Genomic DNA, 144,179 nt, shown 5'->3' with positions numbered 1-144,179 from the left:
TTAGTGGCCCGACGACACACAGAGCATGGCAGAGGAGCCCCTTCCCACCGCAAGACGCCCCCGCCGCCGCCGCGTAATCTAAATTTGCCATGAAAAACGTTCGGATTGCCATGCTTAAAATCCGAACGTTTATCATTTCCGTTTATTTTAGATCGATCGTCGTCTGAATGTAAAGTCGGAGTCAGACTGAATGAAATCTATGGTTTGATTGATTGAATGTTCTGCTAGAGCCGTATCAAATTAAATATAAAACGTCATCAAGCCACGTGTATTCCTTCTCATCCAACGACCTAGACTGCTTCAATGTCGAGTGCTCAACACATTTAGCGTGAAGTTAATTTCATGCCAAAAATAGTGCTAATCACATAATAGCATGCAAATAATATCCTACTTAATATCCGCATGCACTTAATATACTTCCAAATTAACGTGCATTGCACGTACACATTGACTAGTACTACTAGTCTGTGAAACTGGTGTCGTAACTTGTGAACGCGTCTAGATATGGTCAATGGCAACATCGCCCGCGAGTTCTTCATGTTTGCCCATGCGTCTAAACGCAGAAGGGGAGGAGGAGAGAGAGAGCACACATGGAACCCACCAGTAAGTGAAGGCGAATACTACGTGCTATCGAGCCGGTCCCACTAATATACTAAAAATAATATTACACATTATCCATTAAATGGGCTATGGTAATATAAAAACATTATATGAACAAAGGGGGGTACAACAAACATTGTTGTTCTACGTATGTTGCCTATTAACGTGTGGCTTGAAGGCCCTGGTCGCATGTTCGATCCTCGTCCTTTATTTTTAATTTAGTATATGGGTCCTAATTTGTTTCATGATAGGTGGGCCCCTCGGTGTGTAGTTTGTGGCACTTTAATTTGTGGGTCGAAATTTGTTCCATTCCAAGTGGACTATCGTGTGTAGTTTTGTAGCTTATATGTAATAATCAGAGTTTTTTACAACAATACCATGGTGCGACGTTGAAGGCGAGAAAGGATGTAACATCCCAAATTTTAAATTTGGAATGTTATACCTAGGTCATTCATGCATATCATATTTTATTGCATTCATTTCGAGATCCTCGAAATTCCAAGCAACTCAAGGACCCACGGAGAGAGTTGGGGATTTCATCGTTTTCATATTTGAATTTTTCTCAAATATCGAAACAAGGATCATTTGGTTTTAATTATTTTTCTCTCCGAAAATATTTCATATTAAAATATATGAGAGGAGATAATATGACTTCTCCAAAATAAATGAAATATTAGAGGAAAATATTAAAATCGAATAAATAATTTTATTTGAATTTTATTGCAATTTTATTTGAATTAGAAAAATATGCATATTTCTAGAATCGCATTTTAGGTCAAGAAAATGTTCATCATGTTCTAAATATTTTATTTAGACGATGAAAATTTGTTTTGGCATTTTTAGTTTTTTTATTTTATTTATTAGGATTTTTCTGGCGAATCTGTTTTTTTAAGAGTTCGCGGCCGAACTGGGCCGGCCCAGCCGCCGCACCGCCTCGCCCCGACCGAGTCCGACCGGCGCACGTCGCCGTCACCCCTGTGAGTCCGAGGAGGACTCCTGCTCCTCGACCCCTTCCCAAAGCCGCCGAACCCCTCCCCCCTCCTATTTAATCCCGCCGCCGCCGCCCCTCCTCACCTCGTCCAGCTCCACCACCGCACCCCGCCGCCGAGCTCCGCCGCCCGCGCTGCCTCGCCGCTGTCCGCGCTGCGCCGCCGCCCGCCGCCCCGCCGCTCGCCCGGGCCGCTCGCCGCCGCGCCGCGCGCCGGAGCCGCCGCCGCCGCCGTTCGCCAGATCTGAGCCGCCGTTTTTTGGTTTAGGGAATAAAAACCGATCGTTTTTCAGAAACCCTAGATGCGTTTTTTTATTTTATTGGTTCGGTTTTTCTCGGTTTAGTTATTTAGCGGACGTTCGTCCGTTCGTTCGCTTTAACGAACGCTTTTCGCCGTTTAGGTTCTGACGGCGAACGTTCATTCGTTAGTCTTTTCTTTTTATTTTATTTTCACCCAGGGACCTATTCGCGATTTCTTTTATCGCAGATTAGCCCCTGATTTTCAAATGCCCGCCGTTTCTAAACTGTTTGTCCAAATCCAGTGAACCAACGCCAAAATCTTCATCTCGAAACCCTCTTTCTGTTTATCAACTTGAACATGGTTTTGACAATTTAAAATTTGGTTTCAAGAAGATTTGTTTTCAAAGTTCTTTTGACCGTAGTTTCAGTTCCGTAGCTCCGATTTGGTTGATTCTTTTTGCAGATCGAATCTCTTCATTTGACTTTTCAGATTTGATCTTCTTATTTGAGTTTTACCCTTGCATCTATGCTTGAGTGCTTATGTATGCTATTGTTTGTTTGCGATAGAATTCCCGGAGAGCGAAGCGTGGTACTACAAGTCACTAGGTTTTGCGGATCGTCAGCAAGGCAAGTAACACATTGATCATACTCTTTTCATACCCAGTTTTTATGCATTAGTTTCAATCCTCAAGCACTGCATGATTAGGATGTGATTAACATGTGGGTATTGGGAAGTAGTTGATGAGGTAGAACCTATTGCCCTTTTTATTATCAAACCCTTGGGAGTTACTTCTATGTTATGCTTATATTGCTATGCTATGCTCGTAGACATGGTTTGGGTGAGTGAATCCATGACAGATGTGAGATTGTTAATTAATGGTTAACTTAAGGTGGCTACTTTAATACACATATGGGTGGATTGTTGGTTTTGGGCACCTGGAGAATCCAGTGTTGTCCTAGGATATCCCGGAGTACCCGTGCGATCATCCTATGGTCCGCCACCCAGGCTCAAAGGGATCATAGGATTATTCATGCTAGAAACTTCCGTGTGCAGCCACAAGCTATTATGGGCTCTAGCATAGTTGAGTATGTTGCATGACCTCTTCCAGTGGTAGGCTAGCAAATGTAGGGGATGTAGGTTGGTACTGTCTACCCAGGGTTACAGTTAATACTTCTGAAAGACTGTGTCTCGGTCATTCGTTTCTCAAACACCCTGTAGTGCGAGAAATCCAACGGAGGAGATCGAGTATTATGGGGAAAAGTGCGCAAACCTCTGCAGAGTGTACAAACTAATCATGGTTAGCCGTGTCCCCGGTTATGGACATCTTGAGTATCTGGTTCTTGGATTATCATATGGATCTCATCACTCTAATTTAATTTGTTGGGTTGATAATTATTTTCTAATTGGGATTGAGTTAGAGGAACCTTCTCAATGTTGTTCAACTACCATGATAGTTAAATAAAATGTATTCGTTTGAAGTAGGGAAAAACTGGCTTTTCACAAAAACATATTAACCGTAGAGCCTCCACCAGCCATATATGCATGTAGTGATAGCATTTATTCTATTCATTGCTCTACTGTGTTACTATGCCAGCATATTCCATGTGCTGACCCGTTTTCGGGCTGCAACGTATCATGTTGCAGGCTTTTCAGACGAAGAGTGAGGTGCGCTAGGTCGTTGTCGTGCACTAAGCTATGCCGTTGGAGTTGATGGACTCACTTTATCTTCCAAGCCTTCCGCTGTTAGTTATTTAGATGGCCTTAAGCCAAATATTTTGTAATAAGTTCTCTTTTGAGACATTTGATGTAATGAGTGTGTCTCGCTACTCTGTTATAAATCCTTCGAGTACTGTGTGTGTCAGCATTACCGATCCAGGGATGACACTTATGCACAGAGACTTAACCGTCTGAGGTCGGGTCGCTACAAAGGACGTGCGAGAGAGCGACGACCGAGCCAGAGGGAAATCAATTGGGGGAGGTGTGCGGGTTGCAACGGTGTTTGGAGTAGTTGTGGGCCGTATGCTACGAAAATATAATCTACCAGCGGAATCAATGCCTACACAAATTAATCCATGGTTGGAGTCCACCTCGCAATGTAAATAGCTCCGGCTTTGCGAGGGATGGAGAGGTAGCTTCAATGTGTGGAAGATACGGCGTGAGAAAGCGAGGTCAATCGAGAGACATATAGATAGAGAGACAAAGTGAGTGTGGTCCGGTATTCATTGAAAAGATATATATGCTCTAGAGAGATATTGTCCGATTGAGCTTTTGGGAAGGGTGATGGCTGTAAGATAGAGCTTGAGAGATGATCCAGTCACAGACATGTAGATATATTTTGTGCGTGGGAGGAAGCAAGGTCAATCGATTACATATATAAAGGGAGAGAGATTGGGCGAGTGTGGGTCGTCGTGCGATCGAAAGAGTGATATGGGTTGGAGAGACTGACCTAGATAGACAATGTGCGTGAGAGAGTATACAATATGAATATGTTGAATTGGGCTCAAACATGGAGATATATCGTTTGTGTCCGAGAAAGAGCGAGGTCAATTGTGACATACAAAGAGAGACAGAGAGAGGGAGGGAGGGAGACAGAGAGATTGAGCGAGCGTGGCTCGCCATGAGGTCGAAAGAGTGGGGGCAGCTTGGATGGACTGACCTAGATAGTCAATCTGCGTGAGAGAGTATAAAGTGTGTCGATCGAGGCCCGAACATGGTGATATATCATTTGTGTGTGAAACAAAACGAGGCTAATTGAGACTCAGATAAAGAGAGCGAGATTGAGTGAGTGTGGCCCGCCGTGCGGAAGAAAGAGTGAGACGGTCTCGAGGGAGTGACCTAGATAGACAACGTGTGTGCGTGCGCACGAGAGGTTGGGGCTAGATAGGCAATGCATGTATCTAGCGAGAGAGGGTGGTAGGGAGAGAGAGAGAGAGCTCGGCATGGGGTGCAATGGCAGGTGTGTGAGGTAAATACATTTGGTAACAGAGTGGAAAAAGGCGGTTGTATAGTTGAGAGAGTTAGAGATCGAAACATGGAGAGAAAGAATGAACGTGTGTCGGAAACCGATAGCTTCCTAAGGTGGTTAGGAGAGGAAGATTGACCGATACAGGAAGTATGTAGCGTGTGTGCCGAGGGGGGGGGCTAAAAACAACATTTGATGGAGATAGTACTAGACTTAATATCGATGTTTCAATTCGGTGTACATTGTAAGATTTGAACTGAGGACCATGCATATGGGTAATTATTTCAAATTCGTGCCATACTAGGTTTGGAAAAGTTGACATTGACTCGATTGTTGTGCTATTTTTGTAGGTCATATGTTTGAATCCATCCAAAAGTTTTCTCACTACCATGGTGTTCATCATATAGATATGAATTTGTATTAAAAAAGTAGCGTGGATACAGTGAAATGCGGAATCCACGTTAGAATTGGAGATCGCTATCTGACACACACTCTAATTCAAATAACTAATTATGTGACACACACTATAATCCACGTTAGCGTGGATACCGTGGATACTGTTTCATTTTTTTAAATAGCTCCTCATTAATTAATTTATAGTATCTCGTTTCGAATGACTAATTATTCGCAAGGAAAACACGGGCATGGTAATACATACAGATTTGTTTGCAAATGAAAGAAGATTCGTTTGCATTCTTAAATCTCCTCTCAAATGTAGGCGCACCAAGCAGACCAGGGTCGTGTCGTGGTGGTCGCGTGTGTCGTACGGTGGCTTAGCACCCACCCACCCACCCGGACGATGCTTCGGTGCCTTAAGGCACCTACCTTTGTGTCTATGACATGTGGGCCCAATAGGTGGGTGGCCCACATGTCAGTGACCCAAAGGCAGGTACCTTTAAGGCACCGAAGCTGCGTCCCACCCACCCCCTCCCTCCCCCCCCCAAAAAAGGACGACGACAAAATAAGTTTGCGCTTCCACATTTCGGATTGAAATATCTGGCGGCCCCAATTCCAGCCCTGCAAAATCTCCCTTCTCCACCGTCCCCTTCCACGCCCAGATTGCTCAAATCCCCAATTCGCTGCCAACCCAAGCAAAGTTCGAATCGCCCCTCGTCTCGTCTCTTTCCTCACCTCTGTGCCGGACGACGACGACAAAGACGACGGTCGCGCTTCACCACCGCACCGGAGCTAACTCATCTACGCCCTCGTCCACCACACCAGGTGGTCCACCGACAACGTCGGCCGCCACATCCGACGTGCCACACAGACACCGACTTCCACCGCATCAAGTGCGCTTCACCGACGTCGTCTCCCACCACACCGGGGCTACTTCACCGAGCACATCATTGCACCTCCGCCCCCTGAGGCCGTTGGGGCTTCACCAACGGTCTCGTCCACCGCATCGTAGCGCTCCGCTGCCACACAAGATCTGCATCCGTGCACGGCCAGCCAACACCAGCGCATCACCCTCAACGGCTCTGAAGTGACCCGCACTCTAGCTAGGCGAGCATGCCCAAACGCCGGCCCGAACTAGGTATCCACACATCACTCCCTTGTGCACTGTTCCGACGATGTTTGGATATCCTTTCACTGCTCTCTTAGCTTACACGCCTATGCAACTCTGACTTTAACTCTTATTTCTTCTGGAGATATCATTTGAAACAAGCAAAACCATTTTTTAGCGAAGCATGACGGCGCTACGGGATCTGGTACACATCCTGCACACCTGTATAACCTTGTAAGTATCTGTCCTCCTCGGTACAACAGCAAGGTCGATTCCTCTTATTTGATCAACCATTCGCCGTGTCAAAAATGCAGAGGGGGATGCAAGGAGCACAAGGCCTGCACATCCATGCAAGTGGTAACATGGACTTGTACATGGAACATCCCAAGCGCAAGCAGAGCTGCAGTGAGCCTGTACAACGGGCTAGCGTAAGTCCCTGCATTTCATTAAATTCGTACTGGCATGCGTGTATGATTTGTGTGCAGTGGCGGATCCATGAATTCAAGTTACCAGGGGCGAACATTTAACTTAAAAAATACGAAGGCACTTGCACTCCGGAAATCAACATAACTTGAGAACTGAGAAACTACATGCACTTTGAAAACCAGCTAATGATCCAACGTAGTTCAGATTATAAAACACTAAATGATGCAAGCACCAAAAACACAAGATGCAACATGGTGTACAAGGACTACTAACATGGTCTGTACCTGCTTGAATTATTCGTTCTCTGGCTGAAAATATCGAAGTGTAATTGCACCTATAACCAGTGCGCAAACTGCATATCAATATATCTATCCTGCACAAGTATGCCAATAGTTTCAAACAACAGATTAGAAAAGTATTTATGCTATGTTGTCATGATACGGGGACTTTCTGGTAGATGGCCTTGACGTTTTCTCAAGCCATGAAAATGTACTATAATTTGCTTGTCATCAATGCCTGCAAATCTCTATGTCTCTCTCAACATAGTAGATCATCATTAGACACTAAATCATTCAATGGGATCTTGCAAAATGCTTGCATTAGATTCCTCATTAGACACTATATGTTCATCACCAGGAGCATGTAAAATGTTTGCATCAAATCCTTCATTAGTAGTCTGTTCATTAAACACTTCAGGCTCAAGAACAACATGAGCTTGTATGTTTGCACTGGAAACTTGATTAGATACATCAGATTCAGTTAGTTCAGTATTGATTGGGGGAGTTATAAAATAAGTGGAAATTGGTTTCATTCTCTCATAGATTCCCTACATACAAGCAGTTTTACAACACCGTCAGCTTTAACTATTGGCCAAAAATTGAACAGGTGAATTAGATATAATCAGGGATGTGATGTACCTGCTCTTTGCGCATGCTACTCTTGCAAGCTGCGACTGTCCATTTGCGCAAGCTCGATGCCATGCCCGTGCTGCCGCCGCTGCCTCCCACGCAGGCTACACCCAGGGTTGGATCTTCATCTTCTTCTCCTTCCGTTCGATTGAAGCCCGGCGACCGCCCTCCAACGAGGGCGCGAGGAAGTGCTGTGTTGGTTTGTCCAGCGGCGGCTAGGTTAGGAGCGAACCAGACTGGAGGCTGGAGCGAATGAATTGGGATTTTTCCTGCTGTCAATCGATATGGGAGGTGCTCGTTTGGGCCGCGAGCCTGCTATAGGGCCTGCCTTGCACTTACGTTATTGGCCCGTCCAAATTGAAACATTTTTCTTCATTTTTTACATTGCCTGCTTGTGCGTTGGGCCGAACAAAACTAGCCTCGGCCAACCTGGATGACTCAAACTAGGTGCACACTTTCCAGCCACCCGAGGCGGCTGCCCATACCAGCCCCTATGGTGGCGTCGCCCCTTTTTGTGTGTATGATTGGGGCAGTGAAAAATATTCTAGTGACGCTTCTGATTTACCCACAAAATGGTTGAAATGCTTGTTTCTATGAACTGAGTTCGCCAATAATGTGAAGGATGCCAGTCTTTTCATCCTATTGTAGATTACTTAGATCTCGATATGCCAAATGTAATCGCATGAAATATACAGTAAAAGCCAGTGTGATGTGTGTGGCTACAACTAGTCTGACTACACGTCCTCATATAACATATCAAGGATGCACCATCTTACCAGATTAACCATTCGACTTACCAATGCAGTGTGGGAAGAAAGAAGTATTGGGACTGCGTATCCAAGCAATTGATGCCATGGACTCCTTCGTAGAACCTTGTAAGAGAAAAAGAAGTTGCAGTGTGCCTGTACAAAGAGGTAGCGTAAGTTCAGTTATCTGCTTCTCGGAATTTTAGTTAGCCACTTATTGCAAAATTGTTCAATTACGTTGGTTGGCTTAATTTAGTTTGCTACTGATTACATAATGCCATAGCCTGTTAATCCTATTATAGACTGCGCCTATCTATGTGTTCGATACTTACTGTTAAGAATTACCTGTTTGCCTGAACTTAAATAGCTACTTAAGCACGTAGATAGCTGGTCATATGTACTTCTAGGGTGCAGCAGAATTCACGTGTAATTTATGTTCTGATACCTTGTTTGTTTAAATGGTTTGATGTTATCACTTGTAGCACTAGTAATGTTTGCATGTTCATAGATAGACAAATGTCAGGTTTATATGAGGGACACCGTCTTTTTAACTTCTATATGTGTTGGAATCATTTTGCTTACATCAAAGAAATTTACAGATGTCTGTGTTGCTGGTAAACGGTACGGACTTGTTACTTTAATACGTTGCCAAGAACTTCTTAGTTTTACTAGTTCATGTGTAATTAAATACGTTGCCAAAACCGGTTAGTTTTACTAGTTTGATGTTAGTTTCTTATGGCTCTTGCAAAAATTTATTTATTGATTGCTAACATTCAAGTTTGCAGGATCCAACTGAAACTCCGTTGGCACAATAGGTATGTTTTAAGAAACTTCCTTGTTTACCTGGTTTGCTGCTGTAACTTGTTGCTATAATCATCTTTCCAACTTCAAATTTTCAGGATCGAATTGGAAGTCCAATTGCACAGCAGGTACATTTTCAAAAATATATTTGTGTAACAGGTTTGCTGCTGTAACTTGTTGCTCTAATAAAGTTACTGACTACTCAACTTTTCAGGATCCAAGAGAAACTCCAATGCCACAATAAGTTCCTTTTGCAAAACTTGTTTGTTTAACTGCTTTGCTGCTGCAACCGGTTGCTCTAATCACATTACTGGCTACTCAACTTTTCAGGATCCAAGAGAAACTCCAATGCCACAATAGAGTACCTTTTGCAAAACTTGTTTGTTTAACTGCTTTGTTGTTGCAACAACCGGTTACAATGATGTGAATAACTACTTTTCAGCATCCAATTGAAACTCTTTAATTCCTTGTTTGTCTAACTGGTTTGCTGTTATAACTCCCAGTTGAGATGTTTTGCTAACTTCAACTTTTTGGAATCTAATCGGAACTTTAACGGCAAAATAGGTTAGCCCAAGATCAAAGAGCGATGTCCCCATGGATGTTGTATCATCCCACAGCAGTGGCACCGGCCCAATCGTGCATCATGAATTGCCAACTGCTGATGCTCTAGAGGCTACACTAGTGGTAGAAAGAGATTCTGCTTCTGCACTTAGAAATAAAGTTGACATGTTGAGGAAGCAAACAACACAATCACAAGTAGTACTCAAGACAACCATTAAATATTTGGTGGATTTCAAAACGAAGCAAGCTGAGACTGACCGCATTGTTAAGGTCCTGAAGGAAAAAAGGAAATTAAATTCCCAATTGGTAAATCATAGATGAAATGTTCTTTCCATCGTTGAATAACCTTTGTGTTGTTTGTTCATGTAATCAATCAAACCATTTGTTTTAGAGATCATGTAATAATTGTTTTTTGTTTTTTTGGTTTGTAATTTTATTTGAGAACAAGCCTGTATTAATTGATAAGACTCGGAGACATTTCATTTTGATTGTTGTGCCAGACCTACAAATATGCCAATCGGGCTGAATGTGCATTCAGCAATAATAGTAGTACAGATGGACCATAAGTGGCACGCATCGGAAAGGGCAAAGATGTTTTAGTAGCTTCGCTAAAAAAAGAATGATCTTCTAGCAAAAAAAGTACAGCGGCCTGGCTTATGTATGTTAGTTGATATTATTGATCCATATACTCTATAAGTGTTTATATGTCTGTTAGTTATGTACATTCTTGCTTGATTGACTCGGTATTTGAATCTTGATACATCGCTTGTGTACACACTACAAAAAAAAGACACATCCGTGACATTTTGGGCCGAACGAATTTTTTTTCTGTCATACATATGACACTTCTATGACAATAATTGTGACAAATCCCGCTATCATCATAGATGTGGTGGGCTCCTACTTCTATGACAAAAAATCATGACAGAAAATGGGCTTTTCGTCCTGGGCGGGCCGGAGACGCAGCTGGATGACATTCTTTGGGCCGTCCATGACGGAAAAAACCGTGGTAGAAGCGAGGGCGAGGAAAATTTCGGGGAGTTCCCGGTTACGGTGGGAGGTCGGGGACCGAGCGATGCGCGTTTCTCTCGTACACGTACGCGCGTGTGTGCGAGGCGTTGGCTCTAACTGAACCCGAGCGAGGCGTTGGGCTCTAACTGAACCCGAGCGATTGCACTGCAGGCTACGCGTTACTGGACCCGAGCGATCGATCGATGGCTGTTAACTAAACCCGATCGAGCGATTCCTTCGCTACTGCTGCTAACTGAAGCCGATCGATGCTGCCTCTGGGAAGAACAGTGAGCGTTGCGGGGGGGGGGGGGGGGATGAACAGTGAGCGGTGGCGTTGCCTCTGGATGAACAGGACCCCGTGGTGTGGTGGAGGGCTGGATGAACAGTAGACGGTGGAGGGGTGCCCGTGGAGGGGTGGTTGAACAGGACCCCGTGGTGTGGAGGGCTGGATGAACAGTAGACGGTGGAGGGGTGCCCGTGGAGGGGTGGTTGAACAGTAGCTGGTGGAGTTGCGCGCGGTGGAGGCTGGATGAACAGGAGCCCGTAGAGGCTGGAGGAGGTCGACGGTAGCCCGTGGAGGCTGGAGGAGGTCGACGGTGGACATGAACAGTATCCCGTGGAGTCCCGTTTTGCGGTACGCCACACCCCTCCGGATGAACAGGACCCCTGTTTCGAACCGTAGGAGGTTCGTTTCGTCCGTTTTGCGGTACGCCACACCCCTCCTGATCAACAGGACCCCCGTTTCGACCGTAGGAGGTCCGTTTCGTCCGTTTTGCGGTACGCCATACCCCTCCCGATCAACAGGACCCCCGTTTCGACCGTAGGAGGTCCGTTTCCTCCGTTTTGTGGTACGCCACACCCCTCCCGATCAACAGGACCCCGTTCCGAACGTAGGAGGTCCGTTTCCTCCGTTGTGCGGTACGCCAGGCCTCGTTTCCATCGTCTGTTCCGTCCAAGCCCTCCCGATGAACACGACCACGCATTCCGTTCCGACCCAGCCGGTTGGCTCCCACGCGTTCCGTTGCCTCCCGATGAACACAACGCATTCCGTTGCCTCCCCATGAACACGACGCATTCTGTTGCCTCCCCATGAACACGACGACGACGATGTTTCTCCGTTCCGACCCAGCCATGTCAACGAGCCCTCACCGTACGTATGCGCGAGTAAGCGTTCGAGACCCCGCCCGTATGTACACATACGTGGCCGTATTTTCTTTCTTGCACCCTGGCCGCTGTACGTACGTGTACATGCTACGTGCGCGCCTCTACTACGACACGTGCGCGCCTCTACATCCACCAGTATATATGTACGTACACATTCGCGACCAGAATGAAAATTCTACATACTCTTCGACCAGGTGGGTCCGGACTGTCAGGCACTTCCTTGCGTGCGAAGATGTAGCTGGTGGGTCCCAGCAGTCAGGGGGGCGAATCGTTTGCTTTTTTTGCCCGGACGCACTTCCTTGCATGCGAAGGTGTAGCTGGTGGGTCCCAGCAGTTAGGGGGGAAACGTTTTTTTGCGAAATACGGTGGCCCGTCCGGTGGGTCCCCGCTGTCAGGTGGAGGAATAATTATTTTGCGCGTAATAAGGAGGCACTTCCTTGCTGCGGCCGTGGACCCAGCTGTCAGCGCCTCCACGCACAGTACTCTTCCGATGGAAGTCGGTCATTGACCACATTGACCACGCCGCGCCGAGAGCACCACGGCGGTGGATGACGGCGAGGCCTAGGAAGGGGATGACACGGAGGCAGGGAAGACTCGGTAGTTGTTTCCCACGCGGAGGGGAGTACGACTGTACGAGGGTTTACTGGTTCGTCTGCCGTCGCCGGAGAAATAGCAGGTGTGGGTGAGTAGAGGGATGGCTAGGCCAGCGATGGGAGTACGGTGGGGCGGTGAGACCTGCGCGGCAGCACAGCCGGCCGCGGGGAGGAGGGAGCAGGCAGTCCCGCCGGCGCTTGTTTGAGCGGCTGGAGCAGGAAGAGCAGAGATTGAAGAAGCACGACGGCCGTTGGATGGACATCCAACAGTCGGTGATTGTGCGTCAACCTTTTTTTTAGGAAAGCCTCAAATCTGTGGAAAACAGCATACAACCCATCTGCCATTATTTCTAATAATTTACAGCCCATTTGCTAATTCTTAAGGGTTTTTTTGGAGCCCATATTCTTTTTGTTAGCATTACAGCCCATATTGTGGCCACGGTTAAAAAATTATATGAAATTTTGCATATTTCGGTGCGGTCCGAACTATTTTTAATCCCGAAATTTCGACTCACATTCAAACTGATTTTAAAAATAAATGTATATCAATATAATATCCAACAAATTCTCCATGCATAAAAATTAATGTAATTTAAAATCTTGAAATGAAAAAAAGATATTTGAAACTAATTGCCGGTTTGATGTGTTTTAAAAATGTACAGCCCATTTCTCGTTACTGATGGGCCATTTTCTCGGCCAACCGAATGAAAGCTCTCCTTGTCTTGAAAGATTTGCAGCCCAACAGGCCTGATAAAGCAACTTACTTGGCAAATCACAAAAAAACTGGGCTGTGGTCGTGGACCCAGCTGTCAGCCTCTCCACGTACAGTACTCTTCTGATGGAAGTCATTCCTTGACCACGTTGACCACGCCGCGCGGAGAGCACCACGGCGGTGGACGACGGCGAGGACTAGGAAGGGGACTACGCGGAGTCGGGGAAGACACGGCAGTGGAAGCCCGCGCGGAGAGGAGTACGAGGGTTCACTGGTTCGGCTGCGGTGTGAGGCTGCCGTCGCCGTAGGGCCTGGCCAGCGGTGGGAATAGTAGGGGGCGGTGAGGCCTCCGCGGCAGCACAGCTGGCCACGGGAGGCAGGAGCATGCGGCACGACCGGCGCTGCTTTGGGCGGCTGGAGCAGGAACACCAGAGGTTGAAGAAGCACTACGGCCGTTGGATGGACATCGTACGGTCACTGGAGCTAGAATCGTTCATATTGACTAAGTTGACAAAGCCCTTCGTCCCCGTCAACTTAGTAGGCCCACAAGTCAGCCTCCCACCAAGGTGGGTCCCAGCTAGCCGGGGGAGTATTCATTTTTTTGTGCGTAATAAGGAGGCACTTCTGGTGGGTCCGAGCTGACAGCGGGGGGAACGTTTTTTTCGCGAAATACGGTGGCCCGTCCGGTGGGTCCCAGCAGTCAGGGGGAAATGATTTTTTTTGCAAAATACTGGTGGCCCGTCCGGTGGGTCCCCGCTGTCAGGTGGAGGAATAATTATTTTCCGCGTAATAAGGAGGCACTTCCTTGCGGCTGCCGTGGACCCAGCTGTCAGCCTCTCCATGTACAGTACTCTTCCGATGGAAGTCGGTCGTTGACCACATTGACCACGCCGCGCCGAGAGCACCATGGCGGTGGACGACAGCAAGGCCTAGGAAGGGGACGACGCGGAGCCGGGCAAGACGCGGCAGTGGATGCCCACGCGGAGAGGAGTACGAGCGTTCACTGGTTCGGCTGCGGTGTGAGGCTGCCGTCGCCGCAGAATAACAGGGGGTGTGGGTGAGTGGAGAGATGGCCTGGCCAGTGGTGGGAGTAGTATGGGGGCGGTGAGGCCTCCACGGTAGCACAGCTGACCACGGGAGGCAGGAGCAGGCGGCACGACCGGCGCTGCTTTGGGCGGCTGGATCAAGAAGACCAGAGGTTGAAGAAGCACTATGGCCGTTGGATGGACATCATACGGTCACTGGAGTATTGACTAAGTTGACAAAGCCCTCCGTCCGCCCACAAGTCAGCCCAACAATATGGTGGGTCCCAGCTAGCAGGGGGGTATTCATTTTTTTGGGCGTAATAAGGAGGCACTTCCTTGTGTGCGAAGATATAGCTGGTGGGTCCGACCTGTCAGCGGGGGGAACGTTTTTTTCGCGAAATACAGAGGCCCTTCCTGTGGGTCCTAGCTATCAGGTGGAGGGAATCATTATTTTGCGCGTAATAAGGAGGCATTTCCTTGCGTGCGGCCGTGGACCCAGATGCCAGCCTCTCCACGTACAGTCCACTTCCGATGGATGTCGTTCATTGACCACGTTGACCAGGCCGCGCCGAGAGCACCAGGGCGGTGGACGACGGCGAGGCCTAGGAAGGGAACGACACGAAGCCAGGGAATACTCGGTAGTTGTTTTCCACACGGAGGAGTACGAGGGTTTATTGGTTCGTCTGCCGTCGCCGGAGAATAACAGCGTGTGTGGGTGAGTAGAGGGATGGCTAGGCCAGCGATGGGAGTACGGTGGGGCCGTGAGGCCTGCGCGGCAGCATAGCCGGCCACGGGAGGAGGGAGCAGGCAGTCCCGCTGGAGCTTGTTTGAGCGGCTGGAGCATGAAGAGCAGAGATTGAAGAAGCACGAAAGCCGTTGGATGGACATCCAACAGTCACTGCTCTCGTGTGTTGACTAAGTTGACAGGGCATTGCGTGTGCGTCAACCTTTTTTTTATGAAAGCATACGCGTCAACCTGTAGTAGGCACACAAGTTAGCCTCAAATCTGTGGAAAACAGCATACAACCCATCTGCCATTATTTCTAATAATGTACAGCCCATTTGCTAATTCTTAAGAATTTTTTTGGAGCTCATCTTCTTTTTGTTAGCATTACAACCCATATTGTGGCCACGGTTAAAAAGTATACGAAATTTTGCATATTTCGGTGCGGTCAACTGTTTAATCCAGAAATATCGATTCACATTCAAACTATTTTGAAAAATAATTTATATAAATATAAAATCCAAATAATTGTCCACGCATAAAAATCAATGGAATTTAAGATCTTGTAATGAAAAAATTGAAACTAATTCCCGGTTTGATGTGTTTTAAAAATGTACAACCCATTTCTGGGCAAACCGAATGAAACTCTCCTCGTCTTGAAAGATTTGCAGCCCAGCAGGGCCGATAAAGCAAGTAGGCCTTGTTTGGGTATTTCTTTAAAAAATAGAACTGGGCTAGCCATTTTTAGCAAGAAAAAAACACAACTGGGCTCATGATGTGGTAAACATAAATAAAACCCTGGCTAGACGGGCCACAGCCCCCGCACAGCCCCGTTGTTACCCTGATTCGTCGCTAAAACTAGTATAAATAACAACTGCTTGTTCCTCAAAAAAAAACTGCGTGGCTTGCTGGGTCCCTGGTGTTAGCCGCTCGTAGTGTAATTCTCTCGTTTATTGACTACGTTGACAATGGCGTGAGCCCCAGATGTCCAACCATTAGGAGGAACCATATTTCTGGGCTTGTACTATAGAGGCACTTGCTTGCGTACTGCCATGACGCTGGTGGGTCCCTACTGTCATCCTCTCCACATACAGTCATCTCCTTGTTCCTCTCGGTTGTTGACGACATTGACAACGCAATAGGGCGGCGCATCGCGCACGGCGAGCGAACCAAGGCCGCAAGGCGGAGGACGATGGCGAGGCCTCGGACGGAACGAACAGGAGCCATTGAAGATGCGCCGGTCCAGTCGCAGGCGGAGGGGAGTACGAGGGTTGACTGGTTCGGGCGCGGGCGCGGGTGCGTGTTGGGGCTGACGTCGCTGGAGAATAACAGGACGTGTGGGGGAATAGAGGGAGGGACTGGCCAACGTTGGAGGGTACGTACGGTAGGGCGGCGGAGGCGCAGCCAGCCATGGGAGGCGGGAGCAGGTGGAGCCGACGGGGTGGTTTGGTTTGGGCGGCTGGAGGAAGAAGAAGACAAGAGATAGAAGATACACGACAGATGTTGGATGTCAATCCAACGGCTGGTATGCAGAATCGTTTGTTGACTGGCTTGTAAGTCGACACCACCTTGGATAGGCTATTTCCTCGCGGGTCCCAAATGTCAGAATCCAAATCTGTCATGGTCATGCAGCCTTTCCTATGAAAATTTACAGCCCATTTGATGTGCTAGTTCGAAATAAGTTTGTGGGTGCTGGTGGGGGCTAATCACTTGGCTTCTGTAGTGCACAGTGAGCTCAATCAGCCGGCGAGAGTGATGTTATTTCCCTTGGTTGGGATTTGTTACAATATTTCACTCTAAATTAAACGAATGGCAAGCCATTTGCCTTGTTTCAAAGAAAATATGACAGTCACAGCCGAGTTGAAAAGGGCAGGAACATCTAACTCCAGCTTACAAACTGTACAAAAGCACGAGGGTTAATTGTTCATCAGGTTTACAAAAAACCAGATTGAAAAGGGCAACAACATCTAACTCCAGCACTGTTTTCAGCAGTCACAGTCAAATGGATCGGTCAGGTCCATAGAATGAACATCCTGGGTCGTAAAATTTACTGGATTATGACCACAATATGTTGTAAATAGAAGCCCGGCACGTTCAGAAGCTCTTTTGCCCACCTGAAACTCCTTTTTTTGCTCTTCAACATACCCATCCGTCAAAACCATGCTGTTGATAAACTTAAGCCTGATGGACAATAGTAACCTCGCATTCGGCAGGAAGAATGTGACAAATCTTGTGTTTGCACGGTTGGCTACATAGCATTCTAGCGTTATTGTCTTCAATCGAATCTCATGAGAAGTGAGAAAATCCCGATGCTTACGAATCCACCGATTGGTTATAACTTTCTTACCCCGTCCTGTTGCCTAAATAGACATGAAGATTGAAAACAGTTAAGGTCTAAAAGAAGAGTGTCGAAAGAGCAACAGCTGAACGGTTAATTCTAGCACACTATATGCGGGCTTCCATTGTGCGTGAAATTATCACCTTTATATACAACTTCTCCAGACATGGAAAGCATTGCAGCAAGCCAATAATCTTGTTCAGATCAAAACTATTCATTTGGATATATAAGATCTTGACAGAATCCAGCACCATTGATAGGCCATCCATGGAGAAACTCTTCATTGAGCATAGAACATAATATTAGTACAAAATGTGTACTCCAAGATGATATATAAATTATGCGTAGAAATTTAAAATGCAGCTTATGGTTACAAGTGTAGATGATAATATAAAGTACCTGAAGAACTGTGGAGCCAAACACCATATTGAAATGAGCACAGAGATCATGTATTACACCCAAGCTCTCCAGTTTAGGCGCAGAGAGGACGGTTATTTGCAACGGTGAATAACTAGAATCAAGGATCAACCTTTGAAGTGAAGGGGCATCTTGGATGATGAGCTGCCTTCCGTCAAAAGAAATTCCAATTCTTACAAGGTTAGGCGACTTTATTTGGAGACAACCGATTCTAACTGTGAAAACAAGCACCAAGCACTCCAGCGCAGGGAAACTGGAGTGAATGATGCTGTGCAATGAGGCCTCCGATATACGAACCCGCACAAGTGAAAGTTTCTTGAGAAATGGGAGTCGAAGGTTTAGTACCAGATTGTCTGGTAGGTAGCATAGCGCAAAGGTGGCGGTGTGGAGAGAGGACGAAAACCGCGAGATGGACATCGGTGCTGAGGGCACAAGTTCATGGCGTTCAGTATGTGGTATGTGATTTCCAGGGGAATAGTCGAACTCAAGCAGCTGTAGTTCTGTGAATTCAGGGGATTTCAGCCAGGTGTCCACCGTGCAGGGCATGGTATGCTTGCTCAGGTAGCATGACGGGATGCAGAGGCTTTGAACGGAGCCCTGGTGGGAGGAGATGATGGCTCTGGGGATTTCAAAATCATTGAAGAGAGATAGCTGACGACAGTCGAGATTAAGGGGCACGGCGCGCCATAGAGGGCACCACCGAATTGAGAGGACTTGGGTGCGGCAGCAATCCTTGGTGGGGAGAAGCGAGATGATCTCCCCAAGGACGGCGTCCGGGAGATCGCTAATGCGGTCCACCCGAGATTCTACGGGTTCCTGGGATCCGGTGGGGGCGGGGTCGCCGCTTCTCCCCGCGCTGCCGGGTGCGGGATCTACAACAGGCGTCGCCGCTGGCGGGAGCCTCATCTTCTTGGCGCCGGGGTCAGACGACTTCATTTTCCTCGACGGCGTCGCGTCGCGCTCACGGATTTGAGCAGAGTAACGAATGACGAGCCTAGTTGTAGTGCGAGCGAAGAAGAAGGGGAGCTGGGGGTTTTCTGTAGGAGTGAGGAAGAAGGGGAGCTGGGGTTTTCTGTAGGAGTGAGGTGAGGAATTTGGGGGTGAGTGGAGCGAGCTGACGTGAGGTGGGTGGGAGCGAGGAGGAAGAAGAGCACCCAGTGTGGATGGGCTTTTGAATTGATTTTACTATTTACTAGTGTGGATGGGCTGTTTTGTCTTGGGCCCAGGGAAACAATTACTACTAGTACAATGGAGACACTCTACAGCTACCCAGAAAAACAATTACTACTAGTACAGTGGAGACACTCTACCGCTTCTGGCTCCTCCTAGGTCATTGAAACGTCTCCCTCTACTGAATGCCGTTATACTTTTGTTCACCGATATGCGGTCCATGCAGCGCGCGGGCCCAAATGCCATCCACCAAATTAGAAGGCAGTATGCAGGCGGAGAGTCACCCCGGTCGTAGCGCGGCAGTAATGAGCCGTCGTATCACAAAACCCCACCTCCCCGCAGTCTAAGTTTGACGGACGAAGCAACCATCATTTCACTCTTCGCTGAATCCCCTTCTCCCTCGGACTATCCTTCTCCCTCACTATCTTCAAGAAAGGCAACACTCGCATCTGCCACTGTTCTTCTCTCCGAACGAAGGGAAGGTAAGCGGATCCGTGATGTTGGTATATTTTCGTTCAGAGAAAAAAAAGAACTTTTGCAAAGCAGTAACCGATCCTCACTCTCTTTTTTGTTTCATTGTCATTGCGATTGTGTTTTCCTTTCAGTGGTCTCCTAGTATTCGTCAGTTTCATGATGGACCAAGGAGAACCAGGCAAAGATCTGCCGATATTGGAGCAGACGCGGGAGGCTGATCCCCACGAGACAGAGAGCTCCAAGAAGATGGAGGCAACCACCGAGCTGACCCCAGATACGCTCATGGCCACTACTGAGATGGTCAACGCCCCGTTTGAGGTTACAGCCCCCGTGGCACTGCAGGAGCAGTTTTCCCCCTTCGAGGATGTGTCCCCCTCCCCCCCGCTGAGCTGCCCAAGGTGATTTCCTTCTTTGCCGATCTCGATTGTGGTTTTTCATCTAAGTATGTGGTGATTTTTTTTAGAAAAGGAAGTATGTGGTGATTAATAATGCAAAATTTTATTAGCTTCGATGCCATGCTATACATAGTGGTTTAAATAACTTGTGTTTCTTATACTGAAAAGTAATTCAGAATTTGTTTCTGTTTCAATTAGAGCCATGATGCAGACAAGGATTGTGTGGTTGTACATGTCACTCGCTATGAGGCGGACGACCTGAATATACGCACTGGGAAAATAGAGTTCTTAGGATGTTGGATCCTGGAAGCCATTTGCGGTTATACCAATGAAGAGTTGTATTCTAGCCTCACTGTTGTCAGGCGTGTTGTCCAGGGTGTACTGAAGCACAAGAAGTTTAAAGCTACTCCTTCGTTTGTGAGGCATACTGTTCTTGTCAAGCTTACGCAGGAAGATGACGTGGCATGCCTCCACAAACAAGTTTATCAGTGGCAAGGCCACAAGGTTGTCTTCATGAAGGTTCACAGGATTGAGCTGCTGCGGGACGTCCTCGATGATGTTCATGGCAAGGTCCGTCTTGTGTCCAGCCCAAATTAGATCGAGGCATGAAATAGTTGCCCCAGCTAGTGTTTAATAGTAGTTTGGATTGTGTCTAATTATCCGAACCTTGCCTGTTATCGACCCCTTTGAGGCTAGTACTCTGTTTGAATCCTTCTATGGGAACTGCTGCTACTTTTGTGTGCCCGTGAATCATGTGAGAACCATCGTAATTATTGCCGAAACAGATGCGTCCTCACTAGTTTTTTCATGAATATGGCATGGTAAGACATAAGTTGTCACGGTTTATCATGCGAGCAGTGTGTGTTTTGATGAAATAGAGCACTCGTTCGAGAACCGTGCGCCGACATATACATAAGTACTTGTAAACACTGTTGGTGCTACCCCACTTGTAAGCAGTTGTGCAAAACACGGCACATTGGCTCAGCTCGCTTCAACACTAGGCTATCGACCAGCTAACAATCAACAATCTGCTGTCTGACATATAATCAACTATGTATCTTGTTACAGTGGTTCATGCAGTTAATTGAGGCCACAATGTAATAAATTCCAAACGTTCACACGCTAGTCCAGCGCTCATGTGGAACACTCACATTAAACTTGTCTTCATAAAAAAACTTGAAAAGCATAAGTTAAGCGATTTTATACATCTCAATGATTCATAGAACATAACAAACATATACTAGTTCACAGCAAAAGACAAAGTTGTGAGAAGGTTTACAAATCAGGAAAAAAACAAGCAAGGCTTCCCTGAGCAAAGGGCCTCCCGGCAGGCTTAAATTTCCTAGAGTTCACTCTGGTTTTTTCTTGTTGCCACCATTCAGGGTTAGGTTCTCTCATTCCAGAATAACCAATTGTAATTGTGGTCTCAGCTGGAATGCTGAACTGAACCATGCAGTGTACTGACCAGCTGAAATGCTTGTGCATTCCACTAAATTTAAGCACCGCTATTTGTAGAAATAAGTAGACCACAATGCCTCTTGTCCGCGCACCTGTCCAAAAAACCGCCGTGCAGCCGTGCCAGCTTGTCCTCGGTCCATGGATGAACTGGTAGAAAGTGCATTCCAGACTAGGATGCAGTTGTTTTCGCTCGTCCCTGCACTGCAATCAGGAAGTAAAATGTACGAATCAGCTTCTTTTAGATTGCGTTGGTCATTCTACCTTAGTTACTAGTACCAATGTAGGGATACCTTGAAGACGGGAGGTTAGACGACGGCAACGAGGGATAGCCATCTCATTTTGTGCAGTTGTACTAAAACTAAGGTGTGTGCTTTTGATTGCGCGGATAGAAACGATACGGAGACAGACATCCCTGTTTGCGCAAATACGAAATACGGTTATTTAAACAGTGACAGATATTACTACTTTCCCCCGTTTCCTCTTAGAACCAAGTCCTAGATTCATGCTACAGCTTTCCCACTTTCTTCCCTGTTTGAACCAACGCTTTGAGTCGACTGTATGAACTAGCTTTACTTCTAATAATAGTAGAAGTCTAGGTGGCTTTGGAACAGCGGACGGAAGTAGAAAAGGATCCACATGAAGGGAGCTGGGGCAGTAGAGCAAGGCAGGTTTCGAAGGAATATATACCTGAGGGTCGTCGGCATGTGGCAAAGACGGCGTCGGGAGGCCGCATATTGGCCACAATACCGCAGGGAGGAAGAAGGGGTCGGAGGCCCTCCCGAGCCGGCGCTCTCTTGGAGAGAACAACACGGCCGCCGATCGGGACACGCGGGCAGCCGTTGGTCTCCTCCCTCGCCACCAACGACAGCGTGAACGATGCACCTACACCCCTGCCCCGGTCGAGGTTGTCCGGCTGGATTTGTGACCAGCCGTGAGCTGAGAGAGAGTGTGGCCGCCTATGTGTTGCTTAGATCTGGAGAGCATGAGAGAGTGAACGAGAGGAACCCTAGTAAAGCAAGCGCTAAGGCTCCTGCTTTCATATATAGTGGAGTGATTTTGTTGTAACAGCTTCAAAAAAATGCGCTCCTACATGTACCCGCGAGTGGGTGTGAGAGAACTAGTGCGTGCGTGCACCGCTTCTCTTCGTGAGAGTACAATATACTATGCCCAAAGAACGTTCGCCGCAAGAGTAATAGTATAAGTGTGTGACGTGTGAGCTAAAATAAAATGTGCGCGCCGTCTTTTGTTTTTTAGAAGTTCTGAGGGTAGGGTGTGAAGAGCACATATGTGCGTGACGTCTACCTGCAGATATACGGTGGGTGCGACGTGCGAGTCTGCGAGAGGACTCGGGAGAGTCGTTACTCGTGAGGGTGCGTGTGCGTGAGAGAGAGGGGGGCACGTATCAATGCAATGCATGTGTCCGTAAATCATTATCCGACAAACGTTCGCCACAAGCCTTTTCCTGATGAACGCCGTAAGAACTGTTAGATCGGCATCCGACAGTGTCAGTTTTGCCATGTCATTTAACAGAACAGCCACTCCTGCACACAAATCTTCCACGTGAGTGTTAGCAACTGCCGTATGCTCCCTCCGTTCCGAAATGCAGTGCATATAGCTTTATTGAAAATTCGAACCTCGCAAACTTTTACCGAGTTTTCGTGTACCAAATTGCTCATGTAGAATACCATGTATATATCATTTCATTCATCTTCAAGAGGTAACTATAAAGATGGGTGAGGAGTCTACAAAGAAAGACCATCGTATCACCCGCAGCAATTTCAAGCATCCTTTAGTGTCGAGGAATATCATAGGAACTCTATATGATATGATTGTTATAGGATTTTTTCCTTTAGAGCCAATTGGTTCATAGGAATAGATTTATATACTCCACATTTCAAATGAAATAAACATGATATCATTTCTATAGCTTTAGAGCCACTTGGTTCATATGAATGGATTCCTATACTCCCTTAATTTCAAAGGAAAATAAACATTAGCGTATATTCAATAGAAAAGTTCCTATGATATGAACCAAATTACATCTCTTTTCTAATCCCTCCTCATAGGAATTGAGATACATGTCATCTCTAGATTCAATAGAAAAGTTCCTATGATGTGAACCAAATGACATCTCTTTTCCAATCCCTACTCATAGGAATTGAGATGCTCCATGTCATCTCTTTCCCTACAACTTCCATGTATACATCTTCTATTCCTAAATAGATAGTACAATCCACTAGTAGCTTTTTTCCAAAACATCCAACTATGGCACAAGAACTATATAGTGTGCCAATAACTTTGAAAGATGATCGCTGGATGAAGCTAACCCGACAGTGCAGAGATAGGCAAATCCGAGCACTACTGGCCGTTGGATATCATCAACATTCCACCAGATCTGCCACATGTACAATTTAGAAGACTCCATGGTTGAACTTAAGCATAATGCACAAACCTCAAAACACAAGCACTTCTCCTTTTTTCTAGAATCTTCTGTATCATAATTGATTATTTTTTCTAAATGAATTGCCATTATTTGTTTTTTACTTTATGATTTACAATGCACAACCCCATGAATCTTAACATTTTTATAAAACTAATTGATTTTGAATGAGATGAACTATAAGAACTAAACGAACATCTACATCATGCATATATGACTCAAAGCTTTACATGCTATAGTGTGTATTTATTCGTAATTTGGTTTCAAAATCTCATGCGTTCAATACATGTGTACTTTACTAGTTTTGAGTAGAGTAGCAAATTTCACGCGGCCCCGGGTATATCAAAATGCAGGGCCCATGCATCATTGCCTTTCGGTCGAACCTACGTCCACAATTTTTTGTACGTACTATATCTCCACTGGTCCCCGAACCCAAAATGCTGCCTCGTTCCCGTAAAACCAAGCGGCCCACACATATTTAAGGCGTCGACTCGAACCCGTTACGACGTGGCCCCGCACGCCGTAGTACTCCTACAAACCCTACCGCCACACTCATTATCGGTTTTCTTCAAGAGGACGAGGGAGAAGCCGATTTGTAGTGGAGGCGCTTTCAAAAAAAAGGATCTGTAGTGGAGACCCCTACCCTAGGGTGCCCTAGGTAGCTGCCGCACGCATCATTGGTTTTCTCTTTTCTTTATGCTCTTGCGCCCTAGAGTGAAATGATGGTTGCTTCGTCCGTCCAGCTTAATGCGGGAAAGGTTGGGCTTTGTGATTGACCCCTCATCGCTCATTTTCTACTACTGCGGCGCTACGACCGGGGTGCCTCCAATTCCAACCGCTGCTCCGAACTATAATTTGGTGCATCGCACGTGGAACAAGACGGTGGATGAGCCACATGTCGGCCAAAGGGGTCCTGTTAAGTGTGTCGCCATTTCGTGTGGGACTGACCCTGCTTGAGTTGCTACGCCAACACGACAGGAGCAGCCTACCACTTGGTTTTGCTCCTTGGTGAATCCCGACTATATTGATCTAAAAAGATACGTGCTGAACTACCCTCTCCGTCTCGGTTTTTTTATTTTTAGGCGTCTCGGTTTATAGGGCCTGCACGTAGTTCTAGGTCATCCATTTGACTAACTAAATATGAGTTACTATGTCACAAAAAGTATATCATTGGATTCTTAAGCGGATGTAGTTGTATTTAAAAGTCGAGGGCGGGGCTTTTCCTGCACCGTAGGCGGGGCAGTTCCGCCTAGTCGGTTCGACAGAGACGCGAGAAGACGAGGGAGTAGGCTGCTGCAAACGTAGGGCTGTGTGATTTGACAGCGAGTTACTGTTGGATAGGTGGGGCCCCGTGATTTGACTTGCCATTATCATTTTAACTGCGGCGCTACGACCGGCGTGAGTCTACCGATTCCTGACCACCTCCATATGGGTGCCTCTCCCAATGCTCCACCATGTAGTAGAGGTTGGCTCTTGCATGAGAGCCCACTTCTCCACTTTTTCCTTGCCTCTCTTTCCTCCACATATGCAAAAATGCCATGTAAAGTGCACTATTGTACTTACTTTTACTTGCTCCTACAGGTGCTTAAGCTTGCCACATAGGCATAAAGTCTGATGTGGCAAGTTAATCAAGAAGAGAGAGACTAGTTTGGTGACCCAAGGAAGAAACGGTGCTAAGCGCGTGTACCTAGGTGAAAAGACAATTTTGAGTCTATAGCTAATTAAATGAAGCAAACTTAGCAACACCATTTCATTGGAAGAGGTCACTCCTTGGCAAATGCAATAAATACTAGTACTCCCTCTGTCCCATAATATAAGAACGTTTTTGGCACTACACTAGTGTCAAAATCGTTCTTATATTATGGGATGGAGGGAGTACGAAGAAAGATATAGAGAGGAGTAAAAAAAATTACACTTATAGCCAACCTTGTTGTAGTATGAGTGACTAAGTGATGACTATGTATGACATGCCAACATCAGATAGCCTAACGCACCGTGTTAACTCTCCAAGGGCGCGACCGCGCGAGCGACGCGACGGTCGTGGTAGGCGCGACCATGATACGGGCTGCTGGCAGCCCTTGGATCTGAGATCAAACGGTCGCATGCTGAGTTGCTGAAAATTTGCAGAATAACCCTCCAGGATAGGATATTCACCCATAGGTCTAGAATCACGCCATGCAACCGTTCGATCTCATATCCAAGGGCTCTCGGAAGCCCGTATCATGGGAGAATGGAAAGCCACTACCCGGCCGTTCGCACGCTAGCAGTTCGCTCCTACTCGTCCCCGCACGTCCTTCAATACTACGGCGGTTCGCTCCTAGTCGTCCCGTCCATTCACATTACGGCAGTTCCACTAATCCTAACCCTCCTCCCAAATCCATGGCGTCCCAAATCTCCACGATCGGCGGTGAGTACAAGGTTAGAACCATCACCGGCGATGAGTTCGACGTCATCTACACCCGTTCTTCCGCGACGGTGAAAGGATGCCTTTCTCGCTTCAGACGCATGTTCGAAAACTCAGATGATGAGTGGGTCGCTGGGCTAGATGTTGAGTACACCACAGTCCTGGGATGAGAGAAGGATCTAAAGGACGAAGAGAGGAAGAAGCCCGCCGTGATCCAGGTTTGCGTACATAACGTTTGCTTGGTCTACCACATATGCCATGCCGACGTTGAGTGCCAGGATTTTAAGAACTTCCTCAAGGACAAAACAGTGAAATTCGTTACTGTAGACTTTAAGAACGACAAAGAAGTCCTAGGTCGGATAGGCCTCGTTGTAGGCAACCCCTTCGACCTCCAGAAGAATCGGCTGGTGCCCTCTCGTCAGCCTTCAATGCTGACCCTGGCAGGAGCCATGGTTCATCCTTCGTACCGTAAACTGGAGAAACCTCATTACACGTTTCATCGTCATGCATGGCAGCGGAATGTACTAGATATAGACCACATCCACTACGCTGCAATGGATGGCTACCTTTGTTTCAATATCTACAAGGGTTGGATGAAGAGGAACAGCCAAGTGTGCGGTTCAAGCAAAGAAGTATCGGCCAAGAGGAAGAGGGACAAGGACGAAGTCGAGGACGTGGACGAGGACTCCGAGTAAGATGGCAGTGTTGTTGCTCATGGTGGTTCTAAACTTCTAATGCAGTGTCTACCAGATTAGTTGCATAGTTTAATTTCAGGCGTGCTTAGTTTAATTTGAGGGGTGTGTTGTGCTGAGCCCCCAGCAGAACTATGTTATGTTTCTTCTCGTTGCTTTAACTCTTCAGTATGTACATACTACTAGTATTTCTTTAATAGAATTTAGCACCCCAATTAAGCACGTACTAGATTTTTTAATAGTACTATATGCATAATTTGGCGACGAGCGCTCTCTATATGTACCACCTTTTTCTTCAATTTTTGCTCCATGGCGCAATCCATCGATAGTACTACTGTACAAAAGTATACATTTTTTAAAAGGCTAGAGTACTGTTCATCACATATATAGCTAGTTAAATTCTCAACCTAGAACGACGTGCATGCCATGTAGTAAACCGATACGGAGGAAGTATAGTAAAAATGAGGTGATTTTACCAAGCGATCGGCGGGGGAGCATGGCCTGTCATGCGGTCTCACGTGTCATGATGTACCAAGGCGATGCGCGTGTCCCTCTTGAGGCAGAATCAATACTACGTGGTTTGAGATGATGGCGAACCGAAGTGTGAAATAATGGTTGCTTCGTCCGTCTGGGAAGGTGCGGCATTATGATTTGACGTCTCATTGCTCATTACTACTACTGGGCCGGTACGAGTGGGGTGCGTCCCCCCTGCTGTTCTGCACTATTATTTGGTGCTTGACACGTCGACCCAGTTGCTATATGTCCCATGTCGGCGACAGGAAGTACAGAATTCATGAAAGGGAGCGTCGACGGAGGAGTATACTACAGAATTCATGAAAGGGAGCAACTTAGTTTTGGAAAAATCTGTTTTTACGGAGTACGTACCCACTAGGGTTTATAGGGCTCATCTAAAAAACATTCGTTTTTCCGTTTGATAAGTCTCAATTCTACTATACTAGTAGTAGTACCATTACATGTTGGATTTCGAGGTGCGTTAGATCACCCGACGCAAGCAGTGTCAAGAGGAAACTAACCAATGGATGTACAAGTTCATGGAAATTTAGTGGTCATTCATGCATTCGTTCTAATTAATGCCTCGGTAAACATAACTTCTTGAGAAAAACGAGCGTACTAATTACTTGTGCAAACTACGAAATTAATTCGACCACTCACCGTCTACCTTGGTTGGAGAGATTTTGAAATTGAACCATAAACTGGAAAGGAGGGAGTAGTAACTTTTGTCTCGATTACTATTTGTGGCCTTGTATAGATGCAAAATGTATTTTTTTATAGTGGCCTTGTATAAGTAAATGGAGGGAGTACTAACCAAAGTACGTAGTAGGGACGAGGAGTAAACGGAGGGAGTAGTAAAATTTTCTCCTCGTGCTGTGAGCCACCGCGCGTGTGGGCGAGGGAGCGGGCGTAAAGGCGTACAGTAGTAGTAGTAGTAGTAGTAGTAGTAGTAGTAGTAGTAGTAGTAGTAGTAGTAGTAGTACTCGTAAGCAAGCTTCACCTCATCCTGCGAGACACCGCGCCCGTGGGCGGGGGAGACGGCGTACTAAGCAAGCTTCTCCTCGTTCTGCGAGTTGACGGGACACATCAAAAGTACTCCAGTGTATAGAGCCTTTCCTCTAAGGTAGGCCCCACATGGTTTGCCTCTTTTTTTTAATTTAACATAACGCGTCAAGTCGCAATTTGTTTGTTCACCCGTGGTAGACGATCCTCCCTCCACCAAGTGGACAACCAGTACACATGCCAAATTTCCACGTGGGCTGCCTTTTTCGTACAGAAATGAGCTCCACCGTGTACCCGCGCGGGTGTGGTTGGGAAAGAGACGGGAGTACGTGCGCCGTGCGTGCACCTCTTCTCTTCATGCATGTCCCCCACCTACGTGGGTGTGTGTGAGAGAGATACAAACCTAGACATAATGCTGAAGGAAATATGCCCTAGAGGCAATAATAAAGTATTATATATTTCCTTATATCATGATAAATGTTTATTATTCATGCTAGAATTGTATTAACCGGAAACATAATACATGTGTGAATACATAGACAAACAGAGTGTCACTAGTATGCCTCTGCTTGACTAGCTCGTTAATCAAAGATGGTTATGTTTCCTAGCCATAGACATGAGTTGTCATTTGATTAACGGGATCACCTCATTAGGAGAATGACGTGATTGACATGACCCATTACGTTAGCTTAGCACCCGATCGTTTAGTATGTTGCTATTGCTTTCTTCATGACTTGTACATGTTCCTATGACTATGAGATTATGCAACTCCCGTTTACCGGAGGAACACTTTGTGTGCTACCAAACGTCACAACGTAACTGGGTGATTATAAAGGTGCTCTACAGGTGTCTCCAAAGGTACTTGTTGGGTTGGCATATTTCGAGATTAGGATTTGTCACTCCGATTGTCGGAGAGGTATCTCTGGGCCCACTCGGTAATGCACATCACTATAAGCCTTGCAAGCATTGTGACTAATGAGTTAGTTGCGGGATGATGTATTACGGAACGAGTAAAGAGACTTGCCGGTAACGAGATTGAACTAGGTATCGAGATACCGACGATCGAATCTCGGGCAAGTAACATACCGATGACAAAGGGAACAACGTATGTTGTTATGCGGTCTGACCGATAAAGATCTTCGTAGAATATGTGGGAGCCAATATGGGCATCCAGGTCCCGCTATTGGTTATTGACCAGAGAGGTGTCTCGGTCATGTCTACATAGTTCTCGAACCCAAAGGGTCCGCACGCTTAAAGTTACGATGACAGTTTTATTATGAGTTTATATGTTTTGATGTACCGAAGGTTGTTCGGAGTCCCGGATGTGATCACGGACATGACGAGGAGTCTCGAAATGGTCGAGACGTAAAGATTGATATATTGGACGACTATATTCGGACACCGGAAGTGTTCCGGAGAAGTTTCGGATTAAACCGGAGTGCCGGAGGGTTACCGGAACCCCCCGGGGAAGTATTGGGCCTTAGTGGGCCTTGATGGGAGAGAGAGAGGGCAGCAGCCAGGAGGTGGTGCGGCCCCTCCCAGGAGGAGTCCTAGTTGGACTAGGAGAGGGGGGCGCAGCCCCCTTTCCCTCTCCCTCTCCCTCTCTTTCCTTCCCCCCTTCTTTTCCTAGTAGGACTAGGAAAGGGGAGTCCTACTCCTACTAGGAGGAGGACTCCCCCCCCTCTCCTTGGCGCGCCCATAGGCAGCCGGCCTCCCCCTTGCTCCTTTATATACGGGGGCAGGGGGCACCTCGATACACACTTGATATACGATATTTTAGCCGTGTGCGGTGCCCCCCTCCACCAGATTACACCTCGATAATACCGTCGCGGAGCTTAGGCGAAGCCCTGCGTCAGTGGAACATCATCATCGTCACCACGCCGTCGTGCTGACAAAACTCTCCCTCAACACTCGGCTGGATCGGAGTTCGAGGGACGTCATCGAGCTGAACGTGTGTAGAACTTGGAGGTGCCGTACGTTCGGTACTTGATCGGTCAGATTGTGAAGACGTACGACTACATCAACCGCGTTGTGATAACGCTTCCGCTGTCGGTCTACGAGGGTACGTGGACAACACTCTCCCCTCTCGTTTGCTATGCATCACCATGATCTTGCGTGTGTGTAGGAATTTTTTTGAAATTACTACATTACCCAACAAATGCGCCGTCCATCCCCATGCATCCGCCCAGTCCGACCACCAGTCACCACCAGGCCCCACTCCTCCTCACCTTATCTCTCATCTTTCTCCCTCCATTTTTATATACAAGGGGCCACTATCAAAATTACAATTTGCAGATATACAAGGCCACTAACACTAATCGATGCAATATTAATTGTGTTTGCCTCGTGGTACTAACAAAGGAGGACATTAATTATCCCTTGCATGCATGCGGGAGTTTGTAAAAAATGCATCTTGATGTTCCGTGCAATGCACGGCATCTTGCTAGTCCATGAAAACAACACATGGCAAAATTCCATGGCGAACGAGGGATTTGAATCTGTTGGGAGGGGCTGTTTGGATCTTGCCCGGGGTAGCCAAAATATTGGCGACCCTTTTGTCCACTGGTGCCTTTGCCCCCGATGAACGAGGAATGGCTCGGGTGCTCATGCTGTCATGCATCCTCCAGCGCGCACGTTGGAGACGAGCTTGCACGAGCTGTGTTTTTTTGTCCCACAACGCCGCCCAAGCCGCCCGCAGACCGACCGGCGACCCGCAAATTACGCCATCCAACCGTAGCCGCACACATTATGACATCAACTCAACCAACCGGACGAAATTCACGCAAACACGTAGACAAATTGATACTTCATATAAACAACGACGAAAATCATATAAAAACCGGATTTTCATACAAACATGACGGATTTCATTACATTCAAATGAACTACGCGGTGCTAGTTCTGGACAACACAGGTATATAATACCTGGCCTAAATGGTCGCCCGCCGATCGATTTGTGTTCCTCATGTCCGGCAGCACGATCACCGGACTGCCGGGAGCCCCAGAGGTATATGCTTCAGAGCAAAGGACGGCTCGCTTCCCCACTGCCCAACTGATATCATTGGCTGGTGCCGAAGATGATGGTGGCCAGCACCGGTTCGAGTTCATCACCGGCCACTACTTCGCCATGGCCGGCACCGGCTCGAGTTCATCCTAACATTCCCCTCTTCCGTGGAGCCCATGCGGGGTCGACGAAGGTCCTAGCAACAAAAGGATCCGGCAAGACACCTGCTGTGTACGCCGGCGTCGCCTCCGCGATGGACTTCATGGGACCCAAGCGGCGGCGGCCTCCCGTGTTCTACTTCTCCTCGATGATGGCGGCGGACGCGGAGGCGCTGGCCACCGACTCGTCGCTCTCCCGCACCCGGCTTCTATCGCTGCTTGCATGGCGCGGCCGCCGTCATGAGAGTCTCGGCCACAGAAACGGGAGACGCGGTACGAGGCGACGGCATGGACGGCAGCAACGACGCCCGTGCGCCGCTCCTCGTCGAGCTGGCCTGGAGCGGCGAGTTGCTGAACCGCGCGCCGGCTTGGGGCGGCAACTGGCTCCGTCGGGCGAGGGGAGGGAGGTGGATCAGCGAGCTGCATAGCTCGTATCCGGCGGGCTACCCAGCCGGCTTGGATGCGGAATAACTACTCTTCGTAAGCCATTGTAAGAGTGGACAAAATGGTGGAGGAGATAGGGGAGCGGCGGAGGTGTGCGATTCTTGGCCGGCGTTTGGCCTGGTTTAAATAGGAGATTAAATAGACGGCGGACGGGAGGAGCTCGGCCGGCGTTGCGTTTAACGCCGGCCCGGTCATGAACGGACGTGTGTGCAGAGTGGGTTTCTCGGCTTCCACACGGGCAGGTTTCATGGAGGCGTTTGAATGCGGCACAGAGGCGTGTTCAGCTGGGCGTGCCGCGAGTGGCGCCCTCGACTCTGACCTAGGACACCGCACCGTTCTTCCACTGACGTGTGGGCTCTTTGGGTGCATGGCCTGCATGTCAGTGACCCAACGCAGGCAGCGCACAGCAGAGGAACCTTTGGTGGGCCAGGGCGGTCAGAAGCGGGCATTTCATAAACCGATGATTGTTCATTGAGTGTGACGTCATCTTTTTCATGTAGATAAGCCTACTATGTTGATAGCCCGTTCGATACGTTGTGATTCATAAAGACCGCTGCAAACATCAATGTTCTGCTTATCACAGATAAGATTGATTAATACCCGTAACAATCCATGTCCTTAACAAAGGATCCATGCACGTATAGGTTGAGCGTGTGCCTTGCATCGTGTGCTGTGTGCATGCAGGCGTGCGAGTGTTGCGTGCGTGCAAGGGTACGTTTTAGTGTTGCATGCATGGGTGCGTACGTGCGTGTGTTCATGAGTGCATGTGTACGTGTCAGTGTTGCACGCCAGCATGCGTGCGTGTGTACGTGTTAGTGTTGCACGCCTACATGCGTGCGTGTCTTGCGTGCATGCATGTGTACGTGCGGGGTGAGGCTACACGTCAGTCGACTGACTTTTTCATCTCTGGTCATTAGATTTTCCAGCCGTTGGATACGAAATCAAGGGCCTCCAGTTTATCATCAAACTCCACCCCCCTGAGCCGCCAGCCACCACCGGCTGAACCGCCAGCCCCCGCCACCGGCGGCCGGCCCGCCCTCCCCGAAACCACTCCCCACCGTCGGTCCGCCGCCACACCGACCATCCCTCTAGCCCCCCCCCCCCCCCCCCCCCGCCGAGCTTTTTCTCCGGGGATCCCCACCCCACCGCCCAATGAACGCCCCCCCAACCGTCGGTGACTGCCAACCAGAGGTCTCACGACTTCGAATACCCACCGACCACTAATTTATTACCATTTTTGTCCTTCATATACGCGCTGACGGGTGGGCCCTATGGTAATGTGTGCTGCTGAATGTGGACCGTTTGACTGGTCAATTGATCGTGTTATCAACAAATTACGGAGCTGTATGGTGAGCCAGTGACCGTATGATCACCCTAAAATGTACTCCTATTTTATTAACACAGTACAGACTCAAACTACCATTTCTTTCTTTCATATACGGGCTGACAGGTGGGCCCCACGGTTACGCGCCCCGATGGTGCAACACTAGTTGCGCCGCGTGGAACATTTGACTGGTCAATTGATTCTGTCATCAACAAAATACGGAGTGGTACGGGTGAGCCAGTGACCGTATAATCATGATATGTATTTGTTTAACACGGTACAGACGCAAGGGCTCATATATACGCGCAAGCACTCACAGCTATAAGCGCACACACGCGAACCCTACCCCTATGAGCACCTTCGAGAGAGTGGGCCAGCATATATGATCTTGAGATTTTACGAAGTCACCATAGGTGCCTCATAGTCGAGTGGAACGTCTCTTCCCACAGAACGTACATCGCCGGAAAATACTGAAATTAACACAAGATAAATGCGAGCACCGCGACTTTAACCTTGGTGGGCTCGAGAAACCACTGTCCTCTAACCATCCAACCACATGTTGGTTAGCACGACAAAATGTATGTGGTGACCGTGATGAGCTTATTCTGAAGTCCAGTGACCATATCGTGCTTTCGCTTCAAATACAATGACCGTAAGTGTCGTCAACAAAATACGGAGCACGCATCAAATGCAAAGTCCGTCAGTGTCATCAACAAAATATGGAGACGTATCGTGAGCTAGATACCGTTGTACTATTGTATATGCTTATTTTCTTAGTGGCCGATTGCGTGTGTGGTGTGGTGGGCACATCATTTCTAGTTGTGGTGGGTCAACATGAAGACTCATGGGTCGGTTCCATCCTGCGCCACATATAGGTTGGACCGAGACGTGTTATATGAAGACCCATGTGGAGGACTCGACGCACAACACGAAGCTACCAGAGTCGCGGAGGACTCTATCCCCACTGGTGATAAGCCGACTATATATGATTTGTAACCCTAGGCCCTTAGTATGTTATACAAGCTTGGGGGCTAGTTCGTTGATAGTATACACACACGCACAATGCCTGGTATTCATGTGTACCTTGTACACACCCCTATCACTAATATACAGTACCAGGAGTAGGCTCTTTCTTCAACTGCAAGGGTCCGATCCGAACTAGGGTAAAACTTTGCCTCGTATTACCATCCAGCCTAACAGCCAGGGGTATCCTACCGAATGATATGATGAAATGACAGAAACCAACCTGGTGGTGATTTGAATGGCATGTTCATCTTTAATGAGATTATTGGGCACTTAGGTCTTTTGGAATTGCCCATCAAAGGCAGATCTTACACTTGGTCCAGTATGTAGGATACTCCACTGCTTGAGCAGCTAGACTGGTTCTTCACTTCTGTTGATTGGATATCTGACTATCCCATGACTGAGGTGCTACCTCTTGCTAGAACTGCATCTGACCATGTGCCTTGTGTGGTTACAATCAAAACTTCTATTCCCAAGTCTAATCTTTTTAGGTTTGAGAATTATTGGCTGGAGCTGGAGGGTTTTATGGATTCTGTTGATTCTTCATGGCAGAAACAATCCAGAAAGGGGCATATTACTGCTAGGATAGCTGACAAATTTAAGTCCCTGAGAATGTGTCTCAAGAGATGGCAGAAGAACATTTCCAAACTGAAAACTCTAGTATGTAAATGCAATAATGTTGTTCTGCTTTTGGATGAGCTTGAGGAATATAGACCACTTTACAGACATGAATCCAATTTCAGGAAAGTGGTTAAAAACCATGTAGAGAAATTGCTCCACCTTCAATGTCTTTATTGGAAGTAAAGATGTACTATCAGATACATAAAAGTGGGTGGTGAGAACACCAAGTTCTTTCATGCTATGGCTACTGAGAGGCATAGAAGGAATTCTAGTGCTAGCTTAAAATTGCCTGATGGTACTTTGGTGACTGATCACTCACAAATGGAGGGTATTATATGGATCTGTTTTAAAAACAGAATGGGTTCTTCCAGGGGAATTAACATGGGTTTTGAACTCTCTTCCCTCATTGAACCAGTTGAGGGTTTAGATATTCTCACTAAGCCTTTTGAGAAGGAGGAAATGGACAAGATTGTCAAGCATATGCCAGTTGATAAAGCTCCAGGTCCAGATGGTTTTAATGGTCTCTTCTTCAAAAGGTGCTGGCACATAATTTCTCAGGATTTTTATGAACTAGCCCAGGCTTTCTTTGATGGTACTGCTCATCTGGAAAATATCAATGACTCATATATAACTCTGGTGCCTAAGAAGCCCTCACCTGAAGAGGTGGGTGACTTCAGACCTATCTCTTTAACAGGAATGGGTCTTAAGTTCCTATCTAAGATGGCAGCCAATAGGTTTCAAGAGGTGATTATGCAGTGTGTTCACAAGAACCAGTATGGTTTCATAAAAAGCAGAACAATTCAGGATTGTATTGGGTGGACTTTTGAGTATTTACACCAGTGCCACCAGTCCAAGAGACCAATTGTGATTCTAAATTTGGATTTTGAGAAGGCTTTTGATTCCCTTGAGCATGAGGCAATAGTGCAAATATTGAGATATAAGGGCTTTAATGAGAAGTGGATTCTTTGGATGAAGCAACTTTTGTCCACAGGTACCTCATCTGTTCTGCTTAATGGAGTTCCTGGTAGGAAGTTCAGATGTAAAAAGGGTGTCAGACAGGGTGATCCAGTCTCTCCCCTCCTTTTTGTCCTAGCTGCTGATCTCCTGCAGACTGTAATCAATGACATGTTCAGAAGGGGCATTCTTCATCTACCTATACCTTGTCATGACCAGGATTACCCTGTGATTCAGTATGCTGATGACACTTTAATTATCTTGCCTGCTGACAAGGACCAACTTATAGTTCTGAAGGACATGCTCAAGGTCTTCTCTGTGTCCACTGGTCTTGATGTGAACTACCACAAATCCTTTATTATTCCCATCAATGTGGACACTGCTGTCATGACTGAATTAGCTGCTGCATTTGGATGCCAGATTGGGAAAATGCCATTTACCTACCTTGGGTTACCAGTGGGAACTACAAGGCCTAAAATGGTGGATTTTATGCCATTGGTGGACTGCATGGAGAGGAGAATGACATCTAGCTCCTCTTTTTTAAATCAAGGGGAAAGACTGCAGTTTCTAAACTCTGTCTTGTCTTCTATGCCCATTTTTTTCCTTTGCAGTTTGGCTGTTCCTGCTGGAATTCTAAAGCAATTGGAGAGAATCCAGAGAGAATGCCTCTGGAGGAAGAATAGGGGTGAGCCTGCCCCTTCACTTGCTGCTTGGGACCTTATTGGCAGGCCAAAAAACAAGGGAGGCCTTGGTATTCTTAATCTTGGTGTTCAGAATGTTGCACTTCTGCTCAAACATGCAAATAACTTTCTTAATAAAAAGGATCTCCCATGGGTGTCTTTAATTTGGGATTCCTACTATCATGGCAGAGTACCCCAAGGAACTTTTGATTGTGGCTCTTTCTGGTGGAAGGATATATGCAAGGTCATGCAAAACTTTAGGGAGTGTGCTTGGGTTCAGATTAATGAAGGGGACACTGCCCTCATGTGGTCAGACAACTGGCAGCTTGATGATCAGGTGTCTAGCCTTCAATTCAGATTTCCCAGGCTCTTTTCCTATGTTAAGGACCCCTGGATCACTGTTAAAGAGTTCTTGGACTCTCAGGACATGTTCCAGCACTTCCACCTTCCTTTGTCCAGCCAGGCTTTTGATGACCTGACCACTCTCCAGTCTCTGTTGGGCAGCCACAATAGAGCACCTGGGTCCAAGGATATTTGGTTTTGGAATGGCACTACCAAGGGATACTCACCAAAGTTGTTTTACTCACATACTTTTGCATCAGAATCCTTCAACCCTTTGACAGCTTGGATCTGGAAGTCCTCCTGTACAATGAAAATCAAAGTATTCGCTTGGATGCTTATTATGGAGAGGTTGAACACCAAGGACATGGTGGAAAGGAGGCATTGGCATTTGGAGGATGGAGTAAATTATGTCCTTTGTCCTTTGCAGACTAGGGAAACAAGAGATCATATGTTCTTTAATTGCAATTTTAGTGTCAGAGTTTGGAACTATCTGCAAATTGATTGGTCATCTGGTGACTCCATGGCTGATTTGGTTATTAATGCTAGCAGGAGTTTTAGGAAGCCCTTCTTCACTGAAGTGGTGTTTATTGCTTGCTGGAATATCTGGATTCTCAGGAATGCTAAGGTCTTCAGGCATGACAGAGCTGGATTCAATAAATGGAGAAGTGCATTCATCCATGATATTAGCTTAATGCAATATAGAGTGAAAGCTGCCTATAAGGATGATCTCCTTAGATGGATCTCATTTCTGCCACCTTGAGGCCAATATTCTGTAATTTTAACTTGTTTCTTCTCCTTCTTCCCTTAGTTTAGTTTGATTACCTCTTGTAATCCCCCATAATACTTGTACTTGCTCTCTCTTTATCAATAAAGTTTTGATATGCTGTGGGGGTTTCCCCTACAGTTCCCAGTCAAAAAAATGATATGATGAAATCATATCTGCCAACTACTAAGAGAGAGGTGTGTCGGGGGGGGGCAATGTGTGCGAGAGAGGCCTAAAGATAATGTGCGTGCGGGAGACACGTAGGCACATATATGTGCGTATAGAGAGCTAGTAGAGACCGTGCATGTGTATATATGCATGTGAGAGAAATAGTGTTTTCCAACTGAGATTAGTGAAAAGAGTGGTACATAGTAGTCAGAAAGAGAGAGAGAGAAACAGAGAGAGCATGTGCGTGAGACACCCCGACACCCTGAGAGAGATTGTGAGCATGTGTGAAAGAGAAATGCCGATGCATATAAAGTGTGTGCACTTATGCGTTTGATAGAGAGAGATATAATGCGTTTGTGAGAACGGGGCGAGGCATAGTGCATCTACGTGTAAAAGGCGGTTCTACGCATTAAATTAAAATATAAATGGCATTATTATTTTTGGATGAGATCATGAATTTTGCAAATTGCGTATGGACGAAAATCGGTCTATCAGACACCCATACTCTATTGAATTCTAGCATGTGCATGTGTTTATTTCATATTATCGATCCATAGAGTGAGAGCGGTTTGAAATACAGGCAATGGATGCTTTTGCAATTCATATATAAACATTAATTAGTGCACTCCATGTTGTTAGTGTGAAGCACTTTATACATTTGTCACTTGCATGGATACATTCCAAATTGCTAGCTACGAAATAGAATACATGTCGAATTCAACATAAAGGGGGTTTCGAAGATTCGAATTCATAGGAAGTGCATTCATCTATTTGAACCCGAGATAATAGCATTTGTAAATCAGATGTAAAAGGGGGCATCAATCTTAGTTGTGAGTTTGAACATGCTATATATATTCATACGCATATCTAACTTTTTTTTTGCAACCAAGGAGATTATATCTGTAACCATGCATGAACTGAGGTAAGTTGCATATTTTTTAATATATACTCGTGTACAATGTATATTCAAATGTACCCCCTCCATTCCAAAATAATCGTAGCTTTAGGATTTTCAAGAGTAAAGATTTGTGAAGTTTGACAAATCCTGAAAGTTCAATTCAAGAGAACCGAAAATGTTAATGCTTCTGCTCCCAAATATTGAACGAAGCGCCAAATAGGCCTTTGGTCACCCGAAACCGCGCAAGACTAATGTTTTGGTGGTAGGAAATTACTCTCCTGACTCTGGCCCGTGTAGCCTATCGGCCCGATGTCCAAAGGTCTAAACCGGGGTAGGTTTGTAACTTCACCAAGACGCCAGTCTGAACCGCCTCCAAGAAGCATTCATACGCCGTGGGCGCCTACCCATGCGCTCGGCCGAAATCTATCCCGCCCACATTTGGGACACCTGACATGACTGTCCTACACCCAACCCGCAATATGCCCGAAATTTTAGATGGGGGCAAAGTTTGTAACTTCCCCAAATTTCAAACAAGCGCGTCTCAAACCGAAACATTGTTCCCCCTTAGTTCCCCGCCTCCCTCCGTTTCCCCATTCATACTCCGTGGGCGCGAAAACGCCCTCTCCACCAGCCGCGAAACCCTAGCCTCCTCCATCCTCCACCCCATAGCGGCCAATCCACCGCCGCCCTCCTCCATCACGCCGGAGCCGGTACCCCGACGTCGTCGTCCAACGCAACCGCAACCGCAACGCCCTCAAGGACTTAGCAGCTGAAGCCGAGGCAGAGCTGCCTCCACGACGCCAACGCCGACGTGCGCCGTACCAGAACCACTCCGACCACGCCGTCCTGCGCCTCACTACTGCGGCTCCACTGTCGCAACCGTCCACCGCACCGGAGCTGTTCCCGCTACGCCGTCGTTCGCCGCCTCGGATCTGCTTCCCCGCCAGCGACAGACGGCCGCCGCACCACACTCAACAACTTGGCCATGGGTTCGTCCAAGGCTGCACCGTCCTCCACAACTTCTGGTTTCCGGTGAACAACAAGAAGATCGTCGGAAAAACAGAAGGAGGACACAGCACTACCAGTAGAAAGAGGTACTCCTCTTCCCTTATTCGTGCAAATCTTACGTCTCCGCTCACACCGTATTCATCCCACGAAAGAAACTAGTTGAGCGCTTCTTACTGCATCTTCTTCGTGATACTAAATGCACAAGGTTTCCTCCCTTTTACTATTTCACCTTTGCTAGAGGTTAGTAGCCCGCCTGGATTTCAATTCAGGGTCAGTCGAACCACAATTAAAAGAAGCAGCACCCGCTTAGGCACGCGGAGCACCTAGTCCGCCTGTTCCCCGGGGAAGTGGCGCATCGGTGTCTATCATAGGGGTGAGGGGCGCAGGAGCTGCTTGCGCCCGATCTGGAGGTTGGCGGGGCTTGAATGGATGGCCGGGGGGCGGTGCCAAGCACGGTGGTGCGGTGAGATCGAGGGGAGGGTGCAGGCAGGGGAGGAATAATAGGCCGGTGGTCGCTGGCGTTTCGAGGAAGATCGTCAACACTGACTGGCTGGAGGTAGATGAAGGCGATCTGCCCGTTCTTTGTACATCGGACGGTGCAGAAAAAATGGACTGACCTATTTGCTTTCAGTCGGCTGTTATTTTCATGGATCCTGTAGTAATTTAGTGTGCCATGCATGTTGTAGAGCTATCATATGTCTCCCGTCATTTATTTCTCACCGACCTGCTATCTGCTACCTTTACACTGTACTAATTGTGCACACACTTCACCCATACTCACACTATTGTTTTTTTATGCATGGGTATTTCAGACTCTGACGCAGTGTTGATGAATGCAGAAAAGAAAAGACAGAAGTCGCTCCAGTGTAATTCGAAGATAAGCACTAAGCATTTCAGCGCTCTAATGGGTGCAGTGTCAGCAGTTGGAGACAGTAAACATAGCTCTGCAGTTGATGATCTCAATTGCCACACACAACCATCCCAGGTGCTTGCTTTAACTTCGTGCTATCAAATGTGGTTGCATGTTGCATATGGTGTCTAGCTTGTATTGCTTCCAATTTGGTTAAATTGCATCTGCTTACTTTACACATTATACCTTTGATAATGACATGCCTTCCTGTTTTTGATACATACTACATATGTCTATTAACCATGTTCGTACATCAAACTAATGCTCTTTTGTATCCCTCGTCAATCACTTATGATGAGACAGTCACCCGAGTGGGTTACTGTGAGACGCCCTACTCGTTTAAAGAGTGCAGTGTCATCCTCCCCACATGATTCTCAAGAAACAACAAGGCTAAATGAAGATAGTCAACGGAGCTCTCTAGTTGATCACCGCAATTCCCCCACACCACCATCGCAGGTGCTTGCTCTTACATGGCAGTGTGATATGTGGTTGCATGTTGCATATGGTGTCTACCTTGTAATGCTTCTAATTAGGGTAAATTGCATCTGCTTAGTTAACACATTATACCTGTGAATATGACATGCCTTCCTGTTTTTGGTACATACTACGTCTTTCTATTAACCATGTTCTTACATCAAACTACTTTTCTTGTGTATCCCTCATCAATGCTCCTAATTTGTTAAATTGCATCTCCTTAGCTTACACATTATACATGTGAATATGACACGCCTTCCTGTTTTTGGTACATACTACATCTTCCTATCACACCATGTTCTTACATCAAACTACTGTTCTTGTGTATCCTGCGTCTATCGCTTATGATGAGACAGTCACGCGTGTGGGTTAATATGAGACGCAATACTCTTATAAAGAATGCAATTTCATCCTCTCCACATGATTCTCAAGAAACAGCAAGCCTAAATAAAGATATTGAACGTAGCTCTGTACCTGAAGACCGCACTTCCCCTACACCACCATCACAGGTGCTTGCTCTAACTTCACAGTGTGATACGTGGTTGCATGTTGCATACGGTGTCTAGCTTGTAATGCTTCTAATTAGGGTAAATTGCATCTGCTTAGTTTACACACTATACCTGTGAATATGACATGCCTTCCTATTTTTGGTACACACTACATCTATGTGTTAACCTTGTTCTTACATGAAACTACCTCTCTTCTGTATCCTACATCAATCACTTACGATGAGTCACCTTTATTTGTTGCATATTGCATATTATTTCTAGCCTGTTGCCATGTATTGCTTCTAATTTGGTCAAATACATTTGTTAGGGCACCCTTTTAATTTGGCAGAGTGATATTGGTTTCATCTTTCATATGGTTTCTAGCTTGCATCGATTCTAACAAGTTCAAGCACCTTGTGCTTAGTTTACACTTTATACATCATACATGTCAATATGTCACGCCGTCCTGTTTTTCATACATATTCCATCCTCCTATCATGCGGATGCCTTACATGAAAGTAGTGTTCGTCAGTATCATGCATCAATGAGTTCTGAAGAGCAAATTTTATTTCTTTTTCTTGTGGGTTTGACTTGACAAGGCAAAATCAAGAAAGAGGAAGGAAAAGAGTAAGGAAGGCGATGATGGTGCTCCTCTGCAGCAACGTAAACGGAGCATCTGTACCGATTCTCCTTGTACTGATATTGCATTACAAGGTCCAAGTATCCGCTCCCCTACTCCACCATCCAAGGTGCTTGCTCTAACTTGGCAGTGTGATATCTGGTTGCATGTTGCATATGGTGTCTAGCTCGTATTGCTCCTAATTAGTGTAAACTGCATCTGCTTAGCTTACACATGATACATGTGAATATGACACGCTTTCCTGTTTTTGGTACATACTATATCTGTCTATCACACCATGTTCTTACATGAAACTACTCTTCTTGTGTATCCTGCATCAGTCACTTATGATGGGACACCTTTAAGTTGGCAGTGTGATATTGGTTTGCGTCTTGAATATGATTTCTAGCATGTATTGCTTCTAGTTTGATGAACGCCACCTATGACAAGACAGTTTTAACTTGGCAGAGTGATATTGATTGCACCTTCCATATGGTGTCTTGCAGTGTTTCTAATTTGTTGAAGTGCCTTTTGCTTAGTTACCACATCATAGGTGTGAATATGTCAAGCCGTCCATTTTTTTGTACATATTCCATCCTCGTATCATGACTTTGCCTTTCATCAGAGTAGTGTTCGTCAGTATCATGCATGAATAAGTTCTGAAGAGCGAATGATATTCCTTTTTCTTGTCGGTATGACCTCACAATGCAAAATCAATAAAGCTGAAGGAAATTGGCAAGGCATTGGATGATGGTGGTCCTTCCGAGCAACTGAAACGGAGGTTCTCTACAGATTCTACTCCGCCATCCTCCCAACAAGATTCACAAGACAACGCAAGGCTAGACAGTCAACGTAGCTGTGTAGATGATGAGCACATCTCCCCTACTCCACCATCACAGGTGCTTGCTCTAACTTGGCACTATTATATGTGGTTGCATGTTGCGTATGATGTCTAGCTTGTATTGATTCTAACTTTGTTGAATTGCATCTGCTTACTTTACACATAATGCCTGTGAATATGTTATGTGTTCCTGTTTCTACATCAGACTACTATTCTTGCATATCCCGCATCAGTCACTTATGATAAGGCACCTTTAAGTCGCCACTGTGATATTGGTTGTGTCATGCATATGATTTCTAGCATGTACTGCTTCTAATTTGTTGAAACGCCATATAGTTTGAACTTGGCAGAGTGATATTGGTTGCATCTTTCATATGGTATCTAGCTTGCAGTGCTTCTAATTTGTTGAAATGCCTTCTGCTTAGTTACCACATCATAGGTGTGAATATGTCACACCATCCTGTTTTTCATACATATTCCATCCTCGCATCATGTGTTTGCCTTTCATCAGAGTAGTGTTCGTCAATATCATGCATAAATGAGTTCTGAAGAGCGAATTTTATTCCTTTTTCTTATCGGTTTGACTTCACAATGCAAAATCATTACAGCTGAAGGAAATTAGTCCGGCAGTGGATGATGGTGGTCCTTCGGAGCAACTCAAACAGGGGGTCTCTACAGATTCTACTCCGCCATCCTCCCAACAAGATTCGCAAGACAACACAAGGCTGGACAGTCAACGTAGCTATGTAGATGATGAGCACATCTCCCCTACTCCACCATCACAGGTGCTTGCTCTAACTTGACACTATTATATGTGGTTGCATGTTGCGTATGATGTCTAGCTTGTATTGCTTCTAACTTGAATTGCATCTGCTTACTTTACACATAATGCCTGTGAATATGACACGTGTTCGTGTTTCTAGAACATACGTGTACATGATGAGCACATCTCCCCTACTCCACCATCACAGGTGCTTGCTCTTACTTGGAACTGTTATACGTGGTTGCGTTTTCTGTATGATGTCTAGTTTGTATTGCTTCTGATTAGGTTGAATTGCATCTGCGTAGCTTACAACTTATACCTGCAACGATCACTTACCCATAAGACACATTTAACTTGGGACTGTGATGTAGGTTGCATCTTGCATTGTCTTCTAGCTTGTACTGCTTCTAATTTCTTGAAATGGCACTTACGACGAGACACTTTTTACCTGATAGAGTGATATTGGTTGCATATTCATATGGTGCCTAGCTTTCATTTCTTCTAATTTTGTTGAAATGCCTTCCTCTTACTGTTTTTTCATACATATTCCATCCTCCTATCGTACGTGTGAATATGAAACGCTGTCTTTTTTTGTATATATTCCATCCTCCTATCCTGCGCTTGCCTTACATCAAAGTAGTGTTCGTCTGTATCATGCATCAACCAGTTATGCAGAGCTAATTTTATTCATCTTCTTGTGGTTTTGACTTCATAAGGCAATATCAGAAAATAGGAAGGAAAAGAGTAAGTTAGGGGATGTTCGTGGTCCTCCGGACCGACGCAAACAGAGACTCTCTAGATTTGCCACTGCTACTGCTAATGAAGTTGAAGTCCCAAGTCTACAAGATGAGTTCATTTCCCATACTCCACCATCGCAGGTGCTTGCTCTAAGTTGACAGTGTGATAATTGGTTTCATGTTGCATATGTTGTCTAGCCTATATTTCTTCTATTTTGATTAAGTTGCACGTGCTGAGTTCATATGTTATACACTTGCATATGACATGGCTTTCTGTGTCTAGAATACACTGCATCTATCTATCATACCATGTTCTTACATCAAAGTACTGCTGTTGTGTATCCCGCATCAGTCACTCATGATTGGACGCTTTTAACATGGCAGTTTGATAGTGGTTGCATCTTGCATTGATTTCTACGTTGTACTGCTTCTAATTTTTCGAATTGCCACTTATGACAAGACACTTTTAACTTGGCAGAGTAATATTGGTTGCATCTTTCATATGGTGTCTAGCTTGCATTACTTCTATTTTCTTGAAAATCCTTCTGCTTAGTTTGCACATCGTAGCTGTGAATATGTCATGCTGTCCTGTTTTTCTTACATATTCCATCCTCATACGGTTGTCTTACATCAAAGTATTGCTTGTCTGTATCATGCATCAATGAGTTCTGAAGAGTGATTTTATTCTTTTGTGTTGTGGGTACAGCTTGACATGGCAAAGTCAAAAAAGAGCAAGGAAAATAATATAGTAGGGAGTGTTGTTACTCGTCGGGTGAAACGGAAAAGGTTCTGCCGTCGAGATTCTGCTGGTACTTATAGTGCAGTAGAAGGTCCAAGTCCACCGGCTAAATCTACAAACACAGTATCACCTGCTCCACCAGCTGCAGCATCCGCTTCAACTGTACCAGCATCTCAACCAGTTACTCGTTCGTTTGCTCCGGAATTGGCCAGTTCCCAAGCTGCCTTCACACCTAACACTACTTCTGAAGCATTGCTGACACAACAGGACTTGGCAAGATCAGATGAACCTCCTGAGCATCAACACCAGGACGGTACCTGACCGAGTCAACTTGCAGTTGCATGCTCCTTTATATGTACTCTCACAGTTTGATGTACACTAACACTTTCCATATTCGTTGTTGAACTAGCACCACGGCGCAAGCGGAAACAGACATCAGGGATAATGCTTGACAGATTAACAAAATCTAAAGGATGAAGAATGGAGATCCATTTTGAGGCAGGTTTAAAAAGGCCACGTGATGCTACAGAGTCACCCAAGTTAGTATCAGAGGCAGCCGTTGCCGTTAGGTGTCATGCACGTATCCTCCCAACGTGGATCCAGTACAGGAATGAGAAAGACAATACCCAGTTTAACACCTTCCTTGACCAATTATCCGTAAGTAATGTTATTCATCGCAATTAGTAATATTGTCTTGCTCTGTCCCATACTTTCTAGCTTCCTCCTAATAAGACTCACATTCTTTTTTCAACAGATGAGGTTCAAGTTGGATCCGAAAGATGATGCAACTAAACAAGCATGCACTCATGTTTTTCAGTCTGCTCTGTGACAGTATCAGTACCACCTTAGAAAATCTCACTTTGAAGGCAAGGCTAACAATGAAATCACCCAAACATCTCCAGCGGAATATATTACAGATGAAGACTGGACAACCCTCGTTAAACACTGGTCTGATCCAAAATATCAGGTAGGCTGTATGTATTTGATCAGACCACATATTGAACTTGTATTTATGTATGTGCCTTACAAGTGTATCTTCTTCTAGGCTAACTGTTTGAAGAACAAAACCAACCGTTCTAAAGTGAAATTCCAACAGACAACAGGATCTCGTAGCTATATTGCACACTGCGAGGCTCTTGTAAATAGCTGCTACTTCCTTCTTTTTTTTGTGCCATACTATCGTATCTATATTGACTTGTTCCAAATACAGAGGAAAGCCCGTGCGGACCAAAGAGAACCTAAACCGAATGCAGTGCAAATCTTCAAGGATTGCCACACCAGCAAGATGAAGGGCATGAGCACACCAGTTCAAGCCGGTGTTGTAAGTCCTTACTCCTCCTGCCTTGAACTAATTGGTACTGTGATGTGTTCATTTAGCTACTTGGTTTGTAGCCAATGTCAGTTACTCTGTTCACTTTTATTCACAGTTGTCTTAACGTGTCATTTCACCTTACATGGTTTAAAAGATATGAAGGATATTCTTTTGGTCTTGATCTGTAATCTAGTTGTTATGTTCACGTGCGCACACAATGATAAAATAGCTTGTTTGTTTTATATCTGTTTGCCCATGATATGAATGATGTCATACTATGTTCATCCTACTTTAAACCATGTCTCTTTATCCTTAGATGTCAACGAATGTGAGGAAATAGACAATACAGTAGGCATGCTACATGGACATATGTTCTGAAAGTGATTTTATTATGTAGTTGGCACTACAATACATGCTAATGTATTACAGTAGTTCACCAAAATAAGTTATGTATAAACGTTTAACCTACTTTGTTTGTTTTTGTCTCATTAGTAACTTATCTGGTACACTAATCTACAAGTTCAAACTTTCAGGAAGCTATGGAACAAATGATTGAACAGCCACAACCACCTGAAGGTGACGAGGCTACTACAGGCACAATGTCACCTCTTGCTGCAGTGAGTCAGTATCTCTCCACTAACAGTGCAAAAAGCACCTTCCTGCGTAATTCTGGGTTGGTTGTCAAGGTAACCTCGTCCAAATCGCCTACTAAACAAAATCTTCCTGCTAGACAGAGTGATATATCTGTGCTCCAGACACAAGTCCAATCCCTAATGGACGTTGTTTCGGAAACAGGAATAGTGGTTGAGAAATGTCGTCAAGATATGAATGGTTTTGAAACCAGACTATCAGATATTCGCTTCGTTGTTCAAGAGCAATGGCGGGAAAAAGGTGGAGATCGTGCTGCTCCATCAGATTCTACAGCCTGAAACATTAGCACTCAGGTCAAATGATCTGTGCTTCTATACATCTGATGGTGCTTTTATCTGGAAGGATTGTAAACTTTATGCCAACAGGCCTTTTGTTGTATGGTTGGAATTTATTTTGTTGTGATACAACATTTATGATGCTGCCTCAGGCTGCAGTAATTACGACACTATTTTTGTATAGTGTAGGTTTATCTTAGTAATGTATTCGGCCGAAAGCTTCGTAGGAGCCCAACATGCCAACATTCGTCGGGCCCATTCCAATTGGGCTAAAAACGATTACGGGCCCAAATTGGCATGTAGCCCACTAAAAATATCTGGGCCTAAATCAGCATAAGCTTTCATATTTTTCTGGTAGGCCTGTGCCCATAGTGGGCCTTTAACAGGCCTAAACATAATTTGGGCCCTCAGTAAAAATAGGCCGTTTACAGGTGTAAATATCTCGAGCCCATAAAAAACATGGGCCTTTAATAGACCGAAAGTGAGATTGGGCCCTGATTGTGCCAAATAACCCACTGGACTTAGCAGGCCGAAATGGTGGCCCATTTACGATGCAGATCTTTGACAGGCCGAAATTCGGACGAGCCATAAATGCGCCGACCTAATACACGGGCCTTTAACAGGCCAGAACTTCGGTCGGGCTAGATTATCGTCATTGTTATATGGGCCGTTAATGGGCCCGATATGACGTTGGGCCACATATGGCCCATGGTTTACGTCCGGCGTTAACAGGCCAAAAATGACAACAGGCCGAAAGTGGCCCAAAGCTATAGTGGGCCTCTAACAGGCCGAATGTCAGACATGGCCGAATATGACCCAAATCCTTCACGGTCGTTTATGGGCCGAAAGTTTTGATGGCCTGTAAATGGGCCCAAGTGAAGCCGTGCCTTTAACAGGCCGGAAATACACCGGGCCATAATTCGGCCCAATTACTTAGCGGACTGTTAACGGGCCAAAGTGACCATGGGCCGCGTTGATGACAAGTTTAGGACAGGCCGTTGACGGGCCGATTTGACAGAGAATGTTGGGCCTTTAGCTGGGCCGGCCCATTATGGTTTGCAGAATCTTGTGGGCCTTCAGCTGGGCCGGCCCATTGTGGTCTGCAAAATCTTGTGGGCCTTTAGCTGGGCCGGCCCATTATGGTCTGCAAAATCGTGTGGGCCTTTAGCTGGGCCAGCCCATTATGGCCCGCTAAATTTTGTGGGCCTTTAGCTGGGCCGGCCCATTATGGTCCGCTAAATCTTATGGGCCTTCGGTTGGGCCGGCCCATTATGGTCCGCTAAATCTTATGGGCCTTCGGTTGGGCCGGCCCATTTAAACTTTGTGGGCCACTTTTGGGCCGGTCCATTTGTCGGTCCGTTAGCCAATGAGAATTTTACACGTGGAAAATCGGCATTGGTCGTGGCTGTTAACGGGTTATCGGATCCAAAATCCGACCCGATAGCTTAACGGCGTTCCGTTACGGTGGATGCCACGTGTTGGTCACCCTTGACGAAAGCACTTCTGTGACGCGCGATTTATCGTCATGGAAGTGGACACTTCCGTGATGATAATTTTGGCAATGTCATGGAACACTTCTACGACAGCACAGGTATGACTATCTTGATTCTGTCATAAATTTGTCATGGATGTACATGCATGACAGAAAACGCGACCTACTGTGACAAACACGTATCATCACGGAAGTGTATTTTTTTGTACTGACATATCTAAATGGGAGTACACATTATGCTGCGTGTGACATTTGAGTTGGACATAAAGTGTTCCGAATATTCGAATTCACCTTAAACTGGATTCTAGCTTCTGAATTTGAGTATCGGCATTTGTAAATCATATTCATATATGACAGTGGAATACATCTTTGTCGTTCTTTTGAAGATATATAAAAACACATAGAATGATTTATAAAGATTCGTATAGGAATACAAAATGGATTCGAATTTAGTTGCCAGGGTAAACATGGATGCTTATTGTCCCAAAATTCAAAAGAAGCGGCAAAATGTCCACTCCCACGTCGGCTGCCCGCAGCCAAGTGTTTCGGAGATGGAAATTACTGTCTACCCATTACACGGACAATCCATCGGCCCGATTTTCACTGCTTTCAATAGGGGTAGGTTAGTAACTTCAATTAGACGTGACACGACCGCCTCTAAGCCCATTCCGACACGGTGGGCGCCAAACATGGGCAGCAAAACACATTTGATTCAAGCTTGTCCGAAAGACCTCTGTTTCTCCCTCCATTTCCCCATTCATACGCGGTGGGCGGCAAAACAAACTCGACTCGGCTGAAATCGATGTAGGCAAATACTTTCAATAGGGGCAGGTTTGTAACTTCACTCAGACGTGACACAAACCGCCCTACCTGTCAGCCCTGTTCATACACCGTGGGCGCGAACTATGGGCGCCAAAACACCCTCTCCTCGCCCAAAATCGCTCTGGGCAAATATTGGCGAGATACGAGATTACCGTCCTATCCCCAATCGACGAGACGTCCAAATTTTAAACGGGGGCTAAGTTAATAACTTCCCCATATTTCAGACAGGCGCGTCCCAAAAACATGGTTCCCCGTACCTCTCCCTCCATTTTCCCATTCATACACCGTCCGCGCTAGAACACCATCCCCACACTAGCCTCCTCCGTCCGCCACCCCATCCATCGCCGCCATCCTCCACCCCATCCATCGCCACCGTCCTCCACCATGCCGGAGTGCCTACCAAGACCGCGTCGTCCATTGCTAGAGATGGACGTTTCTCATCCACGGCGACAGACCAAGAGCCTTGCCTCGCGTCCTCTCGCTTCATCGGCGCCGTCGTCCTCTTTGCCGGGGCCGCTCACACGACCTTCTCTTCCACCGCAACGGGACTTATCCCCCGATGCACCCGTCTACCGTCGCAGCTCTACTTGAACGCTACTGACAGCCATCGCACCCCCGATGCCTACACGGCGCCGCAAGAGAGGTGGTACTTCATATCTCTTCAACTTTTTGATCTCAACCAGAAAATAGATCGTAACTTGGTTACTCTACTTAATACGGTTTAATTGATCATGCTTAGGGTTTAATTGATCATGCTGGTTCCGTGGTGGTTTCTTTAATAGAAATCGGAGGGAAAACCCTCTTTTGCTAAAAAAGTGCTTAGGCTTTCCCCTTTTATGATCACTATACAATCAGAATACGTGCTTCGTGTCATAATAGCATTGCTCCACCCATCAAGCTAAACAATCTTAGTTGTTCAAATACGAATCTGATATTATTAAAACAGAGTAGTTTAATTGGTCAGCTAAATGTTCCTAATTTAGTTTCAAAAATGCATATTCGCCGCTCGGGTGTGTATCTCTATAGGGTGCCCACGGTGGGCCGGCCCACCCTGGGATTTTGGGTCGTCCCAGGCCCCGATTCCCCTCTGTTCTGCTGCGCGCTTCCGATCTCTACTCGCCCCCAGCCGCCTGCCTCGTCGGCGACTTGCCGTCCCCGGACGACATGACTCTAGGAGGAGACGCCGGACTAGCAGGAGGTCAGGAGCCGCTCGTCCTACAGCGTCACCGCTGCCCGGGCGCGCCGCCGTGCCTACCTTCCCAGTCCGTTCAGGGCTCAGGCGTGCAGCCCCCACTACGCCAACCCGATTTATCCTGAGATATGTCCTCAACACTCAGCACTTCAGCAGCCACTCCTCATCACCCATTTTCTAATTGATTCATTACTCATTAGGCAGGACTGTCATTAGGGTTCGTTGTGTGCTGAGTGCTACCTACACTTAACGGTTCAGATGTATTTCAGTAATCTTTAGTGCCTGTAAAGTTCACAGGGTTTCAAAATTCCGGCCCTAGGAACAGACACTAGTCATTTTGGATTGTTGGTCGTAGTGACATTGACCCAAATTACTACTGCAGGCCAGGTTTGTTGACAATTTTACTTGTCTTTCTTACTCATTCGATATGATATCCAATTATTCATGTCGATTAGTTGCAAACAGTAAGTGATAGACAAACTTATTGATTCAGATTTTGGACAGTCTCTTAGTACAGTTACAATTCTGCATACTTGTCCTAGTGAGCTCACAAGTAAATGATTGATTCACTACATCTATGCTTGCCTTCTCATATTTGTTGTCAATATTCTTTTAGGGTGGACCACCCTGTTTCAAAATACTGGAACCGTAGACATGAGTGAATAGTATTTCTCTGTGTGATCTCTTCCATCATGTGTGGGTAACGAACACTGCATTGTATAGAAAGAAAGTGTCATTTCCAGCTTTTACATAGGCTATGATCTTTTACATGGAATACAATCTGCCTACTTGCTTTGTGTCGCACTACCAACACTCCACCCTTGAAGCTAAACATTATGCCACTCATAATTCCTTGGTTTATTTGTTCAAATATGAATTTGATATGATGCTAATGTTCCTACTTCAGTTTTGAAATGTGTGTCTGCCTGTTATAGAGACATAAGGGGTTTGTATTTCTGTGTGTGGTCTGGTCAGCACGGTTGGGGGTGAACTTTGCATATGCAGGGGTTTATAGGGAGACACTCTTCGAGTTGAATCCGCAATGCATTCCACAGATAATCTGACTACTTTTTATGTTTTCATGAATTTCAGATTCTAAACAGCATCATAATGATTATGAGCTTGCGCACATGAAAAGAATAAAGCAGAACAATGTCATGGCTGTCAAACTTGGCATTAAGGGACTGAAATTAAGTCTGGATGCAATGCAATGCAATGCAAACGCTCTCCACCTACAGATTCATGCTCAGAATATGATCCTAACAGTTATTCTGAGCTAGAGGGAGACATAAGTCAATGTAGCTCCCTAGTGGAGGAGTCAGAGGCAGATGCCCTATCTTATTCACCCATCAAGGTGCTTGCTCTAACTTTCCACGGTTATATTGGTCGCACATATCTTGCAACTGATGCTTTGCATTGCTTCTACTTTGTTGCACTGTCATTAGCTTAGTTTACACATCGTGTATGTGAATATGCGCTGCTTATCCATTTTCAGTACATATTCCATCTGTCATCATACCATATTTATCCATTCAAATGTTGTTCTTGTGTATCAGACGTTCAAAAGGAAGAGGGCGATTGCTGATCACGGAGGAGCACAAGCAAAGTATTTGGAAAAGGTAGTGACACCTGATAAATCAAATAGCCCATTAGGTGTAGTTGCAATATCACCTGACCCGCAAAACACCCCAACTCTAGCAGACTCTAGCCCTACTACACTGGTCATTTCTGATGCCCCAACTCAGCAGACCCCAACTATAGCAAACAGTATGATGATGCCAGTTGACATAGCACCAGCTCTACGACGCAAAACCCCCATTCCAGCAAAGAGTACACCAAATCCAGTTGCCAAATCCCTTTTCGAACCAGAGAGAGCCCCAATTGCAGCAAATAGGACCCCTGTTCCATTTCTTCCCAGTATAGAAGACAAAGCTTATATTGTTGTCAGGAACTTTGTGCGCATCTTTCCTTCATGGAAAGATTATACCGCAGACATAGAACAATTTCTAGTCTTCCTCCGCAACTTACGCGTAAGTAATGTACTAATGTTATTCATGGTAATTACTGCATATGTTTCTGCTGACAGAAGACACAAAATTTCATTCTTTTAAATAGGCGATGACCAAACTGGATTGTCAAGACAAGCAAGGGTTGGTTGCGCTTTTCAAGCACTCGTTGATGAAGTATCGTTCCTACCTGAGGCAAGCGCACTTCGATGGCAAGCCTCTAAACGAAATTTCTGTAAAGTCTCCGGTGCTACATTTATCCGACAGTGGCTGGAATAATCTTGTTACACATTGGTCTCGTCAGCAGCGTAAGGTACTATCTATGATATCACATCACAGTTTGAACTACATTTCTGCATTTGCCTTAACGTCTCACTTGTACGAAAAATGTTAGCAGAAGAACATCCATTCTCAAGGGACCATAGAATCTCGCAACTATACTGCACACTGCATTGCTCTTGTGAGTACCTCTTGCCCTGTATGACCATACTTACTTCCATAGCTGTTTGATTATGTAGCATCACTGCACATGTTAGCCTCGTTATCGTCCATTTGGTGGACATTATAAGATCCGTATGGACTCTTACATAAATTTAGAATCAACCCAATGCTTTTGAAGAGGTTTAGCTCTACATTCCTCTTGTAAGGACTGAACGTCGTCTATCACTGTACTTACATTAACAGCTACTCCCTCCGTCCCATAATATAAGAATGTTTTGTACAGTACACCAGTGTTCCAAACACTCTTGTATTATGGGAAGAGGGATTGGTTCATTTTGTAGCATTCTGCATCTTATCTCCCTCGCCCACCATTTACTAAAAGATATCAGATCTATATTTAATCTTACCAAAAAGTTGAATACACAGACAATGCCAGTGCAGAAGTGTAGCCCATTGGTCTTGTCAGTACATTTTGTCCTGTAACGCTTGTACTTCCAGGGATTGGTAGTTGATTATGTAGCATGAATCTGCATCTTATCTTCATTATCTTATATCCCTTCCAGTATTATCATATCTATAATTACTCTCTACAAAATGTAGAGTACAGGCAATGCTTATGAAGAAGATTTTGTGCTGAAATTCTTGAGTTATCCTTCCCTTGACATGGAGAAGGGCATTATAAAGCCGGTGTTAACTGTTAATGTAAGTCAGTCCTTCTAAAGCCTTTATCCTCAACTGCTATTTAATTTTCTCATGCTCCCTATCATTTACTGCTATTTAGTTTGTTGTTTCTATCAAAATGCATGTTCGCAAGAACCGTAAGTTCCAAGTTTTACTTGTAAAACCAAATTCCTTATTCATACCATGCACATTACTCAATACTCCCTATATGTATGCTTGTTTTTGTGGATCTATAATCCAGTGTGTGGTGAAGTAGCCCACGTATGCACCTTGTCATCTCCTGTTTTATCCTACTGATGTGGCTGATGATATGAACAACATGCCATGCACATTGACCAAAATAGATACAATGATTGTCTTTGCCCTTCATATATGCTTGTTATGTTGACATGGTAATCCAGTAGTGTGGTGAAGCTCCCCGCATTATGGACAATGCCAGATTATGCTATTGATATTTTTTAACTTACTCTTTATTTTCTAATTTGAAATTGGATGGAATTGACAGCACAGTTATCATCTTAGTTTATACACGTGGAAAGCCTGTCATCTCTCTGCTTGTTTCAGGGTGATATGCCTGATGGCATGCACAAGTCTGCTGAAGGGTGTGAGACAAACCAAACATATATTGCAGCAAAGAAGGCAAAACATCTTGAAGATAGCGAGACAACCCCAAAGTCTTGTCTTGATGCAGTGTTCAAGTTACTTGAGACTAGTAGTCAGACAAGCTCACAGAATTCGCTGTCTGAATCAGTTCGACTTCTTCAGTCCCAAGTTCTAGCAGAAAGGCATTATGCAACTCAACTTTGAATTGAAGTCCTATCTCTAAGAAAGATTGCGGAGAACACCAATGAGAACCTCATTGCTAAACAGCTACACCTGCAAGTTATGACCGACATGCTAGGCCGGTCTCACAGCCTTGCTCAGCAGCTTGCATAGCAGTTCCCGTGCAAGGCTAATCTTTCTTGAACTGTCTTGGAAGTGGTCTCGGTTCAGTATTATTTTGTTACGCTGCAATGGTGCCCAGTTTTTGCAATCTGCTTCTTCGTTGCGCTTTATGATCACTGGTGGCGAACTTTGATGCCCAGTGGATGTAATATACCATAAATCCTTTATTGTATAGTGTAGGTTTATTCAAAGTTACTATGTCGTAATTTCTTTATTGTATAGAGTAGGTTTGTTCTTAATTCCTACTAGTTACTGCCATCATTCGCTATCTGAAAAAAAATCTGATGTAGTCGACCGGGCCGAAACATTCGCCTCTAACAGGCCTGGTATTTAGCGGGCCACAATTGGGCCGGCCTGCATCTTTCTTGGGCCCGAATGGCCATTGGGGCCTTCACACTTTGCGCCAGGCCCACAACTTACTCCGGCCTATATTCAGCCCAAATTTTAGTTGGGCCTTTTGTGGACCCAGCGCTTAGATTGGCCCAGGTAGCGTTGGGCCATTAACAGGCTGAATATTCTACTGGCCTGTTATGGCCAAGAAGAAACCATGGGCCTTTAGCAGGCCGAAATGCATGCTGGGCCTCAATTTTCACTAGTCGTCGATGGGCCTTCACCGGGCTGAAATGTAGACCGGGCCTTTTTTGGCCCAGTTATATGACGGGTCGTTACTAGGCCGAAACATATCTTGGGCCTTAGTTGGCCCACTGATATCATGGGCCTTTAAGAGGCCGAAAGCTTAGTACATGCATCAACGGGCCGAATTATACGACAGGCCTTTAACAGGCCCAAAGTCACGTTGGGCTGAACTGTTGCCACCTTTATCACGGGCCGTTAGTGGGATGGATGTTGCGTCGGACCATATATGGCCCATGGGCAGCATGGGCCATTCCCAGGACGAAAGACACACCGGGCTGAAATGGGCCCATGTCTACATCGGGCCTCTAACAGGCCGAAATTCACTGGGCTGTAATTGGGCCCAAATATTTGGCGAATAATTAACGGGCCAGATCTGGCATCGGGCCGTAAATGGGCCTTTATTAAACAGCCGTTATTGGGCTGGCCCACTAGTACCTGAGTAAGTACTACGGGCCTTTGACTGAGCCGGCCTTTTTAACCTATATGGGCCTCTGTTAGGCCCTGCCATGTGTCGATGTATCATAGGCATGTCTCCTCCAATCGACGGGCGACATCTGGCCCACCGAGGAGCAGACACGTGTTTCCTCTGGCCAATGAGAATTTTACACGTGGAAAATCACCATTGGTTAGCGCTGTTAACGGGTTATCGGATCCAAAACCGGACCCGATAGCTTAACGGCGAGCCGTTACGGTGGATGCCACGTGTCGGTCACCCTTGACGAAAGTACTTCTATGACGCGCGATTTATCGTCATGGAAGTGGACACTTTCGTCATGATAATTTTGGTAATGTCATGGAACACTTCTACGACAGCACAGGTATGACTATCTTGATTCTATCATAAAATCGTCATGGATGTACATGCATGACAGAAAACGTGACCTACTGTGACAAACATGTATCATCATGGCAGTGTCTTTTTTTGTAGTGATGCCTGTATACCGATCGATCTCCCTACATATACCTAGGTCGACTTTAACTATTTTCCCCCCACCCATCGATCGACGTACCCACAAGTTATGTCTCTCCTTTCTCTGACAAAGGACGATTGATCTTCCTATGTAGTTACGTCTACTTACCACAGCCATATTGTCCCCCCCTCATCATTCGTGCATGCCTCCTAACCCATCTCTCGCACGCACGTGCACAGACAGGTAGCCATCCCCTCTCTTATTGATATTGCAGGCGTGCCCTCCGTTTGTCTAGCAAGCCTCTCCCACCATGGGCGGATTCAGGCCCCAGGCAGAAGGGGCGGTGGCCTGGGGCGTAAGGCCCATCTCCTTTGTATATTTTAACACTGTAGCTACAATAAAACGCTACAGTCAACTAACCTGCCTGGGCCTTAGCCTAGTTCGCCTGGGGCCTGGCCCATTCCTAGGTCCGCCAATGTCTCCCACCATTTCTTAGAAGCAACTCCACTACCACCCCCTCCAACACTCTAGCTCTGTCCTCTCCCAACCTTATTCCTCTCCTACACATATGCATGGATGCCGATCGATCTCCCTTAATACATAAGGTAGGCCTCTCTCCTCCTCCACACATATACCAGCCATTGTACCTCTATAATTAATTAGGCCTCCCCCCACCACACACCGCTAGTCAAGCGCTGTAGGTAGGTATCCATGCCACAAAGACAAACTGCACCTATCCCCTCTCACGTTCCAGTAGGCCAGCCACTCTATATCTTTGACGTGGGCACACACAAATTCGATGGCACTCTTTATCGATCGCACGCACACACACACACACACACACACGTCATCCCTCTCTTCCATTCTATGGATACCTCAAGCCGATGATACCTCCACTCTCTTCTCGTGGATCGCCCCCTCTATATATATGATATATCCAGGACTCTTTCACACACATTGCATATGTTACATTTTCTGATTGACTCCCCCCCCCCAAAAAAAAACACTCACGAACCCACACACTATATCTCTCTACGTTTGTATCTCTCTCACACAACCCCACGTAGGTGGTGTACGTACACGAAGAGAATAGGTGCACGTACTCACGCTACGTGCCCAGCCACACCCGCGCGGGTACACGGTGGAGCTCATTTCTGTATGAAAATGGCAGCCCACGTGCTAATTTGAACGCGTGTAGCGGTTGTTTACCTATGGAGGTCGTGTACCACGCGTGCATGAAACAAAGTTCGACTTGATGCGTTGGCGCGTTATTTTTAAATAAAGTTATATCGCTCAATGGCACGTACACAGAATATAAAATGATTTTTATGGAGAAAAAGGTAGCCCGCTCCACTATATACAATGGAGCCTGGCTGCCTGGGTTTGTCTCTCTTCAAAGTATCTCACACAAGGCGGCGGTGGCCTCTCTCTCTCCCACCATTGGTCACTGATCCGGCCGCATCCCGTTCGCCGGCGGAAAGGGAGGATGTGCATCGTTTGTCTGTTCGACAGCGCCGAGGCAGCACGTCCCGATCTGCGGTACCCGCCATTCTCTCTGACCAAGCTCCGGCACGGTAGGGCCTACGCCACCTGCTCGTTGCCGTAGTATGGGCAGACCCCGCCCATTGCCGCTCACCTAGTTACATCCTGACGACCCCCAGGTATCCCCTCCGGCCTTGCTCCACTGCCCGTCTTCCCATGTCGCTGCATGTGGAAAATCTTGCATGTGGATCTTCCATAGTTCTTTGCCCAAAACGTAGCTCGTCCGCCGTACTTTCCATATTGCAATCTCGTCCTCACACCGTTTTAGACAAACACAACCGTGTTGTTATCTTCCCTTAGGACAAGGAATATGCTTCATTTTTGTCGTTGTATGTGTCATCAACTATTATTGGCCAGTAATTGTTTCCTTTCTACCTCTTTTTTTGCAAACACGGCTATCCATTTCACCTCGTTGCTATTGCGACCTTTTGGTGAACTGCACAAATCACTTTTTTCTTAAGAGTGTTTTGTGCAGTTGTACTAAAATGTCACACGGGCAACGTCTCTACATTTCAGTGCGACTGCACAAAGGGAGATTGGTTTTGCTCTATCCTCCTCATCCATATCCAAGCCTAATCTTCTCCAACTATTTGCTTAATCTTCTCCAACTAGTTAGTCTTAAGAGAGACTGCAAAGGTGACCGGCTTCTATTTGTGTGTTTATTGTTTCATCAGCAGTCCTCTGTTATCATGATCACACTTAATATCTTTGGAACAGGGACACTCAGCTCTATTTTAGTGGAACTGCACAAAATGATCGGAATGTTGCATGCTCCAGACAGCTACTTTTTTTCCCAACATGCCTTCTTGATTTAGACAGAGCTGGGGGGACATTGCTGCCAATGAAAGCATGGATCAATTTTAATTTAACACCTTCTCACAACTTTGTCTTCAGCTGTGATGTAAATATTAGCTCTGATCTGCTAATCATTGAGATGCATTAGCAAGTAAGTTAGTTTTTTATTGTTTCTGAAAGAGCATCGATGGCAAAACACACGAAACAAAAGCTCAAAGCTCAAAGCATTGTACAATTTCATGTCGCTGGAAAATTATTTGTATAGTACGTCAATTATGTAAACAAAATGCTGGAAGCTTGATAGCATTGCCAGAAGCCTCTTCAGCATCCGGGTCCATGTGCCATGCAAAAAATTATACTCCTCCGTTCCTAAATATTTGTCTTTTTACAAATTTCAAACGGGCATATTTTAGAGTGTAGATTCACTCATTTTGCTTCATATGTAGTCACTCGTTGAAATCTCTAGAAAGACAAATACTCTGGAGTATATTTAAGAACCGACGGAGTAGTGCACAATCGCATGGGAGACTCAGTCCGGTCGTTGTGCCGCATTAATAGTGAGTAACGAGCAGTCAAATCATAAGCCCCACCTTTCCCACTGTAAGTTGCTCGGAAGAAGCAACCATCAATACGCTCTTCTTTGAATCCGCTCATACTACTCCATCTGTCACTGTTTATAGAGCGCGCTTCAAAAAAAATTCTCTGGGACCAAGGCGACTAGCGATCGGCCTGAAAAATAGCATTGGTAGTTATAGCACGGCGTCTATTACTAGAGGAAATAATGCGTACACACATGCATGCAGTGCTTCCACCCCGGGTACACACATGCATGCACTTACTCCACTCCGTAGTACATTGATAAAAAATTGTGGACTTGATTGCGGTTACCACGCCCTAATTAATTGAGCATTAAACTAAATGCGCCTAAAGTCTCTCTGGTGGTGGAAATGCATTGAGATAAATGCATCAGAATGAAGCGCGCCCTGTAAACTGTGACGGAGGGAGGAGTAGTATGAAGGTGCAAAACCAAGTACGCGTATGGCCAGTCGGTCAACACACCTCCTCTTGGCATACCACTGACATGTGGGACCGGAGTGTGAGCAAACCAATCTCAATTGATGGCAAAATGGCCATCCCGCCGTTCCTTGAGAGAGACGAGGAGCGAGAACACACATACGGGCTCGCACGGAGGGCAAGATATATTCGAGCATGGTTGATCGATATCGTCATTACATGTTCGATGTTTTTCAATACTATACTATTGGGCTACCGTTTTCCGCCCTTCTCCCGAATAAATGTGTACTTTATCAGAGATTAAAATAAAATAAGAGTACAGATGCTCCAGCATGCGGTTCTAGTAGTAGTACTACTCGTACTACTAAACCTTGCGCTTGGCTCTTCGCCTCTTCGTGAAGTCGAACAATGATGGTACTCCGCAAGTTGGGTACTATAGTGTATGCCTCTGGCAATCTGACACCGAATGAACTGATGCATGTCCACCGCCTTGGGCGAGGGTAGGTTGCATTAGTCAAAAGGCATAAGCGAGCTTCACCTTGTCCTGCAAGCTTCTCCTCGTTCTGCGAGTTGCCGGGACACACCAAAAAGTAGTGCTAGTCCATACTCCCTCCTTTTCGGTTAATATGGCTTAATCTATTTTGCGGGTAAATGAGAGAGCTTTATTCATATATAAGCATTCTTAGGATGATCACCAAGAGACTGGTCACTAGGAAGTGAGGTGCCCCGCAAAAAAAGGAGAAGGAAGCGAGGTGTTTCATCTAGCCAGCTCTCAGCCACACTCAAAGTGCAGCAAGCACGGTTCGCACAAAGATGCGCCGTAAGGTTTGCTGACCTGTTTACATGATGAATAACCAAAAAGAGGAAATATTACCGAGCTCTCCTATTTGTAACAAGATATGAGCCAGAATTAAGCGAGAATTGTGGCGAGTGTAACATGCAATCAACTTCCATTATCACATTCGAGAACCCTCGAAGAGAACCAAATGTGTGGAAGATTGCTTTATCACATTTTTTTAAATATAATAAGAGTGTAGACGCTCCTCCATCTGGTTCCTAGTAGTATTGTACATACCTCTATAGTAGTAGTACTAGTACTAGTAAACTTTGCGCTTGGCTGTTCGCCTCTTCGGGAAGTCGAACAATAATAGTACTAGTATAGTGTATGCTTCTGGCAATCTGACACCGAATTAACTGTTGCACGTCCACCTCCTGAGCGAGGGAGAGCAACTTGATCATGAACATGTTGCACAATCTTGGGAGAGGATGAAATTAATGATACATAATTGCCCTACTCATGGTTTTAATTTGTGGATGATTATACAGAATTTTTATGCCGGATTGAATTTTGCTTCTAGAAATCTTTTAGATTCGTCCGCGGGAGGCACTTCTATGGAAATCACTTTAGGAGAAGCTACTAAACTCCTAGATAATATTATGGTTAATTATTCGCAATGGCACACTGAAAGATCTACTAATAAAAAAGTGCATGCGATAGAAGAAATTAATGTTTTGAATGGAAAGATGGATGAACTTATGAAATTATTTACTACTAAGAGTGTTTCTTCTGATCCTAATGATATTCCTCTGTCTACTTTGATTGAGAATAATAATGAATCTATGGATGTGAATTTTGTTGGTAGGAATAATTTTGGTAACAACGCGTATAGAGGAAACTTTAATCCTAGGCCTTATCCTAGTAATTCCTCTAATAATTATGGTAATTCCTACAACAATTCTTATGGAAATTTTAATAAGACGCCTTCTGAATATGAGACTAGTGTTAAGGAATTTATGAATTCGCGAAAGAATTTCAATGCTTTGCTTGAAGAAAAATTGCTCAAAGTTGATGAATTGGCTAGGAACGTTGATAGAATTTCTCTTGATGTTCATTCTTTGAAACTTATATCTATTCCTCCTCAGCATGATATCAATGAGTCTCTCAAAGCCATGAGAATTTCCATTGATGAGTGCAAAGAAAGAACCGCTAGGATGCGTGCTAAGAAAGATTGCTTTATGAAAGCGTGTTCTTCTAATTTCCTTGAAAATAAAGATGAAGATCTAAAAGTTATTGATGTGTCCCCTATTAAATCTTTGTTTTGCAATATGAATCTTGATAATGATGGGACTGAATATGATCCACCTTTACCTAGAAGGCGTTCCAAAAATTCGGAGTTTTTAGATCTTGATGCTAAAATTGGTAAAAGTGGGATTGAAGAGATCAAAACTCTAGATATTAATGAACCCACTATTTTGGATTTCAAGGAATTTAATTATGATAATTGCTCTTTCATAGATTGTATTTCCTTGTTGCAATCCGTGCTAAATTCTCCTCATGCTTATAGTCAAAATAAAGCTTTTACTAAACATATCGTTGAAGCTTTGATGCAATCTTATGAAGAAAAATTTGAGTTGGAAGTTTCTATCCCTAGAAAACTTTATGATGAGTGGGAACCTACTATCAAAATTAAAATTAAAGATCATGAATTCTATGCTTTGTGTGATTTGGGTGCTAGTGTTTCGACTATTCCAAAGACTTTGTGCGATTTGTTAGGTTTCCGTGAATTTGATGATTGCTCTTTAAACTTGCACCTTGCGGATTCCACCATTAAGAAACCTATGGGAAGAATTAATGATGTTTTTATTGTTGCAAATAGGAACTATGTGCCCGTAGATTTTATTGTTCTTGATATCGATTGCAATCCTTCATGTCCTATTATTCTTGGTAGAACTTTCCTTAGAACGATTGGTGCAATTATTGATATGAAGGAAGGAAATATTAGATTCCAATTTCCATTAAGGAAAGGCATGGAACACTTCCCTAGAAAGAAAATAAAATTACCATATGAATCTATCATGAGAGCCACTTATGGATTGTCTACCAAAGATGGCAATACCTAGATCTATCCTTGCTTGTATGCCTAGCTAGGGGCGTTAAACGATAGTGCTTGTTGGGAGGCAACCCAATTTTATGTTTAGTTTTTTGCTTTTTGCCTCTGTTTAGATGTGTTTTTATGTTTTAATTAGTGTTTGTGCCAAGTTAAACCTATAGGATCTTCTTGGATGATAGTTATTTGATCTTGCAGAAAATTAAAGAAAGTTTCTGTTCACGAAAATAATTGTTAAAAATCACCAGAACGTGATAAAATGTTGATTCCAATTGCTTATAATCAATAAAGAAATTATCTAGGTCTTCCTATTTTGGCTGAATTTTTGGAGTTCCAGAAGTTTGCGTTAGTAACAGATTACTACAGACTGTTCTCTTTTTGACAGATTCTGTTTTCGTGTATTGTTTGCTTATTTTGATGAATCTATGATTAGTAAAATAGTTTATAAACTATAGAGAAGTTGGAATAAAGTAGGATTAACACCAATATAAATAAGGAATGTGTTCCTTACAGTACCTTGAAGTGGTCTTTTGTTTTCTTTCGCTAACGGAGCGCACGAGATTTTCTGCTGAGTTTTGTGTTGTGAAGTTTTCAAGTTTTGGGTGAAAGATTTGATGGATTATGGAACAAGGAGTGGCAAGAGCCTAGGATTGGGGATGCCCATGGCACCCCCAAGATAATCTAAGGACACCTAAAAGCCAAAACTTGGGGATGCCCCGGAAGGCATCCCCTGTTTCATCTACTTCCATCAGTAACTTTACTTGGAGCTATATTTTTATTCACCACATGATATGTGTTTTGCTTGGAGCGTCTTGTATGATTTGAGTCTTTGCTTTTTAGTTTACCACAATCATCCTTGCTGGACACACCTTTTGAGAGAGAGACACATGATTCGGAAATTATTAGAATACTCTATGTGCTTCACTTATATCTTTTGAGTTATATAGTTTTTGCTCTAGTACTTCACTTATATCTTTTAGAGCACGGTGGTGATTTTGTTTTATAGAAACTATTGATCTCTCATGCTTCACTTAGATTATTTTGAGAGTCTTAAATAGCATGGTAATTTGCTTAAATAATCCTAATATGCTAGGTATTCAAGACTAATAAAAACTTTCTTATGAGTGTGTTGAATACTAAGAGAAGTTTGATGCTTGATGATTGTTTTGAGACATGGAGGTCGTGATATCAAAGTTGTGCTAATTGAGTAGTTGTGAATTTGAGAAATACTTGTGTTGAAGTTTGCAAGTCCCGTAGCATGCACGTATGGTAAACGTTATGTAACAAATTTGAAACATGAGGTGTTCTTTGAGTGTCCTCCTTATGAGTGGCGGTCGGGGACGAGCGATGGTCTTTTCCTACCAATCTATCCCCCTAGGAGCATGCGCGTAGTGCTTGGTTTTTGATGACTTGTAGATTTTTGCAATAAGTATGTGAGTTCTTTATGACTAATGTTGAGTCCATGGATTATAGGCACTCTCACCTTTCCACCATTGCTAGCCTCTTCGGTACCGTGCATTGCCCTTTCTCACATTAAGAGTTGGTGCAAATTTCGCTGGTGCATCCAAACCCCGTGATATGATACGCCCTTTCACACATAAACCTCCTTATATCTTCCTCAAAACAGCCACCATACCTACCTATTATGGCATTTCCATAGCCATTCCAAGATATATTTGTGACGCCCGGATAATTAAACTACAGTAACTTTCTACTAATGATGCCACGTCACCTCGATTAATGTTGCTAATCTCACGTTAGTTCGAAACCGATTAAAAATCAAAATTGAATTAAAGGCAAACAACAAAAGTTTTCAAACTTTAAAACTAAAATGTCCCGGTTGTACCAAATAATGCAAAGTTAATTGTGGTGAAGAAACCCCACTTTTATAAAATGTTTTAATACTCTAAAATGATTAAAACAGTAGTTGTAACGATTAAAAAAAGTGCCTTTGATATTTTATAAAATGATAAACTATTTATTTTTGAGGTAGAACTTTTTAGGGTAGTGGGTTATTTTGAAACACTATTTTTGAAGCTATTGTCATATTTTACTAAACTAAAAATAAAGTGTAACTAAAATAAAACAGAAAACAAGCAAATACAAAAAAACAAAGAAGATCCCCCCTCCCCTGGGCTGTTCGGCCCAACCGGGCCACCAGGCCAGCCCACCCCACTCCTCTCCATAACCCACCCTGAGGAAACCCTAGCCCGACCGACACCCCACTCCCCACTCGTTCGCTTCCCCCCCGATCCAGTTCTGGATCGAGATCGAGCACGGCTCCGCCCCCGCCGCTCGACGCCGTCGCCGGCCCCCACATGCGCCGCCCCGTCGCCGTCCTCTCCATCCTCGACCTCGTCCCCGTCGTCGCTGGATCCCGCCGCATCAACCTCCATCGAGCACGCTGCCCTGTACCCTACTCCCCGCCGTGAGCCTCCGCCTTTTCCCTCCTCCTCTCCCCGCGTCTGCCGCGCCTCATTACCGCGCGCCCGATGCCGTGCTCGCTCGCGGCCTCCCCGTGCTCATCGCGCCCGACCCCGTGGCCACCACTACAGCCGGCGCCAGCCGCTGCAGCCTCGCGCGGCCCCGCTGCCCGCCCGCAGCCCCTCCCCCTGCGCCCCGCGCGCACGCCGTCGCGCCGTCTAGCCGCGGCCCCCGAGCCTGCCTCTACCACTGCTGCGGCTCTGCCGCCACCACCATTGCAGCCCCACTGCTTGCCTTCCCCCCCGCACGCCCCCCGCCGTGTTCGGCCGCGCCCGCCACTGGTCATGCGCCCGCCGTTCCCCGCCTCTGCCTGCGCCCTTGCTGTGCCCCACCTCTTCTCGCTGCCGCTGCCTCTGCTGGCAACCGCCCCGCTCGCTCTTGCCGCTTGCTCGTGCGCCGCACGCACGCCTCGCCGCGGGCCAAGCCCCTGCACCGCGGTCGCCGCGCTCGACCGCGCGCCTCGCACGTCCAGGCCACGCACCTGGCCGCACCCCGTCCTCCCCGCTGCGGCTGCTGCCATGACAGCTCGCCCTCGGCCGTCCCGCACTGCCGCGCCACTCCGGCCCCCTCCCCGCTCATGCCCAGCTCGCTCCCCTGCTCCACCACACCACCACCGCGCCGGCTTGCCTCGCTGCTGCTCCAGCCGTGCGCGCGCGCATGACGCTGCCCGTGCACGTCGCCTCCCTGCTCCCCTGCTACCGCGGCCCCCGCCTCCCCAGCATTTGCTTGACCCACCGCTCGCTGCCTGTACCCCGTCGCCCCTGCCTGTGTCGCTTGCTGGCCATGCCTGGCCTCACCGGGGCCGCGCCGTGGCCGCCCTCTTCCTTCCCCGGCGGTTGCGGCCGCTCGTTGCGGTGGCCGCCGGCGCACCGCCAGTCCCGCCCCTGGCCTAGGCAAGTGGCCTAACGGGCTGGCGCCCACGTGCCCGCACCCGTTTTGGCCTATGGGCCTATGGCAATGGGGGCCCGCCCACAGAACGTGTTTAACAAAAAAATAAAAATAAAAAAATAAAAATAAAAATGAATTAATAAAATTATTGAATTAATTAATTAGTAAATTAATTAAGTTAATTAATCCGGTTTAATTAATCTAATTAACTAGTTAGTTTAATTAAACAGTAATTAGTTTAACCTAAACCCTAATTAACCTAACAGTGTATGACAGGTGGGTCCCACTGGGCCCACACTTCAGTTTGACCGGTCAACACCTCTGTTGACTGCTGACGTCATGCTGACGTCATGATGATGTCAGCAAACACTGTTCTGGATAATGTTGATTCAAATTAATTAAATAAATTCTAGAAAATGATTAAATCTTTAGAAAATCATATAAAATAATATGTATCTCGGATGAAAATACTTTCTACATGAAAGTTGCTCAGAACGACGAGACGAATCCGGATACGCAGCCCGTTCGTCCGCCACACATCCCTAACATATCGAACTCGCAACTTTCCCCCTCCGTTTCATCTGTCCGAAAATGCGAAACATCGGGAATACTTTCCCGGATGTTCCCCCCCCTTCGCCGGTACCACCTACTGCCGCGTTAGGGCACACCTAGCACCGCTCATTGCCATGTCACGCATCGTCATGCTTATGTTTGCATTGTATTTACTGTTTCTTCCCCCTCTTCTCTCCGGTAGACTACGAGACCGACGTTGTTGCTGCCCAGTTCGACTACGGAGTTGACGGCCCCTCCTACTTGCCAGAGCAACCAGGCAAGCCCCCCCCCCTTGATCAACAGATATCGCCTATTCCTTCTCTATACTGCTTGCATTAGAGTAGTGTAGCATGTTACTGCTTTCGGTTAATCCTATACTGATGCATAGCCTATCATTGTTGCTACAATTGTTACCCTTACCTGCTATCCTACTGCTTAGTATAGGATGCTAGTGTTCCATCAGTGGCCCTACACTCTTGTCCGTCTGCCATGCTATACTACTGGGCCATGATCACTTCGGGAGGTGATCACGGGTATATACTATATACTTTATATACATGACATATGTGGTGACTAAAGTCGGGTCGGCTCGTTGAGTACCCGCAAGTGATTCTGATGAGGGGGCTCAAAGGACAGGTGGCTCCATCCCGGTAGAGGTGGGCCTGGGATCCTGACGGCCCCCGACTGTTACTTTATGGCAGAGCGACAGGGCAGGTTGAGACCACCTAGGAGAGAGGTGGGCCTGGCCCTGGTCGGCGTTCGCGGATACTTAACACACTTAACGAGATCTTGGTATTTGATTTGAGTCTGGCCATTTGGTCTATACGCACTAACCAGCTATGCGGGAACAGTTATGGGCACTCGACGTCGTGGTATCAGCCAAAGCTCTTCTTGACGTCAGCGACGGAGCGGCGCGCGCCGGATTGGACTGGAACGCCTGCTAGGCTAGGTCTGCTTCCGGCCGCCCTCGCATCGTGCAGGTGTGCAATGGGCGATGGGCCCAGACCCCTGCGCGCATAGGATTTAGACCGGCGTGCTAACCTCTCTGTTGAGCCTAGGTGGGGCTGCGACGTGTTGATCTTCCGAGGCCGGGCATGACCCAGGAAAGTGTGTCCGGCCAAATGGGATCAAGCGTGTTGGGTTATGTGGTGCACCCCTACAGGGAAGTTTATCTATTCGAATAGCCGTGTCCCTCGGTAAAAGGACGACCCGGAGTTGTACCTTGACCTTATGACAACTAGAACCGGATACTTAATAAAATACACCCTTCCAAGTGCCAGATACAACCCGGTGATCGCTCTCTAACAGGGCGACGAGGAGGGGATCGCCGGGTAGGATTATGCTATGCGATGCTACTTGGAGGACTTCAATCTACTCTCTTCTACATGCTGCAAGATGGAGGCTGCCAGAAGCGTAGTCTTCGACAGGACTAGCTATCCCCCTCTTATTCTGGCATTCTGCAGTTCAGTCCACTGATATGGCCCTTTACACATATATCCATGCATATGTAGTGTAGCTCCTTGCTTGCGAGTACTTTGGATGAGTACTCACGGTTGCTTTCCTTCCTCTTTTCCCCCTTTCCTTTCTACCTGGTTGTCGCAACCAGATGCTGGAGTCCAGGAGCTAGAGATCCCGAGGATGATTCTACGTGGAGTTCGGCTTCGAGGAGTAGTTAGGAGGTCCCAGGCAGGAGGCCTTACCTTTTCGATCGTTGCTACTTTTGTGCTAGCCTTCTTAAGAAAAACTTGTTTAACTTATGTCTGTACTCAGATATTGTTGCTTCCGCTGATTCGTCTATGATCGAGCACTTGTATTCGAGCCCTCGAGGCCCATGGCTTGTATTATGATGCTTGTATGACTTATTTATGTTGTAGAGTTGTGTTGTGATATCTTCCCGTGAGTCCCTGATCTTGATCGTACACATTTGCGTGCATGATTAGTGTACGGTCGAATCGGGGGCGTCACAATATTGCCATGCAACTTTCCACCGTTCCATTTATCATGACACGTTCATCATTGTCATATTGCTTTGCATGATCATGTAGTTGACATAGTATTTGTGGCAAAGCCACCATTCATAATTCTTTCATACATGTCACTCTTGGTTCATTGCATATCCCGGTACACCGCCAGAGGCATTCATATAGAGTCATTCTTTGTTCTAGTATTGAGTTGTAATCATTGAGTTGTAAATAAATAGAAGTGTGATGATCGTCATTAATAGAGCATTGTCCCCAAAAAAAGAGAAAGGCCAAATAAAAAAAGGAAGGCCCAAAAAAAGAAATAAAAAGGGACAATGCTACTATCCTTTTTTCCCACACTTGTGCTTCAAAGTAGCACCATGATCTTCAGGATAGAGAGTCTCTTGTTTTGTCACTTTCATATACTAGTGGGAATTTTTCATTATAGAACTTGGCTTGTATATTCCAACAATGGGCCTCCTCAAGTGCCCCAGGTCTTCGTGAGCAAGCAAGTTGTATGCACACCCACTTAGTTTCTTTTGTTGAGCTTTCATATATTTATAGCTCTAGTGCATCCGTTGCATGGCAGTCCCTACTCCTTGCATTAACATCAATCGATGGGCATCTCCATAGCTCATTGATTAGCCTCGTTGATGTGAGACTTTCTCCTTTTTTGTCTTCTCCACATAACCCCCATCATTATACTCTATTCCACCCATAGTGCTATATCCATGGCTCACGCTCATGTATTGCGTGAAAGTTGAAAAAGTTTGAGATTAGTAAAGTATGAAACAATTGCTTGGCTTGTCATCGGGGTTGTGCATGATGAGAGCATTCTTGTGTGACGAAAATGGAACATGACTAAACTATATGATTTTGTAGGGATGAACTTTCTTTGGCCATGTTATTTTGAGAAGACATAATTGCTTAGTTAGTATGCTTGAAGTATTATTATTTTTATGTCAATATTGAACTTTTATCTTGAATCTTTCGGATCTGAATATTCATACCACAATTAAGAAGAATTACATTGAAATTATGCCTAGTAGCATTCCACATCAAAAATTCTGTTTTTATCATTTACCTACTCGAGGACGAGCAGGAATTAAGCTTGGGGATGCTTGATACGTCTCCAACGTATCTATAATTTTTTATTGCTCCATGCTATATTATATTCTGTTTTGGAAATTATTGGCCTTTATTATTCACCTTTATATTATTTTTGGGACTAACCTATTAACTGGAGGCCCAGCCCAGAATTGTTGTTTTTTACCTATTTCAGAGTTTTGCATAAAAAGAATATCAAACGGAGTCCAACGGAATGAAACCTTCGAGAACGTGATTTTCAGAACGAACGTGATCCAGAGGACTTGGACCCTACGTCAAGACATCAACCAGGAAGCCACGAGGTAGGGGCACGCCTACCCCCCCCCCCCCCAGGCGCGCCCTCCACCCTCGTGGGCCCCCTGTTGCTCCACCAACGTACTTCTTCCTCCTATATATACCTACGTACCCCCAAACTACCAGATACGGAGCCAAAAACCTAATTCCACCGCCGCAACCTTCTGTACCCGTGAGATCCCATCTTGGGGCCTGTTCTGGAGCTCCGTCGGAGGGGGCATCGATCACGGAGGGCTTCTACATCAACACCATAGCCTCTCTGATGATGTGTGAGTAGTTTACCTCAGACCTTCGGGTCCATAGTTATTGGCTAGATGGCTTCTTCTCTCTTTTTGGATCTCAATGAAATGTTCTCCCCCTCTCTCGTGGAGATCTATTTGATGTAATCTTCTTTTGCGGTGTGTTTGTTGAGACCGATGAATTGTGGGTTTACGATCAAGTTTATCTATGAACAATATTTGAATCTTCTGAATTCTTTTATGTATGATTGGTTATCTTTGCAAGTCTCTTCGAATTATCAGTTTGGTTTCGCCTACTAAATTGATCTTTCTTGCAATGGGAGAAGTGCTTAGCTTTGGGTTCAATCTTGCGGTGTCCTTTCCCAGTGACAGTAGGGGCAGCAAGGCACGTATTGTATTGTTGCCATTGACGATAACAAGATGGTTTTTTTTATCATATTGCATGAATTTATCCCTCTACATCATGTCATCTTGCTTAAAGCGTTACTCTGTTCTTATGAACTTAATACTCTAGATGCATGCTGGATAGCGGTCGATGTGTGGAGTAATAGTAGTAGATGGAGGCAGGAGTCGGTCTACTTGTCTTGGACGTGATGCCTATATACATGATCATACCTAGATATTCTCATAACTATGCTCAATTCTGTCAATTGCTCAACAGTAATTTGTTCACCCACCGTAAATACTTATGCTCTTGAGAGAGGCCACTAGTGAAACCTATGGCCCCTGGGTCTATTTCCCATCATATTAATCTTCCAACACTTAGCTATTTCCGTTGCCTTTTATTTTGCTTTTATTTTACTTTGCATCTTTATCATAAAAATACCAAAAATATTATCCTATCATATCTATCAGATCTCACTCTCGTAAGTGACCGTGAAGGGATTGACAACCCCTTATCGCGTTGGTTGCGAGGATTTATTTGTTTCTGTAGGTGCAAGGGACTCGTGCGTGGCCTCCTACTGGATTGATACCTTGGTTCTAAAAAACTGAGGGAAATACTTATGCTACTTTGCTGCATCACCCTTTCCTTTTCAAGGGAAAACCAACGCAGTGCTCAAGAGGTAGCAAGAAGGATTTCTGGCGCCGTTGCTGGGGAGTCTACGCAAAAGTCAACATACCAAGTACCCATCACAAACCCTTATCTCCCGCATTACATTATTTTCCATTTGCCTCTCGTTTTCCTCTCCCCCACTTCACCCTTGCCGTTTTATTCACCCTCTCTTTTAAGTTCGCCTTTTGTTCGCTTGCTTTTCGTTTGCTCGTGTGTTGGACTTGCTTGTCACGATGGCTCAAGATAATACCAAATTATGTGACTTTACCAATACCAACAACAATGATTTCCTTAGCACTCCGATTGCTCCTCTTACCGATACTGAATCTTGTGAAATCAATACTTCTTTGTTGAATCTTGTCATGAAAGATCAATTCGCCGGCCTTCCTAGTGAAGATGATGCTACCCATCTAAATAGCTTCGTCGATTTATGTGATATGCTAAAGAAGAAAGATGTGGATAATGATATTGTTAAATTGAAGCTATTCCTTTTTCGCTTAGAGATCGTGCTAAAGCTTGGTTTTCGTCTTTGCCTAAAAATAGTATTAATTCTTGGAATAAGTGCAAAGATGCTTTTATCTCTAAGTATTTTCCTCCTACTAAGATCATATCTCTTAGAAATGATATTATGAATTTTAAGCAACTTGATCATGAACATGTTGCACAAGCTTGGGAGAGGATGAAATTAATGATACGTAATTGCCCTACTCATGGTTTGAATTTGTGGATGATTATACAGAATTTTTATGCCGGATTGAATTTTGCTTCTAGAAATCTTTTAGATTCGGCCGCGGGAGGCACTTTTATGGAAATCACTTTAGGAGAAGATACTAAACTCCTAGATAATATTATGGTTAATTATTCTCAATGGCACACTGAAAGATCTACTAATAAAAAAGTGCATGCGATAGAAGAAATTAATGTTTTGAGTGGAAAGATGGATGAACTTATGAAATTATTTACTACTAAGAGTGTTTCTTCTGATCCTAATGATATGCCTTTGTCTACTTTGATTGAGAATAATAATGAATCTAAGGATGTGAATTTTGTTGGTAGGAATAATTTTGGTAACAACGCGTATAGAGGAAACTTTAATCCTAGGCCTTATCCTAGTAATTCCTCTAATAATTATGGTAATTCCTACAACAATTCTTATGGAAATTTTAATAAGATGCCTTCTGAATTTGAAACTAGTGTTAAGGAATTTATGAATTCGCAAAATAATTTAATGCTTTGCTTGAAGAAAAATTGCTCAAAGTTGATGAATTGGCTAGGAACGTTGATAGAATTTCTCTTGATGTTGATTCTTTGAAACATAGATCTATTCCTCCTAAGCATGATATCAACGAGTCTCTCAAAGCCATGAGAATTTCCATTGATGAGTGCAAAGAAAGAACCGCTAGGATGCATGCTAAGAAAGATTGCTTTATGAAAGCGTGTTCTTCTAATTTCCTTGAAAATAAAGATGAAGATCTAAAAGTTATTGATGTGTCCCCTATTAAATCTTTGTTTTGCAATATGAATCTTGATAATGATGGGACTGAATATGATCCACCTTTACCTAGAAGGCGTTCCAAAAATTCGGAGTTTTTAGATCTTGATGCTAAAATTGGTAAAAGTGGGATTGAAGAGATCAAAACTCTAGATATTAATGAACCCACTATTTTGGATTTCAAGGAATTTAATTATGATAATTGCTCTTTGATAGATTGTATTTCCTTGTTGCAATCCGTGCTAAATTCTCCTCATGCTTATAGTCAAAATAAAGCTTTTACTAAACATATCGTTGATGCTTTGATGCAATCTTATGAAGAAAAACTTGAGTTGGAAGTTTCTATCCCTAGAAAACTTTATGATGAGTGGGAACCTACTATTAAAATTAAAATTAAAGATCATGAATTCTATGCTTTGTGTGATTTGGGTGCTAGTGTTTCTACTATTCCAAAGACTTTGTGCGATTTGTTAGGTTTCCGTGAATTTGATGGTTGCTCTTTAAACTTGCACCTTGCGGATTCCACCATTAAGAAACCTATGGGAAGAATTAATGATGTTCTTATTGTTGCAAATAGGAACTATGTGCCCGTAGATTTTATTGTTCTTGATATCGATTACAATCCTTCATGTCCTATTATTCTTGGTAGACCTTTCCTTAGAATGATTGGTGCAATTATTGATATGAAGGAAGGAAATATTAGATTCCAATTTCTGTTAAGGAAAGGCATGGAACACTTCCCTAGAAAGAAAATAAAATTACCATATGAATATATCATGAGAGCCACTTATGGATTGCCTACCAAAGATGGCAATACCTAGATCTATCCTTGCTTCTATGCCTAGCTAGGGGCGTTAAACGATAGCGCTTGTTGGGAGGCAACCCAATTTTATTTTTAGTTTTTTGCTTTTTGCTTATGTTTAGAATAAATCTTTGTTCTATCCTCTGGTTAGATGTCTTTTTATGTTTTAATTAGTGTTTGTGCCAAATTAAACCTATAGGATCTTCTTGGATGATAGTTATTTGATCTTGCAGAAAATTCCAGAAACTTTCTGTTCACGAAAATAATTGTTAAAAATCACCAGAACGTGATAAAATATTTATTCCAATTGCTGCTGATCAATAAACAAATTTTCTAGGTCGTCCTATTTTGGCTGAAGTTTTGGAGTTCCCGAAGTTTGCGTTAGTTACAGATTACTACAGACTGTTCTGTTTTTGATAGATTCTGTTGTTCGTGTGTTGTTTGCTTATTTTGATGAATCTATGACTAGTAAAATAGTTTATAAACCATAGAGAAGTTAGAATACAGTAGGTTTAACACCAATATAAGTAAATAATGAGTTCATTACAGTACCTTGAAGTGGTCTTTTGTTTTCTTTCGCTAACGGAGCTCACGAGATTTTCTGCTGAGTTTTGTGTTGTGAAGTTTTCAAGTTTTGGGTGAAAGATTTGATGGATTGTGGAACAAGGAGTGGCAAGAGACTAAGCTAGGGGATGCCCATGGCACCCCCAAGATAATCTAAGGACACCTAAAAGCCAAAGCTTGGGGATGCCCCGGAAGGCATCCCCTCTTTCGTCTACTTCCATCGGTAACTTTACTTGGAGCTATATTTTTATTCACCACATGATATGTGTTTTGCTTGGAGCGTCTTGTATGATTTGAGTCTTTGCTTTTTAGTTTACCACAATCATCCTTGCTGAACACCCCTTATGAGAGAGACACACATGATTCGGAAATTATTAGAATACTCTATGTGCTTCACTTATATCTTTCGAGTTATATAGTTTTTGCTCTAGTACTTCACTTATATCTTTTAGAGCACAGTGGTGATTTTGTTTTATAGAAACTATTGATCTCTCATGCTTCACTTAGATTATTTTGAAAATCTTAAATAGCATGGTAATTTGCTTAACTAATCCTGATATGCTAGGTATTCAAGACTAATAAAAACTTTCTTATGAGTGTGTTGAATACTAAGAGAAGTTTGATGCTTGATGATTGTTTTGAGACATGGAGGTCGTGATATCAAAGTTGTGCTAGTTGAGTAGTTGTGAATTTGAGAAATACTTGTGTTGAAGTTTGATGCACGTATGGTAAACGTTATGTAACAAATTTGAAACATGAGGTGTTCCTTGAGTGTCCTCCTTATGAGTGGCGGTCGGGGACGAGCGATGGTCTTTTCCTACCAATCTATCCCCCTAGGAGCATGCGCGTAGTGCTTGGTTTTTGATGACTTGTAGATTTTTGCAATAAGTATGTGAGTTCTTTATGACTAATGTTGAGTCCATGGATTATACGCACTCTCACCTTTCCACCATTGCTAGCCTCTTCGGTACCGTGCATTGCCCTTTCTCACATTGAGAGTTGGTGCAAATTTCACCGGTGCATCCAAACCCCGTGATATGATACGCTCTTTCACAGATAAACCTCCTTATATCTTCCTCAAAACAGCCACCATACCTACCTATTATGGCATTTCCATAGCCATTCCGAGATATGTTGCCATGCAACTTTCCACCGTTCCATTTATCATGACACGTTCATCATTGTCATATTGCTTTGCATGATCATGTAGTTGACATAGTATTTGTGGCAAAGCCACCATTCATAATTCTTTCATACATGTCACTCTTGGTTCATTGCATATCTCGGTACACCGCCGGAGGCATTCATATAGAGTCATACTTTGTTCTAGTATTGAGTTGTAATCATTGAGTTGTAAATAAATAGAAGTGTGATGATCATCATTAATAGAGAATTGTCCCAAAAAAAGAAAAACAAAGAAAGACCAAAAAAAGGAAGGCCCAAAAAACGAAATAAAACGGGACAATGCTACTATCCTTTTTTCCACACTTGTGCTTCAAAGTAGCACCATGATCTTCATGATAGAGAGTCTCTTGTTTTGTCACTTTCATATACTAGTGGGAATTTTTCATTATAGAACTTGGCTTGTATATTCCAACAATGGGCCTCCTCAAGTGCCCTAGGTCTTCGTGAGCAAGCAAGCTGGATGCACACCCACTTAGTTTCTTTTGTTGAGCTTTCATATATTTATAGCTCTAGTGCATCCGTTGCATGGCAGTCCCTACTCCTTGCATTAACATCAATCGATGGGCATCTCCATAGCTCATTGATTAGCCTCGTTGATGTGAGACTTTCTCCTTTTTTGTCTTATCCACATAACCCCCATCATTATACTCTATTCCGCCCATAGTGCTATATCCATGGCTCACGCTCATGTATTGCGTGAAAGTTGAAAAAGTTTGAGATTACTAAAGTATGAAACAATTGCTTGGCTTGTCATCGGGGTTGTGCATGATGAGAGCATTCTTGTGTGACGAAAATGGAGCATGACTAAACTATATGATTTTGTAGGGATGAACTTTCTTTGGCCATGTTATTTTGAGAAGACATAATTGCTTAGTTAGTATGCTTGAAGTATTATTATTTTTATTTCAATATTGAACTTTTATCTTGGATCTTTCGGATCTGAATATTCATACCACAATTAAGAAGAATTACATTGAAATTATGCCTAGTAGCATTCCACATCAAAAATTCTGTTTTTATCATTTACCTACTCGAGGACGAGTAGGAATTAAGCTTGGGGATGCTTGATACGTCTCCAACGTATCTATAATTTTTGATTGCTCCATGCTATATTATATTCTATTTTGGACATTATTGGGCTTTATTATTCACTTTTATATTATTTTGGGACTAACCTATTAACCGGAGGCCCAGCCCAGAATTGCTGTTTTTTTTTGCCTATTTCAGAGTTTTGCAGAAAAAGAATATCAAACGGAGTCCAAACGGAATGAAACCTTCGAGAACGTGATTTTCGGAACGAACGTGATCCAGAGGACTTGGACCCTACGTCAAGACATCAACCAGGAAGCCATGAGGTAGGGGGGCGCGCCCACCACCCCCAGGCGCGCCCTCCACCCTCGTGGGCCCCCTGTTGCTCCACCGACGTACTTCTTCCTCCTATATATACCTACGTACCCCGAAACTACCAGATACGGAGCCAAAAACCTAATTCCACCGCCGCAACCTTCTGTACCCGTGAGATCCCATCTTGGGGCCTGTTCCGGATCTCTGCCGGAGGGGGCATCGATCACGGAGGGATTCTAGATCAACACCATAGCCTCTCCGATGATGTGTGAGTAGTTTACCTCAGACCTTCGGGTCCATAGTTATTAGCTAGATGGCTTGTTCTCTCTTTTTGGATCTCAATACAATGTTCTCCCCCTCTCTCATGGAGATCTATTTGATGTAATCTTCTTTTGCGGTGTGTTTGTTGAGACCGATGAATTGTGGGTTTATGATCAAGTTTACCTATGAACAATATTTGAATCTTCTGAATTCTTTTATGTATGATTGGTTATCTTTGCAAGTCTCTTTGAATTATCAGTTTGGTTTGGCCTACTAGATTGATCTTTCTTGCAATGGGAGAAGTGCTTAGCTTTGGGTTCAATCTTGCGGTGTCCTTTCCCAGTGACAGTAGGGGCAGCAAGGCACGTATTGTATTGTTGCCATCGAGGATAACTAGATGGGGTTTTTACCATATTGCATGAATTTATCCCTCTACATCATGTCATCTTGCTTAAAGCGTTACTCTGTTCTTATGAACTTAATACTCTAGATGCATGCTGGATAGCGGTCGATGTGTGGAGTAATAGTAGTAGATGCAGGCAGGAGTCGGTCTACTTGTCTTGGACGTGATGCCTATATACATGATCATACCTAGATATTCTCATAACTATGCTCAATTCTGTCAATTGCTCAACAGTAATTTGTTCACCCACCGTAAATACTTATGCTCTTGAGAGAAGCCACTAGTGAAACCTATGGCCCCCGAGTCTATTTCCCATCATATTAATCTTCCAACACTTAGCTATTTCCGTTGCCTTTTATTTTTCTTTTATTTTACTTTGCATCTTTATCATAAAAATACCAAAAATATTATCCTATCATATCTATCAGATCTCACTCTCGTAAGTGACCGTGAAGGGATTGACAACCCATTATCGTGTTGGTTGCGAGGATTTATTTGTTTGTGTAGGTGCGAGGGACTCGTGCGTGGCCTCCAACTGGATTGATACCTTGGTTCTCAAAAACTGAGGGAAATACTTATGCTACTTTGCTGCATCACCCTTTCCTCTTCAAGGGAAAACCAACGCAGTGCTCAAGAGGTAGTAGCATGCACGAGGTTGTAGTCCCTCACATTCACATGTTCATAAGTCAATGCTTTGTCAAAATGTTGCATGCAAGGTTTAATCATTCGTTGTTCATGCATGCATTCCCGACATTAATACGTTGGTAAAGACAGTTTCTTGAGGAAAACGAGCCCATGAATTGAGTACAAAGGGGACCAATAAGCCAGGACGGAGGGAGTACCAGTAGTGAACCAGAAGGAGGGAGTAGGTACTAGTAGTATAGTACTACGTAACAACGTGCAATAACAAAATTCTTCTATGCGCATCCTGTCTACGTGTCATGCAAGAAAATAGAGATAAGTACAAGTGAGACTCAAGAACGGTCATACACGTAGGGGGAGTACGTGTAGGGGCCACTAAGGAGATTCAAATCACACAGTAAGTTGGTCGGAAGAAGCAACCATCATTTCACTCTTCAATATATATACACTAGCAGGAGCCTAAGGTACAAGCCTGATTGCTTGGGTTGCTCTCTTCACAAGCATAGAACGATGGCAGCCACACCGCTGGTCACATATCCGGCCTGATCCCGCCGCTGGGGGAAGGGAATAATGTTCTGTGTAGACGCGGTCGACATCGGCGAGGGAGAAAACTCATAGTCGGTGCGTCCCAATTGGGGGTCCCCGCGGTATGGGTTGATGCCGCCTCCCAACCACCCTTCTAGCTAAAGCCCGACGTCCCAGGTAGTACATCTTCCTTTTGGAGCCGGCTTGCTCCACTGCCGCAGCTCCCCACGTAGCTCCATCTCCATGTTGATCTTTCTCTACTTCTACCGGCTTCTATTTGTGATGAGTTTATGTCTCATGAACTAGTGCCAGTACTATTATTCTAATCACACTTCTTCAATATCCTTGCCATCAGGGATGCTCAGCTCGATTTTAGTGGAACTGCACAAAAGCATCGTATGATCCGAGGGTGCCATCCGTCTTTCCTTCGACAGGTTCTACCTAGCCAGGAAATTAAATCATGTTTAGGGTTTAAGTCGTAGTGACCCCATCAGTAGTTTTTCTTTTGTACACGCTCTCACAACTTTTGTCTTTAGTTGTGAAGTAAATATTGGCTATGATCTGTGAATCATTGAGATGCATCAGCATGCGTGTTAGTTTTCCTTTGTATTTGATGGAATGTTGTAACGGGGCAACCTTGGAGTAGGAATGAAAATGGAGTGGAAAGTTTCCGTTTTTCTGGACAAAAAGTGGAAACGGAGAGAAACCAACATTTCGTTTCGTTGGATCGCGCCATGGAGCAAAAACAACGCTTAAATCACGTCTATCGCGTTCGTGTCTCACCCTCCTCCATGGCTCCACCCCACACGGTCGCTCGGCACGCCACTCACCGCAAACCGAGTATACGATAACTTTCCTGCCTGCTTGTCGATGGATCGTGCCATGGAGTACTAGCACTACTGGAAGAGATTGACGAGTTGGGGGAGGACAGCTAGCTGTAGCACGGACTCCCAAGAACTTTTTACATGCATGTTGTGGCCGGCTATTGCGACCTTTGAACGCAAAGCAGTCGCGTGCACCGGGAAGCGGCGCGGGCGACGCTCTCTTAGCCGGTGCGATGCTTCAATGCCGGCGCCAGTGAGAGGTCGCGTCTGCTCAGTCCGGGCATGAATGCGACACTGACCGTTTTGGGCGGGAAGCACTGATGTCTACTACACAACCTTCTTCTTGTAGACGTTGTTGGGCCTCCAAGTGTAGAGGTTTGTAGGACAGTAGAAAATTTCCCTCAAGTGGATGACCTAAGGTTTATCAATCCGTGGGAGGCGTAGGATGAAGATGGTCTCTCTCAAGCAACCCTGCAACCAAATAACAAAGAGTCTCTTGTGTCCCCAACACACCCAATACAATGGTGAATTGTATAGGTGCACTAGTTCGGCGAAGAGATGGTGATACAAGTGCAATATGGATGGTAGATATGAGTATTTGTAATCTAAAAATATAAAAACAGCAAGGTAACTAATGATAAAAGTGAGCGTAAATGGTATTACAATGCTAGGAAACAAGGCCTAGGGTTCATACTTTCACTAGTGCAAGTTCTCTCAACAATAATAACATAATTGGATCATATAAATATCCCTCAACATGCAACAAAGAGTCACTCCAAAGTCACTAATAGCGGAGAACAAACGAAGAGATTATGGTAGGGTACGAAACCACCTCAAAGTTATTCTTTCCAATCAATCCGTTGGGCTATTCCTATAAGTGTCACAAACAACCCTAGAGTTCGTACTAGAATAACACCTTAAGACACAAATCAACCAAAACCCTAATGTCACCTAGATACTCCAATGCCACCTCAAGTATCCGTGGGTATGATTATATGATATGCGTCACACAATCTCAGATTCATCTATTCAACCAACACATAGAACCTCAAAGAGTGCCCCAAAGTTTCTACCGGAGAGTCAAGACGAAAACGTGTGCCAACCCTATGCATAGGTTCATGGGCGGAACCCGCAAGTTGATCAGCAAAACATACATCAAGTGAATCAATAGAATAACCCATTGTCACCACGGTTATCCCACGCAAGACATACATCAAGTGTTCTCAAATCATTAAAGACTCAATCCGATAAGATAACTTCAAAGGGAAAACTCAATCCATTACAAGAGAGTTGAGGGGGAGAAGAAACATAAGATCCAACTATAATAGCAAAGCTCGCGATACATCAAGATCGTGCCAAATCAAGAACACGAGAGAGAGAGAGAGAGAGATCAAACACATAGCTACTGGTACATACCCTCAGCCCCGAGGGTGAACTACTCCCTCCTCGTCATGGAGAGCGCCGGGATGATGAAGATGGCCACCGGTGAGGGATCCCCCCTCCGGCAGGGTGCCGGAACAGGGTCCCGATTGGTTTTTGGTGGCTACAGAGGCTTGCGGCGGCGAAACTCCCGATCTATTCTGTTCCCTGAAGTTTTTAGGGTATATTGGTATATATAGGAGGAAGAAATACTTCAAGGGAGCCACGAGGGGCCCACGAGGGTGGAGGGCGCGCCCAGGGGGGTGGGCGCCCCCCCCTTCCTCGTGCCTTCCTCGTTGCTTTCTTGACGTGGACTCCAAGTCTCCCGGGTTGCTTTCTTTCCAAAAATAACTTCTCCAAAAGGTTTCATTCTGTTTCGACTCCGTTTGATATTCCTTTTCTTCGAAACACTGAAACAAGGGAAAAAACAGGAACTGGCACTGGGCTGTGGGTCAATAGGTTAGTCCCAAAAATAATATTAAAGTGCATAGTAAAGCCCATTAAACATCCAAGATGGATAATATAATAGCATGAATACTTCATAAATTATAGATACGTTGGAGACGTATCAAGCACGCGCGGGTGATGAAGAGGGTTCGGGTTGGTCAGGAGCGGGCGTGGCAACGGTCCGGACGCCCACAAACAAGAGATGTTGTACGTTAATATTGCTGCGTATATAATTCACAACGTAAATAATGTGCCAGTTGGACAAATATGATTGGAGATGGAGATGGAGATGGAATTTTGCATAAGCACGGATATGCATGTCTATGTCTATGTGTGTGTGCGCGACGACTCTCGTGACCTGGAAGCGGGGGCGTGTTTTTTGATCGAGTTTTCTTTCTTGGTACGTTAAAAAATTGTCCACCACTTTTCGTTTCTTTTTTCCGGGAACGCGCGTATTCTATTTAAAACCACTGCTATTTTTTACTCCATTGTATATATAGCCTCTTGTTTGATAGGGTTTCTCGCGTCTTGCTCTCTCACCCTCTCCATATCAAAACAAGATGACAGTGTCCACTCTATCTCTCTCCTCACCGGTGGTCACAGATCTGGCCGAATCCCGTCCGCTGCGGGAGGTGAGGAGGTGCAGTGTTGACGTTGTCGCCGTCGGCGATGGAGGAAGCCGATACGCACCGTCCTCTCGGAGCCGGCGCTGGCGCGGACAAAGGTCCTCCGCGCCCTTGTTCGCTGCCGTTGTGTGGGCAGATCCCGCCCGCCCGCCTAAGCGACATCTTGCCCACATGAGTTATAACTTCTTGTACTGGTCCAGCTCCCCAGGTCGCTGCATGCAGGTTTTCTTCTATGCGACTACTCCCAGCTCCCCATGTATAGTAGCTAGGGTTCGTCAGCTGGTCCAACATCACCTACTATTATAGAGGAAATGCCACTCGAAAAGTTGTCCTGATTTATGCCTCGGTGGAGGTATACATGTTGTTTCGACAAAAAGTACATGGTGGTTGTGCGGTCATTGTCCATATGCTCCTATTGCTGCTGCTAATCTAATACTATCACTGGTTAAATGAAGAAATGCTTTTTTTTCTCGGGTATCCTGGTTTAGAGCATCTCCAATAGCTTGTCTATATGGATGTCTATACTCGTTTTCCATGACGTGAGCCCAAAACAGGCGTCCAACAGCTTGTCTATATGGTCGTCCAAATATACACATCCTCTAAACCGACCTCGACAATGTCCACGCCTGGACAATGTGAAGGCGTCGTCTAACCTCGGCTGCAGTCATGATTTCTTCCTCTCCCTAGCGATGGCCCACCTGTCATGGTCCCTGTATATAGACATTCTGATGCAAAACTGGATGTGTATATGAGGGAATCTTTTTAGACCATTGTCTATATGAATATATAGACATCCAAATATGCACATGCTATTAGAGATGCTCTTAGTTCCCATCAAGATAATAATGATGCTTCTGTTTGTTGGTGTACTTTTCATTAATTCTTATTGACAATTGAGATGTCGTTGTTAATCTTGTACCACTGCCAAAACAAAGTAACAACACTATATCCCTTTTTTATATTTTTGCAAACAGCAATGCGTATCTCCATACCCGGGCATGTCTTCCTCAATTTTAGTGGAACTGCACAAAATTGGATGGCCATTGTTGTTCCACCTCACTGTCCTCTGCCACGTGGTTCTTCCTTCCTCGAGCTTCATTAATGAGAAGAAACAGACCCCAGTGAGGATTTGTCGAAATTCATAGGTTCCTCACCCAAACTTGATGCCAAATGGATGATGCATCACCATGATGACCTATCGATGCTCATGGTTGCGCCTCATGGTTGCATCGACTGGTGAAGCTGATCGATTTTCCATGAAAAACAAGCTGTCTTCCATCAGTGCTCTTTGCTTGTTAGCCACAAAGATGATATCCTTCATCAGTTCACCTTGGTTGCGTTGGAGACGCAGTCGTCTTTCACGTTGGTGCAATTTTATCACACAATTGGCTATGAACCAAATGTTTCCTCGAAGAAGGATCGACGTTGGTACTAAGAGCTAGCATAAGTTTTGTATTGATTTCTAAGCCTTCTCACAACTTTGTCTTCAGCTCCCCTGTAATTTTATTTGTCCAGCTATTAACTTTGATTAAAAAAGGTGTGGACTAAAAACCCGGATGAACGTAGAAGCCCTCCATTTTTATTTACTCTGCATATTAGATTTGACTGAAGTCAAACTTTGTAAAGTTTGACCAAGTTTAGGCCGAACACAACAAACCATAATTATTGAGAGAGGGCAAAGTGTACATACTCTCAAACCTTTTTGATAATTGAAATTAAAATTCTTTATTTGTACACACTCTCACACGTTTCCGATAATTTGGCGCATGTGTGGTTGTTCACTTAAGGGAGGGTAGTGTACCGCACGTGAAGGACAGGAAGTGCGACCAGGACGCGTGGATCGTTAGTTCATCGGAAGTAGTAGTTTTCTTCACTGGTACGTTAAATAAAGAGTTTTGTTTCATACTTACACAATTTTAAATGATTGTTATGGAGAGAATAAGAAAACCACTCCGCTATATATTAGTAGTATACACGAGTACTATATGGACGCAGCTTCATTGACTTAGTGCACCTGCCTTTGGGTGTATGACAGGTGGGCCCAAAATGTGGCTGGCCCACCTATCATACAGCCAAAGGCAGGTGCAGTTAAGGCACCGGAGCTCAGTCCGTAATACAGTATATATGTAGTACACTATATAAGCTGGAGCCTCAGCGCTTGTTCGCTAGGGTTTGCACTCTCCACACTCTCATCGCAATACATATATATATACATGTTGGAGGCTCAGCGTTCCTTTGCTAGGGTTTGCTATATTCACAGACTCTCACCCTATTCACCAGATCTAAACAAGACTGCATTGTGGCCTCTGTCTCTCTCTCCCCCCTCGCAGCTAGTGAAGGAAGCGTCCGGATCCCGTCGCACCGGGAAGGGGAGGAGGTGCAGTGTTCACTCTATCGCCTTCGGGGAGGGAGGCAATCCGCTGTCGGCTGCACTGTTCTCTTTCACCCAGCGCCTGTGCGGGAGGGCCACCGACCCCTTCTTCCTCGCTGTCGTATGTAGTGTGGGAAGATCCGGCCTCCCTCCACACGCCTTGCCACATCCCGACGACCCTAAGGTATAAGTTTATTTGAAACCGTCATTGCTCTAGCTGCACGCGGATCTTTTTCGATTCTGTAGTCGAATCTAGGTCTTGGTTCAAAGTGGAAAGAAGGGTGCGGTGGGGTGGAGCATGAATCTAGGTCGTGGTTTAATGAGGAAAGGAGGGAGGGAAAGTAGTATAGATTGGCTATCCAGCCGCTTTGTTGGTCGAAAAGGGAAAAAGGGGGTAACCCAGTACACACATCTGTAAGGAACTGATCTCTTTGTTGAAAAGGGAAAGAAACTGGGGGGTCAGATAGTTTGTGCAGGACTAGATTTGCTGCCCTCACATAGGAAAAAGTTTCAAAGAGAACAAATATGGGACCAACGCAGATATGTTGCTTGGCTACATACTCTGCATCACCCATTTATATGTGTGGACGCACATGGTGCTGGCATGTCCCATGTCCCATACAACTACTTTGCTGTTGTTAATCTAAAAATGCTGCTGGAAAATTGAAGCAATGCCACTGTTAAAAGTAAATTACATTCTTAACGAATGTTATTTTAAGAGAATGTCACTGTTAATATGAATCAATGCAACCGTTTTAGAAATGCTACTGTCCTACTTTTTTCCATCAAGATAAGTTAGATGCTTCTTTTTGTCGCAGTTTGTTTCATCCTCCTTTATTGGCCAGTAATTGTTTCCTTTTTTGCCTCTGTTAAAATAGGGATATCTATTCAACTTGTTGCTATAGCAAACCTAAATGTCACACCGGCGACTTTGCTTGATTTCAGTGCAACTGCACAAAACGAGATTGGATTTCCTATTCGTGTTGGCAGATTCGTATTTTATCTTTGTCGTCTCATGAAAGGTCAGTACAGGCCTTCATCCACATGATTGTGGAGTGTGCTTTGAGATGTTGTGCTACTTGTATTGGTACTATTTTAAATAAATGTTGAATTGAAGCTACTGTATTATTGTCTTTTCCCATTAAGTAATGAACAAAAATGGGACCGACCCAGACATGATGCTTGTTGCTTTGTTACAACAAACTCTGAATCACCCCCTTTATAAGTAGATGGAAGCACATGTTGTTGTTGTGCCCACTCTCCCCTGGAACTGTTTATGCCTTTTGTTAATCTAATGTCGCTGGTAAAATTAAGCAATGCCACTCTCAGAATTAACTACTGAATCTTAGCTCAAAACTGCAACACTTGTTAGGGATTGGCGGGATTACCATTTTTGTGGCCGCATGTTTCATCCTCCTTTATTTGCCAGTAATTGATTCCTTTTTGCCTCTGTTAAAACAAGGATAGCTATTCAACTTGTTGCTATTGTGACATTTTGCTTCGATACGCGAAACACTTTTGTTTTAAGAGTGTTTTGTGCAGTTCAACTTGAATGTCACACCGGCGACTTTGCTTAATTTTGGTGGAACTGCACAAAAGGAGATCATGGATTTTCATATATGTGTTGGGATTTCTTTCAAGTCCTCCTCGTGAGTTGTTTCAAATCTTGGTCGAGAAAGGTCAGTACCGACTTTCATCCACATGATGCTGCAGTGTGCTTTGAGATGTTGTTCTACTTGTATCGGTACTGTTTTTACCATTAATTGGGCAAAAACTGTTCCAACCCAGACATGATGCTTGTTGCTTTGTTACAACAAACTCTCCATCACCCCCTTTATAAGTAGATGGAAGCACATGGTGTTGTTGCACCCACTCTCCCCTGGATTTTTTTATGCTTTTGCTTAATCTAATGCCGCTGGTAAAATTAAGCAATGCCACTCTCAGAATTAACTACTGAACTGTTTTAAGAGAATTTCTCTATTAATACGAATCAATGCAACCGTTTTAGAAATGCTACTGTCCTATACTTTGTTCTCCATCAAGATAAGGTAGATGCTTCTTTTTGTGGCCGCATGTTTCATCCTCCTTTATTGGCCAGTGATTGTTTCCTTTTTTGCCTCTTAAAACAGGGATATCTATTCAACTTGTTGCTATAGCAAACTTAAATGTCACACCGGCAACTTTGCTTGATTTAAGTGCAACTGCACAAAACGAGATTGCATTTCCTATTCGTGTTGGTAGATTCGTATTTTATGTTGGTCGTTTCATGAAAGGTCGGTACAGGCCTTCATCCACATGATTGTGCAATGTGCTTTGAGATGTTGTGCTACTTGCATTGGTACTGTTTTAAATAAATGATGAATTGAAGCTATTGTATTGCTGTCTTTTCCCATTAAGTAGTGAACAAAAATGGGACCAACCCAGACATGATGCTTGTTGCTTTGTTACAACAAACTCTCCATCATCCCCTTTATAAGTAGATGGAAGCACATGTTGTTGTTGCGCCCACTCTCCCCTAGAACTGTTTATGCTTTTTGTTAATCTAATGCCGCTGGTAAAATTAAGAATGCCACTCTTAGAATTAACTACTGAATCTTAGTTCAAAACTGCAACACTTGTTAGGGATTGGCGGGATTACCATTTTTGTGGCCGCATGTTTCATCCTCCTTATTGGCCAGTAATTGATTCCTTTTTTGTCTCTATTAAAACAGGGATATCTATTCAACTTGTTGCCATTGCGACATTTTGCTTCGCTTAATTTTGGTGGAACTGCACAAAAGAAGACCAGATTTCCATATATGTGTTGAGATCTCTTTGAGGTCTTCCTCACGAGTTGTTTCAAATCTTGGTCTTGAAAGGTCAGTACCGACTATCCTCAGAATTAACTACTGAATCTTAGTTCAAAACTGCAACATTTGTTAGGGATCGGCGGGAGTACCATTTCTATTAGAGATCGACCGGAGTACATGTTTAAGAAACGTATTGTTCAGATAATGTCTATGTTATTATATATCAGTTACAGTGTTTTACAAATGGTACTATCCTGCTTTATAGTTCTTTCTACATGTTTAACGAAGGTATTGTTAAGATAATGTCTCTGTTAAAATGAATCAGTCGCATTGTTTTAGGAATGGTATTTTTCTGCTTTGTCGTTCTTTATACATGTTGAAACAAGGCATTGTTAAGATAATGTCTCAGTTAATATGAATGAATCACATTGATTGAGAATTGCTACTCTCCTACTTTGTTTCCCATTAAGATAAGGTAGATCAGTAGATGTTTTACTTCTGGGAGTACAAGTCATCAACCGTTATTTCTCAGTAATTGTTTCCCTTATACCTATTGCTGCTTACAGGGATATCAAAATTAAAGCTCGGTTTTATTCCGACTTTGATTTTGGTTGAACTGCAAAAAAGGAACCAATGTGTCTAAGGCAAACTGCTGCATTAGTGGGTCCAGTTGGTCTTACCACTTTGTAGAAAGAAGCAGTCACTGTTTGCGCTACATTACACAAGGAATGATCGAGAAGCTTTACAGAGTATTAGTTGACGCTGGTGACATGACTAGTCTGCAGAGAGCATAGGAAACTCTACAACATGTGGTGTGCACTGGGCAAAAAGTGCCCAAACAAGTACAAGAAGCCAGGACAGGACTCCAAATCTGTCAATGTCATTCTAAGCAACAATGATGGGGCATCTGGGTATGGTAATCTGTTTACCGTACTTTCAGTTTGTTAGTCCACTGATTGGTGGGTTGACACTGGGGCCAATATTCATGTGTGTGCTGATGTGTCTTTGATTTTAGTGGAACTGCATTAGTGGGTCCAGTTGGTCTTACCACTTTGTAGAAAGAAGCAGTCACTGTTTGCGCTACATTACACAAGGAATGATCGAGAAGCTTTACAGAGTATTAGTAGACGCTGGTGACATGACTAGTCTGCAGAGAGCATAGGAAACTCTACAACACGTGGAGTGCACTGGGCAAAAAGTGCCCAAACAAGTACAAGAAGCCAGGACAGGACTCCAAATCTGTCAATGTCATTCTAAGCAACAATGATGGGGCATCTGGGTATGGTAATCTGTTTACCGTACTTTCAGTTTGTTAGTCCACCGATTGGTAGGTTGACACTGGGGCCAATATTCATGTGTGTGCTGGCAGCATGTAAATACGAAATCCACAGGGATGCTCAGCTTGATTTTAGTGGAACTGCACAAAATGTTCAGATGGTTTGTGTCCTCCGTAATACTTCATCATGCACAATACATCGAATGGTTCTCTAATCATTCGTCGTCACCTTGAGCCACCGGACTATATGTTTGAATGGAGCTGCCAGCGTCGGCCATTAAGAAGGGTAAGAAGAAAGACAAAAAGAGAGATGGCTGCTTTACTTGTGGTTCGGAGGAACACTGGGCAAACAAGTGCCCAAACAAGTACCAAGAAGCCAGGACAGGACTCCAAGTCTGTCAATGTCACTCTAAGCAACAATGATGGGGCATCTGGGTAAGGTAATCTGTTTACCGTACTATTAGTTTGTTAGTCCACCGATTGGTGGGTTGACACTGGGGCCAATATTCATGTGTGTGCTCATGTGTCTTTGTTTTCTGGCAGCATATAAATACGAAATCCACAGGGATGCTCAGCTTGATTTTAGTGGAACTGCACAAAATGTTTAGATGGTTCGTGTCCTCCATAATACTTCATCATGCACAATACATCGAATGGTTCTCTAATCATTCGTCGTCACCTTGAGCCACCGGAACATCTGATGACAAACCCTGCCCGTTCCACAATCATAGGCATTACATATTTGAATGGGAAAAGCTTGTCAAAGTTTAAACATTGATGTTAGCAAGAAGACATTAGTTTAATATATTGGAATTGGAAAACCTTGTCAATTTTTGCTCATTGATGTAAGCCAGAAGACATGCATTTGATATTTTTGAGTGGGACGCCCTTTGCTGTGAGCAACGTCGATCGTTTTTTCCTATTCCTGTCTTTAGTTCAGAAGTAAATATTTACTCTGCTGAGATGGATAGTCACATGAATGTTGACTTGTGTAAGGTATTTTAAGAGTTTGTTCTGAATGTTTTCTATGTAATGCCAGGCCTTGTGAGTTTGATTGCAAAGTTGAGCTTGGAATGATGTGGCATGCGGCATCACGAGCTGTTCACCGTGCCTCCTGAGAATAATGCTTCATATTGTTTTGCATGTTGATCTAATGCCCGTGATTTGCATGTTAAGAAGATCATCCTCTTATGTTGTTTCTGTGCTTAAGAAGTTCATTGTCTTATGTTTCATTCATAGCCTATACGACAACTCGGGTAGGTTAGAGGTGAAACCACATGATCTTCTGACCAACTCGTCATCTTAGGCCATGATTGGATTGTCGTTTTCCATCCAAAACCGCTTGTAAAACTGACGCTTGTAAATAAAAGTAGATGGTCTCGGGCGAAGTGCTTGGTTGGTCGATTTCGACTAGTAAAATATACACTGGTCTCTCAAATTACACGCGTAACCCGCTGGTTTTACTTACAGACCTCGGGCCCTTGGTTTCATTATGCCTGTATTTTATGCGTTGTTTCCGATGATGAGTAAATTACACTTGTATCTTAATACAGGTGTGAGATAAACCAAAGCTCCCAAGTGCGGCCTTAACGTTTCATGCCGTCTCAGTCTCTCGAAGGTGCTCATATGTGTCTGATGATCCTGGCTTCCTCAATGAGCAGCGGACGTTGTATCAGACCATCCGTAGGGCCCGCGAGGCCCTCTCCATCGTCCTTCGAGTTGTTGTGCTCGCCATGGCGCCGAGCGTTGTCAACATGGTCAACGAACATGAGGATTCAGGAGATGACTTTATTTTGACTGGATGACAGTAGGGACCCACTAGGGCCATAGCCGTACGTACGCAAGTGCCTCCTTATTATGTAGAACTATATTTTTTCGCTTCCTCCTGGTTTCCTGACATCACGGTCCCACACCATTGTCAACCTATGTAGTCAATAAATGAGAGAATCACACAAGGAGCGGCCGACAGTTGGGACCAAGAAGCTCGAGCAGTATTTGTGTTTTTGAGGTGTGAGCACTGCAGAGTTTTTCTTGAGCGATGTTTTCGTTGTTGTTAAGAGGAGAGCAGGGTATTAACTGGGCGGGCTATGGCCCTTCTAGCCCAGGCCAGATATCCAGCCCAGATATTAATTTTTTTTCAAGCATAAAATGGCTAGCCCAACTATACTTTTTTTGAGTAATACCCAGGCAAGGTCAACTTGTTATTCTCCGCCCCGCTGGGCTGCAAATCTTTCCTAGGAGGGATGCATTAGGCTTAACAGGAAAATGGGCTTTAATAAATATTAAATGGGATATATAAAAACTGGGCAGTAACTATAAAAAATGCACCAAACACATAATTAGTTTATAAAATATTATTTTTGGATTTTGAAATTTTAATTTCATCAATTGTTGCGCGCGCAATGTTTCGTTGGATTTTTACGTAATACAAACTTATATTGAAATTGTATTTAATCTGACTAGAAATTTCGAGATAAAAATATTTCGGATCCCATCAAAATGTGGGAATTTTTTTTATTCTGTTTTGAATGGTTGGTTGAAATTATTAATCGTTGTCCTTGCTAGAAAATGGGTTGTAATTTTAACAAACTGTAGATGGGTTGTAGTAAATTCCATTAGAATTCAAAAATGGGTTGTACATTCTTACAAATCGCAAATGGGCTATAAGTTCTCTGTCACACACTTGTGGGCCTACTAAGTTGACGCGTCCCCTAAAAAAAGTAAGTTGACGCGTATGCAAGGCTTTGTCAACTTATAGAAAACACACGGTTCTAGCAGCAGTGGCCGTTTGATGTCCATCCAACGGATGTCGTGCTTCTTCTTCAATCACGGATATTCTAGCTTCAGCCGCCCAAAAAATGATTCCTCCCCCTGACATCTAGGGCGCACCATTTTGGAGGCTGACCTATGGGCCTACTAAGTTCACGCGTACCAAGGGCTTTGTCAACTTAGTCATTATACACGATTCTAGCTGCAGTGACCGTACGATGTCCATCCAACGGCCGTCATGCTTCTTCAACCTCTGTTCTTCTTGCTCCAGCCGCCCAAAGCAGCACCGGTCGTGCCGCCTGCTCCTGCCTCCCGTGGCCAGTTGTGCTGCTGCAGAGGCCTCACCGCCCCCTACTACTCCCACCGCTGGCCAGGCCATCCCTCTACTCACCCACAGCCCCTGTTATTCTGCGGCGACGGCAGCCTCACACCGCAGCTGAACCAATGAACCCTTGTACTCCTCTGCGCGTGGGCATCCACTGCCGTGTATTCCCCGGCTCCGCGTCGTCCCCTTCCTAGGCCTCGCCGTCGTCCACCGCCCTGGTGCTCTCGGCGCGGCGTGGTCAACATGGTCAACGAACGACATCCATCGGACGTGGACAGTACGTGGAGAGGCTGACAGCTGGGTCCACGGCCGCACACAAGGAACTACCTCCTTAATACGCGCAAAATAATGATTCCTCCACCTAACATCTGGGACCCACCGGAAGGGCCTTTGTATTTCGCGAAAAAAATGTTCCCCCCGCTGACAGGTCGGACCCACTAGCTATATCTTCGCACGCAAGGAAGTTCCTCCTTATTACGCACAAAAAAATGAATACTCCCCTGCTAGCTGGGACCCAGCATAGTGGGAGGCTGACCTTGTGGGTCTACTAAGTTGACGGGGACGCATGGCTTTGTCAACTTAGTCAATATGAACGATTCTAGCTCCAGTGACCGTACGATGTCCATCCAACGGCCGTAGTGCTTCTTCAACCTCTGGTCTTCTTGCTCCAGCCTCCCAAAGCAGCGCCGGTCGTGCCGCCTGCTCCTGCCTCTCATGGCCGGTTGTGCTGCCGCGGAGACCTCACTGCCCCAGGCCCTGCGGCGACGGCAGCCTCACACCGCAGCCGAACTAGTGAACCCTCGTACTCCTCTTCGCGTGGGCATGCACTGCCGCGTCTTTCCCGGCTCCGCGTCGTCCCCTTCCTAGGCCTCGCCGTCGTCCACCGCCTTGGTGCTCTCGGCGCGGCGTGGTCAATGTGGTCAACGACCGACTTCCATCGGAAGAGTACTGTACGTGGGGAGGCTGACAGCTGGGTCCACGGCCGCAGCAAGGAAGTGCTCCTTATTACGCGGAAAATAACGATTCCTCCACCTGACAGCAGGGACCCACTGGACGGGCCACCGTATTTCACGAAAAAACGTTTCCCCCTGACTGGTGGGACCCACCAGCTACATCTTCGCATGCAAGGAAGTGCGTCCATATTACGGGCAAAAAAGATGATTCACCCCCTGACTACTGGGACCCACCAGCTACATCTTCGCACGCAAGGAAGTGCCTGACTGTCGGGACCCACCTGGTCAAAGCATACGTAGCATTGTCATTCTGGTCGTGAACGTGTACGTACATACTGGTCGATGTAGAGGCGTGCAAGTGTCGTAGTAGAGGCGCGCATGTGTCGTAGTCGAGGTGCGCACGTAGCATGTACACGTACGTAGAGCGGTCAGGGTGCAAGAAAGAAAATACGGCTACGTACGTACATACGGGCGGGGTCTCAAACGCCTACTCGCGCATACGTACGGCCAGGGCTCGTGTACATGGCTGGTCGGAACGGAGAAACTGCGTAGGCGTCGTGTTCATGGGGAGGCAATGGAATGCGTCGTGTACATCGCGAGGCAACGGAATGCATGTTGTTTATCGGGAGCCAACCGGCTTGGGCAGAACAGCCGATGGAAACGAGGCTTGGCGTACCGCAGAACGGAGGAAACGGCCTTGTGTTCGATCGGCCATGGTCGAAATGGGATCCTATTCATCGGGAGGGGTCTGGCGTACTGCAAAACGGAGGAAACAGACCTCCTACGGTGGAAACGGGGTCCTGTTGATCGGGAGGGTGTGGCGTACTGCAAAACGGAGGAAACGGACCTGTGTTGGAGCGCTACGGTCGAAACGGGGGTCCTACTCATCGGGAGGGGTGTGGCATACCGCAAAACGTGACTCCACGGGATACTGTTCATCTCCACCGTCGACTGCCTCCACGGGCTACTGTTCATCCACCGTCGACCTCCTCCAGCCTCCACCTGCGACTGTTCATCCACGGGCTCCTGTTCATCCAGCCTCCACCACGCACTCCTCCACCGGCTACTGTTCAACCAGCCCTCTATACGGGGTCCTGTTCAACCACCCCTCCACGGGCTACTGTTCATCCAGCCCTCCACCGCTACTGTTCAACCAGCCCTCCAGGGGGTCCTGTTCATCCACCGGCTCGATCGATCGAGGTACTGTTCATCCAGCGTCAACGGCCTCTACTACCACGGGTTCTTGTTCATCCACCCCCCCGGGAATTGTTCATCCAAACCCCCCAACAATGCTCACTGTTCATCCAAAGGCAACATCGATCGGCTTCAGTTAGCAGCAGTAGCGAAGGAATCACTCGGGTTCAGTTAACAGCAAGGGATCGATCGCTCGGGTTCAGTAACGTAGCTAGTGCAATCGCTCGGGTTCAGTTAGATCCCAACACCTCGCTCAGGTTTAGTTAGAGTGGAATGCCTCGCACACACGCGTGTACGTACGAGAGAAACGTGCATCGCTCGGCCCTCGACCACCCACCGTAACCGGGAATTCCCCGATATTTTCCTCGCCCTCACTTCTACCACGGTTTTTTCCGTCATGGACGGCCCAAAGAATGTCATCCAGCTACGTTTCTGGCCCGCCCAGGACAAAAAGCCCATTTTCTGTCAAGATTTTTTGTCATAGAAGTAGGAGCCCACCACATCTATGATGATACCGGGTTTTGTCACAATTATCGTCATAGAAGTGTCATAAGTATGACAGAAAAAAATTCGTTCGGCCCAAAATGTCACGGATGTGTCTTTTTTTTGTAGTGAGTTTAGGGATTTGCTATGGCGTGTGTCGAGTGTGTGTCCTCTTATCTGCTATTGCTTTCTTCTCTCGAACTATTTTATTTGCTTTGGTTTGTGTCTGACTTATGAGTTTGAGACCATATGGTAAGACATATTTGCTACCCTATCACTATCTATTATGTCGAGTAGTTGCATGTGAGATGTATATTATGGTTATGCCCTTATCCGTATGCTCACATGTTATTATGTTGTTATTTACCTGCTATCTTGCTTATTATGTTTCTTGCAAGTATTGCTTGGTCTATAAAATATAGGGGGGGTGGATCCTAAATGTGTGTACTTTGCATTCCAAAAGCATATCTAAAGTTGTGCACACATCTAGGGGGAGCCCGTCTATATTTTGTAGATCTGTGGGTTTGCACGCCTCATTGATTTATCTTTGGTGCAAATCCCATGTTGTCATCAATCCACCAAAAAGGGGGAGATTGTTAGGGCATATTTCTCCCCAAGTAGTTTTGGTGATTGATGACAATCGTGTGCATTGAGCATTTCAGACCATCAAGCATATGGCACAAGACGATTCGTGCCCCTCGGAGTTTCAAAGTGAAGACGGTTTTCTTTCCTGCGTTTCTTTTTCGGTGGACTTGAGTCGTAGGGAAAACCGTACTATCAAGAGGGGGTCCGCTTCAGAAAGGTTTGGGTGGAATCATCACGTACACACTCATATTGCACCCATCGCCACTTTCCGTTTCCTTGGAGTTGTCCATCTATCGTGTTGAAGTAGTGGTGGAGATCTGCAAGCGGTAGTACCGCGGGCGGCAGCGGTACTACCACTTACAAGTGGTACTACTGCTGCTAGTCTGCTCATACTACCGCTCATAGTTGTGGTCTCGACTTTTCGTGTTGGGTTTTATGGTAGTACCCCCAGGTCTCTACCGTGCTACCTTTTTGAACCTGGAGGACGAGCAGAAGTAGGAGCGGTGGTAGAGGCGGTAGTACCGCCCCTACCACCGCTGCTACTACCACCTAGTCCTCGGTTCTCCCCTGTTTCTTCTCTCTCCTTGGCTTCCTGTAGGAAGCGGTAGTACCGCTTGTGTGCAGGCTGAGAAGAGCATAACGGTTGGATTTGTTCCCCACTATAAAAGGGGGTCTTGTTCTCCAAGAAGACTTACCTCTTCCTCCCCCAAACTCCATTGTTGCTCCAAAGCTCATTTTTGTCCGATATCTCTCCCTAGCCAATGAAACTTGTTGATTTTCTAGGGATTGGTTTAGAAGGCCCCGATCTACACTTCCACCAAGAGAAATTTGATTTCCCCCACTAATCCCTTGCAGATCTTGTTACTCTTGGGTGTTTGAGCATCCTAGACGGTTGAGGTTGCCTCGGAGCCACATTCCATTGTGGTGAAGCTTTGTGGTGTTGTTGGGACCTCCAATTAAGTTGTGGAGATTGCCCCAACCTTGTTTGTAAAGGTTCAGTCACCGCCTTCAAGGGCACCACTAGTGGAACCACGGCATCTCGCATTGTGTGAGGGTGTGAGGAGAATACGGTGGCCCTAGTGGCTTCTTGGGGAACATTGTGCCTCCACACCGGTCCGACAAAGACGTACTGCCCCTCAAAGGAAGGAACTTCGGTAACACATCCTTGTCTCCACCGACTCCACTTGTGGTTATTTCTTACCTTTACTTTGTGCAAGCTTTCCTTGTGTATTATCTCTTGCTTGCTAGTGTTGCTTGCATCATATATGTGTTCAGAATCGTTGCAAGGAAAACAAAAAAAAATCTACGAACACGCGATGATCTATCCATGGAGATGCATGGCAACGAGGTGGAGAGTGTGTCTACGTACCCTCGTAGACCGTAAGCAGAAGCGTTTCACAACGCGGTTGATGTAGTCGAACTTCTTCGCGCTTCAACCGAACGCACGACACCTCCGTGTTCTGCACACGTTCAGCTCGGTGATGTCCCTCACCTTCTTGATCCAGCAAGACGTCGAGGTAGTAGATGAGTTCCGTCAGCACGACGGCGTGGTGACGGTGACAGTGTAGTGATCTCTGCGGGGCTTCGCCTAAGCACTACGAAAATATGACCGGGGATGTAAACGGTGGAGGAGGGCGCCGCACACGGCTAGGCAATTGTCTAGTGTATGCTAGGCACCCCCCTCCTCATATATATAGGTGGGAGGGAGAGGGGAGAGGCCAGGGAGCGCCACAAGTAGGTCTGAATCCTACTTGGGCTCCTGCCCTTGGACGCGCCCCCCCTGCCATGTTTGTCGAAGGGGGAAGGAAAGACGGGGGAGAGGCAAGGAAGGGGGATCCTATTCCACTCTTTCCTTCCCCTTCCCCTCTTTCCTTCTCCTCCTAGGCCGACCCATATGGGGGGCGCACCAGCCCCTTGTGGCTGGTGCGTTTCCCCTCTTGGCCCATGATGTCTACTACGCAACTTTATTCTTGTAGACATGTGTTGGGCCTCCAAGCGCAAAGTTTTGTAGGACAGTAGCAATTTTCCCTCAAGTGGATGACCTAAGTTTTATCAATATGTGAGAGGTGTAGGATGAAGATGGTCTCTCTCAAACGACCCTACAACCAAATACAAGAAATCTCTTGTGTCCCCAACACACTCAATACAATGGCAAATTGTATAGGTGCACTAGTTCGGCGAAAAGATGGTGATAAAAGTGTAATATTGATGGTAGAAATATATTTTTATAATCCGAATAAATAAAAACAGCAAGGTAGCAAATAGTGAATGGGCACACAAACGGTATTGCAATGCTTGAAAACAAGGCCTAGGGTCTGTACTTTCGTTACTACAATCTCTCAATAGTGCTAACATAGTTGGATCATATGATTATCCCTCAAAGTGCAATAAAGAATCACTCCCGAGTTCCTATTAGCGGAGAACAAAATATAGAAATTGTTTGCAGGGTACGAAACCACCTCAAAGCTATTCTTTCCGATCAATCTATCCTAGAGTTCATACTAAAATAACGCAAGCTATTCTTTCCGATCGATCTAATCAAGAGTTCATACTAAAATAACACCATATGACACACATCAACCAACTCTAATGTCACATAGATACTCCAATGTCACCACGAGTATCCGTGAGTTAATTCTACGATATGCATCAAACAATTTCATGATCATAATATTCAATCCACACAAAGAACTACAAAGAGACCTCAAATTTTCTATTGGAGAAAAGATAATAAAAATGCGCATCAACCCCTATGTATAGATTAGCCCAATGTCACCTCGGGAATCCACAAGTTGAGTGCCATAACATACATCAAGTGAATAAATATGATACACCATTGTCACCTCAAGTATTCATACCGCAAGACATGCATCATGTGTTCTCATGTCTGAATATTCAATCCGACAAGACAAAACTTCAAAGGGTAAAGATTCAATTCATCACAACAGGAGTATAGAGGGGAGAAACATCATATGATCCATCTATGTAAACAAAGCCCATGATATAGATCACGAGAGAGAGAGAGAGATTAAACACATAGCTACTGGTACAAACCCTCAGCCCCGAGGGTGGACTACTCCCTCCTCATCGTGGTGGCCACCGGGATGATGAAGATGGCCACCGGTGATGATCTCCCCCTCAGACAGGGTGCCGGAACAGGGTCTAGATTGGTTTTCGGTGGCTACAGAGGCCTGCGGTGGCGGAACTTCTGATCTAGGTTAACTCTGAAGGGTTTTGGAATATTTGTGAATTTATAGGGTAAAGAGGGGTGCGGGAGGCCACCGAGGTGGGCACAACCCACCTGGGCACGCCTGGGCCCCCAGGCGCGCCCTGGTGGGTTGTGCCCCCCTTGGGGCACCCCCCGAGGTGCTGCTCTAGCCCATCTTGGGTGTTCTTGTCCATAAAAAATCTCCAACAAGTTTCGCGGTGTTTGGACTCCGTTTGATATTGATTTCCTGCGATGTAAAAAACAAGCAAAAAACAGCAACTGGCACTGGGCACTGGGTCAATAGGTTAGTCCCAAAAAATGATATAAAGTTGCTATAAAATGATTATAAAACATCCAAGAATGATAAAATAACAACATGAATACTTCATAAATTATAGATACGTTGGAGACGTATCAGCCCATAAGGCCCATATCTTTTGTCGGGGGTGCCCGGAACCCCTTCTAGTGACCTGATAAGTACCCGTACCCCCCGGAACACTTTCGGTGTCCGAATACCATCGTCCTATATATCAATCTTTACCTATCGACCATTTAGAGACTCCTCGTCATGTCCGTGATCTCATCCGGGACTCCGAACAACATTCGGTCACCAAATCACATAACTCATATAGTACTATATCGTCATCGAATGTTAAGCGTGCGGACCCTACGGGTTCGATAACTATGTAGACATGACCGAGACACCTCTCCGGTCAATAACCAATAGCGGAACCTGGATGCCCATATTGGCTCCTACATATTCTATGAAGATCTTTATAGGTCGAACCGTGATGACAACATACGTAATTCCCTTTGTCCATCGGTATGTTACTTGCCCGAGATTCGATCGTCGGTATCTTTATACCTTGTTCAATCTCAGTACGGGAAAGTCCCTTTACTCATTCCATAATACATCACCTCGTGACTAACTCCTTAATTGTTTGCTTGCAAGCTTATGATGTGTATTACCGAGAGGGCTAGAGATACCTCTCCGATACTCGGAGTGACAAATCCTAATCTCGATCTATGCCAACTCAACAAACACCTTTGGAGATACCTATAGAGCATCTTTATAATCACCCAGTTACGTTGTGACGTTTGATAGCACACAAGGAATTCCTCCGGTATCCGGGACTTGCATAATCTCAGAGTCGAAGGAATATGTATTTGACATGAAGAAAGCAATAGCAATAAACTGAACGATCATTATGCTAAGCTAACGGATGGGTCTTGTGATGTAGGGTGGAACCCTAAACGGCCGATCTTTCACGAAAGGAGCGGATCCCAACTAAGAACACAAAGAACACGAGGGGAAAACGAGGGGAAACACAAGAGGATCTCTCAAACCAACAAGATATAGTCACACATATGCTAGATCCAAGAACACATAGAGATCACACGGTCCAGATCCAACAAGAGACGATACAAATGGTAACCGGTTCTTCTCCGAGAGGAGGTCTTGATGGGGCCACCCAAGAGGGGGTCTTGAATCCAACGGGGATCTTCTCCGTAGAGGGGCCGCGGTCTCTCTCAAGGAGTAGATCCGTATGGATGAGCAAAGCTCTGTCTCACGTATGAGCTAAACCAATGCTAACCCTAACTAGGAGAAGGAGGAGGTCTATTTATAGTCTTAGTGCAAATGGGGGAGAAGTGAAGGGGTACATGGGCCTCTGCTCGTAACTGGACATAGCCAGGTGTCAGACGTCCGGCGGGCGTCGGACGTCCGGAAGCTCGGGACAGTCCGTAGATCTTCGGACTTCCGTAGATTAGGTTCTGTTGCCATGGCATCGGATGTCCGTAGGTGTCCGGTCGTCCGATCGCCGTTTGTCTGGTCTTTCTCGGATTTCCGTAGATTTCGTTCTGTTGGCGTGGCGTCGGTCGTCCGGAGCCTGGGAGTTGTCAGACGTCTGGTCCTGGTCGGACGTCCGGCCGCTGTAGCTTTCGTGGGCCTGAGTTCCTAGGGCTGGCGGGACCTTCAGGGGTTGGACGTCCGGGCTGGGCCGGTCGTCCGGTGGTTGTAGCTTCCGTGGCAGCCCATCTTCTTGTCCTTCGCACTTGGTGCCCTCGCCGTCTTGTCCCTTGGATGTAGATGTTCCATGGCTTTCCTCCAAGTACCTAAGCACACATAGTGTTTCCGTTTGAGGTAGTAGCCATGTCTCGTGTGTCGAAGGTGGTAGTTTGGAAAGGAGTGAGTTCACCTTATCTTCGATAGCCTTTGCTCGGGCTCTTATCATAGGTCCAAGTGGTGTCGTGGGAGACGTAGGTAGGTCCATGGGGATGACCTTGGGATGCTCCACATCATCTCCCCTCCCTTGGGAAAGGTCCGACCTCGGATCGAAATCTTCATCACCATGGTAGGGCGAAAGATCCTTGACGTTGAAGGCGTCGCTCACGTTGTACTTGTCGCGCGGGAGGTCGATCTTGTAAGCGTTGTTGTTGTACCATGATAGAACCTTGAGGGTCCATCGGCTCGTGGTAGAAGTTTGGACTTGTGTTCGTTGGGAAGCGGTCCTTGCGAAGGTGTATCCACACAAGATCTCCAATGTTGAATATCATGGGTTGCTTGTTGACGTTGAGCTTGGTCGCGAGTCGTTGTACTTGGCGCTCGATGTTGTGCCTTGTATCTTCATGCATCTTCTTGAGGTAGTTCACTCAGGCACTCACGTCCATGTTGATGTGCTCTTGTAGTGGTAGAGGAAGAATGTCCAATGGGGACAACAGGTTGAAACCATAGACGACCTCGAAAGGGGACTTGCCGGTAGTCGAATGTCTAGCACGGTTGTAGGCGTACTCGGCGATAGGTAGGTACTCCTCCCACTCCTTGATGTTCTTCTTTATCAACACGCGTAGTAGAGTGGAGAGTGTACGGTTCGTCACCTCCGTTTGGCCGTCGGTTTGTGGATGGTATGCCGTGGAGAATAGTAGCTTGATTCCGAGCTTGGCGCATAAAGCCTTCCAAAAGTAACTCAAGAACTTGACGTCACGGTCCGAGACAATCGTCTTCGGCACCCCATGAAGGCGCAAGATTTCCCTACAAATGAGATTGGCAACATGTGAAGCATCATCTATCTTGTTGCAAGGGATGAAATGAGCCGTTTTGGAGAATCGGTTCACAACAACAAAAACGGAACCTTGCCATTTCTAGTTTTAGGCAAACCAAGCACAAAATCCATGCTAATATCTTCCCATAGTTGATACGGAATTGGAAGAGGCATATATAGGCCATGAGATTGAGCCTTAGACTTAGCTTTGCGGCATGTAGAGCATCGGTTGGTGAAGCGGTTGACGTCGCGGAACATCTTGGGCCAAAAATAGTTCTTGGAGAGCGTAGCAAGTGTCTTGTCGCATCCAAAAATGTCCCATTAGTCCTCCTCCATGACATTCTTGCAAAAGCAACAAACGAAGGGAAGACTCGGGAATGCGAAGTTTGTTAGCTCTCATAAGATAACCATCCTTGATGTAATAACGTTCCCAAGATGGATGCATCAAGCACTTTGCATAAGGAATAGCAAAAGTAGGGTCATGCTCATTTAAGTCTTTTATGTGCTCAAAGCCAATGACATGCAATTCAAGTTGAGTAACAAGCATGCATATACGGGAAAGCGCATCCGCCACGACATTTTCCTTACCTTTAGTATACTTGATGACATAAGGAAAAGACTCTAAAAATTCACTCCATTTAGCAAGACGCTTGTTCAACTTAGTTTGACCCTTAAGGTATTTAAGCGTTTCATGATCGGTATGGATGATAAATTCATGATGGCGGAGATAATGTTCCCATTCACGCAAAACTCGTACTAAAGCATATAGCTCTTTGTCATAGATGGGGTAATTGAGTTGTGCTTCGGAAAGTTTTTCGCTAAAGTATGCTATGGGGCGCTTCTCTTGCATTAACACACCTCCTATGCCATTACCACTAGCATCGCAATGAATTTCAAAAGGTTTGTCAAAGTTGGGTAATGCAAGCACAGGAGCATGAGTAAGCAAATTCTTAAGCTCATTGAATGCGCTATCTTGTCATGGTCCCCAAACAAAGGGTGCATTCTTCTTGCTCAAAGCATGTAAAGGAGATGCAATGGTGCTAAAATCCTTCACAAATCTACGGTAGAAACCGGATAAACCAAGAAAACCAATAAAACTATGCGCCAAGTTTTAATAGCATTGATCTTAGATTCATCCACATGAACACCCTTAGAGGATACTACAAAACCCAAGAAAACAAGCTTATCAACACCAAAAAGGCATTTTTCCATATTAGCATAGAGGCGCTCTTTTCGAAGAGTTTGTAACACGGTGCGAAGGTGGGTGGCATGCTCTTTGAGAGATTTGCTAAACACAAGGATATCGTCGAAGTAGACAACAACAAATTCAGCAATATAAGGGCGAAACACATAATGCATAAGACACATGAAAGTACCGGGTGCTTCGGATAAACCCGTAGGCATGACTAACCACTCATACAAACCAAACTTTGTTTTGAAAGCGGTTTTCCATTCATCACCCTCTTGTATGCGTATTTGATAGTAACCACTTTTAAGATCAATTTTGGAAAAAATAGTGGCACCGCTAAGTTCATCTAGCATATCATCAAGACGTGGAATGGGGTACCTATAACAAACAGTGATAGCATTGATAGGTCTACAATCGGAACACATGCGAAAGCTACCATCTCTTTTTGGCACAAGAATGACCGGTACGGCACAAGGACTCAAACTTTCACGCATGTCCATGATCTATGAGATGCTTTACTTGCCTTTGTATTTCTTTGGTTTCTTCGGGGTTGACGCGGTATGGGGCCTTGTTTGGAAGAGGTGCTCTGGGGATGAGGTCGATGCGGTGCTCGATGCCGCGTAGTGGAGGTAGACCCGGAGGTAGCTCGTCAGGGAAAACATCATGGAATTCTTGCAATAGAGAAGACAACACTAAAGGTAGATTGTGAGATGTAGTGATCCGACCTCAGACGGTCAAATCTCTGTGTTCAAGTGTCATCCCTGGATCGGTAATGCTGACACACACAGAGTTCAATCAAACACTTATTACATCGAATGTCTCCAAAGGAGAACTTATTACAATAAATATGGCTTAAGGCCATCTAAACAAGATAATAGTGGAAGGCTTGATAGATAAAGTGAGTCCATCAACTCCAACGGCATAGCTGATTGCACAACAATGACCTAGCGCACCTTACTCTTCGTCTAAAAAGTCTGCAACATGATATGTTGCAGCCTAAAACGGGTCAGCACATGGAATATACTGGCAATATAACACAGTAGAGCAATGAACAAGATAAAGGCTATCACTACATGCAAATATGGCTGGTTGAGGCTCCATGGTTATAATGTTTTGCGAAAAGCCAATTTTTCCCTACAACAAAGGAATATGTTTTACTTTAACTATCATGGTAGTGAAACACTGAGAATGGTAAATCCCCATCTCAATCCCAATTAAAGAAACAATTAACAACCCAACAAATTAACTAGAGTGATGAGATCAACATGGTAATCCAAGAACCAGATACTCAAGATGTCCATAACCGGGGACACGGCTAACCATGATTAGTTTGTACACTCTGCAGAGGTTTGCGCACTTTTCCCCACAAGACTCGATCTCCTTCGTTAAATTTCTCGCACTACATGATGTTTGGGAAACGGATGACCGAGACACAGTCTTTCAGAAACATTAACTCTTTACTCTGGGTGGACAGTACCAACCTACATCCCCTACATCTGCTAGCCCACCACTGAAAGAGGTCATGTAACATACTCAACTATGCTAGAGCCCATGATAGCTTGTGGCTGCACACGGAAGTTTCTAGCATGAATAATCTTATGATCCCTTTGAGCCTGGGTCGCGAACCAAAAAGACAACACTGGTATATCCCCAGGTGCCTGCAACCAATCCACCCGATGTGTGTTTAAGTAGCCACCTTAAGTTAACCATTAATTAATAATCTCACATCTGTCATGGATACACTCAAACCCAACCCACGTCTACGAGCATAGCATGGCAATATAAGCATGGCGTAGAAGTAACTCCCAAGGGTTTGATAATAAAAGGGGCAATAGGTTCTACCTCATCATCTACTTCCCAATACCCACAAGTTAATCGCATCCTAATCATGCAGTGTTTGAGGATTGTAACTAATGCATAAAAACTGGGTAATAAAGGGGTATGATCGATGTGTTACTTGCCTTGCTAACGATCCGCAAACCCTAGAGACTCGTAGTAGCACGCTTCGCACTCCGGGAATTCTATCGCAAACAAACAATAGCATACATAAGCAATCAAGCAAAGATGTAGGGGTAAAACTCAAATAAGAAGATCGAATTTGAAAATCCAACTGAAGAGATTCGGTCTGCAAAAAGAATCAACCAAATCGGAGCTACAGAACTGAAACTACGGTCAAAAGAACTTTGAATTCAAATTTGCTTGAAACCAAATTTTAAATTGTCAAAACCATGTTCAAGTTGATTAAACAGAAAGAGGGGCTCGAGAAGAAATTTTGGCATTGGTTTCACTGGATTTGGACGAACGGTTGAAAAGTTACGAGGGTTTGAAGATCATGGGCTAATTGCGATAAAAATAATCGCAGATAGGTCCCTTGCCGAAAAATAAACAGAAAAAGAAAAATCTATCGGACGAACGTCCGCTAACACAGACGAACGGGCGGATTCGTTCTTTTAAATGAACGAACGGACGAACCTTCGCAAACAAACTAAACCGAGAAAAACCGAACCGATCTAAATAAATAAAAAAACCGATCTAGGGTTTTGAAGAAAAACCGAGCGGTTTTTACCTAAACCGAAAAAAGGCGGCGGATCGGATCAGATTGGCGGCGTTTCCGACGGCGTGCGGTGGCTCCGGCGGGGCGGCGACGGCGCGGCGCGGAGCGCGGCGCAGCAGCAGCAGCGGCGGGCGGCCCTCGGCGGCGGTGGCTCGGGCGGCGGGGCGCGGCAGCGGCTGCTGCGCTCGGCGGCGTTGGGTAGCGGGGTGGTGTGGGGGTCGAGGCGGTGGCGGCTCGACCTTTAAAGGCCCGAGGGGGGTGGCGTGCGGGAGGGGGCGGCGCCGGCGGCTCGGGGTCGGACTCCCCGAGTCCGTCATGAGCACGACGACGGGAGGCGGTGCGGGGCGATGGGCCAGCTGGGCTTCGGCCCGGCTCGGTCCGGAACAATTTTTTTTAAATAAGATTCCGCCGAGAAAAATTCTAAATAAATAAAATTAAAAATCCAAAAATGCCAAAACAATTTTCACCGTCTAAATAAAATATTTAGAACAAAGTGAACATTTTCTTGGCCTAAAATGCAAATTTGAAAAATGCATAATTTTTTCTAATTCAAATAAAATAGTAGTAAAATCCGAATAGAATTTATTTATTTGATTTTAATATTTTCCTCCAATATTTTTTTTATTTTGGAGAAGTCATTTTCTCTCCTCTCTTTTATTTTTATATTTGATATATTTTGGAGAGAAAAATAATTAAAACCAAAATGATCCTTTTTTCAATATTTGAGAAAATTCAAATATGAAAATAATAAAATCCCCTACTCTCTCCATGGGTCCTTGAGTTGCTTAGAATTTTTAGGATCACACCCAAAATGAAATTAAAATATGATATGCATATGATGACCTATGTATAACATTCCAAATTGAAAATTTGGGATGTTACAAACCTACCCCCCCTTAAGGTGAATCTCGCCCTCGAGATTCGGGTTGGCTAGAAAATAGGTGTGGGTGGTCTTTGCGTAGATCATCCTCTCGTTCTCAGGTGGCTTCATCCTCGGTATGGCGGCTCCACTGAACTTTGCAAAACTTGATAACCTTGTTGCGGGTAACTCGGCTGGCAAACTCGAGAATCTTGACTGGTTTCTCCTCGTAGGTCAGATCACTATCCAACTGAATTGCTTCCAGGGGCACTGTATCTCGCAGAGGAATATCGGCCATCTCAGCATGGCACTTCTTTAACTGGGAAACGTGGAACACATCATGAACTCCTGACAGTCCTTCGGGTAACTCCAACTTGTAGGCCACTTCTCCCATACGTTCCAGAACTCGGTATGGCCCTACAAATCTCGGGGCTAACTTTCCCTTAACTCCAAATCGTTTTACTCCTCGCAAAGGTGACACACGAAGATATGCTCTGTCTCCGATTTCATAGACTACCTCATTGCGTTTTGAGTCTGCATAACTCTTCTGCCTGGACTGAGCCACCTTCAGTCTATCTCGAATCAACTTAACCTTCTCTTCAGACTCCTTAATTAGATCTGGTCCAAACAACTGGCGGTCTCCAACCTCATCCCACACTAACGGTGTCCTGCACCTTCTTCCATACAAAGCTTCGAAAGGTGCCATCTTCAAACTAGCTTGATAACTGTTGTTGTATGAGAACTCTGCGTAGGGAAAATTATCATCCCAACTAGATCCATATTCAAGTGCACAAGCTCTCAACATGTCCTCCAGAATCTGATTGACTCTCTCGGTCTGTCCATCTGTCTGCGGATGAAAGGCTGTACTGAACTCTAGCCTGGTACCCAAAGTCTGGTGCAGCTGGTGCCAAAACTTTGAAGTAAACTGTGTTCCTCTATATGATACGATGGTCCTTGGAACTCCGTGCAGACATACGATCCTGGTCATATATATCTTGGCCAACTTTGCACTTGTATATGTGGTCTTCACTGGGATAAAGTGAGCCACTTTGGTCAAACGATCCACTACTACCCAGATAGAATCATATCCCGATCGGGTCCTGGGTACTCCGGTGATGAAATCCATGCCAAGCTTGTCCCACTTCCATTCAGGTATCGGCATAGGCTGCAGTAATCCTGCTGGCTTCTGATGTTCTGCCTTCACTCTCTGACATACATCACACACGGCTACATACTCGGCTATGTCCTTCTTCATTCCAGTCCACCAGAAATGTTCCTTCAAATCCAAATACATCTTGGTGTTCCCGGGGTGTATCGAGTATGGCGATTCATGAGCTTCCTGAAGTATAAACTTCCTGATCTCTACATTACTAGGTACATAAACTCGGTCCTCAAACCACAAGGTTTCGTGCTCATCTTCACGGAAACCTTTGGCTTTTCCTTTGATCATCTTCTCCTTTGTCTCAGCAATTTCTTTGTCATCCTTCTGAGCTTCTCGAATTTTTCCCAATAATGTCGACTGAACTTCTAATGCTGCGACAAAACCTCTAGGAACTATCTCCAGACGAAGCTCCTTGAGATCTTTGGCTAACTCCTTTGGCAATCCTCCGCTTACGAGGGTATTGATATAACTCCTCCGGCTCAAAGCGTCTGCTACGACATTGGCCTTTCCTGGATGATAATGCAGCTTCATATCGTAATCTTTTATCAGCTCCAACCATCTCCTTTGCCTGAGATTTAGCTCCTTGCAGCTGGTCAAACAAGTCATTGATCATCAGTAGTGGGTACTTGGTCTTGATCGTCACTTCATTCAACGCACGATAATCAACAACCATTCTCAATGATCCATCCTTTTTCTCAACCAAGAGCACTGGGGCTCCCCATGGTGTCGAACTTCGTCGAATGTAACCTTTCTCCAATAACTCCTTAATCTGCTTCTTGATTTCTTCCAGATCATTTGCGGGCATCCGGTATGGTCTCTTCGATATCGGTTCGGTGCCTGGCATCAGCTCTATCAAAAACTCAATGTCTCGATCCAGCGGCATGCCAAGTAACTCCTCTGGAAATACATCCGGGTAATCCTTCACTACAGGCACTTCCTCCTAAACAAGTCCTGAGAGGGAATTCACTTGGGTCCTCCTAGGCGCATGCCTGGATACATACTTGATCCTTTTTCCCTCTAGTGGGGTGAGCAGAATTGACCTACTCGCGTAGTCAATGTTTCCTCCATACTTCGATAGCCAATCCATACCCAGTATCACATCCAATCCTTGTGACTCCAAAATTATTAGGTCTGAGGGGAAAACATGGCGACCAATGGTTAAGTCTATCCGATCGCACCATCGGCTGGCCATATACTCTGCACCTGGTGAGCTTACTAGAAAGGGTGTCCTAAGGGCTAAGGTGGGTAACTTAAACTTGTCCACAAATCCCCTTGAAATGTATGAATGCGATGCACCAGTATCAAAAAGAACGAGAGCGGTAAATGACTTAACCAAAAACTTACCGATAACTGCATCTGGCTGCTCTTCAACCTCCTCCACATTCACGTGGTTCACTTGTGCCCTGTTGAAAGGGTTGGGCTTCTTCCCAGAGCTTCCATTGCCATTTCCATTCTTTGGCTCAGGGCACTCATTGGCGTAGTGTCCAGTCTTCCCGCACTTGAAACAAGTAATGTGACTTTGGTCCTTCTTCGCAGGTGTGGCTGGGTTAGGGCAGTTCTGATTACTGCCTGCTCCATTCCAATTTCCATTCTTGGGGCCACTGTGGTTATGCGAGCTTTCTCCATTGTTGGTATGGCCTCCATGGTTATGGGTGAATCCTCCCGAGTTCGGGGTGAAACGAGGCTTCTACTGAGCTCCTGAATTGTACTTCCCTTATCCATACTTCCTTTTGCGGCTCTCAATTTGCTGCTGCTTCCCTTCAATCATAAGAGCCTTGTCTAGCAACTCCTGGTAGTTGTTAAATGTTGCCACCATTAAATGCATACTCATCTCAGCATTCAGCCCTTCCATAAACTTCTCCTGCTTCGCGGCATCTGTGACCACATCATCCGGGGCATAGCGAGCTAACTTGCTGAACTCATCCACGTACTGCCCCACAGTATGGTTTCCTTGGCGAAAGTTGCGAAACTCACGCTTCTTCATGCTCATAGCTCTAGTTGAGACATGTGCAGTGCGGAAAGCTTGCTGAAACTGATCCCAAATGACATTGGCTATGGGGAAAGTGGTTGTGTAATTCTCCCACCATGCGGCTGCGGGTCCATCCAATTGATGTGCGGCAAAACGCACCTTCTCAGCATCTGTGCAACCTACGGTGGTCAACTCCCTTCCAATCCTGCATAGCCAGTCATCAGCAATTATTGGCTCGGTGCTACTGGAAAACACCGGCGGCTGCAACCTCAGAAAACGGGCTAAGTTGTCAACTGGAGGCGGTTGCGGTGGGTTGTTGTTGTTGTTGCCTTGGTTCTGGACTAGTAGTTGCATCAAGGCATTCTGCTATTGGATCAACTGAGTGAGCTCCGGTGGGAAGACAAATCCGGGGTCACGTCTCGGAGGCATCTGATGGGTTTAGAGGGGAGAGATTAGAATAGAGTGAGGTCTAATGAGAAAGCACTACCCATATGCACATGAGACAATCACAATCATATCACACCAAATCAATTCAAGCAAGGGCATACAATCGGTCTAGAACTATCGTTACAAAAGTGCTCGGGCTACTACTATATACATGGGGGAAATACTACTAATCATATGGTGGTCATCTAGAAATTTTGATCGGTGGAAGACTCCATGATATCCGCTCCAGCTTCGTCTTCATAATCATCAGCACTATCATCGGGGTCGGAGTCGGTGTCGTCGATGATGATGTAGTCCTCGGGATGGTCGTCATCTCCTCCTGGCGCGGGGTCTCCCATGAATACTCCTAGCTTCCTTGTCAGGTCGTCATTATTCTCCACTAGTATTGTGATTTCCTCCTCATATCCTGTAACACCCCGCATGTAACTTTCCATATTTTGTAACTCCGACTCTTGCCATTTTCGGCTATGTGTTACGATATTCCCTCCGTGGTCGGGTTTTGTCTTTCGTTTTGCTTTTGTTCTTGTCATGCATTTCATATCATGCCATCATGTGCATTGCATTTGCATACGTGTTCGTCTCATGCATCCGAGCATTTTCCCCGTTGTCCGTTTTGCAATCCGGCGCTCCTATCTCCTCCGGTGCACCCCTCTTGTTTTCTTTCGTGAGCGGGCGTCAAACGTTCTCGGAATGGACCGAGGCTTGTCAAGTGGCCTTGGTATACTACCGGGAGACCACCGGTCAAGTTTCGTTCCATTTGGAGGTCGTTTGGTACTCCAACGGTTAACCGGGCATCCGCAAAGTCCATTTGTATGTGCAGCAAAAACCCCCTCTCTAAACAGCCCAAAACCCACCAAACTCTCTTCCATGATGTTGGTCGTTCGATCACGATCGTGTGGGCGAAAACCGCACCTCTTTTGGACTCTCCTAGCTCTCTACCTATTTATATGTGACCCTCCCGAAAAACGATCGCAGACTAAACCCTAGACCCGCTCCCTCTTCGCCGCCGGACACGTCCGGGCGGAGCCGGACGCTTCCACTCCCACCGCCGCCGCCACGTGTCACCGCCGCCTTCGCCGTCGCCGCCGGCCCTCCCGGCCCCCGAGCCCGAGCCGGCGCCCTCCTCCTCGCGCCGCCGCGGCCTCCCCGCCGCCGCCGACCGGCCGCCGCCGCCCCGCGCCGCGCCCGTCGCCGCGCCTTGGCGTCCGCGCCGCGGGTCCCCGTCGGCCGGCCTCCTCCACCTCCTCCCCGAGCGGCGCCCGGCCACCTCGACCTCCTCTCCGGCCACCGCCCGTCGAACTCGAGCCCCCATCGCCAGATCTCGATCCAGCCCGAGTGCGTTGACATTTCCCGAGCCCCCCAAAATTCCTGTCTTCGAATTTTTATGATATGTGCACATTTTCATCATTGCATAACTCTTTGCATGTAGCTCTGTTTCGCGCGTGTAATATATCGAATTGTTCGCCTCGTGATGCTCTACATTTTGTTCAATTGCACCATGTTCATTAGAGGCCATCGTGATGCCCAAATCTCTGTTGCAAGAGTGCTAGTTGTTGTTATCTGCTGGTTCTTATCAGAACTTGGAGATTTGTCATTTTTGTATCTTTTAATCTGTGCATCTTATGGGCATGAGCTCTACATGTGTTTTGTTGTATGCCATGCCATCTTTTCAAGGGTGTATGCCATGTATTTTTGTGATCTCTGTGGTGACTAGCACAAGCATGCAAACTAGGCCCCGTAATGTTTCTGATTTCAGGGACTTGGTGAATTCTCTTAGTCTTTGTCTGTTGTTATTTTGTTGCCATGTAAACTTGATGCTACAGAGAGATCCATGCATATTTTGGAGATGTTCAGTAAGGATGTTTTGTAGATATTGTTGTAATTGATCCATTCCTACCCTTGTTTGCAATTATGGAGTACCATAGCATGACTCAATCTTGCTCTACTTTTGCTATAAAATATTTCTGGCAGATTCTTAACATGATATGCAATTTTGCCAAGCTTGTTGTAGTTGTTCCATACATGCTATGCACTTGTTCTTGACATGGATAGCTTCATAAACATGCCATCTTGCTGTAGGTATGCTTGTTTTGTCATGTATTACTTTGTGGTGAGTGCATCAAGCTCACCAAGATGCCCTCATATTATTGTTTCTGCCATGCTCTGTTTTCTGCAGTCTGAAACCTGTTAACGAAACTTGCTATGTTCACATGCTTGCCATCATATCTTCTGGTTCTTTTTGGCTTATGGTCAGTAAGGGACTTTTGTCACATGCATTTACTAGAACACTTCCATGCCTTCTTTTTCCATGTTAAGTTCCTATAGCATGTTTATTTCATGCTCTGAACATTGCTACCTGATGCTGTTTTCTGCCATGTCCAGTAATTTCACTAAGTCTGTGAACCTGTTATCTTTTGCACTTTTGCCATGCTTGTTTGAGCTTGTTATGTTGTGAACTAGCCGTAGCTCAGTGTTCATCTTTTGTCAAGCATCTCCTGTAGATTACTGCCATGTACTTTGTTGCTATGTTGGAGTGTTGTAGCTTTGTTACTTGTTGCATTTTAAGTGCTATCTTGCTGTTAATCGCAGATTCGTGTCATTCTTGTTTTGCTTGCCATTTGCAAACCGTGCATCCGTTTCCGGTGATCTTTATATAGATTTCGACCGAAATCATCTCATCTTTCCCGTGGCATTCCTGGTTTGCCAAGTTACTGCCTTGTTCACCTTTTTCCTCCCGGAGCACGCATATGCATCGCATATCATATCTCACATATCATACATGTTTTGCATCATGTTGCTTGTGCATTTCTCGTGATTGATTGTGGTTACGTTGCTTGTGTTCTTGTCTTGGGTAGAGCCGGGAGACAAGTTCGTGAACGAGGAACCTATTGAGTACGCTTACGAGGATCAAGCTTTCGACAACTCTGAGAACCTTGCAGGCAAGATGACCACCCCTCGAAATCACTTCTATCTTTGCTTTGCTAGTTGTTCGCTCTATTGCCATGCTGTGCTACCTATCACTTGCTATATCATGCCTCCCATATTGCCATGTCAGCCTCTAACCATCCTTTCCTAGCAAACCGTTGTTTGGCTAAGTTACCGCTTTTGCTCAGCCCTTCTTATAGTGTTGCTAGTTGCAGGTGAAGTTGGAGTTTGTTCCATGTTGGAACATGGATATGTTGGGATATCACAATATCTCTTATTTAATTAATGCATCTATATATTTTGGTAAAGGGTGGAAGGCTCGGCCTTTTGCCTGGTGTTTTGTTCCACTCTTGCCGCCTTAGTTTCTGTCTTACCGGTATTATGTTCCTTGAGTTTGCGTTCCTTACGCGGTTGGGTGATTTATGGGACCCCCTTGACAGTTCGCCTTGAATAAAACTCCTCCAGCAAGGCCCAACCTTGGTTTTACCATTTTCCACCTAAGCCTTTCCCCCGGGTTTTCGCGAGCCCGAGGGTCATCTTATTTTTAACCCCCCCGGGCCAGTGCTCCTTCGAGTGTTGTTCCGAACTGAGTAGACTGCGGGGCCCCCTCTTAGAAACTCGAGGTCTGGTTTTACTCGTAGGATGTCTCATCCGGTGTTGCCCTGAGAACGAGATATGTGCAGCTCCTATCGGGATTTGTCGGCACATCGGGCGGCTTTGCTGGTCTTGTTGTACCATTGTCGAAATGTCTTGTAAACCGGGATTCCGAGACTGATCGGGGTTTTCGGGAGAAGGTTTATCCTTCGTTGACCGTGAGAGCTTATGATGGGCTAAGTTGGAACACCCCTGCAGGGTATTATCTTTCGAAAGCCGTGCCCGCGGTTATGAGGCAGATGGGAATTTGTTAATGTCCGGTGGTAGAGAACTTGTCACTTGACCCAACTAAAATACATCAACTGCGTGTGTAGCCGTGATGGTCTCTTCTCGGCGGAGTCCGGGAAGTGAACACGGCCTGAGTTATGTATGACGTAAGTAGGAGTTCAGGATCACTTCTTGGTCATTGCTAGATGACGACCGTTCCGTTGCTTCTCTTCTCGCTCTCTTTTGCGTATGTTAGCCACCATATATGCTTATTGCCGCTGCAGCTCCACCTCATTACACCATCCTTTCCTATAAGCTTAAATAGTCTTGATCTCGCGGGTGTGAGATTGCTGAGTCCTCGTGACTCACAGATTCTACCAAAACAGCTGCAGGTGCCGACGATGCCAGTGCAGATGATGGGATCGATCTCGAGTGGGAGTTCGATGAGGAACGTGGTCGTTACTATGTGTCTTTTCCTGATGATCAGTAGTGGAGCCCAGTTGGGACGATCGGGGATCTAGCATTTGGGGTTGTCTTATTTTCATTTGGATCTTGACCGTAGTCGGTCTATGTGTGTATTCTGGATGATGTATGAACTATATTTATGTATTGTGTGAAGTGGCGATTGTAAGCCAACTCTTTATCCCATTCTTGTTCATTACATGGGATTGTGTGAAGATGACCCTTCTTGCGACAAAACCACTATGCGGTTATGCCTCTAAGTCGTGCCTCGACACGTGGGAGATATAGCCGCATCATGGGCGTGACATATCCGTCGCGTATAGACTTGAGTTCCTCCTCTAGATCCATGTTCCTGGTCATTACCTTCTTCAAATCTATCATGCTTGCGCACATCTGGTTCTCCTGGCGACGAATGTGCTGGTTTAACTCCTGAATGAAAGCTGCAATGGACCTGTCCCTCCTGGTGCTGATCATCTCCCACTGCTCATCTCGGCTCCCACATATCTGATAGGTGGTGTCCTTAAGATCCTTGTGATAAACTTTGCCAATGCGTCCCATGGCGATGTGGGCTGCCATGCTCTTACCTAGACTCCAGGTTGGTGCATCGAAGGAAAACTCTATGGGCTCAGTAACTGGCGTGAATGTCCTTCCTAGAATTTGAACTCGAATCATCCAACGCTCCTCTTCTGGTAAAGTGGCATTGTGGGTCACGGTGAAGCTTGGTATTCCGATGTCCAGGTACCTAGTGACTTCCTTCAAGTGTCGTCCAAAGGGTGTGTCTTCATCCGGTTGTGCAAACTTGTTCCTTGAGTCCGCCATCCTATAGAGTAGAAAATGGAGAGGAGTCAGAAATGAGTAGAGAAGAGTGACCTATGGCTCATCTTAGTGGTCGTGTCCTACATTCAGCGTGTGCTCTGATACCATCTTGTAGCGATACGACCTCAGACGGTCAAATCTCTGTGTTCAAGTGTCATCCCTGGATCGGTAATGCTGACACACACAGTACTCGAAGGATTCATAACAGAGTTCAATCACACACTTATTACATCGAACGTCTCTAAAGGAGAACTTATTACAATAAATATGGCTTAAGGCCATCTAAACAAGATAACAGCGGAAGGCTTGATAGATAAGTAAGTCCATCAACACCAACGGCATAGCTTAGTGGACAACAACGACCTAGCCCACCTTACTCTTCGTCTGAAAAGTCTGCAACATCATATGTTGCAGCCCGAAACGGGTCAGCACATGGAATATGCTGGCAATATAACACAATAGAGCAATGAACAAGATAAAGGCTATCACTACATGCAAATATGGCTGGTGGAGGCTCTATGGTTATAATGTTTTGTGAAAAGCCATTTTTTTCCTACAACAAAGGAATATGTTTTACTTTAACTATCATGGTAGTTGAAACATTGAGAATGGTAAATCCCCATCTCAATCCCAATTAAAGAAATAATTAACAACCCAGCAAATTAATTAGAGTGATGAGATCAACATGATAATCCAAGAACCAGATACTCAAGATGTCCATAACCGGGGACACGGCTAACCATGATTAGTTTGTACACTCTGCAGAGGTTTGCGCACTTTTCCCCACAAGACTCGATCTCCTCCGTTAAATTTCTCGCACTACATGATGTTTGGGAAACGGATGACCGAGACACAGTCTTTCAGAAACATTAACTCTTTACTCTGGGTGGACAGTACCAACCTACATCCCCTACATCTGCTAGCCCACCACTGAAAGAGGTCATGTAACATACTCAACTATGCTAGAGCCCATAATAGCTTGTGGCTGCACACGGAAGTTTCTAGCATGAATAATCTTATGATCCCTTTGAGCCTGGGTCGCAAACCAAAAAGACAACACTGGAATATCCCCAGGTGCCTGCAACCAATCCACCCAGATGTGTGTTTAAGTAGCCACCTGAAGTTAACCATTAATTAATAATCTCACATCTGTCATGGATACACTCAAACCCAGTCCACGTCTACGAGCATAGCATGGCAATATAAGCATGGCGTAGAAGTAACTCCCAAGGGTTTGATAATAAAAGGGGCAATAGGTTCTACCTCATCGTCTACTTCCCAATACCCACAAGTTAATCGCATCCTAATCATGCAGTGTTTGAGGATTGTAACTAATGCATAAAAACTGGGTAATAAAGGGGTATGATCAATGTCTTACTTGGCTTGCTGACGATCCGCAAACCCTAGAGACTCGTAGTAGCACGCTTCGCACTCCGGGAATTCTATCGCAAACAAACAATAGCATACATAAGCAATCAAGCAAAGATGCATGGGTAAAACTCAAATAAGAAGATCGAATCTGAAAATCCAACTGAAGAGATTCGATCTGCAAAAAGAATGAACCAAATCGGAGCTACGGAATTGAAACTACGGTCAAAAGAACTTTGAATTCAAATCTGCTTGAAACCAAATTTTAAATTGTCAAAACCATGTTCAAGTTGACTAAACAGAAAGAGGGGCTCGAGACGAGGATTTTGGCGTTGGTTTCACTGGATTTGGACGAACGATTGAAAAGTTACGAGGGTTTGAAGATCAGGGGCTAATCTGCGATAAAAATAATCACGGATAGGTCCCTGGCCGAAAAATAAACAGAAAAAGAAAAATCTATCGGACGAACGTCCGCTAACAGAGATGAACGGGCGGATTCATTCGCTAAAACGAACGAACGGACGAACCTTCGCAAACGAACTAAACCGAGAAAAACCGACCCGATCTAAATAAATAAATAAACCGATCTAGGGTTTTGAAGAAAAACCGGGCGATTTTTACCTAAACCGGAAAAAAACGGCTGCGGATCGGATCGGATCGGCGGCGGTTCCGGCGGCGTGCGGTGGCTCCGGCGGGGCAGCGGGGCGGCGACGGCGCGGCGCAGCGGCGGCGGGTGGCAGCGGCGGGCGGCGCGAGGCGGCGGTGGCTCGGGTGGCGGGGTGCGGCAGCGGCTGCTGCGCTCGGCGGTGTTGGGTGGCGGGGTGGTGTGGGGGTCGAGGCGGCGGCGGCTCGGCCTTTAAAGGCCCGAGGGGGGTGGCGTGCGGGAGGGGGCGGCGCCGGCGGCTCGGGGTCGGACTCCCCGAGTCCGTCGCGAGCACGACGACGGGAGGCGGTGCAGGACGATGGGCCAGCTGGGCTTCGGCCCGGCTCGGTCCGAAACAAATTTTTTAAATAAGATTCCGCTGAGAAAAATCCTAAATAAATAAAAATAAAAATCTGAAAATGCCAAAACAATTTTCACCGTCTAAATAAAATATTTAGAACAAAGTGAAAAATTTCTTGGCCTAAAATGCAATTTTGAAAAATGCATAATTTTTTCTAATTCAAATAAAATAGCGATAAAATCCGAATAAAATTTATTTATTTGATTTTAATATTTTCCTCCAATATTTCTTTTATTTTGGAGAAGTCATTTTATCTCCTCTCTTTTATTTTTATATTTGAAATATTTTGGAGAGAAAAATAATTAAAACCAAAATGATCCTCTTTTCAATATTTGAGAAAATTCAAATATGAAAATAATAAAATCCCCTACTCTCTCTGTGGGTCCTTGAGTTGCTTAGGATTTTTAGGATCACACCCAAAATGAAATTAAAATATGATATGCATATGATGACCTATGTATAACATTCCAAATTGATGGGTTCTCATACACTTCTCTCATCTCACATTTGGTGGCAAAGAGGACTAAGTTCTTCTTGTCACTCATCATGGAGGCAATCAATTTTGGCTTGTGGCGCTCACTCTCTTTCTGGTGGTTCACTCTCTCACTATTCTCTCCATGATGGGTGGCTTGCTTGTTGGCGATCACTTGGCTTGGAGACATAGGTCGTAGCACATACTCCTTTACTTTCATCTTGAAGCTATAGTGGTTTGTACGCCCGTTGTGGATGACACCTCGGTCATATTGCCATGGCCGTCCAAGAAGGAGGTGGCAAACGGTCATCGGGAGGACATCACACTCCAAAGTGTCTTCGTAGGCTCCGATCTTGAAAGAAACTTGTACCCTATGCTCGACTTGGATGGTGCCGGTGTCGCTTAGCCATTGAACCTTGTAGGGGTGCGGGTGCTTCATCATGACCAATTGGAGCTTGGAGCATAGTTCTTCACTTGCTAAGTTATGGCAACTCCCTCCATCGATGATGACCTTGACGGACCTTCCATTTATGCCGACCTTGGTGTGGAAGATATGGCATCTTTGGTCTTCATCCTGTTGATGTTGAAGAGTCAAGACCTTGGAGACAACGAGAGCGGGGCTTGAATCTTCATCACAAAATACTTGATCATCTTCGTCTTCGTTGTTCACTTGCCGGTGCATGGCCACTTGCTCAAGGGCTTCCATTTCTCCTTCACTCGTGGAGTCATATGTTCCGTCGTCGTTGAGGATCATGGTGCGCTTGTTTGTGCACTCAAAGGACTTGTGGCCTCGGCCGTCGCATGTGAAGCATTTGAAGGAACTTGTCTTGATGGTCTCATCGGTTGGGGTAGATGATGATGAAGCTTTCGACTTGAAGTTGCTTGTAGTAGGAGGACGACTTGAGGTTGTCGAAGTTTTCTTGTAACTTGACTTGTCGCTGTTGCTTGTAGATGGCTTGGTTGAGGTAGAAGTTGTTGGAGTCGTTGAAGCTTGAGAGTTGGAGAAACCATAGGACTTAGATGAGAACTTGGCATATTTGAAGTCGTCTTGCACTTGATGTTCCACCTTGGTAGCTTGATGTACTAGTTCGATGAGGTTCAAGTATGGTTGGAAGCCGGCGATCTTCTTGATAGGATGATTGAGTCCATTCAAGAAACGTTCCATAGTTTGCTCATCATCTTCTGTGACATTGGCTCGTATCATGGCAATCTCCATTTCCTTGTAGTACTCTTCAACGCTCTTGGTTCCTTGCTTGAGGAGTTGGAGTTTCTTGAAAAGGTCGCAGTTGTAGTAGTTAGGCACGAAACGTGCTCTCATGACATCCTTCATTTGCGCCCAAGTGGTGATTGGTGGTTCACCTTTTGCCTCTCGGCGCTCAATGACTTGTTCCCACCAAATGAGAACGTAGTCTTGAAACTCAAGGGATGCCATCGCGATTTTCTTCTCTTCTTCATAGTTGTGCAAGCAGAAGATTTTTTTTCAACCTTCAATGCCCATGATATGTACTCCTCGGGGTCATGATGACCCACAAGTATAGGGGATCTATCATAGTCCTTTCGGTAAGTAAGAGTGTCGAACCCAACGAGGAGCAGAAGGAAATGACAAGCGGTTTTCAGTAAGGTATTTTCTGCAAGCACTGAAATTATCGGTAACAGATAGTTTTGTGATAAGGTAATTTGTAACGGGTAACAAGTAATAAAAGTAAATAAGGTGCAGCAAGATGGCCCAATCCTTTTTGTAGCAAAGGATAAGCCTGGACAAACTCTTATATGAAGGAAAATGCTCCCGAGGACACATGGGAATTATCGTCAAGCTAGTTTTCATCACGCTCATATGATTCGCATTCGTTACTTTGATAATTTGGTATGTGGGTGGACTGGTGCTTGGGTACTGCCCTTTCTTGGACAATTATCCCACTTATGATTAACGCCTATTGCAAGCATCCGCAACTACAAAAGAAGTATTAAGGTAAACCTAACCATAGCATGAAACATATGGATCCAAATCAGCCCCTTACGAAGCAACTCATAAACTAGGGTTTAAGCTTCTGTCACTCTAGCAACCTATCATCTACTTATTACTTCCCAATGCCTTCCTCTAGGCCCAAACAATGGTGAAGTGTAATGTAGTCGACGTTCACATAACACCACTAGAGGAAAGACAACATACATCTCATCAAAATATCGAGCGAATACCAAATTCACATGACTACTTATAGCAAAACTGCTCCCATGTCCTCAGGAACAAACGTAAGTACTCACAAATCATATTCATGGTCATAATCAGAGGGGTATTAATATGCATAAAGGATCTAAACATATGATCTTCCACCAAATAAACCAACTAGCATCAACTACAAGGAGTAATCAACACTACTAGCAACCCACAGGTACCAATCTGAGGCTTTGGGACAAAGATTGGATACAAGAGATGAACTAGGGTTTGAGATGAGATGGTGCCGGTGGAGATGTTGATGGAGATTGACCCCCTCCCGATGAGAGGATCGTTGGTGATGACGATGGCGATGATTTCCCCCTCCCGGAGGGAAGTTTCCCCGGCAGAACACCTCTACCGGAGCCCTAGATTGGTTCCCCCAAGGTTCCTCCTCGTGGCGGCGGAGTTTCTTCCCGAAAGCTTGCTTATGATTTTTTACAGGGTAAAAGACTTCATATAGCAGAAGATGGGCACCGGAGGCCTGCTAGGGGGCCCACGAGGCAGGGGGCGCGCCCCCCACCCTCGTGGATGGTGGGTGGCCCCCCTCTGGTACTTTCTTCGCTCAATATTTTTTTATTAATTCCAAAAATATCTTCCGTGGAGTTTCAGGACTTTTGGAGTTGTGCAGAATAGGTCTCTAATATTTGCTCCTTTTCCAGCCCAGAATTCCAGCTGCCGACATTCTCCCTCTTCATGTAAACCTTGTAAAATAAGAGAGAAAAGGCATAAGTATTGTGACATAACGTGTAATAACAGCCCATAATGCAATAAATATCGATATAAAAGCATGATGCAAAATGGACATATCAACTCCCCCAAGCTTAGACCTCGCTTGTCCTCAAGCGGAAGCCGATAACGATAAATATGTCCACATGTTTAGAGATAGAGGTGTCGATAAAATAAAATAAGGACATGAGAGCATCATGATCATTCTTATAATAGCAACATATATGGATATTGTCATATGATTTCTTATGATCAAGTAATAATCTATTCACAATGTCAAGTATGAATCAGAAACTTCATTGAGAACTAACAAACTATAATCTCAGTCATTGAAGCAATTGCAATTTATCATAACATCGGAAAGAGTCTATGTAAGAGCTTTTCAGCAAGTCCACATACTCAACTATCATTTAGTCTTTCACAATTGCTAACACTCACGCAATACTTTATGGGTATGGAGTTTTAATCGGACACAGAGAAGGATAGAGGCTTATAGTGTTGCCTCCCAACCTTTTACCTCAAGGGTAATGTCAACAATAATGATTCATGCTAACTTACATCCAGCTGGATATATATATATATATATATATATATATATATATATATATATATATATATATATATATATCAGGACCTTTCCAACACAAGGTGCTTACCAAAGGATAAAATGCAAAAAGGAAAGGTGAAGATCACCATGACTCTTGCATAAGGTAAGAGACAAGAATAAAAGATAGGCCCTTCGTAGAGAGAAGCTGAGGTTGTCATGTGCTTTTATGGTTGGATGCACGAAATCTTAATGCAAAAGAACATCACTTTATATTGCCACTTGTGATATGGACCTTTATTATGCAATCCGTCACTTTTATTTCTTCCACATCACAAGATCGTATAAAGCTTATTTTCTCCACACTAATAAATCATACATATTTAGAGAGAAATTTTTATTGCAATACAACATGACAACTTACTTGAAGGATCTTACTCAATCCATAGGTAGATATGGTGGACTCTCATGGCAAAACTGGGTTTAAGGATATTCGGAAGCACAAGTAGTATCTCTACTTGGTGCAAACAATTTGGCTAGCATGAGGGCGAAAGGCAAGCTCAACATGTTGGATGATCCATGACAATATACTTTATTTCAGATATAAGGAAACATAACCCATTATGTTGTCTTCCTTGTCCAACATCAACTTTTTAGCATGTCTTATTTTAATGAGTGCTCACAATCATAAAAGATGTCCAAGATAGTATATTTATATGTGAACATCTCTTTCTTTATTACTTCCTATTAATCACAACGATGACCAAAACTAGGTTTGTCAACTCTCAACAACTTTTATTCATCATACTGTTTATATGTGAAGTCATTACTCTCCATAAGATCGATATGATCTCTTTATTCTTTTTATTCTTTCTTTTTCTTTTATTCCCTCACGATCATAGTAAGATAATCAAGCCCTTGACTCAACACTAATCTTTATTATATATAGCTCACGGACTCGATTACATAGAAGGATCATAAAGCAAAACTCAAAACTAAATCATACTAAAACTTTATTCTACTAGAACAAGATATTTCCAAAAGGATCGAACTAAGAAAAACGGTAAAGATAGGAGTGTGATGGTGATACGATACCGGGGCACCTCCCCTAAGCTTGGCAGTTGCCAAGGGGAGTGCCTGATGGACCACAAGTATAGAGGATCTATCGTAGTCCATTCGATAAGTAAGAGTGTCGAACCCAACGAGGAGCAGAAAGAAATGATAAGCGGTTTTCAGCAAGGTATTCTCTGCAAGCCTGAAATTATAGGTAACAGATAGTTTGGTGATAAGATAATTTGTAGCGAGCAACAAGTAACAAAAGTAAATAAAGTGCAGCAAGATGGCCCAATCCTTTTTGTAGCAAAGGACAAGCCTGGACAAACTCTTATATAGGGAAAATGCTCCCGAGGACACATGGGAATTATCGTCAAGCTAGTTTTCATCACGCTCATATGATTCACATTCGTTACTTTGATAATTTGGTATGTGGGTGGACCGGTGCTTGGGTACTGCCCTTTCTTGGACAATTATCCCACTTATGATTAACGCCTATTGCAAGCATCCGCAACTACAAAAGAAGTATTAAGGTAAACCTAACCATAGCATGAAACATATGGATCCAAATCAGCCCCTTACGAAGCAACTCATAAACTAGGGTTTAAGCTTCTGTCACTCTAGCAACCTATCATCTACTTATCACTTCCCAATGCCTTCCTCTAGGCCCAAACAATGGTGAAGTGTAATGTAGTCGACGTTCACATAACACCACTAGAGGAAAGGCAACATACATCTCATCAAAATATCGAGCGAATACCAAATTCACATGACTACTTATAGCAAAACTGCTCCCATGTCCTCAGGAACAAACGTAACTACTCACAAATCATATTCATGGTCATAATCAGAGGGGTATTAATATGCATAAAGGATCTGAACATATGATCTTCCACCAAATAAACCAACTAGCATCAACTACAAGGAGTAATCAACACTACTAGCAACCCACAGGTACCAATCTGAGGCTTTGGGACAAAGATTGGATACAAGAGATGAACTAGGGTTTGAGATGAGATGGTGCCGGTGGAGATGTTGATGGAGATTGACCCCCTCCCGATGAGAGGATCGTTGGTGATGACGATGGCGATGATTTCCCCCTCCCGGAGGGAAGTTTCCCCGGCAGAACACCTCTACCGGAGCCCTAGATTGGTTCCCCCAAGGTTCCGCCTCGTGGCGGCGGAGTTTCTTCCCGAAAGCTTGCTTATGATTTTTTCCAGGGTAAAAGACTTCATATAGCAGAAGATGGGCACCGGAGGCCTGCTAGGGGGCCCACGAGGCAGGGGGCGCGCCCCCCACCCTCGTGGATGGTGGGTGGCCCCCCTCTGGTACTTTCTTCGCTCAATATTTTTTATTAATTCCAAAAATAACTTCCGTGGAGTTTCAGGACTTTTGGAGTTGTGCAGAATAGGTCTCTAATATTTGCTCCTTTTCCAGCCCAGAATTCCAGCTGCCGACATTCTCCCTCTTCATGTAAACCTTGTAAAATAAGAGAGAAAAGGCATAAGTATTGTGACATAACGTGTAATAACAGCCCATAATGCAATAAATATCGATATAAAAGCATGATGCAAAATGGACGTATCAACTCCCCCAAGCTTAGACCTCGCCTGTCCTCAAGCGGAAGCCGATAACGATAAATATGTCCACATGTTTAGAGATAGAGGTGTCGATAAAATAAAATAAGGACATGAGAGCATCATGATCATTCTTATAATAGCAACATATATGGATATTGTCATATGATTTCTTATGATCAAGTAATAATCTATTCACAATGTCAAGTATGAATCAGAAACTTCATTGAGAACTAACAAACTATAATCTCAGTCATTGAAGCAATTGCAATTTATCATAACATCGGAAAGAGTCTATGTAAGAGCTTTTCAGCAAGTCCACATACTCAACTATCATTTAGTCTTTCACAATTGCTAACACTCACGCAATACTTTATGGGTATGGAGTTTTAATCGGACACAGAGAAGGATAGAGGCTTATAGTGTTGCCTCCCAACCTTTTACCTCAAGGGTAATGTCAACAATAATGATTCATGCTAACTTACATCCATCTGGATATATATATATATATATATATATATATATATATATATATATATATCAGGACCTTTCCAACACAAGGTGCTTACCAAAGGATAAAATGCAAAAAGGAAAGGTGAAGATCACCATGACTCTTGCATAAGGTAAGAGACAAGAATAAAAGATAGGCCCTTCGTAGAGAGAAGCTGAGGTTGTCATGTGCTTTTATGGTTGGATGCACGAAATCTTAATGCAAAAGAACATCACTTTATATTGCCACTTGTGATATGGACCTTTATTATGCAATCTGTCACTTTTATTTCTTCCACATCACAAGATCATATAAAGCTTATTTTCTCCACACTAATAAATCATACATATTTAGAGAGAAATTTTTATTGCAATACAACATGACAACTTACTTGAAGGATCTTACTCAATCCATAGGTAGATATGGTGGACTCTCATGGCAAAACTGGGTTTAAGGATATTCAGAAGCACAAGTAGTATCTCTACTTGGTGCAAACAATTTGGCTAGCATGAGGGCGAAAGGCAAGCTCAACATGTTGGATGATCCATGACAATATACTTTATTTCGGATATAAGGAAACATAACCCATTATGTTGTCTTCCTTGTCCAACATCAACTTTTTAGCATGTCTTATTTTAATGAGTGCTCACAATCATAAAAGATGTCCAAGATAGTATATTTATATGTGAAAATCTCTCTTTCTTTATTACTTCCTATTAATCACAACGATGACCAAAACTAGGTTTGTCAACTCTCAACAACTTTTATTCATCATACTGTTTATATGTGAAGTCATTACTCTCCATAAGATCGATATGATCTCTTTATTCTTTTTATTCTTTCTTTTTCTTTTATTCCCTCACGATCATAGTAAGATAATCAAGCCCTTGACTCAACACTAATCTTTATTATATATAGCTCACGGACTCGATTACATAGAAGGATCATAAAGCAAAACTCAAAACTAAATCATACTAAAACTTTATTCTACTAGAACAAGATATTTCCAAAAGGATCGAACTAAGAAAAACGGTAAAGATAGGAGTGTGATGGTGATACGATACCGGGGCACCTCCCCTAAGCTTGGCAGTTGCCAAGGGGAGTGCCTGATGGCCCACAAGTATAGAGGATCTATCGTAGTCCATTCGATAAGTAAGAGTGTCGAACCCAACGAGGAGCAGAAAGAAATGATAAGCGGTTTTCAGCAAGGTATTCTCTGCAAGCCTGAAATTATAGGTAACAGATAGTTTGGTGATAAGATAATTTGTAGCGAGCAACAAGTAACAAAAGTAAATAAAGTGCAGCAAGATGGCCCAATCCTTTTTGTAGCAAAGGACAAGCCTGGACAAACTCTTATATAGGGAAAATGCTCCCGAGGACACATGGGAATTATCGTCAAGCTAGTTTTCATCACGCTCATATGATTCACATTCGTTACTTTGATAATTTGGTATGTGGGTGGACCGGTGCTTGGGTACTGCCCTTTCTTGGACAATTATCCCACTTATGATTAACGCCTATTGCAAGCATCCGCAACTACAAAAGAAGTATTAAGGTAAACCTAACCATAGCATGAAACATATGGATCCAAATCAGCGCCTTACGAAGCAACGCATAAACTAGGGTTTAAGCTTCTGTCACTCTAGCAACCCATCATCTACTTATTACTTCCTAATGCCTTCCTCTAGGCCCAAACAATGGTGAAGTGTCATGTAGTCGACGTTCACATAACACCACTAGAGGAAAGACAACATACATCTCATCAAAATATCGAACGAATACCAAATTCACATGACTACTAATAGCAAGACTTCTCCCATGTCCTCAGCAACAAACGTAACTACTCACAAAGCATATTCATGTTCATAATCAGAGGAGTATTAATATGTATAATGGATCTGAACCTATGATCTTCCCCCAAATAAACCAACTACCATCAACTACAAGGAGTAATCGACACTACTAGCAACCTACAGGTACCAATCTCAGACTTAGAGACAAGGATTGGATACAAGAGATGAACTAGGGTTTGAGAGGAGATGGTGCTGGTGAAGATGTTGATGGAGATTGGCCCCCTCCCGATGAGAGGAGCGTTGGTGATGACGATGGTGATGATTTCCTCCTCCCGGAGGGAAGTGTCCCCGGCAGAACAGCTCCGCCAAAGCCCTAGATTGGTTCCGCCAAGGTTCCGCCTCGTGGCGGCGGAGTCTCGTCCCGAAAGCTTGCTTATGATTTTTTTCTCCAACGAAAGACTTCATATAGCAGAGGATGGGCATCGGAGGGGCAACAGGCGGCCCACGAGGCAGGGGGCGCTCCCGGGGGGGTAGGGCGCGCCCCCCACCCTCGTGCCCAGGGTGTGGGTCCCCTCTGGTATTTTATTCGCTCAGTATTTTTTATTATTTCCAAAAATAACTTCCGTGGAGTTTCAGGACTTTTGGAGTTGTGCAGAATAGGTCTCTAATATTTGCTCCTTTTCCAGCCCAGAATTCCAACTGCCGGCATTCTCCCTCTTTGTGTAAACCTTGTAAAATAAGAGAGAATAGGCATAAGTATTGTGACATAATGTGTAATAACAGCCCATAATGCAATAAATATCAATATAAAAGCATGATGCAAAATGGACGTATCAACTCCCCCAAGCTTAGACCTCGCTTGTCCTCAAGCGGAAGCCGATAACGATAAATATGTCCACATGTTTAGAGATAGAGGTGTCGATAAAATAAAATACAGACATGAGGGCATCATGATTATTCTTATAACAGCAACATATATGGATATTGTCATATGATTTCTTATGCTCAAGTAATAATCTATTCACAATGTCAAGTATGAATCAGAAACTTCATTGAGAACCAACAAACTATAATCTCAGTCATTGAAGCAATTGCAATTTATCATAACATCGGAAAGAGTCTATGTAAGAGCTTTTCAGCAAGTCCACATACTCAACTATCATTTAGTCTTTCACAATTGCTAACACTCACGCAATACTTGTGGTTACGGAGTTTTAATCGGACACAGAGAAAGATAGGGGCTTATAGTTTCGCCTCCCAACCTTTTACCTCAAGGGTAATGTCAACAATAATAGTTCATGCTAACTTACATCCAATTAGATATATATATCAGGATCTTTCCAACACACTGTGCTTGCCAAAGGATAAAATGTAAAAAGTAAAGGTGAAGATCACCATGACTCTTGCATAAGGTAGAAGATAAAAGTAAAAGATAGGCCCTTCGCAGAGGGAAGCAGAGGTTGTCATGCACTTTCAGGGTTGGATGCACAAAATTTTAATGCGAAAGAACATCACTTTATATTGCCACTTGTGATATGGACCTTTATTATGCAGTTTGTCGCTTTTATTTCTTCCACACCACAAGATCATATAAAGCTTATTTCCTCCACACTAATCAATCATAGATATTTAGAGAGCAATTTTTATTGCTTGCACCGATGACAACTTACTTGAAGGATCTTACTCAATCCATAGGTAGCTATGGTGGACTCTCATGGCAAAACTAGGTTTAAGGATATTTGGAAGCACAAGTAGTATCTCTACTTAGTGCAAAGAATTTGGCTAGCATGAGGGAGAAAGGAAAACTCAACATGTTGGATGATCCATGACAATATACTTTATTTCATATATAAGAAAACACAACCCATTACATTGTCTTCCTTGTCCAACATCAACTCTTTAGCATGTCATATTTTAATTAGTGCTCACAATCATAAAAGATGTCCAAGATAGTATATTTATATGTGAAACCTCTCTTTCTTTATTACTTCCTATTAATTGCAACGATGACCAAAGCTATGTTTGTCAACTCTCAACAACTTTTAATCATCATACTCTTTCTATGTGAAGTCATTACTCTCCATAAGATCAATATGATCTCTTTGTTTCTTTTTATTCTTTCTTTTTCTTTTATTTCCTCAAGATCATAGCAAAATAATCAAGCCCTTGACTCAACATAATCTTTATTATATAGATCACGGACTCGATTACATAAGGGGATCATAAAGCAAAACTCAAAACTAGATCATACTAAAACTTTTTTTTCTACTAGATCAAGATATTACTAAAAGAATCGAACTAAGAAAAACGGTAAAGATAGGAGTGTGATGGTGATATGATACCGGGGAACATCCCCCAAGCTTGGCAGTTGCCAAGGGGAGTGCCCATACCCATGTGATTATATCTCCTTTGCTGGTGAAGAAGATGTAGGTGATGATGGATAGTCGCACATCGAGCGTAAGAGGTCCTCCAACTTGCGGATAATGCCCTTGAGTGCGATGATATGCTCCTTCAACAAAATATTTTCACGTGTGAGATACTTGTTTTGTATACGAGCTAACTCAATCATCTTGAAAGCTTCGATCTCAGTTGGGGTAAGAAGATTGTGATCAAGTTGAAGGATGTCTTCTGCTGCCGGGGCTTGGTCCTCCATGGCCTTCTTGATCCCTTCATCCTTGTTGATCTCCATGGGTTCTTCCCTCTTCAGCTCTACCTTCATTAGCCAAGCATCGTTGTCACCATTATTGGAGGAGGGGGACGACATGATGCCTGGCCTTGACAACCCTGACAGAAAACATCTCGAAACAAGAACAGAGGATAATTGCGTGATACGGTGGTCAAAACCTTCGGGAGATTATATAATGAATTTTTACCGACCAAAATACGTATCGTGCAAGAAAACGGAGTCCGGAGAGTGCACGAGGTGCCCACGAGGCAGGGGGCGCGCCCTCCACCCTCGTGGAGGCCTCGTGTCCTTCCCGGAATGCTTCTTATTTTTCTAAATATTCCAAAACGGAGAAAAATCGCCATTAGAACTGTTTTGGAGTCGGTTTACTTACCGTACCATATACCTATTCCTTTTCGGAGTCTGAAGCGTTCTGGAAAGTGTCCCTTATGTATTCCTCCGGCGTTACGGTTTTAATAACATTGGTTTCAACATTTATAGGATTACCTGAGATATAATGTTTGATTCTTTGACCGTTCACCACCTTCGGATTTGTGCCCTCGAAGTTGTTGATTTTTATGGCACCGGAACGATAGACCTCCTCGATAACGTAAGGACCTTCCCATTTAGAGAGAAGTTTTCCTGCAAACAGTCTTAAACGAGAGTTGTATAATAATACATAATCACCTACATTAAACTCACGCTTTTGTACCCTTTTGTCATGCCATCTTTTAACTTTTTCTTTAAACAATTTGGCATTCTCATAGGCTTGGGTTCTCCATTCATCAAGTGAGTTAATGTCAAATAGCCTCTTCTCACCTGCAAGTTTGAAATCATAGTTGAGCTTTTTAATGGCCCAATATGCCTTATGTTCTAGTTCGAGAGGTAAGTGACATGCTTTTCCATAAACCATTTTATACGGAGACATACCCATAGGATTTTTATATGCAGTTCTATAGGCCCATAATGCATCATCAAGTTTCTTGGACCAATTCTTTCTAGATCTATTAACAGTCTTTTGCAAAATTAATTTGAGCTCTCTATTACTCAATTCTACTTGACCACTAGACTGAGGATGATAAGGAGATGCAATTCTATAATTAACATCATATTTGGCAAGCATCTTACGAAAAGCATCATGAATAAAATGTGAACCACCATCGGTCATTAAATATCTAGGGACTCCAAACCTCGGAAAAATAACTTCTTTAAGCATCTTAATAGAGGTGTTATGATCAGCACTACTAGTTGGAATAGCTTCTACCAACTTAGTAACATAATCAACAGCAACTAAAATATGTGTATATCCATTAGAGGCAGGAAACGGTCCCATATAATCAAAGCCCCAAACATCAAATGGTTCAATAACAAGTGAAATTCATAGGCATTTCTTCACATCTACTAATATTACCAATTCTTTGACATTCATCACAAGATAAGAAAAACTTACGAGCATCCTTGAAGAGAGTAGGCCAATAAAAATCGGATTGCAATACCTTATGTGCAGTTCTATCTCCAGCGTGGTGCCCTCCATAAGCCTCGGAGTGACACTTGCGTAGGATATGTTCCTGTTCATGCTCAGGTACACAACGCCTAGTAACACCATCTACTCCTTCTTTATAAATATGTGGGTCATCCCAAAAGTAATGTCTCAAATCATAGAAAAACTTTTTCTTTTGCTGGTATGTGAAGCTTGGTGGTATAAATTTAGCAACAATGTAATTAGCATAATCAGCATACCATGGAGCAGTACGAGAAGCATCTATGACATTCAATTGTTCATCAAGAAAGCTATCATCAATAGGTAGTGGGTCATCAAGAACATTTTCTAACCTAGACAAGTTGTCTGCAACTGGGTTTTCAGCTCCCTTTCTATCAATAATATGCAAATCAAATTCTTGTAGCAAGAGAACCCATCTAATAAGTCTAGGTTTAGCATCTTTCTTTTCCATAAGATATTTAATAGCAACGTGATCAGTGTGAATAGTTACTTTAGAATCAATAATATAAGGTCTGAACTTATCACAAGCAAATACAACTACTAAGAATTCTTTTTCAGTAGTGGCATAATTTCTCTGGGCACTGTCTAGAGTTTTACTAGCATATTGAATAACATTTAATTTCTTATCAACACTTTGCCCTAGAACAGCACCTACAGCATAATCGCTAGCATCACACATAATTTCAAAGGGTAAGTTCCAATCAGGTGGCTGAACAATAAGTGCAGAAATCAATGCTTTCTTAAGTATTTCAAATGCTTCTACACAATCATCACCAAAGACAAATGGTATATCTTTTTGTAATAGATTAGTCAGAGGCCGAGAAATTTTTGAGAAGTCCTGAATGAACCTCCTATAAAAACCGGCATGACCAAGGAAACTTCTTATACCTTTGATGTCCTTGGGACACGGCATCTTTTCGATAGCATCAACTTTAGCTTTATCCACTTCAATACCTCTTTCAGAAATTTTATGCCCAAAGACAATACCTTCATTAACCATAAAGTGACACTTCTCCCAATTCAAGACAAGATTAGTTTCTGCACATCTCTGCAAAACTCGATCAAGGTTGCTCAAGCAATCATCAAAAGAGGAGCCATAAACGGAGAAATCGTCCATGAAAACCTCACATATCTTTTCACAAAAGTCAGAGAATATAGCCATCATGCATCTTTGAAAGGTAGCAGGTGCATTACATAAGCCAAAAGGCATACGTCTATAAGCAAAAGTACCGAAAGGGCAAGTAAAAGTGGTATTTGCTTGATCATCAGCTGACACAGGTATTTGAGAGAAACCAGAGTAACCATCTAGAAAGCAAAAATGTGTATGTTTGGATAATCTCTCTAGCATTTGATCAGTAAAAGGTAAGGGGTAATGATCTTTTTTAGTAGCCTTATTTTCGGAAATCAATTACCATCCTATAACCTGTAATAATTCTTTGTGGAATCAATTCAGCTTTATCATTAGGGACGACAGTAATACCCCCCCCCCTTCTTAGGGACACAATGGACAGGACTTACCCACTGACTATCAGCAACGGGATAAATTATACCTGCCTCAAGCAGCCTTAGTATTTCCTTTCTTACCAATTCTTTCATCTTAGGATTCAGCCGTCGTTGATGATCAATAACTGGTTTGGCATCTTTCTCCAAATTTATTTTGTGTTGACATAGAGTGGGACTAATGCCCTTAAGATCATCAAGAGTATATCCAATAGCAGCACGGTGCTTCTTCAGAGTTTTCAATAATTTTTCTTCCTCCTTCTCTGAAAGGTTAGCACTAATAATAACATGATATATCTTCTTTTCATCAAGATAAGCATATTTAAGAGTATCAGGCAACGGTTTAAGCTCAAACACGGGATCACCCTTGGGTGGAGGGGGATCCCCTAGGATTTCAATAGGCAAGTTGTGTTTCATAATAGGTCCCTGTTTAAAGAATACTTCATCTATTTCCCTTCTTCCATTCATAAACATATCATTTTCATGGTCTAGCAAATATTGTTCTAAAGGATCACTAGGAGGTACGGCAATAGAAGCAAGACCAATAATTTCATCCTTACTAGGCAATTCCTCTTCACGGTGTTGTCAACGAAATTTAGAGAAATTAAACTCATGAGACATATCATCCAAACCAATAGTAACAACATCCTTCTTGCAATCTATCTTAGCATTAACAGTATTCAAGAAGGGTCTACCAAAAATAATGGGACAAAAGCTATCTTGTGGGGAACCAAGAACAAGAAAATCAGCAGGATATTTAGTTTTCCCACACAGGACCTCAACATCTCTAACAATCCCAATTGGTTATATAGTATCTCTATTGGCAAGCTTAATGGTAACATCAATTTCTTCTAACTCAGCGGTTGCAATATCATGCATGATTTCTTTGTATAAGTCAATAGGTATTGCACTAGCACTAGCACCCATATCACACAAGCCATGATAACAATGATCTCCTATTTTAATAGAAATAACAGGCATGCCTACCATAGGTCTATGTTTATCTTTAGCACCAGGTTTAGCAATTCTAGCAGTCTCATCACAGAAATAAATAACATGCCCATCAATATTATCAGCCAAGAGATCTTTAACCATAGAAATATTAGGTTCAACTTTAACTTGCTCAGGGGGTTTATGTGTCCTAATATTACTTTTGTTGACTACAGTTGAAGCTTTAGCATGATCCTTTATTCTAACAGGGAAAGGTGGTTTCTCAACATAAGTAGTAGGAACAATAGGATCATTATAAGTGATAGCCTTTTCTTCAACTTTAATAGGTGCAAGTACTTTTACTTCAACGGGAGGATTATATTTAAACCACTTCTCCTTAGGGAGATCAACATGAGTAGCAAATGATTCACAGAAAGAAGCTACTATCTCAAAGTCAAGTCCATATTTAGTGCTAATTCACGGAAAACATTGGCATCCATAAAAGATTTAACACAATCAAATTTAGGTGTTATACCTGACCCTTTACCTTCGTCGAGGTCCCAATCTTCAGAGTTGCCTTTAATTCTTTCCAATAAATCCCATTTGAATTCAATAGTCTTCATCATAAAAGAGCCAGTACAAGAAGTATCGAGCATGGTGCGATTGTTGTCAAAAAGCCGAGCATAAAATTTTGAATAATCATTTCTCTTGAGAGCTCATGATTGGGGCATGAATATAACATTGACTTAAACCTCCCCCAAGCTTGAGCGATGCTTTCTCCTTCGCGAGGCCAAAATTATATTTATAATTACGATCACGATGAATAAGATGCATAGGATAAAACTTCTGATGAAATTCCAATTTCAACCGTTTGTAGTTCCATGATCCCATATCATCACATAGTCTATACCATGTCAATGCATCTCCCTTCAAAGATAAAGGGAAGACCTTCTTGTTGATAACATCATCGGGCATACCTGCAAGCTTAAATAACCCACAAACTTCATCCACATAGATTAGGTGCTCATCAGGATGTAATGTTCCGTCTCCTGCAAAAGGATTAGCTAGTAGTTTTTCTATCATACCCGAAGGAAATTCAAAGTAGACATTTTCATTTTCAGTAGGTTCAGTAGGTTGAGGAGCAACTCTTTGCTCTACTGGTCGGGGTGAAGATACCCCGAACAAGCCCCTCAAAGGATTACTTTCCATAGTAACAAGTGACAGTAAATTTTAGCACACTATATAAATTTTTCCTTACCAAATTCCACCTACCAAAGGCCCTTCACTCCCCGGCAACGGCGCTAGAAAAGAGTCTTGATGACCCACAAGTATAGGGGATCTATTGTAGTCCTTTCGATAAGTAAGAGTGTCGAACCCAACGAGGAGCAGAAGGAAATGATAAGCGGTTTTCAGCAAGGTATTCTGTGCAAGCACTGAAATTATAGGTAACAGATAGTTTGGTGATAAGATAATTTGTAGCGAGCAACAAGTAACAAAAGTAAATAAAGTGCAGCAAGATGGCCCAATCCTTTTTGTAGCAAAGCACAAGCTTGGAAAAACTCTTATATAGAGAAAAGCGCTCCCGAGGACACATGGGAATTATCGTCAAGCTAGTTTTCATCACGTTCATATGATTCGCGTTCGGTACTTTGATAATTTGATATGTGGGTGGACCAGTGCTTGGGTGTTGTCCTTACTTGGACAAGCATCCCACTTATGATTAACTCCTATTGAAAGCATCCGCAACTACAAAAGAAGTATTAAGGTAAACCTAACCATAGCATGAAACATATGGATCCAAATCAGCCCCTTACGAAGCAACGCATAAACTAGGGTTTAAGATTCTGTCACTCTAGCAACCCATCATCTACTTATTACTTCCCAATGCCTTCCTCTAGGCCCAAACAATGGTGAAGTGTCATGTAGTCGACGTTCACATAACACCACTAGAGGAGAGACAACATACATCTCATCAAAATATCGAACGAATACCAAATTCACATGACTACTAATAGCAAGACTTCTCCCATGTCCTCAGGAACAAACGTAACTACTCACAAAACATATTCATGTTCATAATCGGAGGAGTATTAATATGCATAATGGATCTGAACATATGATCTTCCACCAAATAAACCAACTAGCATCAACAACAAGGAGTAATCGACACTACTAGCAACCTACAGGTACCAATCTCAGATTTAGAGACAAGGATTGGATACAAGAGATGAACTAGGGTTTGAGAGGAGATGGTGCTGGTGAAGATGTTGATGGAGATTGGCCCCCTCCCGATGAGAGGAGCGTTGGTGATAATGATGGTGATGATTTCCCCCTACCGGAGGGAAGTGTCCCCGGCAGAACAGCCCCGCCAGAGCCCTAGATTGGTTCCGCCAAGGTTCCGCCTCGTGGCGGCGGAGTCTCGTCCCGAAAGCTTGCTTATGATATTTTCTCTAACGGAAGACTTCATATAGCAGAAGATGGGCACCGGAGGGACAACAGGGGGCCCATGAGGCAGGGGGCGCGCCCCCCACCCTCGTGCCCAGGGTGTGGGTCCCCTCTGGTATTTTATTCGCTCAGTATTTTTTATTATTTCCAAAAATAACTTCCGTGGAGTTTCAGGACTTTTGGAGTTGTGCAGAATAGGTCTCTAATATTTGCTCCTTTTCCAGCCCAGAATTCCAGCTGCCGGCATTCTCCCTCTTTGTGTAACCCTTGTAAAATAAGAGAGAATAGGCATAAGTATTGTGACATAATGTGTAATAACAGCCCATAATGCAATAAATATCAATATAAAAGCATGATGCAAAATGGACGTATCAGTGCCCATACCCATGTGATCATGTCCCTTTTGCTGTTGAAGGAGATGGAGTTGTTGATGATGTAGGCTTGTCGTCCCTCTTCCAGGGCATGGGCTTGCCATCATAGAAGGATGATCGAGTCTCCAGGATCCTTAAATCTACAGCCAAACTCATCCTCTTGAATCTATATTCATACTCACAGTTTTGGTTTTGCAGGTCATAGATCTGGGCTTGGAGGTGCTTGATTTTCTCATGAAGCTTGAAGCCCCAATGTCCTTGGCGTCCAGCTTGTGGTTCTTGGTGAAATCTATGATCATTATGTGATTGGAGTCGAGTCCACGCTCCACCATTGTAACATCCCAAATTTTCAATTTGGAATGTTATACATTAGATCATCATTGCATAGCATATTTTATTGCATTTTGACAAATCCTCGAAATCCTAAACAACTCAAGGACCCTAGGAGAGAGTTGGGGATTTTTCGCGGTTTTCATATTTGATTTTTATCAAATAATAAAACGAGGATTTTTTGTTTTAATTATTTTTCTCTCCGAAAAATATTTCGTATTAAAATAAATGAGAGGAGAAAATATGACTTCTCCAAAATAATTGAAATATTGGAGGAAAAATATTACAATCAAATATTTGATTTCATTCGGATTTTATTTGCAATTTTAGTTGCATTAGAAAAATTGCACGTTTTTAAAACTGCATTTTTGGGCCAAGAAAATGTTCATCTCGTTCTAATTATTTTAATTAGACTGTGAATTTTTTTTTGGCATTTTTGGATTTTTCTTTATTTTTCTACGTTTTTTTAGGTTCGGCGAAATTATTAAAAAAACTCGCGAAGCGCGCCGACTGGCCGAAACCCAGCCGACGGCCCAGCCCCGCGCCTCGTCTCCCTCCTGGAGACTGAGACGGAGACCGCCGCCGCCCCGAGTCCCGCTCGTCGCCGCCGCCCCGAGTCCCGCTCGTCGCCGCCGCCCCTTGCCCCTTCCCCAAGCCAACACCCCCCTCTTTAAATACTCCCCCGCCGCCCCTCTCCTCACCCCCGCCCCGACCCGGAGCCGCCCCGCCGTCGAGAGGACCCGCCGGAGCAGGAGCCCGACGCCGCCGCCTCGGGAAGCCCCGTACGCCTACGCCCTCGTCGCCCCTCGCCGCCCCCGACGACGACCGAGCCCCGCCGCCCTCGCCGCCCTCTCTCGAACCCGTCGGAGCCCCATCCCGACCCCGCCGGAGTTCCGCCAGACCGAGGTAGCCGAGCCGCCGCTGCCGTGCCGGTTTTTTTTTAAAACCGTTCGGTTTATTTTTTTCCGAAACCCTAGATTTATTTTTTATATAGATCGGTTTTTTTTTCTTCGGTTTAGTTAGTTAGTGAACGTTCACCGATCCGTTCGTTTTAACGAACGTGTTCGTCGGTTTGTCGCAGCTAACGAACGTCCGTTCGTTTAACTGTTCGTCAGTTTTCTTTTTCGTCGGATTTTCCGCGATTATTCCAGATCGCGATTTCTGATTAGATTTTCGTTCTGGTTTATCTTTTAGCTCGTTTATCGGAATCAGGCGATTCAAGCGCCTAGAGTTTCGTCTCGAAATTATCTTTCCATTTAACCTATTCAAACAAGTTTTTGCTACAGTAAAATTTGACTTAGATCCAGATTAGTAAACGAAGCTTGTTTCTTTCGCCGTTTGACTTTCGTTGCTTCGTTTGATTCAATTCTTTTTGCAAACCGGAGTTCTTAAGTTGAACTTTCTGGTTAGATCTTTATTTGAGTTTTACCTATGCATTAGATGAGTGCTTATTATTTGCTTGTTTGTTTGCGATAGAGTACCCGGAGTGCGCCGCTTGCGACTTCGAATCTCTAAGTTTCACGGATCATCAGCAAGGCAAGTAACACTTTGATCATACCTCTTTTACTACCCAGTTTTATTGCATTAGACCAACCCTCAAACATTGCGTGGTTAGGATCTAATTAACATGTGGGTATTGGGAAGTAGTTGAGGTAGTACCTATTGCCCTGTTTATTATCAAACCTTTGGGAGTTACTTCTACGTTTGCTCATATTGCTATGCTATGCTAGTAGACGTGGATTGGGTTTGAGTGTTACCATGACAGATGTGAGATTGTTAATTAATGGTTAACCTTAAGGTGGCAACTAAAACTCACATCTGGGTGGATTGAGGTACCTGGGTATTCCAGGATTGCCTGTTTTCTTTTGGACCGCCACCCAGGTTCAAAGGGATCATGAGATTATTCATGCTAGAAACTTTCGTGTGCAGCCGCAAGCTATTATGGGCTCTAGCATAGTTGAGTAGGTTGTGTGAGCTCTTGAAGAGGTAGACTAGCAGATGTAGGGGATGTAGGTGGTACTGTCTACCCGGAGTAGAGAGTTAACGCTTCTGAAAGACTGTGTCTCGGTCATCCGTTTCTCAAACACCATGAAGTGCGAGAATCCCAACGGAGGAGATCGAGTCTTGTGGGGAGAAGTGCACAAACATCTGCAGAGTGTATAAACTAATCATGGTTAGCCGTGTCCCCGGTTATGGACATCTTGAGTATCTAGTACTTGGATTATCATGTGAATCTCATCATGTTACTTTAATTAATTTTGTTGGGTTAATGATGATACTTAATTGGGATTGAGGATGTTGTCAACCATTCTCAATGTTTAACAACCACCATGATAGTTAAATAAAATTTATTCCTTTGCAGTAGGGAAAAATTGGCTTTTTGCAAAACTGTAACCATAGAGCCTTCTACCAGCCATATATGCATGTAGTATAGCATTATTATGTTCATTACTCTCTATGTGTTACATTGCCAGCATATTCCATGTGCTGACCCGTTTTCGGGCTGCAACGTTTCATGTTGCAGACTTTTCAGACGACGAGTAAGGTGCCTTAGGTCGTGGTCTTATACTCAGTGATGCCGTTGGAGTTGATGGACTCACTTATCTTCCAAGTCTTCCGTTGTTATCGTTTTTAGATGGCCTTAAGCCATATTTGTCATACTTATTTCTCTCTTGAGATACTCGTTGTAATAAGTGTGTGATTGCTACTCTGTTATAAATCCTCCATTTGTACTATGCGTGTCAGCATTACTGATCCAGGGATGACACTGGTGCACGGTAGATCAGACTGCTTGAGGTCTGGTCGCTACAACCATCTCCTGACACTTGAAAACTTGTTGCTCCATTGCTTCGAGCCTTGTCTCTATGCTTTCTGTCCTCCTTGGTCCCTCAACATCGCGGATGTGCAGCAACCCCTCACGCATCTCAATGGTTTGAGGATGTTGCGGCACTTCCGCGAGGTAGGGGTTGATGACCTTCTCGAAGAACTTGTCCTTGGGGGCACTTGGAGACGTCATGGTGATCTAGATTTGTGAGAAAAACAGCTCGAAACAGAAATAGAGGATATTTTTGTGGTACGGTGGTCAAAACCTTAGGCAGATTATATAATGAATTTTTACCGACCAAAACAAGTATCGTGCAAGAAAACGGAGTCCGGAGAGCACACGAGGTGCCCACGAGGCAGGGGCGCGCCCTCCACCCTCGTGGACACCTCGTGTCCTTCCCGGACTACTTCTTATTTTCCTATTTTTCTAAATATTCCAAAACGGAGAAAAATTGCCAGTAGAATTGTTTTGGAGTCGGTTTACTTACCGTACCACATACCTATTCCTTTTTGGAGTCTGAAACATTCTGGAAAGTGTCTCTTATGTATTCCTCTGGGGTTACGGTTTCAATAACATTGGTTTCAACATTTATAGGATTACCTGAGATATAATGTTTGATTCTTTGACCGTTCACCACCTTTGGATTTGTGCCTTCGAAGTTGTTGATTTTTATGGCACCGGAACGATAGACCTCCTCGATAACGTAAGGACCTTCCCATTTACAAAGAAGTTTTCCTGCAAAAAATCTTAAACGAGAGTTGAATAGCAACACATAATCACCTACATTGAACTCACGCTTTTGTATCCTTTTGTCATGCTATCTTTTAACTTTTTCTTTAAACAGTTTGGCATTCTCATAGGCCTGGGTTCTCCATTCATCAAGTGAGCTAATGTCAAATAGCCTCTTCGCACCGGCAAGTTTGAAATCATAATTGAGCTCTTTCATGGCCCAATATGCCTTATGTTCTAGTTCGAGAGGTAAGTGACATGCTTTTCCATAAACCATTTTATACGGAGACATACCCATAGGATTTTTATACGCAGTTCTATAGGCCCATAATGCATCATCAAGTTTCTTGGACCAATTCTTTCTAGATCTATTAACAGTCTTTTGCAAAATTAATTTGAGCTGTCTATTACTCAATTCTACTTGACCACTAGACTGTGGGTGATATGGGGATGCAATTCTATGATTGACATCATACTTAGCAAGCATTTTACGAAAAGCACCATGAATAAAATGTGAACCACCATCAGTCATTAAATATCTAGGGACTCCAAACCTCGGAAAAATAACTTCTTTAAGCATATTAATAGAGGTGTTATGATCAACACTACTAGTTGGAATAGCTTCTACCCACTTAGTAACGTAATCAACAGCAACTAAAATATGTGTATACCCATTAGAGGAAGGAAACGGTCCCATGTAATCAAAGCCCCAAACATCAAATGGTTCAATAACAAGTGAATAATTCATAGGCATTTCTTGACGTCTGCTAATATTACCAATTCTTTGACATTCATCACAAGATAAGACAACCTTACGGGCATTGTGACGCCCCCGATTTGACCGTACACTAATCATGCACGCAAATGTGTACGATCAAGATCAGGGACTCACGGGAAGATATCAGAACACAACTCTACAACATAAATAAGTCATACAAGCATCATAATACAAGCCAGGGGCCTCGAGGGCTCGAATACAAGTGCTCGATCATAGATGAGTCAGCGGAAGCAACAATATCTGAGTACAGACATAAGTTAAACAAGTTTGCCTTAAGAAGGCTAGCACAAACTGGGATACAGATCGAACGAGGCGCAGGCCTCCTGCCTGGGATCCTCCTAACTACTCCTGGTCGTCGTCAGCGGCCTGCACGTAGTAGTAGGCACCTCCAGTGTCGTAGGAGTCGTCGTTGACGGTGGCGTCTGGCTCCTGGACCCCAACATCTGGTTGCGACAACCAGGTAGAAAGGAAAGGGGGAAAAGAGGGAGAGAAGCAACCGTGAGTACTCATCCAAAGTACTCGCAAGCGAGGAGCTACACTACATATGCATGGGTATATGTGTAAAGGGGCATATCAGTGGACTGAACTGCAGAATGCCAGAATAAAAGGGGGATAGCTAGTCCTGTCGAAGACTACGCTTCTGGACATCTCCATCTTGCAGCATGTAGAAGAGAGTAGATTGAAGTCCTCCAAGTAGCATCGCATAGCATAATCCTACCCGGCGATCCCCTCCTCGTCGCCCTGTTAGAGAGCGATCACCGGGTTGTATCTGGCACTTGGAAGGGTGTATTTTATTCAGTATCCAGTTCTAGTTGTCATAAGGTCAAGGTACAACTCCGGGTCGTCCTTTTACCGATGGACACGGCTATTCGAATAGATAAACTTCCCTGCAGGGGTGCACCACATAACCCAACACGCTCGATCCCATTTGGCCGGACACACTTTTTTTGGTCATGCCCGGCCTCGTAAGATCAACGCGTCGCAGCCCCACCTAAGCACAACAGAGCGGTCAGCACGCCGGTCTAATCCTAAGCGCGCAGGGGTCTGGGCCCATCGCCCTATGCACACCTGCACGTTGCGAACGCGGCCGCGAGCAGACCTAGCAACCCACACGATCACGGCGGTTACGTCAAAGCGGTCCAACATGGCGTGCGCCACTCAGTCGCTGACGTCACGAAGGCTTCGGCTGATACCACGACGCCGGGATACCCATAACTACTCCCGCGTAGATGGCTAGTGCGTATAGACCAAATGGCCAGACTCAGATCAAATACCAAGATCTCGTTAAGCGTGTTAAGTAACCGCGAACGCCGACCAGGGCAAGGCCCACCTCTCACCTGGGTGGTCTCAACCTGCCCTGTCGCTCCGCCACAAAGATCCACTTATGGGTACTCCTACGAGCCGACCCGACTTTAGTCATCACATGTGTCATGTATTTAGTATATAAGTATATACCCGTGATCACCGCCCAGGTGATCACGGCCCGATAGTATAGCACAGCAGACGGACAAGAATGTAGGGCCACTGATGGAAACTAGCATCCTATACTAAGCATGTAGGATTGCAGGTAAAGGTAACAACAGTAGTAGCAAGGATAGGCTATGCATCAGTATAGGATTAACGGAAAGCAGTAACAGGCTATACTACTCTAATGCAAGCAGTATAGATAAGAATAGGCGATATCTGGTGATCAAGGGGGGGGCTTGCCTGGTTGCTCTGGCAAGTAGGAGGGGTCGTCAACTCCGTAGTCGAACTGGGCAGCAGCAGTGTCGGTCTCGTAGTCTACCGGAGAGAAGAGGGGGGAAGAAACAGTAAATACAATGCAAACATAAACATGACGATGTGTGACATGACAATGAGCGGTGCTAGGTGTGTCCTAACGCGACAGTAGGTGGTACCGGCGAAGCGGGGGAACATCCGGGAAGTATTCCCGATGTTTCGCGTTTTCGGACAGACGGACCGGAGGGGGAAAGTTGCTAGATTGATAGGTTAGGGAGGTGTGGTGGACGAACGGACTGCGTATTCGGATTCGTCTCGTCGTTCTGAGCAACTTTCATGTAGAAAACATTTTCATCCGAGTTACGGTTTAAAAGATATGAATTTTCAAAGATTATTTGAATTTCTGGAATTATTTGAATTTAGCAAAAAATGAATTATGACGTCAGCATGAGGTAATGCTGACGTCAGCAGGTCAACAGGTCGGCTGACCAGTCAAACCAGACAGGTGGGTCCAGTGGGACCCACATGTCATTGACAGGGCACTAACAGAGTTTTATAATTAACTTAAACAAGGTTATTAGCAGGTAGGCCCCACCTGTCAGTGCCTATTTAGATTAATTAATTTGTTTTATTTATAAAAACATTTTTTTTGTTAATTATGCGGCGGGGCCCGCATGTCAGTGGCTGGGGCCTGCCCAGTCAGCAGTTGACTGGGTCAACTGGGCCACCAGGACCCACTGGCAGGGACCCGGGGGGCACTTAGCCACGTCGGCGGACGGCGCCGGAACAGCTCCGGCGAGCCAAATCGCGGCGGCGCGCGGCGGGCTCGGCTCGGGTTTAGCGCACAGGGGGTCTCAGGGGCCGCGGTTGCTTGCGTTCGACGCGGCTCGACGCCGCGCGTCGAACGATGGCGGTGCGGGGTGCTGGGGAGGTCGGAGCGGAGCACCAGGAGCTCGCCGGCGGCGGGGTGGTTCGGGCGTGTGGCAGAGGCGGGGCTACGGTGCGAACCGGGGCAAACCGAAGAACGGGGCGAGGCCTACTCGATGCGGCCAAGGCAACGGAGGCACGAACGGGACCAAAAGGTCGCCGTGGCCACGCCGGCGACGAGGCCAGGCGGCGGAGGGTGCGGCCTAACGCGGCGCGGTGGCTACGGCAAGCTAGCGAGCTAATGGAGAGGGGGAGGAGGTAGAGGAGCTCACCGCGCGGCACACGGAGGCCGGTGAGAGGCTTAGTAGCAGCAGCAGTCGCCGGAGTCGAAGAAGACGGCGGCGACCTGAGGAAGAAGGCGACGGCGTTGGGGGGTGATGTAGGGGGTCCCGGCTCGAGCAGGTGGTCGGGGAGGACGGGCTCGACGCGGCGGAGCTCGTGGACACGTCGGGGAGGAGAACGGGGCTCTGTGGCCGCGGAAACGACGGCGGCACGTCGGCGACCGCGCTCAGGCGGTGGGGAAGGAGGGAGCGGCGTGGATCTGGGGGGAGAGGGAGAGGCGCAGAGGCGAGCGAGAGGGGCAAGTGGGAGGGATGGGCGGAGGCCGAGGCGTCGGGGCGGCCTTATCCTCCCCCGTCGCCAGCGAGGTGGTGCGGCGGGGACCTGCCCCTGTTCCGACCCCGGTCGGGGGAACAGGGAAGGGGAGGGCGACCCGGGGAGGTGGGCTAGGCCGGCTGGGCCTGGGGTCGGCCCAGTTGGGCCAGGGTCCAGTGGGGGGGCTTCTCCTTCTCCTTTTTTTCTTTGTTTGTTCTGTTTTCTTTTGTATTTTCTTTTTATTTATTTATTTTCTTTTCTGTTTTATTTCAATTTAATTTATTTAGGCATTTTATAAAAATATGTTTTCTTTAGTATAATTACCCTTGTAATATTGTTGTTTAAATTTTTGAAAACTTTTATTTTTCCACTTTAAATTTAATTGAAGTTTGAATTAGGAGTTTGAAAAGAAATGTGATTCCAATGTGATCAAGCCATGTTTAGCAACATGATTAGCTTAATCACAGAGAGTTACTGTAGCATGATTCTCGGGGTGTTACAGGCATCTTTGAAGAGAGTAGGCCAATAAAAACCGGATTGCAATACCTTATGTGCAGTTCTATCTCCAGCGTGGTGTCCTCCATAAGCCTCGGAGTGACACTTGCGTAGGATCTGTTCCTGTTCATGCTCAGGTATACAACGTCTAATAACACCATCTACTCCTTCTTTATAAAGGTGTGGGTCATCCTAGAAGTAATGTCCATAGAAAAACGTTTTCTTTTGTTGGTATGTTAAACTAGGTGGCATAAATTTAGCAACAATGTAATTAGCATAATCAGCGTACCATGGAGTAGTGCGAGAAGCATTTATGACAGCTAATTGTTCATCAGGAAAGCTATCATCAAAAGGTAGTGGGTCATCAAGAACATTCTCTAACCTAGACAAGTTGTCTGCAACGGGGTTCTCAGCTCCCTTTCTATCAATAATATGCAAGTCAAATTCTTGTAGCAAGAGAACCCATCTAATAAGTCTAGGCTTAGCATCTTTCTTTTGCATAAGGTATTTAATAGCAGTGATCAGTGTGAACAGTTACTTTAGAATCAACAATATAAGGTCTAGACTTATCACAAGCAAAAACAACTGCTAAAAATTATTTTTCAGTAGTAGCATAATTTCTCTGGGCATTGTCTAGAGTTTTACTAGCATATTGAATAACATTTAATTTCTTATCAACTCTTTGCCCTAGAACAGCACCTATAGCATAATCACTAGCATCACACATAATTTCAAAGGGTAAATTCCAATCGGGTGGCTGAACAATTGGTGCATAAATCAATGCTTTCTTAAGTATTTCGAATGCTTCTACACAACCATCATCAAAGACAAAAGGAATATCTTTTTGTAAGAGATTAGTCAGAGGCCTGGAGATTTTGGAGAAGTCCTTAATGAACCTCCTACAAAAACCAGCATGACCAAGGAAACTTCTTATACCTTTAATGTCCT

At 44.7% G+C, this 144,179-nt stretch overlaps 1 protein-coding gene across 1 annotated transcript; it reads left to right on the top strand.

Annotated features, from left to right (window-relative positions):
* The first annotated feature begins 35,224 nt into the window (after positions 1 to 35,224).
* Positions 35,225 to 37,579, top strand: LOC141027199 (uncharacterized). Its single transcript, XM_073504180.1, has 2 exons — positions 35,225 to 36,246; positions 36,409 to 37,579. The coding sequence occupies exons 1-2, from the start codon at positions 35,225 to 35,227 to the stop codon at positions 37,577 to 37,579; spliced, it is 2,193 nt and encodes a 730-aa protein (XP_073360281.1).
* The last annotated feature ends 106,600 nt before the right edge of the window (positions 37,580 to 144,179 follow it).

The sequence above is a fragment of the Aegilops tauschii genome, chromosome 7 (genome assembly GCF_002575655.3).
Source record: "Aegilops tauschii subsp. strangulata cultivar AL8/78 chromosome 7, Aet v6.0, whole genome shotgun sequence".
NCBI classification, from domain to species: domain Eukaryota; kingdom Viridiplantae; phylum Streptophyta; class Magnoliopsida; order Poales; family Poaceae; genus Aegilops; species Aegilops tauschii.
This window is presented reverse-complemented; position numbering and strand designations above follow the sequence as displayed.

Excerpts from the sequence above, each read along its gene's own strand:
- LOC141027199 (XM_073504180.1), top strand. The coding sequence starts at position 35,225 with ATGGGTTTTGAACTCTCTTCCCTCATTGAACCAGTTGAGGGTTTAGAT. Across the intron at positions 36,247-36,408 it reads ATGCCATTTACCTACCTTGG|TTTGGCTGTTCCTGCTGGAA; the intron begins GTTACCAGTGGG and ends TTTCCTTTGCAG.